The 138,265-nt window shown below is 40.4% G+C and overlaps 16 protein-coding genes across 20 annotated transcripts in view; 15 read left to right on the plus strand and 1 right to left on the minus strand.

Annotated features, from left to right (window-relative positions):
- Positions 1 to 6,366: 6,366 nt before the first annotated feature.
- Positions 6,367 to 31,104, plus strand: LOC113128734 (complement C3-like). The gene is made up of 40 exons (XM_026304259.1): positions 6,367 to 6,542; positions 7,082 to 7,164; positions 7,247 to 7,334; positions 8,363 to 8,465; positions 8,562 to 8,682; positions 8,827 to 8,942; positions 9,801 to 9,947; positions 10,676 to 10,766; positions 10,873 to 10,967; positions 11,086 to 11,271; positions 11,422 to 11,577; positions 12,342 to 12,471; positions 12,825 to 12,893; positions 14,252 to 14,449; positions 15,586 to 15,700; positions 16,023 to 16,111; positions 16,209 to 16,348; positions 17,795 to 18,007; positions 18,154 to 18,217; positions 18,295 to 18,384; positions 18,588 to 18,794; positions 18,954 to 19,029; positions 19,156 to 19,315; positions 19,401 to 19,496; positions 19,922 to 20,072; positions 20,479 to 20,564; positions 20,733 to 20,810; positions 20,977 to 21,132; positions 22,016 to 22,078; positions 22,907 to 22,988; positions 26,333 to 26,381; positions 26,873 to 26,963; positions 27,076 to 27,165; positions 28,369 to 28,486; positions 28,625 to 28,714; positions 29,155 to 29,244; positions 29,352 to 29,435; positions 29,558 to 29,608; positions 29,767 to 29,911; positions 30,242 to 31,104. The coding sequence occupies exons 1-40, from the start codon at positions 6,487 to 6,489 to the stop codon at positions 30,381 to 30,383; spliced, it is 4,455 nt and encodes a 1,484-aa protein (XP_026160044.1). The 5' UTR covers positions 6,367 to 6,486; the 3' UTR covers positions 30,384 to 31,104.
- A 2,689-nt stretch (positions 31,105 to 33,793) lies between these two features.
- On the plus strand, positions 33,794 to 37,957 carry LOC113128282 (histone chaperone asf1b-B-like). The gene is made up of 4 exons (XM_026303498.1): positions 33,794 to 34,095; positions 35,049 to 35,164; positions 35,305 to 35,481; positions 36,927 to 37,957. The coding sequence occupies exons 1-4, from the start codon at positions 33,987 to 33,989 to the stop codon at positions 37,122 to 37,124; spliced, it is 600 nt and encodes a 199-aa protein (XP_026159283.1). The 5' UTR covers positions 33,794 to 33,986; the 3' UTR covers positions 37,125 to 37,957.
- Positions 37,958 to 39,490: 1,533 nt separating this feature from the next.
- prkacab (protein kinase, cAMP-dependent, catalytic, alpha, genome duplicate b) lies at positions 39,491 to 54,450 on the plus strand. The gene is made up of 11 exons (XM_026303328.1): positions 39,491 to 40,103; positions 41,688 to 41,749; positions 42,643 to 42,771; positions 45,913 to 46,011; positions 48,317 to 48,399; positions 48,670 to 48,796; positions 50,408 to 50,503; positions 51,198 to 51,320; positions 52,032 to 52,091; positions 52,188 to 52,292; positions 52,386 to 54,450. Exons 1-11 carry the CDS (start codon positions 40,058 to 40,060, stop codon positions 52,509 to 52,511), a joined length of 1,056 nt encoding a protein of 351 aa, XP_026159113.1. The 5' UTR covers positions 39,491 to 40,057; the 3' UTR covers positions 52,512 to 54,450.
- Positions 54,451 to 55,800: 1,350 nt separating this feature from the next.
- samd1b (sterile alpha motif domain containing 1b) lies at positions 55,801 to 66,632 on the plus strand. The gene is made up of 7 exons (XM_026304071.1): positions 55,801 to 57,381; positions 58,519 to 58,816; positions 59,084 to 59,205; positions 62,980 to 63,028; positions 63,139 to 63,256; positions 63,963 to 64,077; positions 64,203 to 66,632. The coding sequence occupies exons 1-7, from the start codon at positions 56,209 to 56,211 to the stop codon at positions 64,344 to 64,346; spliced, it is 2,019 nt and encodes a 672-aa protein (XP_026159856.1). The 5' UTR covers positions 55,801 to 56,208; the 3' UTR covers positions 64,347 to 66,632.
- Positions 66,633 to 67,022: 390 nt separating this feature from the next.
- LOC113128546 (transitional endoplasmic reticulum ATPase-like) lies at positions 67,023 to 74,888 on the plus strand. Its single transcript, XM_026303959.1, has 18 exons — positions 67,023 to 67,410; positions 67,781 to 67,892; positions 68,015 to 68,187; positions 68,294 to 68,436; positions 68,516 to 68,646; positions 70,474 to 70,605; positions 70,700 to 70,802; positions 70,994 to 71,127; positions 71,314 to 71,449; positions 71,537 to 71,649; positions 71,720 to 71,884; positions 72,095 to 72,217; positions 72,303 to 72,515; positions 72,636 to 72,814; positions 72,900 to 73,029; positions 73,719 to 73,877; positions 74,216 to 74,367; positions 74,492 to 74,888. The coding sequence occupies exons 1-18, from the start codon at positions 67,388 to 67,390 to the stop codon at positions 74,595 to 74,597; spliced, it is 2,427 nt and encodes an 808-aa protein (XP_026159744.1). The 5' UTR covers positions 67,023 to 67,387; the 3' UTR covers positions 74,598 to 74,888.
- A 695-nt stretch (positions 74,889 to 75,583) lies between these two features.
- On the plus strand, positions 75,584 to 79,948 carry ndufb7 (NADH:ubiquinone oxidoreductase subunit B7). The gene is made up of 3 exons (XM_026302517.2): positions 75,584 to 75,853; positions 77,718 to 77,886; positions 79,786 to 79,948. Exons 1-3 carry the CDS (start codon positions 75,742 to 75,744, stop codon positions 79,871 to 79,873), a joined length of 369 nt encoding a protein of 122 aa, XP_026158302.1. The 5' UTR covers positions 75,584 to 75,741; the 3' UTR covers positions 79,874 to 79,948.
- Positions 79,949 to 80,060: 112 nt separating this feature from the next.
- tecrb (trans-2,3-enoyl-CoA reductase b) lies at positions 80,061 to 90,644 on the minus strand. Of its 2 annotated transcripts, XM_026302515.2 has the most exons (12): positions 90,588 to 90,644; positions 86,952 to 87,002; positions 83,953 to 84,004; positions 83,812 to 83,856; positions 83,605 to 83,708; positions 82,929 to 83,044; positions 81,903 to 82,008; positions 81,687 to 81,759; positions 81,541 to 81,584; positions 81,248 to 81,305; positions 80,920 to 81,008; positions 80,061 to 80,703 (listed from the first exon to the last, which is right to left on the minus strand). In XM_026302515.2, the coding sequence occupies exons 1-12, from the start codon at positions 90,600 to 90,602 to the stop codon at positions 80,530 to 80,532; spliced, it is 927 nt and encodes a 308-aa protein (XP_026158300.1). In that variant the 5' UTR covers positions 90,603 to 90,644; the 3' UTR covers positions 80,061 to 80,529. The 2 variants fall into 2 exon arrangements, with proteins under 2 accessions (XP_026158300.1, XP_026158299.1); XM_026302514.2 differs by lacking the exon at positions 90,588 to 90,644 and having other exon boundaries at positions 86,952 to 87,368.
- A 1,082-nt stretch (positions 90,645 to 91,726) lies between these two features.
- On the plus strand, positions 91,727 to 95,636 carry dnajb1b (DnaJ heat shock protein family (Hsp40) member B1b). The gene is made up of 3 exons (XM_026302516.1): positions 91,727 to 92,695; positions 94,002 to 94,594; positions 94,762 to 95,636. Exons 1-3 carry the CDS (start codon positions 92,476 to 92,478, stop codon positions 94,993 to 94,995), a joined length of 1,047 nt encoding a protein of 348 aa, XP_026158301.1. The 5' UTR covers positions 91,727 to 92,475; the 3' UTR covers positions 94,996 to 95,636.
- A 2,235-nt stretch (positions 95,637 to 97,871) lies between these two features.
- LOC113128582 (CMRF35-like molecule 5) lies at positions 97,872 to 100,744 on the plus strand. 2 transcript variants are annotated; one of them, XM_026304022.1, is made up of 6 exons: positions 97,872 to 98,016; positions 98,564 to 98,905; positions 99,172 to 99,333; positions 100,115 to 100,210; positions 100,324 to 100,358; positions 100,475 to 100,744. In XM_026304022.1, exons 1-6 carry the CDS (start codon positions 97,977 to 97,979, stop codon positions 100,571 to 100,573), a joined length of 774 nt encoding a protein of 257 aa, XP_026159807.1. In that variant the 5' UTR covers positions 97,872 to 97,976; the 3' UTR covers positions 100,574 to 100,744. The 2 variants fall into 2 exon arrangements, with proteins under 2 accessions (XP_026159807.1, XP_026159808.1); XM_026304023.1 differs by having other exon boundaries at positions 100,327 to 100,358.
- Positions 100,745 to 101,798: 1,054 nt separating this feature from the next.
- On the plus strand, positions 101,799 to 105,596 carry LOC113127736 (CMRF35-like molecule 1). Its single transcript, XM_026302474.1, has 6 exons — positions 101,799 to 102,092; positions 102,226 to 102,549; positions 102,916 to 103,029; positions 103,122 to 103,163; positions 103,255 to 103,394; positions 104,377 to 105,596. The coding sequence occupies exons 1-6, from the start codon at positions 102,056 to 102,058 to the stop codon at positions 104,767 to 104,769; spliced, it is 1,050 nt and encodes a 349-aa protein (XP_026158259.1). The 5' UTR covers positions 101,799 to 102,055; the 3' UTR covers positions 104,770 to 105,596.
- Positions 105,597 to 106,524: 928 nt separating this feature from the next.
- On the plus strand, positions 106,525 to 108,802 carry LOC113128573 (uncharacterized). Its single transcript, XM_026304001.1, has 5 exons — positions 106,525 to 106,679; positions 106,790 to 107,116; positions 107,484 to 107,525; positions 107,628 to 107,755; positions 108,043 to 108,802. The coding sequence occupies exons 1-5, from the start codon at positions 106,613 to 106,615 to the stop codon at positions 108,361 to 108,363; spliced, it is 885 nt and encodes a 294-aa protein (XP_026159786.1). The 5' UTR covers positions 106,525 to 106,612; the 3' UTR covers positions 108,364 to 108,802.
- A 650-nt stretch (positions 108,803 to 109,452) lies between these two features.
- On the plus strand, positions 109,453 to 114,189 carry LOC113128571 (CMRF35-like molecule 1). Its single transcript, XM_026303999.1, has 6 exons — positions 109,453 to 109,800; positions 110,054 to 110,380; positions 110,484 to 110,579; positions 110,735 to 110,788; positions 112,904 to 113,031; positions 113,319 to 114,189. The coding sequence occupies exons 1-6, from the start codon at positions 109,761 to 109,763 to the stop codon at positions 113,637 to 113,639; spliced, it is 966 nt and encodes a 321-aa protein (XP_026159784.1). The 5' UTR covers positions 109,453 to 109,760; the 3' UTR covers positions 113,640 to 114,189.
- A 4-nt stretch (positions 114,190 to 114,193) lies between these two features.
- LOC113128572 (CMRF35-like molecule 1) lies at positions 114,194 to 117,114 on the plus strand. Its single transcript, XM_026304000.1, has 5 exons — positions 114,194 to 114,315; positions 114,979 to 115,293; positions 115,476 to 115,553; positions 115,658 to 115,765; positions 116,315 to 117,114. The coding sequence occupies exons 1-5, from the start codon at positions 114,282 to 114,284 to the stop codon at positions 116,671 to 116,673; spliced, it is 894 nt and encodes a 297-aa protein (XP_026159785.1). The 5' UTR covers positions 114,194 to 114,281; the 3' UTR covers positions 116,674 to 117,114.
- A 2,958-nt stretch (positions 117,115 to 120,072) lies between these two features.
- LOC113128820 (CMRF35-like molecule 9) lies at positions 120,073 to 127,228 on the plus strand. Its single transcript, XM_026304405.1, has 7 exons — positions 120,073 to 120,300; positions 120,554 to 120,880; positions 120,984 to 121,079; positions 121,235 to 121,288; positions 125,692 to 125,814; positions 125,904 to 125,956; positions 126,042 to 127,228. The coding sequence occupies exons 1-7, from the start codon at positions 120,261 to 120,263 to the stop codon at positions 126,414 to 126,416; spliced, it is 1,068 nt and encodes a 355-aa protein (XP_026160190.1). The 5' UTR covers positions 120,073 to 120,260; the 3' UTR covers positions 126,417 to 127,228.
- Positions 127,229 to 127,976: 748 nt separating this feature from the next.
- Positions 127,977 to 135,873, plus strand: LOC113127656 (CMRF35-like molecule 8). Its single transcript, XM_026302329.1, has 7 exons — positions 127,977 to 128,169; positions 128,275 to 128,331; positions 129,155 to 129,481; positions 134,310 to 134,414; positions 134,560 to 134,649; positions 134,899 to 134,942; positions 135,027 to 135,873. Exons 1-7 carry the CDS (start codon positions 128,130 to 128,132, stop codon positions 135,192 to 135,194), a joined length of 831 nt encoding a protein of 276 aa, XP_026158114.1. The 5' UTR covers positions 127,977 to 128,129; the 3' UTR covers positions 135,195 to 135,873.
- Positions 135,874 to 137,160: 1,287 nt separating this feature from the next.
- LOC113127740 (dynamin-2-like) overlaps positions 137,161 to 138,265 on the plus strand; it is a 128,050-nt gene continuing 126,945 nt past the window's right edge. For 2 of the 3 annotated variants that reach the window (XM_026302484.2, XM_026302483.2), the window contains exon 1: positions 137,162 to 137,607. In XM_026302484.2, coding sequence (XP_026158269.1) covers positions 137,447 to 137,607 — 161 coding nt within the window. In that variant the 5' untranslated portion in view covers positions 137,162 to 137,446. Of the gene's footprint in view, positions 137,608 to 138,265 lie in introns of all 3 variants that reach the window. The other variant, XM_026302482.2, reaches the window with a different exon arrangement.

Consider the following 138,265-nt stretch of genomic DNA (forward strand, 5'->3'; position numbering starts at 1 on the left):
ACACTTATATTAAAGAGTTTTTATATATGTGTGTGTTTTAATGTGCTGTTGCACTTTAATGCAATTCTTTTTTTCTTTTTTTTTAGAATTTTAAGATTGTGTCACTTTTTAAAATTTTCTCCATTCAAATTACAACCAACCTCACAGCGTGTGACAACCAACCCCATGATGGGGATGGATTGAAAGTCTTGAATGAGCTTAAGGAGAGGGAAGCCACTTCATTCTTAGCTGACACCTTACTTTTCCATTACACACTGAGAGGGAATCTACAGAAGATACAGTTTTTGATGGATCTGTATAAAAACAAAAAGTGTGGCCATCAACTCTGTTGTCTCTTCAAAATGAAAATAATTTTCAATGCATTAAGGGAAATCATTTGGTTTTATAGGTTGTACTTTCATACAGAACTAAATAAATAAAACTCAGGAAAAAATAGAAAAGTCATGGAAAAGTTTAACCTAAAAATGTATAAATTCTGAAAGTCACATGAACATATGACAATTTTGTGAAAGTAGCATTTGCGCAAAAACATTGTTGAACATAGATGAGTTTACATTCTTGACAATTTTGACATTTGTAACAAACCAAACTGCTGGAAAATCAGTTGTAAATTCAGTGTGTGACAAGTATTTTAATTGTGGAGGTTCCTAGCTAAAATCAGTTTGCCTGGCTTTATATTAGCAGCTTCTGACTGGAGTTTCCCAGTCCACCATAAAATAGCCTCTAATGCTTTTCTGTTAAAGCCCCGTGAGCACATTGAATTGTCTCAGTAATGATACATAAGATGTCTGCTGTCACATAAGTGTTTTCTTGAGACTTTTTAGGTAGAATCATGGCGAATAGGCAGAGACAGTGAGAAGAATCCTAAAAATTCATGTCAGTGTTTCAGAAGGCTTTAATTGTCACGGTTCGGCCAGGCTCCCTCCTCAGACAATCAGCACAATCCATGTCACCTGAGTCCTCACCGCGATCACCTGCACCCCATCACCACAATCATCCAGCCACGTATAAAAGCACTACCCACACTCCTCTCCTTGTCCGGTCTCGTTAACACGACGTGGACCTTAGTCCCGCGAGATAAAGCTAATTTTCCTGTTTCCTGTTGTTCTTACCCCCATTTCCTTGTCCAGCGTAACCCCTGTGTGAATAAAACTTCAGGAGGACTTCACTTACCTCTGTGTCCGACAGCATCTGTAACATTAATAGAGAAATGCTGCAGTTATTTTAATACTTAGAATCTACATATACAAGAGCACAACATTTGGTTCAGTACTGGGGTGATGTTTGGGCTGGCCAAGACATGGGGGCAAATGTTTTTCTATAACGCTGACATGACCACAGTATCGGTAATAATTTGAATTCATCACTATAATATGATATATTTGTTGACATATAATGTGATATATTTGTTGACATATAATGTGATATATTTGTTGACATATAATGTGATATATTTGCTGTACTGTTTGCTGTACTGTTTTCTCACAGTCTGATTTTGATAATTATTTTTGAATAATATTATTTCATAATATTGCTGTTTTGAATTTATCTTTTTAGTAAGCGATTTTTTGATGCACTAATTTTTTTAATTTATTTGTTTGTCATAATGTTATAGTTTGCATAATGTGCAGTGTCACCCATTTACTGGAATATTTCACAATTCAGTAACTTATTTACTTTGTCTACTTTTGACCATGGCAGCAGGATAAAAACAGGCTGGTGCAGAGTGCCCATCTACATGGAAGGATGGGATCAGGGGGGACCTGGCTGTGGCTGCTGCTGGTCTTTTTGGCCTCGTTATCAGTGACTTCTATGGCTAGTGATTTGTAAGTAGAAGTGCCTAACCTTTACACACCTTTTGTAAAAGTTGAACAGCTTTTTAAAGTTGCCTAGAGCTGAATGTAGGTCCTTCCTAAACCCTAATTGCTACTGATGAAATTCAATATTTTTGGTATAGTGCTGAAGCAATCACACAATTTCTAAGTGACTGCGTAGAAAATCTGCAAATCCACTGAATTAGTCTTGACAAACAAAATGAGTTACACTGCTTTTCAAATTGTCTATTTACCGCGGTACAGAGACTCACTGTGTATATCACAAGTAAAACAAGAAATTTATAACAGTCGTGACCTTTTAATACAATGTTTTTCAGTGTTTTAATGGTGTATTTGAATAATGCTCAGGTCTAGAAAAAATTCATCCTTTGTACATCGAAAACAAATGAAGTAATGTCAGTGAGGTGACCTAGATTTTGTTTTGTGTTTGCATAGGGATGTCACAGACACTAAAGTTCAGATCCGTGACAAAATATTTATTTATCCATTGCTGGATCTTGGTCAAGGTAATCAATGGACTAATACTGATGTTTAAAGTCCACATTACAGTCCAACCTTTGTCCTCTCCACTCACTTTCCAAATCATCACCACACTTTGTACAAATAAACTTTACCTTTACTTTTTAAACTTAAACATTTCTTTAAAATATAAATAGCAGAGGTGTGGGTAAGATGAGAAAGACTTGCAAATTCAACATTGACACCAGTGACTCATGATTTCTTTTGGACTTGAGCCCTTTGACTTGGTGTCTGGAAGAACTGGAGACTATAATAATGTATTATTTTCTGGGCACAAGCACTGATCACCATATGAAGACTGATATCTTTAAACAGAAAAACACACACTAAAACAGATTCAACAAGTTGTTTTACCGTAAGAGGTGACAAACAGCACTGGAGCTCTCCTAAACCAAATCATTACACCAAAAAACAAAAACTCAGTAACATCACAAACAATATCCATAAAGGGATAAAAAAGCAATCAGTATCTCTGTACTGTACTCATTTACTGCGATTATTACGCTGTTTAAATTTGTAAAATAGCAATAATTTAGTTTGGTGAATAATGAATCATTCAGGACTCAAAACTTAAAGTTTTGAATTTGGACTTTAGACTTCCAACACTGATGTTATAATTTACACAGAAATCTTCTCACCATTATAAAATAATAATAGAGATCCATAGAAACTACGTCAGAACACTTAGCCACTGAGGTTGACTGCAGGAAAGGCCCCAATTGTTAGTGCAACATGTATAGAGTCCAGAGTAAAATCTGCACACAGAGAGGCTGACACAGCTAGATAAGGTGGTGATGGTGTGTAGGTGAGTTGTGTACCCAAGTGAAAAGAAAATATTCTTGTGTATTTTCTAAAAGTATATTGAATATACTTTTTAAATGTTAAATTTCATTGTACTTGAAGTTGTGTTAAAATGAAACCACTTTTGTTGCACTTAATACACTGGAAGCTGCACTATAAATCTGCTTTAGTACATGAAAAACATATTTTCACATATTTACCAATATATGTTGGAAAACATAACTACATAAATAAGTATAAAGTAAAGTGAAATTAGGAAATATGCTAAATTACTAATTAAGTAATGACATCATTTGAATAAGGGCAGCATGGTGGATGAGTGGTTAGCACTGTTGCCTCGCAGCAAGAAGGTTCCTGGTTTGAAACCCATCAGGGGCCTTTCTGTGTGGAGTTTGCATGTTCTCCCTGTGCTTGTGTGGGTTTTCTCCAGGTACTCTGGTTTCCTCCCACAGTCCAAAAACATGTATGTCAGGTTGATTGGTGACTCTAAATTGCCCATAGGAGTGAGTGTGAGTGTGTGAGGTTGTTGGTCTCTATGTGGCCCTGTGATGGACTGGGGACCTGTCCAGAGTGGACCCCTGCCTTTCACCCAAAGAGAGCTGGGATAGGCTCCAGCTGATCCCTGGGACCCTAGTTAAGGAATAAGTGGGTATAGAAGATGGATGGATGAGTCATTTGAATATACTTAGCAAAAATATACTTTTAATATGTTTTTTTTGTATCAGTACCTCTTTTACTAATCTTGTATTTTTAAAAATGTACTTTTACTATGTTTCAACACAAGCACAAATACACCAAATACTAATACGAATAAAATTTTTAGAACACTTTACAGTATATGCTGAAGGTATAAGTTAAGTATGAAACAATACATTTATTTTTCACTTGAGTACCTGTGAATTAAAAGGCAGAATGACACAAACAGAATGATATTTAGCATGAATCTCATCAAACTGATTGGCTCGAGAAATATAAGGAACACTCACTTGCTATGAGCAGTAATGATAGATAATGAGTGACAGGAAACTTGAAGGTATAGTAAAAAGGAATTAATGTAAGTAAGTAAATATGAAAGCTGGAGTCTATGATTCCTAATAACTTTTTTTATTATTGAACTTTCAACTAAAATTCACTTTTTGGGAAAATGCATGTTCAGTGAAAAAACAAACCTGGCAAAAGAACGAATTTTGCAGTTCTCATTGCCCTGAGCAGTGATTGCCTTCTCTGACATTTCCTGTTGACCTGCAGGAAGGTGATGTCTGCCCCCAACATACTACGGTTAGGAACAGCAGAAAATATCTTTGTGGAGTGTCAAGGCTGCAGTGCTGGTGATGAGGACCTGAGGGTTGAAATCAAAGTGATGAACCATCCAACCGCAACCAGGATGCTGGCATCCACATTTGTGAACCTCACTAAAAACAAACAATTCCAGGAGCTTGGACAGATTACAGTAATGTTGAATTTGAACAGATAATGTTTCTGTTATGCAGTTTCATTGCCAAACATATTTGAGTCTTATTAATATTTTTGGAGTTTTGTCTGAGTAGCAGAATTCTGATGCTCTGTATTCATCTAAACATCTAAAGTAGTCAGTCTACAAACAAGTGAAGGATCTTAAAGTATTTATTTAACATCTGTTCATTCTAATCATGTCATGTCTGTGACTCACACACTGATTGTGTTTCTTCATACTGGTTTCAGATCCCCGCTGAGGGCTTTAATAAGAATCCCACAGTGAAACAGTATGTCTACCTGAAAGCTAACTTCCCTAAAGGAGAACTGGAGAAAGTTGTCTTAGTGTCCTTCCAGTCTGGATACATCTTCATCCAGACTGACAAGACCCTGTACACCCCCAGCAGTAATGGTACTATTGTCTTGTTTGTATTAGAGTTGTGTGGCTCAGAAGAAATAACATTTTATAAAACATAAAGCACATGGAAATGAGACATCAACTGCCAAATGTGTGCAGCAAATACAAAAAACATGATTTCATTGTCTTATGTGCATAACCGAGTGCAGATTAATGGGCAAAAAAAATGCTATCCATTTTATAATGACATCTACAGTTCAAAACATGAAGCAGTTTGAATAGTTTCTTTCGTTGATGTAACGTTGTGTTAACAATTTGTTCACAAATGTCAGTGATATAACATAAGCTGATACTCTTTCTCTCCCTCTGTCTCTCTCTCTCTCTTTGCAGTCCTTTACAGGATGTTTGTAGTGAAGCCCAACATGGAGCCCATTGAGAGGGATAATCAAAACAAAATTGAAGCTTCTATTATTATTGAGATTGTGGTATTTTGCTTTATATTTTACTTACACAGATTTGAATATAAACACAATCAGGTAATACTATAATAATACATTTTATTTAGAATGCACTTTATAGTCACACAGAATCCCAAAGTGCTACAGATTAAAAACAAGTAATGTTAAAAATCATTCAAAGGCTTTGCTAAAAAGGCAGGTTTGAGGCCATGTTTAAAAACATTGACAGGCTGTGGAGTCCGTAGATGGTCAGGGAGAGCATTCCACAAACTTGGAGCAGCTGAGCAGAAAGCCCGATCTCCCATAGTGCGAAGCTTAGTCCTGGGGGGGTTTTAATAGATATGTTGATGCAGAACAGAGTGTATGTTTAGATGTTTGTGGAGTAAGGAGTTCCTTGAGATATGATGGGGCGTTGCCATGGGTGCACCAATGGGTAAGGAGAGAAACCTTATAAACAATCCTGAATGAAACAAGAAGCCAGTGTAGTGATTTGAGAATGGGGATGATGTGATTGTATTTGCATACCCTCATCAGGAGCCAAGCTGCACTGTTCTGGATGTACTGCAATTTCTGTAGGCTTTTGCCCAGCATTTCGGTGAGGAACGTGTTACTGTAGTCGAGCATGGAGGAGACAAAGGCATGGACAAGCTTTTCCGCATCTGCAAGAGTCAGCATAGGATGAAGTCTAGCAATATTCCTAAAATGGAAAAAGGATTATATAATATTATACATGCAAGTAATATTATGCAGTACACATCAAAAATGTGTTGACATCTCTTTAAGTTTTGAGTCCAAGCTAAAGATTCCAGAAACTCCAAACTCAAGTCCCAACAAAAAGTTGAGTTAAAATATACCCCCATAGAGCTTCAGTGTTATTCAGCTCAACCTAAGTTTTAAAGAAAGAGCTAATTCTGCAGGAGGAATATGATGATTTAATTTAATCTTTTAATTACTTTAAATTGTTTATTTGACACATTGGCAAACAGGTGATGTTCAACATCAGTGTTGTTTACATTTTCTTTATTCTTAGACTCCTGATGGAATCACATTACCACAGGGTCATATGGCTCTGGAATCAGGGATGCACTCTGGACAGTATTCACTGGGTAATATTGTCAGGTTAGTATTTTATTTCAGTTTTTATTTATAGTTTAGTCTGTAAGCTAGTTTGTAAGATATATATTTTTGCACATATATATCTTATATATACACACACACACATATGCCCTGGGCAAAGAAATGTAAAAGAACCCCATGTCTGTAGAAGTAAGAATCACACACTTGGATTGACAAGAATATCCAAACTATTCCTCCTAAATGGAGTATACACTGCACCTGACCCATCTTTGAGCCCCAACGACCTGCAGATAAAAGTTAGTTCCCCTTTTTTATGAATAGTATGTGGCAGGCCTGCACAGGAAAAAGCAGCTGATTTAACCTTAATGCTGCATAGCATAATAATCCCTTTTTAACTTGTGGCCACATCCCAGGTGATTGCATTGTATTCCACATTTGGACAGATTCCCTGCTAATTACTTCTGCTTGTGAGGCAATAATTCCACATCTATTGTATTTTTATTTTACGTCTGCCACACAATGTCTCTCTCACTCTCTCACTCTCTCTCTTTTTGCATGTGTGTGCATGTCTGTGTGTATAGTCATGGACTTTGGAAGGTGGTGGCAAAGTTCTACAGCAACCCAGAGCAGGAATACTATGTAGAGTTTGAGGTCAAAGAATACGGTGAGTCTATTTTTACCTGAAAAATAATCACTCACTTTTCATTCAGCTTTGGCCACACAATAAAAAGTTTTTTATTTTACAGTGCTGCCCAGTTTTGAGGTGAAACTGACGCCTGATGTTCCCTTCTTCCACCAGGACAGTCAAGAGCTTACTATCAACATTAAAGCAACGTATGTTTTTGGTTTTTGTGGCTTTAGAGACCAGATTTGATTAACTAATTTGGTGAGAAAGTAAAAGGTGCGGTCAGAACCTGTACCAGGGCTCTTGACTGGTTCCACACACAGTCTGCCCTGCCAGCTCTGAGGTTTCATGTTTATCATCATCAGCCTCCAGACACATTAGAACATGAGTTTAAAAAGATAATACAAAACACGCCTTTCAGAAAATAAAAACCTTCACTCGATGTGAATTAGGAGAAGAGTACTCCACAATAACAGATTTTGCCAATTGCTAACACACATTGTTTTATACAGATTGTGACACTCGTGAGGACTCTGCTGACAGTAAGGATTTACTTTGTCAGTCCTTCCCCATACTTCAAACACTGTGATAATACAGACACTGTCATGCTAAATGACATTAACTCTGTTACAGAGCTAATAACTACCTGCAGTTGAATGCTGAAGACACAAAAACAGCTGCTCATTGGTACAACAAACACTCCTCACACTGGACTGTGCCCAATCTCTGTCCATGGCATAACAGCTGAATAGGCAGATAGCTTTGGGTACCTTGAACTAATTTTAGTCAACTAACACAGTTCTGACCAGCACGCCACTGATATTCATAAACAATGCCGGCAGTGCAGTCATGTACTGTTCCCCTTGCTTCTACATCATGCGTGACAGTAGCAGACATAAAAATCCTTAATTTGATACTTGTATAGATGCTCCACCCAATACAATCTACTGTATACTCCATAATATCATTCAAGAATGGACAAAACTAATACTATGTTCTGAAGACATAAATACTCTTCTCAGTGCATGTACCCTTTACTTCACTGCTGCTGCTGTTATTGCTACGTGCATGGACACACTTATGTCTTTAGCTCAAAGAAAATAAGTTATTACTTATTTGAAACTCTTATGTATGAGCATTCATGTGAAATTTAAAATGTTCAAATGGAAATTTGTCTGTAAGTTGAAATCTTTTACAGATTTGTTGGCTTAGACATGTCCTTCTCATTTGACTTTAGGTATCTGTTTGGTGAAGAGCTATATGGGGCAGCACATGTAGTATTTGGGGTTGTGCGTGACGGCCAAAAGACGAGCTTTCCAAGCTCTCTTCAGAGAGTGCGGGTGAGCACAGATTTATGCTGCATCTCATTTACATAAAGTAAAGGACCAATCAACTATCCATTAATCATGTTTTATTTTTATATAATGTCACATTAGATTGTGAATGGTAATGGAGCAGTGAAACTTAAAAGACAGCACATCACAGACACCTTCCAAAACGTCACAGATTTAGTGGGGAAATTCATATATGTATCTGTCACTGTGCTGACAGAGAGTGGTAAGAAAGACACTGCATGTGTGTTTATCTTTGTGTAGTCAGTGTGGTTGATTATTTGATTCATACTGATTCAGGACCAGATTTAGTTAGTGTGTGTGTGTATGTGTGTGTGTGTGTGTGTGTGTCGCACTTATTTTTGTACAGGTGGTGAAATGGTAGAGGCAGAGTTAAGAAGTATTCAGATTGTCACATCACCGTACACCATCCTCTTCAAGAACACACCCAGATATTTCAAACCAGGAATGTCCTTTGATACTGTGGTAATGTACACATTTAATTGTATGTAAAACAATAGTACTACATTGCCATGGTTACAGTTTCTCATATGTCATTTTTCCATCCATCTATCCATTTTCCTTAACCGAGGTCCCAGGGATCTGCTGGAGCCTATCCCAGCTCTCTTTGGGTGAAAGGCAGGGGTCCACCCTGGACAGGTCACCAGTCCATCACAGGGCTACATAGAGACAAACAACCTCACACACTCACACTCACTCCTATGGGCAATTTAGAGTCACCAATCAACCTGACATACATGTTTTTGGACTGTGGGAGGAAACCAGAGTACCTGGAGAAAACCCACACAAGCACAGGGAGAACATGCAAACTCCACACAGAAAGGCCCCTGCTGGGTTACGAACCCAGGACCTTCTTGCTGTGAGGCAAGAATCCACCGTGCTGCCCCACTGAGTTATCAGTGAATGATAATATAACATAATGAACATAAGTGTTTATATTAGTGTGTTAAACCTCAGTGACCTGAAACCAGTCAAGCTCCAGGATGGTTGTTGCACATAGGTAAAAAAAAGATTGCTTACATTATATTTTCTCCAGGTACTCTGGCTTTTCCCTACAGTTCAAAAACATGCAGGTTAGATTTATTGTTGAGATGGGATAAGTGATATACCTACCAATGGAAAGACAGATAATGATGGTTCTTCATGATGAGTGTTGATGAGGCTTAACAAGAACAAACAAATTCAGATGCCAATGCACTGGACCATTAGCTATTAGTTATAACATCTTGGCTGCACAATTCACATTGGGTTGTATTTCTACATGTTTTGAATAGATAGTTGAATATCCTTGGACTGTTTTGTTGCATGTTTCTTTGATGGCAGGTTGAGGTTTTGAATCCTGATGGCACTCCAGCAAGTGGCATTGCTGTGAAGGTTTTTCCAGGTGGGGTGACTGGCCGAACACAAGCCAATGGCATGGCAAGAGTTTCCATCAATCCACATGAAACACTTGAACAACTGATAATTACTGTAAGCATCTGAACTTAATACACTTAATAAAACTTTTTCAGATTAAAGCCAGATTTAGAAAATAGGAGGAAGTCAATACTAAAGTTACCATTCAAGACATGGACAGATAAATTACCCCATTGTTGATGAGTGTATAGTTGATGGTGGCCTCTTGTGGTTGTGAAATGACCCCCTAATGAACAAATAAATCAATGCAGTGCAGCTTAAGAAACAGTAAACTCAGAGACATTATATTGTGATGGGAAAGAATAGAGACTTTGGATGTATTTCAATTTGTAAACCTGTATGCATATGTGTTATGGCAAAAATGTACGAACAGGCAGAATACAAGTTACAGGACGGCAGGTTTAATAGTCAAGCAGTAAAATCACGAACATACTGTTTGTTCCCAGATGGATCAATTTGATCAATCAAGCCCAACAGGCTGCATCAGGGCTTTATAACCACTCAGCAACTAAGTTCACATATATGTAAATCACACTTACACAACATGTATACAGGCGAATGTATATTGGTCAGAATCTAACTAGTGAGTCTCTGTGCCTACCTGTTTTATTCTGCTCCCTGTGACTCCCCCTTGCTGTAATACAGTGTCATGTTAACATATCAAAAGGTCTTTGTTGAGGTGACACGGGGCTCAGCAGGATGTCTTTGGTGAAACAACGGTGGCATCTTGCATATATGAAAATTCCTTTTATACATTTGTCAACCTATGTGGTTATTTGTAGGCAATTACCAGTGTTCCTGGTATCACTCAAGCATCAGCCACGATGACGGCCTTCCCTTATAAGACCAAAAGCAAGAGTTACATCCACATAGGTAAGAAAACATCAAATGGCAACATGGTGATGGTGGTGACAGTGTCAATGCTGACTAACAACCTTGAGATTTAGTTTCCCCTAAATGTGAAATGCTATTATTTCAGGGGTTGATGCAGAAGATATAAAATTAGGAGATAACCTGAAACTCACCCTCTTCCTCAGCAAGCCAGAAAATGGAAAATTTTATGTTACCTACCTGGTGAGAGATGTTTTGCACATATGTATTTGTGCACATGCTAGTGTTTGTTTTGCTTCCCACAACTTATGTAGTATACACAACCATGTTGCATAGAATACTTACATTAAACTGTCCCTAGATCTTTAGCAGAGGCCAGCTGATGAGATATGGACAATATGAGCGAGCACCAATGATAGCCATAACTCTCTCTGTTGGAAAAGACATGTTGCCATCCTTCCGAATCATAGCCTACTATTATACAGTGGATAACGAAGTGGTATCAGACTCTGTTTGGGTGAAAGTGAGGGACTCCTGCATGGGCTCGGTGAGTCACACAACACAGATGTACATTAGCAAAGAACAACAGCATTAACTGAACAAATTACTTGGCACAGATGAAAGTACATATACATGATATTTGTCCAGTTGATGCAAATACATCATGTCTCTTTCATTTCCCTTCCTTCAACTTTAGTTAAAGGTGGCACCATCTACTCCCTACCCGTCTTATTCCCCTGGCAGCATGTTTAGTCTGCAGGTGACAGGAGACCCAGGGGCCAAAGTGGGACTGGTTGCAGTTGACAAAGCCGTCTATGTGCTAAACAACAAGCAGAGCCTCACCCTGAAAAAGGCACTTTGTTTTTTTCATTGTCAAAAATATTTTAAATGGGATCCACTTACATAAATTGCAGTAAATTGTTCACTTTTTAATATTACTAATGTACAAAATGCTGTATACTAAATATTATTGGTACCTGCTAAATCACCTTTCCAACTAAAACTTAAAAGTGTTTTTTTAATAGGCCTGCTCTTTTAAACAGGCCTTCATGTTTAAATACTGATTTTAAATTAAGTATTTATGAGCAGGTACAGAGCCTTTCCATTATAGTTGCATAAAACGTTACTGTCATGAGTCCCTCTGGGAACTTCCTGCCAGGGACCTTTATTGTGTTAAGACTTCCTTCTCCCCGTGTTCTAGTTCCTGGCAGCTTTATGTTAGTTATTGTTGATTATGAGTTGCACCTGTGTTCAATTACCTGTTGTGTTCTCCCCTACTTATAGCTCCCTTCTTCCTTTGTCCCTTGCCGTAGCATTAGTGCTAGTTACCTATAGTTATAGTGCATATAGTTATAGTTGGGGGTTTGTATGCTTAAGTATGTTTTCGTAGCGACCGTCTCACCCGGTCTTAGTTTCGACCGTCTCATCCGGTTCAGTCAGAGTTTGTGTTTTGTGCCCTGGAGTTTTCCCAGGAGGAAATAAATCCCTGTTTGTCCTGCATTTGGGTCCTCACCTCTCCTCCTTCACACCACACCACCCACACGCCTTGACAGTTACTAACATATGTCAGAATGAAACCTTTACTGTTGTCTGTGTGATGACTGTCATCCTGCTCAGGTATGGGACACGGTGAACAAGTACGATCCAGGCTGCACACCAGGTGGAGGGAAGGATGGCATGAATGTGTTTCATGATGCTGGGCTATTGTTTCTGTCCAGCGTGTCATCTGAGAGTTTCTATAGACAAGGTCACTTTTTTTTATTCTTTGCTCTTGTTCTGTCAGATTGCAGACATGTACATAGTTAACAGTGTTAACTCTTGTCTCATGTCTGGTCACTGATACAAAGCAACCACAAACAATAAAGAAAATGGACTATTTGCTTTATTGTTTAGGGTTATTGGTTTAAATAGGAATGATTTGTTAGACTTCAAGGAAAAGTATTTTCATTCACATTTGTAGTTTTGATTTTATTTGATGAAAATTAATAAATTACGTTGTTGACAACCAGTTGAATTTTGAGATGTAGGCAGTAAGATTATACTTTATGCCAGGACCTGGTATGAAAGCATCCAAATTACTAACCCGTTTTGCATTTTCAGAACTTAAATGTCCAAACCCCACCAGGAGGAAACGAGCCAGCACCATACTGGACGTCAAAACCAGCTTAGGTAAGAATGGCACATGCGTGATAATTAATTTACCCTATTAGAATGACTGTTGGTTTATAATAGACTTTCAATAGTATTTATTCTTCAGAGAGGTAGACAGAGGTTACATAATGCTTGCATTCTTATACCCACTGTCACAATGAATTCATTTTTCATGCAGTTTTGCTGAATAATGTAACTGCAGCAATTTGTATTTGTTTTAACAGTGAAAACTTTACTCATGTCAGTGGAAAGATCAAAGTTTTGGAGACACAAAGCTAGAAAAGAAATTAAATATCAAAAACAAGACTGTGTTTATGTGTCTGGAGATGGAGGAGTAATGTTACAGCTTCTTTTCGTTTGTACAGAGCTTCTGCAGCTGCTTGATAGAGCTGCTGCTGCAGACTTAGCCATACCTTTACTCTTTGTAAACAAAGGCTCAAAGTTTCACTCGTCTTCTTACAGCCTGGGACTTGTTGCCTTCATTGGTCGAGGACTTTTGACTAGACATATTTTCAATATAAGATTTCTGTAATTTGACACATTTAAGAGATGTCCTTTTGGATGTCCAAAAACTAATACATTACTAGTCGCAATTCAGTTGTAGATATCTGAAATTCAAGTTCTGATTAGTCAAAAAGTGAATTGTAGGCATCTTGATTGTGACTTTTGACTAGTCAAAATTCCTTTTAATATTTCTAAAATGACTTTATGGACATCTGATAAAGGTATTTATGGATGCTGTTTTAACATAAAAAAGTTAAAGTGACTATCCAGAATTACATTTCAGATATCTTAAATACATTTTGACTAGTCAAAACTGCAATGTGAATAGTCATAATTTTAATTCAAGATGTGACTAGTCCCAATTATATTTTGATCCAAAATGATGTCACTGATGTCACTGTGCCATTTTAGCATTTATTAGATTGACTGAATTCACACTGAAGATATCTGTAATGTATTTGACTAGTCAACTGGCATTTACGATACTGTATATGCAATGACATTTTGTGTTAAGAACTGGTCATTGACTTAAATGGGGAAACTACTTTTAGATATCTACAATTGAATTATGACTATTCAAAAGTCCATATAGTTCTAACTAGTCAAACTGTAATGTTAGATATCTGAAATGTAATTTCAGATATTCAAGTGGACTCTATTTGATGTTAAAACAACCTGCTATGCACTAGATAACTGATGTCTTTTCCTGACACCTGCATTCACCTGTCCCTTTCACATCATGGAGTAACGTTATCTCCCCTTAAGTAACCGCCTTCAGCTCTCTGGTACCACCCCGGAGAGGCAGTCATGACAGTTATGGACTGTCTCCTCTCTCTCTCCTTAGTCTCTATTGAACCTTTTCCTTTTCTCAGTGAGTCATTACAAGGAAAAACAGCAACGTGACTGTTGTTTGGATGGCATGAAGGATACCCCTCTCTCCTACAACTGTGAGAGGCGCAGTGAATACATCATGGATGGTGCAGCCTGTGTTGAGGCCTTCCTGTACTGCTGCAAAGAGCTGGAAAATCAGCGGGCAGAGAGAAAGGAAGACAGCCTCCTGTTGGCTCGCAGTAAGAGACAAGAACACAGAATTGGGGGAAAGGCAGCATTTATTACAAGTAATAGTCATGCTGATGGGTGAAGAAATGACTGCCCAGTAATAAAGATCATTATATGTTTTAATCACTAGATTTTATCATCACAATGATTGCAACGTAAAGTGTTGTTTCAGCAACATAGAAATGCAAAACAGCTTGAATGATCCTATTTAGATTGTATTATATAACAAACATTACATTACATAACTGAATTATTTGTATTTTACTTGAAGCTGTTAAATATTGTTTATCACTGACACTAGGTGAGATGAGAATATGAGAATACAGTAATAGTACAATATGTTACCGTTGAATGAAATGTCAAAATAAGTGTCATATTTTATAGTTATAACAATAAGGGAAACCATATTACATTTGAAGGAGCTTGTGTTCCATCGTTACCAAAAGCTATCATACATACATTATTATATTAAGACATTATACATGTATTACAAATCTCCCATATAGCCTTTTCTTCTTTATTTATTCTAAGTCACTATGACCATTGATCACTCTCACTAGATTTATCAATCAGTAACGTGTTGATTAAACAATTCAATATAATAATGAGAATTTTTGACATGGTTATGTTTGTCATATCCTCTACATATGACCATCCATGGGCAGCAGCAGCGGTTAGCACTGTTGCCTCACAGCAAGATCCCCGTGACCCTGGTTTGGAATAAGCGAGTATAGATAATGGATGGATGACAATGCATCACATTTTTGTATTTCTCTTTGTGCTCTATACAGACTATATACTGTGAAGCTGTTAACCTTAAGAAATATAAATACAGATAATTGTATTCAATCAATGAGGCTAGACTAACTTTGCCAAGTTACCTGTCGAGTCATTTTACTGGTAATTGAGCCCATCACCTGCACTGTAGGGTCTACAGTTTGTAGTTTACTAACTATGATTCATTGAGAAAAATCTGTATTCTTATTTTTATCATCAACAGAAGATAACATTTTATCCCAGTTACATGTAAAAATCATTTGTCTGTTCCTGTGTTCTTTTAGAAAACCGCAACTGGTTCTGGTGATTAAGTCATATGGTTAAAATGTACACAGACCAAAAATACATTTTTTTTTAAACGATACTCTAGGTGAGGAAGATGACGACAGCTACGTCGACAACAGTAACATTGTCACTCGCACCAACTTCCCTGAAAGCTGGCTGTGGACCACTATAGACCTGCCTGCTTGCTCTCAACAGAGCTGGTGAGGCAACAGAAAAACACAGAGAATACACTCAGAAATGGAGCAATGCCTGTGAAGTAGTGCTGGCAGCCGAGTCAAAGCTGCTCACTGAAGCTAATCCTATGTTCCCTTCAATTCATGGGGCATAGTTAAGCTGTCAGCACTCTTCCCCCACTTTCTGCTGCCCAGTCTGTTGTGACGCTGCTCAATTTAATGATATATTGACACCAGTTGTAAAAATGCAGACATCTGCAGTCACATAACCATGTGAGTTTGTTCACTAACTCATTGATGATGCCATTAAATCTAATATGGAAATACTCTGCTTTTTTGTTTGTTTTAGTACCACTACACAAAAGGAAGTCAAAACGTCTTTGAAAGACTCAATCACAACCTGGCAGTTCATTGCCATCAGCCTTTCAAGAACTCATGGTGAGGATTCCCACTCATACTTGAATCTTAAAATTATGACAGAGTCTTTCTCCTTATTCTGTTTCATCTTGTATTTGTTTCTCATCTCATCTTCAAGGTATCTGTATAGCTGATCCATTAGAGGTAATTGTTCGGAAGAGCTTCTTCATTGATCTCAAACTGCCTTACTCTGCCGTACGTGGAGAGCAGCTGGAAATTAAGGCGATTCTCCACAACTACAATCCTCAGCCTGTCACTGTAAGTCTGAGCTGTTTTTCTCCTATGGTTTAGGACAGAACACTTTCATCTTACTATAGTTTGTTTATGATGGATGAATGAATGGATAGTTTAATTAAAATGTAGTTTTATTTAAACCTGTATTATATTGTGTTTTTATATAATATGTAATCAAATAACTTTCAGTAGTTGTTTGCACTGCCAGTAATTGACTGAGAGCGGATAGCAAACATTGCATTCGGAAGTAAAACTTTAAGTGAGCACAGCCACAATATTGCTGATAATATTTCATTGTACAGTAAAACTGTCTAAACTGAGTGTTTAAGACTGTTTAGGTAGGAGTTTCACTGTTTGCTCATTTTTCCAAATAAATATGGCAAATGTGACTGACAATTTGTTTACAAGTGATCTAGCCACGTTCAAAGTTGTTATAACTAATGGAAGTAATGAAAGTTTGCTAAACCATAGCTTTCCTTTAAGTCATGTCTTAGCAACAAAACATTGGTTTTGTGATTTATTTATATTATGTCAGGTTTAAAGGTAGTCAATGTGTCTGACTCTGCTATATGTACCCCTGAAGGGATTAGCTCTGCCATACATTATGCCTACCAGCTAACAGGTCTGTGAGTCTCATTCTGGTGCCTCCGACTAAAAGCAATCCAATTCAGTAGCAATGGTTAGGGCATGATAACAGGGCAGAATAAGCAATGAAGCATCTCACTTTATGAATGCATGGGGAAAAATGCATAAAAAGCATTTTAAAAAAGCATGTTAAAATGTGGAGCTGGAGGTAGCAGAGCTGAAGATGTTGACAAGACAGTGGTGAGACCAGCAATGCTGTCTGGTTTAGAGACAGTGGCACTGAGAAAAAGACAGGAGGCAGAGCTGGAGGTAGCAGAGCTGAAGATGTTGAGGTTCTCTCTGGGAGTGACGAGGATGGATAGGATCAGGAATGAGGACATCAGAGGGACAGCTCATGTTAGATGTTTTGGAGAAAAAGCCAGGGAAGCCAGATTGAGATGGTTTGGACATGTTCAGAGGAGGGACAGTGAATACATTGGTAAAATGATGCTGAGGTTAGTGCTGCCAGGAAGGAGGCCTAGAGGAAGACCAAAGAGGAGGTTCTTGGATGTAGTGAAGGAGGACATGAGGATAGTTGGTGTGGGTGAGGAGGATACAGAGGATAGGGTTAAATGGAGGCAGATGATTCGCTGTGGTGACCCCTGAAGGGAGCAGCCCAAAGGAAAAGAAGTTCACCAAACCCAGTACGCAAATAAGAATTTTTTGTGTGACACTAGATTGATGCAAATGTGAAATCTAAGTGCCTGAAATTAAAATACCAAAGGATTATAGCTAGCCTTTCAGAATTGTCATATTATATAAGCTCCATTAACAGTACTTCGTAGGCATTCAAATACACATATGCCAACAAATCTTTGCATCTTTGTTTTTTTTTTTTTTTTCAAGGTGCGTGTGGATTTTATTGAGAATCTTCAGGTGTGCAGCGCAGCTTCTAGGCGTAAAAAGTTTCGGCAGGAGGTCAGAGTTGGGAACCAAACTACACGCTCTGTTCCGTTCATCATTATTCCCATGAAGGAAGGAGAACTCCCAATTGAGGTCAAAGCAGCTGTTAAAAGCCCTGAGTCCCATGATGGAATCAGGAAAAAGCTGCGAGTGGTGGTGCGTGATCTGATTTGGAGATTGGTAGAACACGTTGACGTTGTTCTAATGTTGTGGTGCAAATTTTAGATCTGAAAGACTATGCTGGTGTAAATTATTACAATAATAGTGATAGCAAATAAGTGTAATGGTTGTTCTTTTTCCAGCCTCCAGGCATTCTTACAAAATCTTTACAGACTGTAATCCTTGACCCTGCTAAGAAAGGCATAGGTGGGTTCACTATTTAAGGAGAGTAAACACAGACAGCATTTTCATTTGGTGATACCCTAATGTGTTTCTTCCTTTAGATGGAAAACAAGAGGAAATTATGAACAGTGCAATTGCCATGAAAAATGTAATTCCAAACACACCTACTTATACACAAATCTCCGTGACAGGTAAGCTACAGAAAATATTTTATTTCAGCATGTTATATGATACTGTACATTGCTTTAAGTGAACATTGAATTGGTAATTGTTGTTGTGGCAAGAGAAACTTGATGTTCCTCATTGAAATTGTCTACCTCGCCTGGATGGCGGTACCTTTTTCATGTTTGTTTCTTCCTTATGAACCTGTAATTTTTCCTGTGTCTCCACTCAGGAAGAGAACAGTTAAGTGACCTGGTGGAGAACGCCATTAGTGGGAAGTCTATGGGCACTCTAATCCAGCAGCCATCAGGCTGTGGGGAGCAGAACATGATAGGAATGACCCTGCCAGTGATTGCAGCAACATATTTGGACAAAACCAATCAGTGGGAAACTGTGGGCATTGAGAAACGTCAAGAAGCCCTCCAACATATCAGAACTGGTAGGTTCACATGGATGTATTTATTCACATACCAGAAATTTTGCTTAAGAGAGGAGTTCAGTTTAACAGGACTCTTCAGACTGGCATTCAGTGGATAACAATCAGATAGAGAGTTGAATGGTAGTCGGTGAAAAGGGTGTGAGTTATGTTTCTGTCTAGGCTACAAGAATCAGCTTGGCTTCCGTAAAAGCGATGGGTCTTTTGCTATGTATCCCAAACACCAAAGCAGCACCTGGTGAGGCATCTGAGTTTGAACAATAATGTTCTCCTGTAACAGTTACATACAGTGACATATTTTATTTACAAAAACATAATGCAATCCACCATTAAACAATTTCTCAAATCTCCTCTCTTCTTTAAGGCTGACAGCTTATGTTGCCAAGGTGTTTGCCATGGCCGAAAATCTGGTGGGCATAAAACATAGTGTGATCTGTGGCGCTGTTCAGTTTCTGATTCGTGAGGCACAGCAGTCCAATGGCATGTTTAGAGAAGTGGGATATGTGTCCAGTAGACAAATGATTGTATGTGCACTGATTTCAATAACAACAGTTCTTAAACACTGTGCTAATCAAAAACAGTAAAAAAGACACCTTCCATTGTGCGTAGGGTGACGTGCAGGGCACAGATTCAGATGCCTCCATGACGGCCTTCTGCCTCATCGCTATGCAGGAGTCACACAGGGTGTGTGCAGCCCATGTTAATGTGAGTATCTCCACGGTGTTTTTTCTCTCTTCTCTGAATTTCACTCCTTAGTGTTGTTTTCACATATCATCAAAAATTAGTTTTTCAGAGAAATGGACAAATTGAAGGAATACCTGCCCATTACCCTGGTCATCACACCTAATAATCAGCAATAACACACAGTAATCAACAATAGTTCAATTCAGGATACTTTCTCATGTCATTATTTTGTCTTGTGGTTAGTTACAAACTAAAAGAGAAGGTGACTATTGTACAGGAATTTTAGAAAAAAAATGAAATGAAATGAAGATCAGCACAAAAATGGAAAAAGTTCCTTTTTGTATTTCCATGTGAATGCACAATGACAAATACAGATTTTTGCATGTCTACCTCTTATTTCACCTATTTAATTTAGCTGCCTGTACATGTCTTTTCCTTCCATGCAGGATCTGCTTAACAGTATAAGCCAAGCAGTTACCTACCTGGAGATCCGTCTGCCCAGCCTCACCAACCCATATGCCGTTGCGATGACATCATATGCCCTGGCCACTGAAAACAAATTAAATCGGCAGATTCTCTACAAGTTTATCTCCCCAGGTGTTGCTTTAAAGGGCTGTTTAAGGCTTGAGGTTTTAGGGTTAGAAATAGGTTTCAGTTAAGGTTGGGGTAATATGTGTGAATGTATTCATAAAGACAGCTGTACAAGCTTTGTTAGGTGTGTGTGCATAGGTAAGTTTAAAGTATTGCAATAAGTAATTTTGTTTTGCTCTTTCTAAGATTATGCATCTTAAACTGCATTCACATTACATGCTGAAGTGACCCAAATCTTATTTTTTGCACCAGGTGACCTGATCTTTTCACACGTGTGAACAAACCAAATTAATTTTTTTAGAATCAGGCTTTGGCCACTTCCAAATTTGACCCTGAATCTGATTTATGCCCAGTCTTTAGCAATGTGACCACTGTCGGAACCATCTCATTCACATTTTGCCTGTCATCTCAGAGTTGAACCACTGGCCTGTATGGGGCACAAACCTTTTCACACTGGAGGCAACAGCCTATGCTCTTCTGGCTTTGGTAAAGGCCAAGGTGAGGGTGTAACATTATCAGCATCTCATGCTACAGTTCACTAAGGTCATCCTTCATGCTGTTGATTACAATAACATTATTAAAATAAAAATATATTCAAACAAAAATTCAATTTAACAAACTGCCAGCCAAAGAGATTTTAATTTTTCTTGATTTTCATTATTAAAGACTTTTCAGGATGCTAAACCTGTTGTCAGATGGTTCAACCAACAGCAGAAACATGGCGGAGGCTATGGATCAACTCAAGTAGGAGTCACTGATTCTCTGTCACAGTGCATGACTGTATTACATGTTGTTTCAGTTAATTTTTTTTTTTTTTTTTTAAGTTATTGTTAGCAGTAGTTTGTAAGCTGCTAATCATTTTTATGAGTCTCACTTTTTCTGCTTCAGTCAACTCTGTTTCTCTTTCCAGGCTACTATAATGGTGTACCAAGCAATAGCTGAGTATTGGGTCGGTGCAAATGAAGAGGAGTACGATGTGAATGTGGACGTTGAGTTTATAGAAAGGAAAATAACTAGTTCGTTCAACTTCAACAAACAGAATTACTACACCACAAAAACATCTAAGGTGAAAATATGTGCACATGCAGTGTGACCAATTACAGCTACTTTAATGGAAACAGAACATCTCCAACACAAGCTAGTAGGCTTTTGCCACAAAAGCTCTTTAAATTCTAGTGGAAAGTCTTACAGCACAGGTCTCAGATGTGTGGCTCTTGCAACTACAGTAAGAGTATCTCCTCCTTCTGGTAGTTTGGCATTTTAGGGACTTATCAGAGGATGGCTTTGTCAGTCCACACTGCAATCTCAGTCTCAGGATGGCCACATTTGACGCTGTCAGCTGTCTGCATGCCTGTGTCCTGTAATATTTTTGTCACCTCACATTATGAAGGCAACCCCACCTAAACCTAACAATCTATTTTGATTTTGTTGTCTTTTTCACATTTAAATCAGCAAGATCAACTATGAATTCATCATTTTCAGCTGCAGTACCTACCTCCCACTACAATGAGCAGCCTTTACTAATAGCCTTTGCTTTACACTGGTGTCTCTCTCTACAGCCTATACCCTGTCTGTGGTCTCCAAGAGGAGCAATGTGCACTGTCAATCCATGATTATCCTCTGGTTAAATATTGTTCTTTATTTGACTAAATGTTTTATGTAAATCCGAAGGAATGGATGTTACACTGACAGGTTAAAAAAATAAACAACAAAGTTTCACAAAAAAACAAAACACAAGTCATTAAAAACTTCTATCCCTATTAAAAACTCTGTCCATCCCACCGGTCTTTTTCTTCAAAAACTATGAGACCATACTGTACATTAAATCTAAACATTAAATGCTTATGCTTTTAAATCATACATCCTTTTTATTTCTTTGAATGTTTGCTTCTATTTGTAATTATCTAATGAAGCTTCACTCTGTTACTCTACATGCATATTTTAAACAGATCGGTAGCATAAACCAGGATGTGAAAGTGGTTGCCAGAGGAGCAGGAGAAGCAACGGTGCGAGTGAGTATCACATATTATTGTTCAGTTTAATTATTTGTAGTGTAATGTTTTGCACAACAGAGCTTCAGAATAAAGGTAGTGGTTTGAAATATGTTTGAACTATTGTAATTGGGAAACACTGATTACAGACTGCTGTTTGATTTCTGTGAGTCTTTAAAATTTCAATAATCTGACACTTTACAGTCCATACAATGGACCATCTGTAAAAGCCCATGACATGTTCAAAATCTTTAGTTTATCACTCAAAGGTAAAGATTTATATAATGATCATGTCAGTTCTAGACAGATGCACTCCGAGAGGTTCTGATTTTGCATTTCAATTTTGAGTGTACTGCTTTTTTTAATGACATCAATAGCAACAAGTGTGAAGTGTTCAACCAGCTGTGGTTTATCATTATGCATCACAGTGCAAAATGTTTTGTAGTGAGTGAGACTGTTGAGAGTCAGCAAAACAGCTGATTTGATGCTGAACATTGTGTCTAACTAGGTGAATATTGATTTAAGCTCATTTGATAAATGAGTTTTAACAGATGACAGTTTTGTTCCAAGAATGTGGTTTAGTGTTTCAGCATTTCAGAAAAATATTAAATACAAATAAAAAACCTGTAAATCCCAATGTGATATCTTTTAAAAAATATTTCTGACATTTAGGTTAAGTTTTAGTTGACATTCTATCATGTCACATTAATTTCAGTCATGCTTCCATGCTTTTATGATTTTGGGAAAAAAGGGTTTTAATTGACAGACACATATTCTGTGTTGGCCAGAAGATCCAAGTTGTAATAAACTTCAGTTATCCATTAAGATAAATGCTTGTCTCTGTGATAGATGGTGTCGTGGTATTACACTCTGCCTCAAGAAAAGGAAAGCAATTGTCAGAAGTTTAACCTGTCTGTGCAGCTCATCCCAGGTATTGGGTGCCCCATTTCTCTCCTTTACACCAAAAAAAAAAACATAAATAAATAAATTATATATATATAAAATAAAAAATGTTTAAAAAGGACAGAGGTGCTGCTGTATTTTTAAGCTTTCAATTTGAAGCTTTCACCAGTTTCTACCATCATGGCAAGGAATGGATTGTCAAAGACTATAACAAAAAAAGCTCACAAAAAACAACTCATAATAACAGGAAGAGCTGCAGCTCTCTCTCTATATATACACATACATATAACAGGAAGAGCCAAATCAAACATGCGAATCACAAATATGACTTCCATACCGGATCAGTCGCAGCCCGGGTTAACAACGACCATCACTCGTGCTGTTGACTTACAGGGTGCCAGTGGAAATTGGACTACTGTTGGTAGAAGAAGGAGAGGAGGAAGGCGTGTTCGTAGGCAAAGAGAGAAGAGGAAGGGCAGGAGTGTAGGACTTAGAGTAGGGACTTTGAATGTAGGGACTTTGTCAGGGAAAACTAGAGAGTTGGCTGATATGATGGAGAGAAGAAAGGTGGATATCTTGTGTGATCAGGAGACCAGGTGGAAAGGTAGCAAGGCCTATAGATTAGGAGCAGGGTTCAAGCTGTTTTATCATGGTGTGGATGGAAAGAGGAATGGAGTAGGAGTTATCCTGAAGGAGGATTTTGCTACGAATGTTCTGGAGGTGAAGAGAGTGTCAGATAGGTTGATGAGTCTGAAGCTGGAAGTTGAAGGTGTGATGTTGAATGTTGTCAGTGGTTATGCCCCACAGGTAGGATGTGAGTTAGAAGAGAAGGAGAAATTCTGGAGGGAGATGGATGAGGTGATTCAGGGTATCCCTAGTGGTGAGAGAGTGGTGATTGGGACAGACTTCAACGGACATGTTGGTGAGGGAAACAGAAGTGATGGGTAAGTTTGGTATGCAGGACAGGAATGCAGAAGGACAGATGGTGGTAGACTTCGCAAAAAGGATGGAAATGGCTGTAGTGAACACATTTTTCCAGAAAAGAGGAGCATAGGGCGACATATAAGAGTGGAGGCAGGAGCACACAAGTTGATTACATCTTGTGCAGACTTTCCAACCTGAAAGAGATCAGTGACTGCAAAGTAGTGGCTGGGGAGAGTGTAGCCAGACAGCATAGGATGGTGGTGTGTAGGATGACTCTGGTGGTGAGGAAGATGAAGAGGACAAGGGCAGAGCAGAGGATCAAGTGGTGGAAGTTGAAAAAGGAAGAGTGTTGTGTGGCTTTCAGGGAGGAGCTGAAACAGGCTCTGGGAGGTCAGGAGGTTCTTCCAGATGACTGGACAGCTACAGCTAAAGTGATCAGGGAGACAGGTAGGAGGGTACTTGGTGTGTCATCTGGAAAGAGGAAAGCAGATAAGGAGACTTGGTGGTGGAATGAGGAAGTTCAGGAGTGTGTTAAGAGGAAAAGGTTAGCTAAGAAGAAGTGGGACACTGAGAGGACAGAAGAGAACAGACAGGAGTACAGGGAGATGCAGCGTAAAGTGAAGGTAGAGGTGGCAAAGGCCAAACAAAGGGCGTATGAGGATTTGTATGATAGGTTGGACTCTAAGGAGGGAGAGGTGGATTGTACAGGTTGGCGAGGCAGAGATGGGAAGGATGTGCAGCAGGTTAGGGTGATTAAGGACAGGGGTGGAAATGTGTTGACAGGTGCCACAAGTGTGATGGAAAGATGGAAGGAATACTTTGAAGAGATGATGAATGAGGAAAATGTTAGAAAGCACAGAGTAGAAGAGGTGACTGTTGTGGAGCAGGAAGTAGCAAAGATCAGTAAGGATGAAGTGAGGAAGACGTTGAAGAGGATGAAGAGTGGAAAGGCAGTTGGTCCTGACAACATACCTGTGGAGGTATGGAAGTGTTTAGGAGAGGTGGCAGTAGAGTTTTTGACTGGGCTATTTAACAAGATCTTGGAGAGTGAGAGGATGCCTGAGGAATGGAGGAGAAGTGTACTGGTGCCCATCTTTAAGAACAAGGGAGACGTGCAGAGTTGTGGAAACTACAGAGGAATAAAGCTGATGAGTCACACAATGATGTTATGGGAAAGAGCAGTGGAGGCTAGGCTGAGGTCAGAAGTGAGCATTTGTGAGCAGCAGCATGGTTTCATGCCAAGAAAGAGAACCACAGATGCAATATTTGCTTTGAGAATGCTGATGGAGAAGTACAGAGAAGGCCAGAAGGAGCTGCATTGTGTCTTTGTAGATTTGGAAATAGCGTATGACGGTGCCGAGAGAGGAGCTGTGGTTTTGTATGAGGAAGTCTGGAGTGGCAGAGAAGTATGTTCGAGTGGTGCAGGACATGTATGAGAGCTGTAAGACAGTGGTGGGGTGTGCTGTAGCGGTGACAGAGGAGTTCAAGGTGGAGGTGGGACTGCACCAAGGATCAGCTTTGAGCCCCTTCTTGTTTGCTGTGGTGACGGACAGATGAGGTTAGACAGGAATCTCCGTGGACCATGATGTTTGCAGATGATATTGTCATCAGTCCAGAGCAACGGAGAGTGTGGAAAAGTGAAGAGACGTGTGCAAGCAGGTTGGAACAGGTGGAGGAAAGTGTCAGGTGTGATGTGTGACAAAAGAGTGTCAGCAAGAATGAAAGGAAAGGTGGACAAGACAGTGGTGAGACCAGCAATGTTGTCTGGTTTAGAGACAGTGGCACTGAGAAAAAGACAGGAGGCAGAGCTGGAGGTAGCAGAGCTGAAGATGTTGATGTTCTCTCTGGGAGTGACGAGGATGGATAGGATCAGGAATGAGGACATCAGAGGGACAGCTCATGTTAGATGTTTTGGAGAAAAAGCCAGGGAAGCCAGATTGAGATGGTTTGGACATGTTCAGAGGAGGGACAGTGAATACATTCCTCTTCTTTATATATATTATAAAGAAATAATGCCCCTCAATATGTACATTGGATGTGTGGATGACACACACTGAGAATAACACAAAACAAACTGAGGATTTTGTCCTGCTTATTTACAAACTAAATGTTACGTTAACAAATTGAAAATATCAATTTATAATTGCTAAAATTGTTCAGATCTTATCTTCTCATTTTAAACATATAATATTCTATTCATGACCCTCAGAATTTCCATTTGCAACTTAAAGCTTTAAAGTGCAACAATACCACTGTCCTTTCTTTAGTGGTGTTGTCTCTTTTGTTGTATGTCTTCATTTGTTGTTTGGAAGTTTCTCTGTCTGGCTTATATTTGTCTAGTTTTTCTGAATGTGTAGTTGTAGATTTTTTTTCTTTATTATTGTCTTGATGTTTCTGTCTTTATTTAACAGAAAACATTTCAAATAATATCAGTGTTTTTTCCTTCAGAGAAATTGGATGAGGATGAGAGGATATACAAGCTGAAAATAGAGGTTTTGTAAGTGAACTCATATTGACAGCCGTATTTTCAGCAAGATGATTTCAAACATTTTCTACCCAGCAATCAGTCTGTTTTTCCCCTCCAGTCTGGCTATCATATTTAACTTCCTTCCATCAGGCATAACTTTCTTATGCCTGATGTCTTCACATTTGCTGCATCAGAGAAATGTGTTGCAGGTAGAAATCTTGCAGCTATCAAACTGGGCAGTATGCCAGTCTTAAAAAACAATATCAGTTTCAAACCAATTTATGTATGTACAATCAAAGGTACAATTTGTCCTACTTCCCTTTTTCCTATTTAGTGTCACTCTTTGCTTCTCTCTCTCTCTCTAGATAGATACAGACAGACAGATAGATATATAGATAGATATAGATAGATAGATAGATAGATAGATACAGAGAGACAGTCAGACAGATAGATAGAAAAAGGAAGAAATAGGATAGAAGGATAGAAATTCTGTTCTCTTATTTTATTTATTCTATGTACAGGTTTAAGGACCCTGAGCACAGTGCAGCCATGTCAATCTTGGATATTGGCATGTTGACTGGCTTCACTGCTGACATCAATGACCTGAACTTAGTAAGACCTGCACACACATACAGAGTTCAAATGTCAATATTTATGGTTCATAGAAATAGGACACGAGTAAGACTTTATAAGATTGTCTAACAATATGTGTGTGTATATGCAGCTGAGTAAAGGACATGCCCGCACCATTTCCAAATATGAGATGGACACAGCCCTGTCAGAAAAAGGCTCGGTCATCATTTACTTGGACAGGGTAATACACCAGTTTTTTGCCTTCATTTTGTGGATCTGTTTTAAATCCAAGTTCAATTAAGCTTTTTGAAATTAATCAATCCAACATTAATCAATCCAATGTAGACTACAGTTAAAGAGAAGATAAGAGGTTAAATTACCCCCACAGCAGCCAGTCACACTGAGTGAATAAAAGGAAAAGATTTATTTGGTGGTGCATTTAAAACATGAGACACGGACTTGACTTTGAACTGATGGTTTTATCTCTACCTTGGTGCACACGATGTCACACACATGTAGGCTCCCCATGGGCACCTACACACACACATTTTCCCTTGTGACAAATCCTAGACTCAATTTTTACATCTGAAAACAGTATTTACTCCATTTTTATTGTAATAATTTTTATTTTATTTTAGTAAAAAAGCACGAATCAAATGAAAAAGACGTGACAATCTAATAGCAGCTCTATGCAGCAGGTGGAGCAGGAGTTGAGATTGTCAAGGCTTGCGAGTGTCTGAGGCGATACAGAGAACCCACACGCAGATACCAAGCAGAACAGAGTTTATTAATTGAACAAGCTGAAGGGTTGGCGGGCGGCGCCGGGGGTCCCTGCAGCGGGGAAGGAAGCTGGACCAGGGAGCTGGAATGAAGTGCCGTCGTTCGGAGCAACCACCGATGATGCTGCCGGTCGGAGAAGCAAATACACAGGTGGCTAGGCGAGGCTCGCGACCTGGAGAGGAAGTGGCTTCGTTAGTCTGAGTTTTGTCAGAGATCATGAACCAAATGGTGCGATACTACCGGAAAGGTAGACGGACAAACTGGCGATGTGACCGAAGAGAACCAGGTCTTTTATTGACGGGGAGGTGATTGCTGGGGGGCGTGCCGCCCTGTTTCGCGCACCTGTGAATCATTAGGCTAGGGATAGGGGAAAACTGGAGAAGAGAAGGAAAAGAGAGCAAGAGGGAAAAAGAAACAGGGAGAGAATCCCGGCGCCTCATGACAGAGATGGTGCTGCTACTGTGATGCTACTGTGTCTTATTGAGATAAAAGGAGTCAAACAAACTGCACTTGTCTAATCCAAAGCAGCAGCAACAGCCAAAGTAAATCTGGACCTGACTCTCTAGATTTTGTAAACTTTTGTGATATTATGTGCTAAATAGCTGTGAAATTAAGATACATTTCTCTTTTTGTTTCATGAATCTTTGTTGGAATCTCTTCACAGGTTTCTAACAAACGACCAGAGGAGATTGCATTTAAAGTCAATCAAAAACTAAAAGTGGGCATCATACAACCGGCTGCAGTGACTGTTTATGAATATTATGACCATCAACACAATAACGGTGAGTCTCAAAGACACACAGAAACATAGGGTGCCTCTGTCTGAAATATTCTGACACACCTGTGTATGTCTGGATCAGGATGTGTGTGTGCATGTGTGTGTTGGATCATCTTAAAGGGTACTATATATTTTGTTTTAGAGATACACTGTGTGAAATTCTACCACCCAGACAGGAAAAGTGGAGCACTGCAGAGACTCTGTAAAAATGATCAATGTATATGTACTGAAGGTAAGTCACATGATGCCTAATTTAAGCTATTTGGGTATAAACTTTAAGCCTTGGATATAGAAGCAATATTGTAGTTTATTGTTTTGTGGTTGAGTGTAACTAAATATTACATACTTTCATATCTGCAAATGTCACAATATCCACACAAACAGAAGACTTTTTCTAAGAAGTTTATTTATACTTCACAAATTAAACACTAAACTGTATTTCATTGTTTTTCACCAGACAATGACAATAGACTTCTATTCTATTCTTTACTGTATTGTTGTATATGCCTGCAGCACAGACAGACCTACTTCGGTGATGGGTGGGAAAATAAGGGCCTCAGTAAATGCATTAAGAAAAAAGCCACCCCCCTGTTTAGTGTTTTACTGCACTATACACCAATAATACTTTCATACATGTTTGTTTGAGTTAATCAGTGTGTACTGTATTTCCAGAGAACTGCAGTATGCAGAAGAGCAAGAAAATCAATAATAATGAGCGTACAACCAAGATCTGTGAGACTGGAGAAAACAAACTAGATTATGGTAAGAGTTTAGGTTATGTGTGGAGAATGAGTGAGTGAGTGAGCGAACGAGTGAGTGAGCGAGCGAGCATACAAGCAGCTAATGACCTAAAACATGTCTGTCCTCAGCGTACAAAGTGACAGTGAAAAATTTCACAGAGGTTTTGTCCACTGACATTTACACTATGAGAGTTACAAAAGTCATCAAAGAAGGTGGGGAACTTTTAACCTTCAAAATTTGAACTGCCTAGAGTTTTAATATTACACCTGTAATTATGTATATATGTAATTGTATTTAACAGTATTGTCTGCCTTTTTCAATATTTTATTTACAGGGAGTTATGATGAATGCCAAGCAAAGATGGGGAGAACTCAGATGGCAGAAAGTGAGCATCTATAAATTCATCAGTTTGATCTGCTTGACCTTTTCTTTCCCCTAATATTTCTTAGAGATGTAGGACATTGATGTTTTATACTGCACATGCAATTATAATATGTTGTTTATTCTATATTATTAGCTCCTTTCTCATTTCATTAATAACAGGAAATTGTGACGTGGGTCCAGAGGGCAAACTGCGCACATTTCTCAGTTATCCACACTGCAGGGTGGCTTTAAATCTGGAAATAGGCAAAACCTACCTTATCATGGGCATGGCCACACATATTAGAGCAGATGAGGAGAAACAATCGTGAGTAAACAAAGAGCACAACTTTTGTGTTTGCACATATCATTATTTTTCTGTTCTATTTAAAATTTTATTCCATCATGTTTAAGACTGCACAGTGGTTGATTCTGGCAGGCAGTTTTAAAGCTGTGACATTAATACCTGTGCAACTGGGCACGGAAACATGAAGTGCTTTCTCAGCGGGAGTTGAAGGTCACGAATATTTTCATCCTCAAAAGGGTGTTCCACTCCTAAAAAGTTTAAGAGCCACTTGTTTTTAAGTATTTAGATTTTTTTTTTACACATATATCGTTACACAAAAACCTGTTCTATTTTCCACTTTGTTCTCCTCAGGTTTCAGTATGTGCTTGGTGAGAACACCTGGATTGAATACTGGCCCACAGTGGAACAGTGTCAGACTGAAGAATACAGGCCTACCTGTGTGGGCATGGAGGAGTTGGTTGATCAGTTCACCATATTTGGATGTCTCTCCTAGAGCTGCAACAAACAACTATATTAATCATCAATTAATTGTTCGATTATTTTTTCGATTACTCGATTAATCACATTTTTTAGTCTGTTTTCAACAATTTCTTGTCAAAATAATCTTAAACAAGTTTGCTACACATAATAAAAATAAAACAATTATATATGTGTGATGACATTTAAAGATGTCTTAAATTGTATTACATTAAAAAAGGCACTTGTTTACTAGAATTTCAAACTTAAATCAAAAGTGAGGGCCACATTAACACTAATGAAGCAATATGATTTTAAACATGCACAGACTGGATATTAGCCGGACTTTGCTAAGTAAAAAGTCTGGCCAGTGTTGTGGTGTGAGCCATTGGCAGACAGACCATTGGGAGCACTGGGACATTTCCAACTGGCCTGCGAACGATGATGTAACAGCAGGTAAAGTCTCAGAATCCTTGCATCAAGCTCGACTTTCACTCTTGCTGCCAAAAAAGAGTCATAGAGTCTCTTGGAAATGCACATAGCAACCATAGTGCATAGCAACCATAGTGCATAGCAGTGGTCCACCTCTGGATGTGATTGTCGTGACATTGTGTGGAGTTTATATCTGAACACAGAAAGATTTTATCCACACTGACTCAGCCATCATCAGAATGGTGGTGTTTCTGTGTGTGTGGTGTTTTCACAGTCAGTTTTCACAGCGGCTAAGAAAAACTTTGTGTGCCAGGGCAAATACATACATGAAGTGTTGGGACATGAACTACACCTGTGTCCCCCCGAGTTGGTTTATTTGAAGAGATCAGTCAGTAGCCTATTGAAGATTCTATACTTTTATTGTTTCCACAGCAAAATAGATTACATGAGCAAATACAGTCAGATATATCTGGAGTTCTGTGACACTATTTCTAATGCATGCAGCCACAGAACTGAAAACAAGGAAACACACAGTTGTTATATAGTCTCATTACGCCCTTCTCAACTGAAACTCTTGCTGCTCAGCTCGTTCCCATATATGGCCTTTACATCAGTGTATGCTCAATAATATTTCACCTCCTATATATGGTCTTTACACCAGTGATTACAATAATTCAATCTTTTATCTTTGACCCCTCACAGAAGCCTAACAAACGCAGAGGTTAAGAGTAACATAGTGTAGATCGACATCAGGTGAAACAGAAGTCTGTCTGTCTATTCAGTGAGATGCACATGTTAGGTCAAGTTACGTCAATTGACATGCGAACAGTAAACATTTAATTGGATGACTGATTATCTGACCACATAACAGAAAAACTAGAACAACAAGGCACCACTGCTATCTACATAACAGGGTAAACCCTGTTTAATTGTGGAAAACATGACTTTCACTTTTCAAATTGTATCGATAGTATCGATTAGTTGCTGCAGCCCTACTCTCTACAAGTGAACATTAAATGAAATGCATTTGTTGGATTGCTTTATTATTGCATTACTCTAAACTTGAAACTGTGATGTTATGAAAAAGTCGTGATGATACGTGCTGTGTATTAAAATAGTCTCTTGTCTGAACATCTGTCTCACACATAAAATCCATGTTTTTTAGTCATGCTAGTGTACTAGCATGGCAGCCTGCTACCATCACAATGAGTTGTACTAACTGTGCTGAACTGTCCTTTCCCTAAGTGTTACCAGTTTTCACTTATCCTGTTTAACACCAAAAAGATGCAACACTAAAAAGCTGTACGTAGTCATTAGTGCTAATTAGTGAATGGTAGCATGCTAACATGCTAAACTAAAATAATGAACACGGTAAACAGTTGATTAAAATAAAATCATTATGTTAGCATGGAACATTTCAGGAACTGGAGACAAATTGAGATGTTTACATTAGAAGATGTACTGGACTTATAGCTGTGGCAGATGTGCAACTTTTAATTAAAGTTTTTTTTCCTTTAAAAAATAAAGATCAGTAAAAGTGTATAAGGCAGCCAAAATAAATAATATGTGTGAAAGGCACTTTTAGATTCACTTTTAGAGAAAATGATAAACACTGGTCTTCTAGTTTGATAAAAACTTATGTTAAAGTGGAAGTTTAAGTATTTAACCTGAACTGGTAGGTTGATGAATGGAAACAGAAACAGTTCATATACTGTAAAGATAATCAGGGGTGGGAGAAGTCTTTAGATTCTTTACTTAAGTAGATGTAGTAATATCCGACTAGTAGTACTATACTACAAGTAGAAATCTAGTAAAACTAGTAAAGTTGGAAAAATATACTTACATTATCAAAAGTGAAAGTGTTAATTATGGAGGAAACTGTCCATTTAAATACTATACATATTATGTTTTGGATTAATATTACTGCTGCATTCATTTGTATGTTGACTTTTTCTGCTATAATTGTTGAAGATTTGACCAGTTTTAAGTACTTTATGAACAGCAAATAACTTAATCTGCAGCAGTGCATCATGTTTTACAAGACGTATGTTTAAAATTTTCACTGTATGCTACAGGAAGGCTGTGAAAATTGTCATTTGAAAAGTTACTGCAGCTGTCACACAGGTGTAGTAGAGTAAAAAGTACAATATTTGCCTCTGGAATGTAGTTGAGTTAAAGGTAAAGTTGAATAAAATGCAAATATTTCAGTAAAGTACAAGTACCTCAAATTTATAACATACAGCACTTGAGTAAATGTAGCATGTGTACTTATATTGGTTACGTTCCACCACTGATGATAATTATAGCCCTTACAGCAAGTAGAAAGTTTAGCAAAAGAAAAGTGAAATATTACCAGGACCAAGAACTTTCACAGTTATCTGTTTGTTGTTTTTGGTCAGTCCCATCTCATACAGCTTCTCCAAGGAACATCAGAGACAGGGACAAATACAAAAATGAGAAGACATTTGTTATTACAACCAGAACTCAGTAAAAGATAATACAATAAATGGAATTTGGACCAAACTGCTTGATAAAGGTTATTGTTGGAACACCAAGGGTTGCACTGTGACTGTTTTAACTGTGATGGAAAATGTGTGTCCCTGGAAATGTGGAATATGTTATAAAAATGAAAACATAACACAACATAACTATTACTCCATACAAGAGACCTTGGGGTAAGAGATCCCAGCTTGTGCCTCTCATGTATTATCTCCTCATTAGCGCCACACAAGTTAGCAAGCAATACCTCACCTTATAACAAAACCAAGATAGTTGTTTTTAACATAATAAAGCAATCCAAACACAAACTGGACTAATAAGGTTTTCTCATTAATCAGCGCTGGACCAGGACCATATGAAAACAGCAAGAAACAAGATAGCTTTTTATCCGATGCCGTTATTTTAAACTTTTAAATGTTTTTTTTAGCAATTGGACAATGAGGAGCAGTGCACCTCAATGGTGCATGTTTCTGGCAGAAATAAAAACAACGAAGAAGACGAAGTGACGTACTTCCGCCCTTTGACCAGCTGTCGCCGGGTCATGTCTGTGGTCTTAGAGAGTAAAAGACTCGAACTTTAACTGAACTGCACCCTGGAAGATAGACAGCGTTGAGGGACAGTCGAGTGGCTAATTAGGCTTAGTTCATCTAAGAGTAAGGCTGGTTAGTTAGCTGGTTTTCCAGGTCGCGGTGCCTCAGAAGACAACGCTATGGCCAAGGTACAGGTGCTGAATGTTGCTGTACTGGATAACCCGAGCCCCTTTGGAAATCCGTTTCAGTTTGAAATAACGTTTGAATGCATGGAGGATTTACCGGAAGGTTGGTATTGTTTTCTGCAAACGTGTAGCGCCATTTAACTTACTGTTATGTTATGTTAGCCTTTGAATACTAGCTACCTTCTGTCGCATTCTGCTTTCAAGGTCATTTAGAAAGGCTTCGCTTATGTAAATGATGGAGGAGCCGTTTTGTTCGGTGATATACAAATGTTATCTGTTACGACCGGTTAGTGATATTTCATTTTCAAAGTTGTTGAAAATTGGCGCTGGCGCGTTTGTGCTCCGCGCCCCGCCCTCTGTCTGCAGTGATTGGTTCGGACGCGTTCTTCCGGGCTTTTCCCGCTAATCTAATTGGTTGATCCTACTTTGTGTTACTGTAGCAACAGACAAGCCCGACGAGTTACCGCGAAACGTAGAGGAAGACAACAGGAGCCAGCATGTGCACACGAAAAACATAAAGTAGCTACGATTAATGTTCTGTTATGTGTTAGAGGAACATAATTAGATGTAGGACATTTTTGAGATGAAAACATAATCTAAACTTTTCTGAGACAGATTTGTGTTGTTTTAAGACAACAGACTTATCCGTTGCAATAAACCTGATTCTGATTTGTTATTTTTACTAATGATATTTGTCTGTGGGTACATTTTTATGATCTCTTTTTTGAATTTATCATATGTGATCTGCACAGTAGGATCAGCACATCCCTCATACTATTATAGAACCATGATGAAATTAAAGCATGCTTTTTGTAAATTTGGTGAACAGAACATTTAGTCATATTAGATGTTTTCCTCTTGTGGGGAGTCAAAACAAATCTGAGTGATGTGAGTCAGTGTGGCCATTTTCAGTTTTCAGTTATTTCTAAAAAACCTTCCTTTTCTGTCTTCAAGATAAAGCTGTTGCCGACGGCACTCATGTATAACTTGTATCCCTTTCAAAACAGACCTAAGCATTTGTGCATTGTCTTACTATTGTCCTGTGTGTGCTGTTAGATCTGGAGTGGAAAATCATCTATGTGGGTTCGGCAGAGAGTGAGGAGTATGACCAGGTTCTGGACTCTGTTCTTGTTGGCCCAGTACCTGCTGGCCGACACATGTTTGTGTTTCAGGTAAATATATAGTTATGTTAGATTTTTGTTACAGAAGACATGTATTTACTGTCCTAGTCTTGCATTTTCATTTTTCTTGGTGCTGCAGTAATTACCGTCGATCTGATTTCTTGCTGTTTGGATTCTTGGCTGTCCCTCAGGCTGATGCTCCCAACACAGGGCTGATCCCAGAAAGTGATGCTGTAGGAGTGACTGTAGTCCTTATAACCTGCACTTACCGTGGGCAGGAGTTCATCCGCATTGGTTACTATGTCAATAATGAATACACTGACCCTGAACTACGGGAAAACCCACCTCTCAAACCAGACTACACACAGGTAATACACACACACACATACAGATTACAGTGCAAGTGTAGGGAAACTACCCAATCTGTATTTAATGACTTGAATAACAAAACAAATCTCTATGTTTAAGATTTATGACATTTGAAAAAGTTAGCTGCTTTGCCAAGGATGCAGGTGGCATAGACAAATAGTCGGTACATGGGCCATGCTTGTGAAAAGGCTCTATTAGAATTTACACTTTTCTACTGCCATCTGGTGCTTTGAAATGGACATTACAGACACCAATAGCATAAGAGAAACTAAACTGTAACCTATTGTTGTAGTTATTGCTTTGTTTGTGTATTTTTATAGTTTTCTCTATTCTCTAAGATGAAGTGGTTCAGACACCATTTAGGTGCATTTCATCATTTTACTACTAGTATCAGCAAAATCAAATTGGTGTATTATTTAGGGCTACAACAATTAATAGACCAACTATTTCATTGAAATAGTTGGTAACAAATGTATTTATTGATTAGTTGGATTTAGGGATGTAGCTGTTTGCAATGGTACATGATGAGCAGTTGCGGAGATGAAAATGGTAGAAGCGGAGAAGAGTGAATGTCACGATTAAACAATTTTTACACTGTTATGTGGATAGCAGTGGTGCCTTATTGTTCTATTTTTTTCTGTTATGTGATCAGATAGTTAGTCATCCACTAAAATATTTACAGTTCTCAGGCAAATTGACACAGCAACTTGTTGCAGACAGTTTGATCAGATGTCAACCCACACTGACTCTTAAGAGACGGTCATGAGACTTACCCTTACCCTTTGTGTTTTTAGGTTTCATATCTATATTTCCTCTGGTGCATTTAGTGAATTTTTAAAGAAAGCTATAGCCTATATAGGACAGACAGTTTTGTCTTTTTGTCCTGCTGACAGTGAAAAACGCACACACATACACACACACACACACAATATGATAAGAATCAGAGAAACAGCCCAGAGTTGTCATTTTAACACATGTAGCCACAGCAGGAGATTGTCCGAGTGAGACGTGGCCTTACGTAGGTTTTAATAGTCCAGTTGATTTGTTCTTGCCTTTGCAAGCCATAAAAATAATTCGAGTTTGTGTTTTTTATTACATGAAATGACAGAATAAGATGTAGTATTTCTTCCTCAGATGTGCTGTTGTCTTGCTATAGCTTTGTCTTTGCTGTGATTTTTTTGGTATTATGTTTCTGGTGGTTACAGTGGGTTTAGTTTGTGTTGTACACAAATTGGCCTTGATTAAACTGTATTTTCTTATCAAAGAGTATATTTGGGTTTTTTTTGTTTTGTTTTTTAAATCTGATTGACAATTGCTACATATCAGAATTTGCTTTGTACTGATCAGGTGCACCAGGCAGGGAGGGTCAAGTGATAATGGTGGGGAATATATGATTTATTGTACACTAATTTTGCCATTTCACCTGTTGCTTTCATGGTCTCAGCTCCAGAGGAATATTTTAGCCTCCAATCCCCGTGTCACCCGTTTCCATATCAACTGGGAGGGCATGGCAGACAAGATTGAGAACAGTGAGAACGTTGACCCGTCTCCGAACATCAGCGGCATGCTCCCTCCGTCATGTATACCAGGGAAGATGCCACCTCTTGGACTGATGCCAGACAACTCTATGGACTGCATGTAAGAAGCATTACATTAACATAATGGACAAGCCTTTCTTATCTGTACACTCATCCACATCACAAGCAGTCATCTCGACAAGGAGGCCCTAGATGTAACTACGTAATGTGTGGACATTAACAGGAAACACAGACATGGCGGCAGGGACACTCTTTTTATACACAATGCACAAATGGGATGAACCTGGAGGATCTGTCAACTGTTCTTCTCTGTGGGTAGTATTTCAACACACAGATCTGCACAACCACCACTGCCTTATTTTCCTGTACCTCTGTCTCATATGATGTAAAACTGAGCCAGAGAAATTTTGAATTTTGGTATTGATACTGCTCATTTTGTCCTCCTGAGCACAGATCCAAGCTATGGGCAGTATTCTTTGTCACAGTAGGTTTAGCACTTACAGCTATTATTTAAGCAGTAGGTTGTGAAGGTTTGTGTCATCTGATGTAAATTTGTAGCACCTGGAATTCCTGTGGCAACAAATCTTGGGTTTCGAATATGGGCCATATTCAAAAGAAGCAAGAAGCAGCTTTACTTAACATCAGCTGCACCATTGATTGAACCAGATAACTCAGATCTTTGAATGAGCACCAGTTCAGATTAAGATCTCTAAAGTACTACACAAGATGTCTGCCTGTTATTATGTACAAAACCCCTAGGAGATGAAAGATGTCCTGTCGCAGTCGAGCTGTTTTGATAATTTAGGCTTAATGTAAATGTTTTCCAGCGCTTTTTTTGGTCTTCAAGAAGAGAAGACACGATTTCGTTTTGTACTTACTATATATTCTCTGCCTCAATATTTGTATTAGTTATGAGGTTAATAAAGTTTGTTCTGTGGACCTTGTGCTTCTTTTTGATGCTCACCATGCTTTACACAGATGCTTTCCAACCTTGACTACAGAGGAGGGAAACACAGCAACAGCAGCGATACTCCACACGCGTGTATGTGTCCGTGCATGCGCGTCGGCCCGCTCCTTCCCCTCCCTCTGGCTCCTTCTTTTTTCCAGTTTCATTCATAAAATGCAGCACCATCGCTCCACCATTTTCACTCTAACCTCATGTTGCCAGGCAACTGCAGCACAAAAGGGAGGGGGGGCTGCCTGCTCTCACCCATTTTATCTCTAGTTGAAAAGGACCAACTCCTCCATCCATCCATCTGTTACCTCTGCTTCTCACATGTCTGCACTGTCCAGCAAAGCTCGGTGATTATACCTGGAGATAAAAACGCTGGAGCCAAAATCAGATAATTCAGTATCACCTTCCATCATACAACTGCATGTTAGCCAGTTGGCAGCAAATTCAAAATACATTTGTTGATTCAGTCATTCTGAGCTTTTGGAGATTGGGATTGACATCTTGTTTTGACAGTCAAAGCATGTTAGTTGCTGCCTGAGACTCTTTGAGAACCACATGCCAGAGAAGTGACAGTTAACAGAAGTGACACAGAGGCCAGGTCATACTGGAAATACCTCAAAGCTTCTATAATGATTTTCAGAACAGACTGGTAGAAGGAAGTGTAAATATGTTAGTATCTTGTCTGACCCTGCAGTAGCTGTAGGGATCTCCTATTTATATAGAGTGATAGTAGAACTGGGGTCTGTTTCAAATTGGTGTCTTTATTTACCAACATTTCAAATTATTATTGAAATTAGATATTCAGATGCAAATCTATGTGAAATTGCATCGTTTGAGGCCCCTGACAACAAAGGGCCCCTGGGCGTCTACTGGACTGACCTGTTGGTAATGATTCTGAAACAGTATGTGGATCTGCTGTTTTTATCCAACGCCATTCTTAAAAGATCGTCTTTTATTTCCTGCGAGTGATTCATTTCCCACCAAACACACTCCTCTCCATGCACGGCGGGCTGTGGTCTGTTTAAGGCCTGCCAGCCAGGCCGCGCCGCGCGTGCGCTAAATTCTGACCAACATTTCTAAAAATAGCTCGCGGCTGACGTCACTCGGCCAAACGTGTATCAGTCGCTTGGCGGCGGTGAGGGGATGGGGGCGACGGAGCGCTGGGGAGGGACTTTATTTTGGGAGGGGGGCACTGCTGTCAACCGCTGCTTAGAGCCAATGGACGTGCTCGCATTCACCGAGATTCCCACGGTTCGGCCACGCCAAGCCAATGGAGGAGAGAAGCTGGAGAAAGTGGGCGGAACGCGTACGTCGTTGGGAGGAAAATAATCGGTGACGTTCGCCTTGCTTATTTTTTGTAGGGCGGCCGGACGCTGCTGTTGTTGATGGAGCAGAAAGGGCCAATCAGCGCGTTCACCGGGGCACCGCTGAAGAAAGGTGGCCAATCGGTGGCCTGGTTCTAGCTGTCAGTCTTCCCGGTTCTGACGAGTGGGCGGGTCATTCGCTCGGCTCTAGTTCCGTCATCTCGCTCGTCTCCGAGGCTACGGGGGGCCAATGTTGATTTGGACGGTTTCCCGTCGATGTCGGACCCCGCCGATGTTTAATTTTTAAAAGCGGTGTTCGCTAACGAAACGTGGAAGGTTTTCGGTTAAGCATATTGCATCCGCACCCTCGGTATAGCTGTTTTTTTTGGGCAGGGGGAGAGGTGGGGAGCCGGGGGGCCTCACTCGCGGGGGCTGCAAGAAGGGACAGGAGAAGATCCTCCGTGTTCAGGCCAGCGGCGCCGAGCTCGGCCTGACGGTCCTGCGAAGCCCCAGCGGCAGAGATACAACAACGATAGCTCCCCGTGGATTGAAGCTCGACATCCGTCGCCGGTGTTGATGACCGTGGAGTAAGCTGCACTATCCCGCCTCGCCTTGGCACCGCAGCTGTCAGGGTATTATAAAGATCAAGACCTCGGAGTTTACGTTTGGTGCTGCTGGATTTAAGAAATCCCGTTCAGACCGAATCGAGCTTAGACCGGCTACAGAGGGCTGCAGGGCGGCCAAAAAGCCACGGATCGCCCGTTGACGAGTTGTCATCATGGGCAACGCGCCCACGGCCAGGAAGGGCAGCGAGATGGAAAGCGGTGGGTATCGTGGCCGGAGCACATCTCTCCTGAGTAGCACCTGCTCTGTTACAGCCCCATGAACTATCAGAGGCGATGTGATCCAGCAGGCTATGTTAGCTTACATAACACACCACACACCGTTTATTAGAGGCCTGTTCCTGCTTTCCGGTTGATTAAGATCCACTCGTCGCTCATGACAAGTCATTGCTCCAAACGAATTAGCTTGTGCAATGCAAGCTCCCACCCAAACTGCATGCATTTAAATTCATGATGTACACATACATCATATATTAGCGCATAATATAGTCTCTCTTCAAATAAGACCCTGGACTACCGTTCAGTTTTCGACTTTTTTCATTTGATTTCAATGGATGCTAAGGTAGGATGAATAGCTATTTGCACAGCTAACTCACTGTACGATCTGCAAAACTGCCAATAACAATTGTAAGCTGCAGTGATCTTGGCATCACCACTATACTGAATTATTGGCAAGATCACAACAGTGTGTGTGTCACATTTTTCCCAAACACTAGGCCTGTTACTTCATTTTTTTGGAAGGAGATGCTAACTGAAAATGTGTGTGGGTGAGCTGAACATGATCTTTGTGGGCACTATTTTGTTTAGTGGACCAATAAAGGTCTGCAGGTGTGGCAATATGATTTTCAAATCTCTGGATTTAGTATTAGTTCACTTTTTTTCAGTTTGAATCCTTGAGCTTTTGAAGGATATTACAAATTTAAAACTTTGTGTTTCAAACCTGTATTCAAATTAATTATTTTTTATACATGTTCCACTTAAAAGAGCCAGGTTTTAAAAGTACCAGATACTACATCAGATCCTACCATAATTAAATGATACAGCTGAGTAGCACCATTCTGTAGAACGTCATTGTCTGTTAAATGCCCTTATTTTTAAAATTCTTCACAATAGGTTTTTGTGTGTCAAACCTTAAGCTAGACCTGTCATAACCCAGATGCCATTATCAGGGTTATTTTCTCAGCCTGTAGAAGGTTTTGTCCATAACCGCAGAGAAGGTTATACAACTGGATTCACAGGGTTAGTAGTATTCTGTTAAAAGGTAAACAGACATTTATGTGTAAAACGTGTGGAGCGCCCCTTTAAGATTACTCTGAATGCAGTATGCAAAGTATCAGCACAGTTAGTGATATTGAGGCTCCTTCAACTAGAAGTCTCCAGTGGTCTTAGAAATGCACTAAATAAAGCCTCACAAACGTCTGTGGTAGTTGAGAGCAGTTAATTTTAAGGTGGAGGCTACAAGGTTTAATCTAAAGTAATATAACTGGGTCAGTGCTAGTGGCAGAAGGCGCATAGCATGAAAGCACCTGTGTCTGAAACCAGCTTGGCACCTCCCTGTATCTTTCTTGTCTTATTCTAAATGTTTACATTCTTTGTGCTGTGTCTCTCTCTAAGTCCAGAAATTATAAAAATGGAAGTCACACATTTTAAACAAGTGATTTTTATAATAGAACATAAAAGGGCACCTACAGTTTATTTTGTGGTTTCACTCTTTATGTGCACACACACACACACACACACTACTATAGTGATTCGTCTGTAAACACTGGTGCATTTGTCTTACAGTCAAGGAGTTCCTTGCTAAAGCCAAAGAGGACTTCCTCAAAAAGTGGGAGAATCCTGCACAGGTTAGTGAGTCCGTGAATGTGTGTTCATATAACATGACATGAATGTGACATTTACTGTATAAAAACCTATACATTTTATACTTTTATCTTAATAATTTGTCAGTTTGTGTAAAATGTTGTCTTTAATTTAAAAATGTGATTTATCCATATTTCATTTTTTTGGTATTTATTTTAAATTAGTATGTTTACTTGTCCGTCACCTACTATTATAGGTAAACAACAGCAATTTCTTTGCATAATTTTAATATATTTGGGTGACAATATAAAGCAAGTAGCCAGTAAACTATGCACAGTGTATACATAGATCGTATTGGCTTATTGTTTCACAAACTTTTGTTGTAGTAAAGGGGATATGGGATATTACAGGCTCATATAGATAATGGCAAAGACGAAGTTTCCATCCAAACATTGAATGAGTTAAAAATATGTGCAACACTTGTTTTTGATCACTGGCAAATGTTTATTTCAGTCTAATCAGGTTAGTTAAAAATGAATTGGCAAGTAACTGACAGCTTTTTTTGCTTTCTAGATGATTTCAGTTAGGAGGGATAAGTTACTTAAAATATAAAAGATCTACAGTATATCAATATTCTGTACCCTGTATTGTGCATGTATAATACACATGTACTGTATTATATATAAACATGTTCTCATTAGGCAAGGCAAGTTTTTAACATTATACATTAACAGTATATGTTATGTCTCGTACATGACTTACATGTGCTGAGCTGACACATTGTTGACATAATGTGCAAAAACATAAATGTTTATATATTTTAGATATCAACACAGGGAACTTTTTAAAATGAAATATGTACTTCCTTCAGCACCAGCCCCACCGACCCCATTTTTACTAAAGAATCAACTAACCCTTTTTTGTTGTGTTTGTTCAGAACACTGCTTGCCTGGAGCAGTTTGAGAGGTTGAAAACCCTGGGCACAGGCTCATTTGGCCGTGTTATGCTGGTGAGGCACAGAGAAACAGGACAACATTATGCCATGAAGATCCTCAACAAGCAAAAGGTCAGTCTGGGTCACGGGTAAGGAGGGTCAGTGTGTGGGATGGAGAGTGTTTAAGTGTGTCTGTCATCTAAGGACAGTCACAGTTATTGTTCTTACAAGATGGTCATAAACACATGAAAATGTCACTGATGTGAAAATTGTGTTCAGAAGGCCCAAGACATTTATGGAAATTAAAAAGAAATGGCCTGAAGCTCATTATGTATGCTGTTGCAAAGACAGAGATACATCTACAGATCCACACCTTTTCCCCTTTTGAACCTGCTTGCGCTGAAACAGGGATTGGCCAAAGTGGCAGAGCTAAGATTATCTTTAAGCAGATCACATCACAAGTAGAGTAACTTTGGTACTCAATTTAGAATAAATTGCCTGCTCCAATCTCTTCTCAACACATATTAGAGAAAAATCTTTACAGATAAACAAAATGTCTGTTTTGGGCTAATTGACTAATCCAGGGAATATAATATCTGTTCAATCAAGGCTCCTCGGGACATTTTCCCTGTGAATCCAATATTGCTATAAACCCCCCAGTTCAGTGATTGGCAGCACAGTCCAAAGACATGCAGCTTAGATTCACTAGACACTACACTACCCTGTGGGAGTCAGTGTGATTATGAAGCATGATGACTGTCTATGTACTGTATCTTTGCTGGTGACCGCACTGGTGCCACACTGAGACGGCACCTCCTGGAGAGCGTTGGTTTTTCTCTTAAAAGACGGGCTCTTGTCGTCTGCTGGATGAGAGAGACTGGTATGACTGGCCATTTTTAATGGCACCTGCTCAGAGTGTGTACTGTATCTCCTCCTCCCAGTATATTCATTCTGTGTGCTGCAGGAAGCAGTTTGCCAGATTTTAGAGCTTCTTTAAGCTGCTGCTGGAATAAAATTAGAAAAACCTCCACAAAGTGCCTTGTTGGTGGGAAGCATTAAGAAGTAAAAAGTAAAACATATTTGCATTATTATATCTATATGATATCATAGACTTGGCATTGATTATATAAAACATCTGAAATAACTACTACTCCTAATACAGCATTTGATTTTATTTGATTAACTTAAACCAGCAATTGTTTGGAAATCTGGTCCCCAACCCATTGTCAAACACTGTCATTTTCTAAAATACCCATTTTTAGATCACATTTGAACAAGAGTGTTTTATTAATACCATTGCCATGCAGGTTTCTTAGTTGATTTTTGTAGTTTGGACATACAGTGGGTACGGAAAGTATTCAGACCCCTTTAAATTTTTCACTCTTTGTGTCATTGCAGCCATTTGCCAAAATCAAAAAAGTTCATTTTATTTCTCATTAATGTACACTCAGCACCCCATCTTGACAGAAAAAAACAAATGTAGAAATTTTTGCAAATTTATTAAAAAAGAAAAACTGAAATATCACATGGTCATAAGTATTCAGACCCTTTGCAGTGACACTCATATTTAACTCACATGCTGTCCATTTCTTCTGATCCTCCTTGAGATGGTTCTGCTCCTTCATTGGAGTCCAGCTGTGTTTAATTCAACTGATTGGACTTGATTAGGAAAGGCACACACCTGTCTATATAAGACCTTACAGCTCACAGTGCATGTCAGAGCAAATGAGAATCATGAGGTCGAAGGAACTGCCCAAGGAGCTCAGAGACAGAATTGTGGCAAGGCACAGATCTGGCCAAGGTTACAAAAGAATTTCTGCAGCACTCAAGGTTCCTAAGAGCACAGTGGCCTCCATAATCCTCAAATGGAAAAAGTTTGGGACGACCAGAACTCTTCCTAGACCTGGCCGTCCAGCCAAACTGAGCAATCGTGGGAGAAGAGCCTTGGTGAGAGAGGTAAAGAAGAACCCAAAGATCACTGTGGCTGAGCTCCAGAGATGCAGTAGGGAGATGGGAGAAAGTTCCACAAAGTCAACTATCACTGCAGCCCTCCACCAGTCGGGGCTTTATGGCAGAGTGGCCCGACGGAAGCCTCTCCTCAGTGCAAGACATATGAAAACCTGAATAGAGTTTGCCAAAAAACACATGAAGGACTCCCAGACTATGAGAAATAAGATTCTCTGGTCTGATGAGACCAAGATTGAACTTTTTGGCGTTAATTCTAAGCGGTATGTGTGGAGAAAACCAGGCACTGCTCATCACCTGCCCAATACAATCCCTACAGTGAAACATGGTGGTGGGAGCATCATGTTGTGGGGGTGTTTTTCAGCTGCAGGGACAGGACGACTGGTTGCAATTGAAGGAAAGATGAATGCGGCCAAGTACAGAGATATCCTGGAAGAAAACCTCTTCCAGAGTGCTCAGGACCTCAGACTGGGCCGAAGGTTCACCTTTCAACAGGACAATGAACCTAAGCACACAGCTAAAATAACAAAGGAGTGGCTTCGGAACAACTCTGTGACCGTTCTTGACTGGCCCAGCCAGAGCCCTGACCTAAACCCAATTGAGCATCTCTGGAGAGACCTGAAAATGGCTGTCCACCAACATTCACCATCCAACCTGACAGAACTGGAGAGGATCTGCAAGGAAGAATGGCAGAGGATCCCCAAATCCAGGTGTGAAAAACTTGTTGCATCATTCCCAAGAAGACTCATGGCTGTACTAGCTCAAAAGGGTGCTTCTACTCAATACTGAGCACAGGGTCTGAATACTTATGACCATGTGATATTTCAGTTTTTCTTTTTTAATAAATTTGCAAAAATTTCTACATTTCTGTTTTTTTTCTGTCAAGATGGGTTGCTGAGTGTACATTAATGAGAAATAAAATGAACTTTTTTGATTTTGGCAAATGGCTGCAATGACACAAAGAGTGAAAAATTTAAAGGGGTCTGAATACTTTCCGTACCCACTGTATTTAAATGATATACTCAAACCTATAAATGTGTAATTGCTATCTATGTACAGTAGCTCTGTATCTTAGCACTGTGTCCCAATATGTGTTTTTCACCAGCATTTACTACTATATGTGTGTTTGGATGGAAACAGAAAGCAAAGTTTTATGTCTTCAACTAAAGATGTCAGGTCAAGTGATAAAATATGTCAACGTGTGTGTTAAAAGGATCAGACATTATGCTGCCCTGATAAAAATGTTTCTTTTTGTTACATGATTTTAATTATCAGTTTTTTCCATTTCTCTCTCTCCCTGCCTTTCAGGTGGTTAAACTCAAGCAGATAGAGCATACTCTGAATGAGAAGAGGATTCTTCAGGCTGTCAGCTTTCCTTTTCTGGTGCGATTAGAGTACTCATTCAAGGTATGCAGAATTTCAGATTGTGTGTGTTAATGATGTGTGACTGGCTGCATTTTCCTTCACCTATCCATCAACCCCCTTCTTCATATTAAATCAGCATTACATGTTTGAGAAGGCAGTCCATTGAAAAAATAAACCCTTTTCCCCTCCCCACCCAGTTGTCTCATTGTAAGTGAGCAGTTAAGCACCTGCCTAATGTGAAAGTGAAATACATTCTGCTCTGCTGTAATTCAGTAAAACAAATGGCACAAACAGCTGCCGGCTCATGGTGCTGCTCATGAACCGTCCATCACGATGTTATATCATGGTTTCAACTGTATGTGCTGTAATTCATTTGAGCCGTAAAGTAAACTGTGCTGCTGGTAACACTCATTTTGGTAAACTTCTAACAAGGTAGTAATGTTAATTTTAAAGCAGTAACATTACAGTCACTGTCAAAACAGACATGTCATTGAACTGCATCACTTTCATCATAATTTATCTAGTTTGTTTTTTTTTTTTTTTTCATTTTAATCATTTAACAATAGTGCTGCTGGCTGTAAAAACAAAACAATGAGCTAAAAGGCATAAAAACGCTCTATGGGGCTGTGGGGAAGCACAGCACTGGTGTATAATATATTAACTTAAGTTTAGAAGAAGAAGTACTTTATTAATCCCCAAGGGGAAATTCAATTGTTACAGCAGTTATTAAATTTGAGATTATTTAAATTAAATTATCCACAATATGTAGAATATGTGGTCACAATCTTATACTTTTCTTCCACTATATTTATTTGACAGTTTCATCTACTATTTTCTTTACAGACTAACATTTTAAATATAAAAGAAATGATGAGCTAAAGATCACATGGCCAAATATTATTAATTAGCTCCAAGCTAACCAACTAAAACAGTGAAAAGCTGCTTACACATTATTGTTCCAGTAATCATAATAGAGTATTGTAGACAAATATATAATATTTTAACAGTCACAAGATGCATGCATATGAATTATGAGTAGCCTACTCCCACTTTTGACACCTTCAGCACATTTAAAAACAAAGCAATACAAGCAGTACAATATCTCTTCTTACTTGTAAAGAAGTATTATTATATTGTAGTACTTTTAACATAAAGTACTTCCTCCAGCACCGATTAAACTCTCCCCATGGTGCTGTGGTATAAATTTAATTTAATGTAATGTCTCATCATTTCCTTCCAGAGATGCACCTACTTCCTTCTTCTTTGGTGTTACTGTTGTCAGACAGTTTTTCCTGGTTCATTTTATATTTGTAGTTGTTTGAGCTCTGGGATATGGTATGTCAGAAAGTCAGGCATTTGTTTCCTGAGTTTGTCCTGCAGGCAGTGCCTCTCCACAGGCTTGGTACAGTAACAACTGCAAGTTATGTGCTGAAGCACATCTGCATTTGTTAGGTGTGTGTCCAGTCTCCCTGCCCAATATACCTGTGTATACCTGTGTATACACACCACTGAACAACTTGTAATCAGCATCAAGGCCCTTTGATATATAGCAACATATGGCCGGTCAATGTTCTTATAAAAGTTGACTGCCATCTGTTTAGTATTGTTAACATTTTGCTCATCATTGATCATTGACACTATTAGGTGTATTAGCATTAGCAGAGTGATACAGAGTGAGGTGAGCTTGGTCTATGATTGTGAAGGTTCTCAGTTGTCCAGATGAAGTTATTTAGAGGTTGAGTCATGGAAACTGGACTTTTAGTCCACTTTTAGTAAACTAAAAATCCAGTTGCCATGACTCGATAACTTGGTCTGTGATATGCAGAATTAGCAGCAGCACATAAACCTCTTATTCAACATAATATTTTCACATTCCTCCTTTGTCAGCTCCTGTTTGTACCTGTGCAGAGTCAGTGACCCAGCTGATCACTGTACTCCAATTAAGGCCTTATTCAGGTTAAGCTGTTTAGATCAACCTTGGTTGTCCTAAGGCTAAATATCCCTGAAGCCTCAAATAAACCTATTAACAGAATATTCCTGTCCATGTGTGTTGTCCAGCACAGTAAGTTGTGTTTGCAGGTCAGTGTACAATAAACACAGTTAAGTTATAGCCCTGATGAAAAAGTTTATTATAACCTTATATAACTTATAACTTAAGTTATTAAGAGTCAGTGGATTCATTTATATTGAAACACAGGACACGATTCCATATGGACCACTTGCCCATTCATGTGCATGTGTGTGCACCAGGAATGCATTGCCACACCAGTGTGTGTCTGTCATTGACTGTGTACAGTCATTGGTGTGTGTATGTGAGTGAGACTAACGGGTTGTCTGTCTTCTCCAGGACAACACTAACCTCTACATGGTGATGGAATATGTACCGGGTGGAGAGATGTTCTCCCATCTACGGAGAATTGGCAGATTTAGGTTAGTGCCTATATGCAGCTAATAGTTCAGAACACAGAAACACTTTATACTGTAGGTACATACAGAAGAAAATTGTGGATCTTTCTACTCATTCACTCATCATTCAAATTCCCTATCGATTCTACTGTATTGTATTCTACTCTACTCTATTCAGCTCTGTTCTTTTCAGGTCTGTTTTAGCTCTACTGTATTTTATTTGCTTCGTTCATCTGTTCTCTTCTGGATTGCACACTTCAATAAACTGTTCTGTGTGTCTATGTGTGTGTGCAGCGAGCCTCATGCTCGGTTCTACGCTGCTCAGATTGTTCTGACCTTTGAGTACCTGCATGCTTTGGACCTGATCTACAGAGACCTGAAACCTGAAAACCTGCTCATAGACCAAGAGGGCTACATACAGGTAAATATCCTTTTTAAAAGCTAATAAACGACTTATTCAAAACATTAATATGCCATTACAGTATTTAGTTGTGTATATAAGAATTAATGCATGCATACATAGGCTGTTTCAGGGCACAGACAAGGCCTGAATTAGCAATTACAATACATATACATAGTGGGCGTTCAGAAGTGATGTTAAACAAAACGAGTCAGTGTCAGCCTACAGCCATTTTCCCCTGAATTCTCTTTGCTACATTGTGCCCATGGATCACTTTGTCTGAAACCTGAGTTTGCTGCAGCAAATGAAAGGTGGGGACTGTAGCAAACTGCAACGCTGTTGCAGCTGAATTTCATATACATGAGATCTGCAAAGAATGTTGATTAGCATCATTAGCAAATTTTCCACTTTTTTTCTTGATTCATTGTTTAGTTATTTATTGTAAAAGTGATCAGAGAACCATGTAAAACATGCACCTTTTCATAGAGCCCAAGGTAAGGGACAATTTGTAAAGGTTTAAACAATCCAAAAGCATGTGGCAGGTAACCCTTCACAATCTGCCTGTCCCTATTAACACATAAATCAATTACTAACAATCTTCACAAAAGCAAACAGTGGTCCTAGTCAGGTGTAGCTCTGCTCTCTGTCTAAAAACCAAAGACATTTTGTTTGCATTAATGTCAGATAACGAAAAACAGCAAATCATCTCATCTGAGAATCTGGATCCATTAAAGCTTTGACATTTTTGTTTGAGAATGGATATAAACAATAAAAGATTATCAGAATAGTTCCTGACTAATTTTCAGTCAATTAACTAATCAATTAATCAACTAATTATTGGACAAGTAATGACAGTCCGGTGTGTTGTAGCTAACATTAGCCACATTAGCTACCGAACTAATGCTTGTTGTTACATTATAACAAAGTCTAGCATTACCTTCCCCAGCATTTTACAAGGCCCAGTAATACTTTAGAGAGTGTAAGAGTGATGTGTAAATCACACACACACATTTATACTACATACTTTAAAGTGTTTTTGTCATTCTTATTATGGAGATATTGGGAGGTTCTATCTGTGTGTATATTGTACATATTCATATTTTTCTGCTTGTATTTTTCTATTCTATTTTCATTTTTATTATTTAATAGTTTTCAAGAGTGTCTGTATGTAACTGAGCTACTGTGACCAAGGAATTTCCCTTGTGGACCAATAAAGTTTATTTAATCTAATCTAGTTTACGGTAGAGTTCATCTAGCATTAACATGTTAGGTGATAAAAAGAGTAGGTTAGACTGTGTCTGATGATAACTTGTTTTTACACAATATAAAGGTTTTCGTATCCTCCCTGGCTCTATGATGTCACAAAGACAGTGCACCTGTGGCTGTGGTGTTTACAGTTATGTTCTTACTGACATATTGCTGCTGTCTTATAGCATGGATTGTACTGCCCTCTAGTGGTAAATAGTGAACTAGCAACTGGTGAGAATTTCAATTCTCAGATCAGTTTGCAATTCTTTCTCTCTCTGCCTGTTATGCCTTCCTTAAACGTGGTTTGACCCAACCCAATGCTCTGTGTTTTTTTTTTTTTTTTTTTTTTTAACTTTCTCATTGCTCGTTGTTTTCTTTTCCTAGGTGACAGACTTTGGCTTTGCCAAACGTGTAAAGGGCCGGACCTGGACACTGTGCGGCACCCCAGAGTATCTGGCCCCAGAGATTATTCTCAGCAAGGTTAGCCACCACTGTCTCCCCCTATCACAATGAGACATTCCTCATGTAAACAAAAAGTGGAGTCAGTGTTGCACAAATGTTGTGGGATCTATGTTAATTTTTAGTTGCCAGAATGGTTGCTGTTATTTCAGAATTACTGATTCAAGTGACTGTAGGCTTACCAGCTGAAAGACATGGTTTTAGGGATGCTGATGTTGCTCACTTGGGACTCAGAGTTTAAGGAACATCTAGAGCTGCCGTCCTAGGGCACAGATATTCTTCAAAACAAGTAAACAGAGACAGAGACTATCTTAGCTATATATGCCTTAAATTGTGGCCTGAAACCATTTAGTGATTTAATAACCAAGTTATTAACTACTTGCATATTATATGAGATGGCAGTGAACAAAAGTTCACAAAACAGTTTATTTCAGCTAGCCACCCTGCATATTGATATATGTCATTATATATTAATCCTATGGTTTTAATCTTCCGTGTCATGTTATTTTTGGGCTTATGTATTACTGGCTGTGATTTGTGAAAAACACGTAGCTTGTATATAATAAAACATATATTATGAATGTAAGCTTAATAAAACTAAATACAGAATGTCCAGAGCAGTAAACAAGTCTTTGTTTATTTTAATCTTATCTTGTTTACCCACTTCTTAACACTGTCTCATTCTTTCCCACCCCTGTCCTCCTTCATTCACCAGGGATATAACAAGGCAGTAGACTGGTGGGCGCTGGGCGTACTCGTCTATGAGATGGCAGCAGGGTACCCACCTTTCTTTGCTGACCAGCCCATTCAAATCTATGAAAAGATTGTATCAGGGAAGGTGAGTTTGACTCAGATTACTGCTCTGTGCTGCATGCAGTGTCTGTCTGAATAACTGGTCCTCACAGTTGCTGCAGTGCCAAGCTTATCTCGCCTGCATTGTTTTTAAGTATTTCAGTATAGTTTCAATGTGTAGACTAATGAGAGACTAAAGAGAAATTCATCAATACAAGTGACTGGCAGCTTTGAATTGTGGGTGATCACTGATATTTCTTATGGTAATTGTAGTGTACATTTGTCTGGTGGTAGAAGCTCCTGATAATCAGCACTTTACTTTTTTATTTTTGTCACATTTTAAGTGATAGACAGACATTACTTTTTTACTGCACTTTCCACAGATCGCCATTTGTGCCATCACATCAATTGCTTGAGAATTCTCTGCTGATGAAGTTTATTTTTCTGTAGTTGTCAGTTTTTTTTCTTTATTTGTGAATGTGGCTTTTTATCAGATTTATTCCAATCAGACTGTTGTTAGTGCTGTCAGGACTGTGAAACAAATCAGTTTGACTGTGCAAGAGGGTTTTACCTGGAAAATAACCCTCCTGTCTGTTACAGGATTGTCCCCAGAGCCTTTTGGTTATTCCTGTGTTATATCCATCCATCCGTGCATCCATTCCTGTTATCAGCATTGGTTTTTATCTTTGAATTCCTTTTCTCGGTTGCTTGACCAGATCTTAAAGCTGATTCCCTGCTCTTTATGCTTTCTTCTCAGGTGCGTTTCCCATCTCACTTCAGTTCAGACCTGAAGGATCTCCTAAGGAATCTGCTACAGGTGAACCCAAATATCACAGTTCCACCACTGTTCTCTTTTATGTTCTATATTGAGTGTAATCTAAAAGTGAGGAAAATGTTTTGGTATCATGACCAGGTGGATCTCACAAAACGTTATGGAAACCTCAAGAACGGGGTCAACGACATCAAGGGACACAAATGGTTTGCAACCACTGACTGGATTGCCATCTACCAGAAAAAGGTATGTGTGTGTACTGCTTGTGTTTTCCATATAGATGTGTTATCACTCTTCTGTTATGTTTGTGTCTCAACTGGTGTTTGTGACTGCTCTTAGGTGGAAGCTCCCTTTGTCCCCAAGTTCAAAGGACCAGGCGACACCAGCAACTTCGACGACTATGAGGAGGAGGAGATCCGTGTCTCCTTCACAGAGAAATGTGCCAAGGAGTTTGCTGAGTTCTAGAGTTAGAGAGCGACAGAGGAAGAGAGAAGGAAGTAGGTAGAGTCAAAGGTAGGCTGGTCGAGTGGGAGACATAAGGAGAGAGTACTGTCTCCTGTCCAATCACAAGCACCAGCTGCAAAAAGAGGAAAATGGGATAGAGAAGGGGAAAAAGAGCAAGGAGACTGATAACCAGCAGTGTTGCCTTTTCTGTTGCATTTCTGTTGTGTTTTGTTTATTATTATGTCTTATTTATGGATCCCTTTATAATGAAGATGTGCTTTGGATACATGGGTGTTGGGAACCCCACTTATTTAGATTTTCCTCTACACGTGTTCACCCAAGATTTCTCTTTTATTGTTGCACTCATCTTGTATTCACTTTTGCACCACAGCATAGAGAAATCAGTCTGCCGAGCTGCAGCAGCCTGTTAGACATTACATGAAGCCCACAGTTTATTTTGAGGCCTCAGAATATACAAGTTTCTTAAATTGAAATGAATATTTGTTAGAAAATGCTCGTTCCCTTTTGAGCAACAGGAGCATGTATGTGAAAACACGTGTACACTTTCAGCTTAGGTGATTTTATGTTTTGCAGGTTTGTCTTAATCTTTCCTTAAATATTTAAACCTGGGCCCTCTCATAGCATAGACAGCATACTTTAAATCACTGGCTTGATGAGCCAAAAGAAAGACAGAAAGTGGTGCATTGTGTGCTCTTATTTCAGTCACAGACAGAGGATACTCAAGGGGAGAAAGTCAATTAAGTTTACTGTAAAACTCCATCTATACTTCTTAACCATTGTTAGCATAGCCAGGCTTTGTGAATATATACAGCGATCAATTTTTAAATGTTAATAGATACTAGTGGCTCCAACGATATCATGTCACGCTGATAAACAAGGAAATGTATGTAAAGAAAGAAATATCTCAGTTTTACTGGTGTTGTAAGGAAACGCCATAACATAATGGTATCTCAGGTTTGAACATATCACATAATAGACATCATCAAAGCGTCAGGATGAGCAGGAGAAGATGGCGTGTGAGACGCTTATGATAGACAGCAAATTCAAAGTTCTGGTTAATTAAGAGGAACATAAGGGAATATTAAGAGTTCTGGTTAGCGTCTTCCAAAGTTTTCCCCTTCCAGAAAATTTGGTTTTGCTAACAACTGTTTGGTCTCAAAGAGCACTTGCTGTCTGTGCTCAGAGCACACTCATTAATTATGTTAATCAACCATGTGGCCATTACAAACGTCAACTGAGGCAGACTATCATAGCTGTTTGGACCAATCATTGATGGCGGTCTATGATGTGCTCTGGCTTAATGGTCTTCAATAGAAACTTGTGTTTATGTTCTTCTCCCCAACAGCCAGCCTTCTCCTTTTACCGCTTAAAAAGTTGGACGGCACTCCATGTGACAGTCGTACATATCAAAGCAGCTCTAGTCCCATTTCTGTGTTTAAAACATGGACAGTTTCTGATGTATTTGTTTTTCACATGGTGGTGATGATGATGTAAAAATGACTGGCACTCCATTGAACAAGTTAGGAAAGGATAGGGCGCCTTGTGGTGTATAGAGCTGGTACTGGGCAGAGCTAAAAATGTTCTTAGTGCACGGTATACAACCTGCCTATTTAAAGTATATGACACATCAAACTTCAGGTGTTCATTGCCTCCTTAGCTCCTGAGCTATGACACAGAGTACTTAAGCAATGCCCAAAATGGCGGTTATTGTTCATTCAGAATTTATAAAATAAAACCAAGTGACACTAGTGTTTGTTTCATGCATTAAAATGCCTTCTTTATAGCTGTATTTTAATGTGCCACCCTAATGAAGACATCCTAATTTGATTTATATAGGCCCTTTCTTTTTTCTCTCATCATTGTAAAGTCTGACTATTTTTGATTCATGAGTCCTTTCTGTCCAAAATAAATAGGTCAGATACAAGAAAATATAACAGTCCCTTTGTCAGAACTGTGTGTATCATTTGCCATTTGGCAGGATGTTTAAACTGACCTAATTCTAAGCAGTTGCAGGTAGGTTAAATGATCGGGTCCAGACTAGTTTTAGGTCAATAATGCCCAATAACTATGGCTGGATTGATTTACCAGGGTGCCCCGACTCCTTTTTAAACCACTCTCCCTCCCACTCTGTACACTAAGTGCAGTATTACTATGCTGCAATATTATTTAGGCCTCAGGTTTATTTTGTGGTAATTTGATTTGAACAGACATTAAATGAGGAATATGCACCATGTAAGCACAGAATCATCTGAATGAACAAAGTTCTTAAAGGGCCACTCCAGTGATTAAGTTTAACACAAACTGCCAGACACTGGCAGCAAAGACATATCCTGGTCATTAGTCCCTAATATCAGACATTGCATAATGTGATGTAATGTGCTGGGTAGGGGTCATGCTTTTAATACAATTCATTTGTATTTGATTAACTAAAATAAATCAAATTATCACACACAAACAACCACAGTGAACCTGAGGCTTTGGGGACCCCTGGGGTCTGGGGCCTGAGCACCCATACCTGTCCCTACTTTTCTTTTTGACTGCTCAGCTGCCAAGCACCGATTCCACCCGTTCCTCACCCACAGAGGTGGAACAGCTAAAAAAACTCATCCTACTAAGCAATCTGAGCCCAAACTGGCACACAGATGGTGGCAAAAGGCCCCATGAGGGTCATATGGCCGCATGTGGTCCTCATGGGGCCTATTGGTTGTTGTGGTCTAAAAACCGCTTTATTATGATAATGATGATGACATTGTTGTAAATCACTTGTTGAGATTTCACATTCACTGTATTTGCTCCATGTCAAGTTTAATGTTGACTATATCATCATAGACAAAATGTTTGAAGTTATAAAACAATATTATTCTGTGTCTCCTCGGTGTTTTTGCAGTGATACGACTTCCTCTCGATGCAGGCACAACGCTGGTACATCCTGTCGCACTTTTTAGGGAAATGAGACCCCAATGTAAACCATGTCAGCCCTCCCCCCTCCTCCCCCCGCCACACACGGTCATACACACACTGCAAAGGGAGAGGTCTAAAGTCACGGGAGCAGTGGCATCAAACACGAAGTGTAATATTTTGCAACATGAGTATCATTCCAATAAAGTTTTACTGGTAAAAAGCTGCGGTGCTGCTTCCTGGATGTTTGGTTATTTGCTTGTCCGACAACTGCAACTTGGGGAAAAGTGAATGGATGGTCAGATGTTTTAAATGTTCCCGGTGGTAGCGTGTTAGCCCGGAGGTCAGACATCCATCATTGGTGCCTGATGCGGAATGAGGCCGTCATCCACCCATCTGTTGACCGCCCGCGCTGACGCTTAAAAACACGCCACTCGGTAACTCGGCCGCCTCTTCCACTCTGTGCCTTCGTCTTTCTTTGACTTAAAGCGAGTATTACAAACTGCGGGTTGGTCAGATCGAGACTAAGAACAAAGAACATAGCTCCGATGCTCTAACCGCGAGCCAATTCCACCTTAAATGCCTTTTGCGTCTGTGGCGGAGACCTAGACGCCATCTTCGGTCCACCTTAAGCGCACAATGTGGCCAACGAACGCAAGCGTACCAGCCAGGCTTCCGTCCTCATTCTCCAGCCGGGGGATCGCACTCTGGCTCCCTGCTTTGACACAGCGTCACTTGTGAAACAACAGAGGGGAAAAGACGCACCCGAGCCAAACCCCATCCGCGCCAGCAGGAGAAGATGTCCGAGCCCAATAAGTACCGAGAGTGGATCCTGGAAACAATCGACTCTCTCCGCTCGAGGAAAGCCCGTCCGGATCTGGAGAGGATTTGTCGAATGGTCCGAAGACGACACGGGTCAGACCCCGACCGAACCAGAACAGAGCTGGAAAAACTGATTCAAGAGCAGACGGTGCTCAAAGTTAGCTACAAAGGATCCATATCGTACCGAAACGCGGCGAAGGTGCAGAGGAAAAGCAGAAAGAAGAGTGAGTTTACGGCCGCTGGCAGCAGCAGCAGCGGCGGCGCGGAGGCAGCGAGGGAGCGGACCAAACACGACCATCTGAACAACAACGGCGACAGTGCGCACAGCTTCACCGACCAGGAGGAGGGAGAGGAGGACTCGGAGCCCAGCCCAGATCCCCACACTCAAACATCAGCTAGCACCGCTGGCAAGAAGCTTAAGCCTGCCTCCAGCCCGAGTAGCGGAAACGGGTGCCTCAGCTGTGGCGCAACAACGGGTTGCGCTGTCGGGAGCGGCTGCAAAGAGGAGAAAGCAAGTGCACCGAGGGACAAGGGATTAGGACAGCGGGGAGCGGGGGACTGCCCGTCGCCCGGTCTCGGCCACGGAACGAGCGCACACGACGCCGGTGATGGCAGCAGGACAGCGTCGAGCAAAGGGAAGGAGGCTGGTTTGTCCGGAGCTGACAACCAGAACAAAACTTGCTCAGGGAGCGTCAGCAGCCTCCCTCAGCAGCAGAGGCAGAAGCAGACTGTGCCCCTCAAGCCCAAACTTCGAGTCGGAGGTGGGGGCACCAAAACAGCGGGGAACCACGCCAACTCCGACCTGGGCGACAGACTGGTGGATTCTGTTCGCAGCTTGTCCGAGAGGAGCCTCCGAGGGAGCGCCGCCGCCGCCGCCGCCGCGACAAGAGGCCACATGAAGCCGCTCGAGATGAAGGAGATTTTGGGCTATCTGAGCAGCCAGGAGCGGCTCTCGGAGGAGAAGCTGACCCGAGGTAAAGTCAAAGAGGTCATGGAGAGAGAGGTGGCGAGGGGCAGGTTGCGCAGGACCCGCTGCGGGAACATTACTCTTCCTCTGAGGAGGATGGTGGTGGAGCAGCCGATGCCGAAGAATGCGTCCGCTGACAGACTTGTAAAGAGCGCACTGCAGGACAAGCACAGTGTGAGAAAGGTGGGCATCGCTAACTTAATATTACCAACACGTCCCGGTTGTACGGGGCGCGCTGAACAATGTTGTGTTGGCTGATACATTAATGATCGCTGGTTTAAAAACCGCACGCACGGCGCCGGGACGGATTCTATCGCCAAATATTTTTTGGTTCCTGTTAAACCTCGATGATAAAATTGCAAAAGTGTTTGAGGACATTTCTCACATCTATAAAGATTTATTGTTGCTTTCTGTCTCGGTTAATTATCGGCGGGATGTGAACGTGCCTGTGTTGCATTTGTCCACTGTAGCCTCGGTAAAATGTGTGTGTGTGTGTGTGAGAGAGGGAGCGAGAGCGAGAGCGAGAGCGTGTGTCTGTAGCTCCGCTTCCTGCACAAAAGGTGCGGGTTATATAGAGGAGTAGACAGCTCCGGAGCGGCTTCCCCGGCTGTCACGATGAGCGCGCACAGCATAAGGAGCGTGTCTGCGTGGCGCGCACACGAGCATCGCACAGTTTCGCTGTCACATCTCTGTTCGGAGTCAGGAACATTTGATTTGTCTCTCAGGAACTTCGGCTGTGCGGAACAGAGCTCGGGTGTCTGGGCCTGCCGCGCAGTAGGCGGTGTCTGTCTAAACTTGAGACGTGCCGCTCTCCTGTGCGCGCTGCTCTGCCGCGCAGGCCGGAGGACTCTGCCCTAACAGACGAGCATCATGTTTGTTCATCTCTAATACATTTTCTGTGTGATGAGGCGCGATTCTAACCGCATAGTTTTGTTTTTCTCTTTCCCTCCCTTTCCCCCGCTTCTCTCGCTTCTCGTGCCTCATTAGATCCTTTGTATCATTTGTGACAGCGCCTTCCTCCTTCTCCTCTTCCCTGTGGGCGCAGACTTGAGTAGGCTACAGTAGGCGGCTATCGTTATTTCTGATAACTGCGCGTCTCTCCCAGTGGGAGGTGTTTTTGATCTACACTGTCCGCCCCGGAGAAGCAGCAGTTTTATTATCCCGTTTCAAGCTCAGCCCAGGTACAACGAGCCACTCCTGAAAGAGAGCCCAAACTCAGGTGCTGCACAGACACAGTCCGAGGATGGAGTCACTGATCTCCCCTGGACCTCCGGGTCAGACGGGGACATTTCTCTGAAACAACTTTGTGTGTCATTGCAGCAGCCGTCCCCGTCTGTCCAGGAGGATGAGCCAATGGAAACGGCCAGTGAAGAAGAGGAACGGGAAGAGAATGAAGAAGAGGAGGAAGAGGAGGAGGAGGATCCCCGGAGTTCTGATGGGGAGGGAGGACTGTCCCCGGTAGCCATGACAACCGAACCAGGGCTCATTGAGAAAACCACGGAAGATGCTGAGATCGAGACAGCATCAAAGCAGGAGAGCCTCCCTCCTCCTCCTCCTCCTCCTCCTCCTCCTCCTCAGCAGCAGCAGCAGCATAATGACCAAAGTGTTTGCATGCAAGGTGTGCTGTTTATTATTATCAGAGGAACATCATCACTATTACTACTGTTAATACTTCTTATGCTTCACGTAATTAGTTTTTAGATCTTTTTAAAAAATAAATGTAAACTAAAGTTGCTGTAATGTCCAACATTAATGATATTAATTAGTAAGTTTTAATGCAGTCATTAGTTTTTTTTGTCTGTAGAAATATAGTCATTAGTGCCAATCATTTTAGTTGTAAACCTTTTCAATGTTGTCTGTCTGTGTTTGGCTGTTGGTCTCTCAGGGATGGATTCTGCACCCAGGACACCGAGTCCACCAGTTCAGGCAGCATCATTCTCACAGTGCAACAGTGGACCATTGGAGGAGCGAGCTGTCGTCAATGATCAGCTACATATGGCAGCACAAGTAAGTGCATGCACCTCTGCACTGTTGTTTTTTTTTATTTCCCACTTGTCACCCATGGGGGTGAGGATGTTGACCTTTGATTACCACTCTCTCCCTCAAAATAGTCATTTTGAACAGCCAGCCATGGAGGACCTGCAGCTAAAAGTATGAAGCACTGGCAGCCAAACTGTACAACTGTGCAAAAAAAAAAAATCGCTTGTCAAATAATGAGCAAAACATCAGTCTGACTTTATGAGATGGTGAAAGGTAAAAGCAGCCAAAAGACAGAAATTTGATCCAAGCGTTTTTATATCTGTATTGTGTATGTGTATTAGCTTCTAAAGCTTACATATTTGTTTGTTTCCTAGCATGGTCACAACTTTCCTTTAGTATTGAACAAATATGATATTAATTTGGCAGTAATTGGGCTTTGTGTAACATCAGTGCTTTCTGTCACATTAGCAGTAACCACAGCTTTTACCTGCCAGATTTACTTATTGGGACTAACATTAGCTTTGGATTGGAGGCTGCCTCCTGCACAGTCACAACCAGGCATCTGTAGTTCACATTGCAACTAGAAAACAGGTTGGGATGGGAGGGGCAAAGATCTGTTTAGAGTTGGGGTTAAGGTTAGGGTTAGATGCTAAGGTTAACATTAGTCTCATCCCTACTTCTGGAAAAAGCTGTGAAATTCCTGCTGAGGTTAATGTTGCCCAAATCTTGGTTGCAATCCACCGTCACGTCTCCAGTGAGATCATTCTCCAGAGGAGTGGTTTATGGTGCCAGTTTGTTTTTAGTCTCTAGATCCTCTAGAAGTGAAAAATGAAACTTAGTGTATAAGTTTTTGTAAGTGGCATCTGAATGTGCAAAGTTACTAAAAACTTCGTCTTCGTCAAATCATTTCCAGTAATACTTTTTTTATATAATTATTGCTATTTCCCCCTTAAATGTAGTTTAGCAGAAATCTATAGAAGTAAAAGAAAATACAGAGAGTAATGCTCAAATAAAGTCCAGGAATTTGAAAATAAATTTCAAACAAAAAAAACTTTTTTAGATATTGTTGTGTTGTTGCCCTGGCACTCCAGCACAGGACTCCAGCTCACACCTCACATTAAGGTTAAATTTTAAACTGCGATCAGTAAGTGAACCTGGGGAGATGTATTTTGTCTAAATGTCATGATTTTTCATGTGCTCCTGTTGTTATAGGTTTCCATGTCATCATTACGTTCACAGTCATTATTTGCTGCACATTAGCTATGACCTGGTCAGATGCTTTATTGTTCCCCCTGTGCTGAGAACAAACTATTGAAATTCCATTGTACTACTTGTGACATTTAAAATCATGCTGGAATTGAAAAAATATAAATCACCACTAAATTTAATGCTCTCAGAGCTCATAAAACAGTGGAACGCTTGCAATTATGTGGATTGATGACCAGGTATTCCCACTAAAGCTCTGCCCAGCTCCAACCTAAGCAGACATCTAATGCACACAGTCACTCATAGAAGCATAACAAGATTCACATAAAAACAGCATCACTACTATACACAAACCCCAGAAAGACGTGACTGGACATTACTACATTTCTTGGCTTGTTGCTTCCCTTAAGTGTCGGCCTGTGGAATTGTGGGAATCCATTGGCAGGACTGTGAATCTTGTCACTCACATGTTCATGGAAACAAATCAACAAATTAAGGGTCCATCTGTAAAAACATGGCTCCTTAGCACAACTAGTGGTTAAAAATTCAACTGGGGAGCTTTAAATAAAAATGAAACACAGCATGAATAAATACATTGCGATGAGAAATGTTTGACATATTCTATTTCACTTATTTAGCATTTAAACAGCCACAGCTCCTGGCTTGACATTTGTTTATTGTATACCATTGATCAGGATGTTCAGACTATTTAGTTCTCAACTCAGGTAGCTTTTTGTTTGTCATCTCAAATATGTACAGTGAATACAGTGCATAGTGAAGACAAACAACATGGTGCTACTTAAAACAATAAACAAATACTCATCTACATTAGACTACACATCCAATAATTAACTAAGAGACCTAAGCTGCATGAAATTGGATGAGTGCATGCAGTGCAGACAGTACATTAGACAATGTACATTAGACAATGTACAAGACAAGGCACAAAGACATCGCCGATCAGCACATAGTTGTAGTGCGTAAAGTGCAAATAAGGTACTGCAATGCATTTATAATACATGTGAAAAGATGTAAACATGATTTGCTGCTTGGCAGCAATAATGCAAATCAATAATTTACAGATCAATAATGTACAGTATTTCTGAGTAATTAGCAGCCAAATGAATGGGCAAGAAGCCAGCCGTCCTGTTGTTTAATACCCACTGGTTAATTATACTCTGGCAGCAGAAGTCTTCAAAAAGCCTGAAATTAATAATGTTTGCTTGTGTGTGTGTGTGTGTGTGTGTGTGTGTGTGTGTGTGTCAGTCCAGTCCCTGGATGTAGAGTGGTCTGATGGCTAGTTTTACCCTTGACATGTGTCAGGATCTCCAGTTTAAGGTCCTAGCTGAAAATAGTCCATGTATGTGAAGGCTTGTGAAATAATAAAAACACACCCAGTGTATTAACAACATTATGTTTTATAAAGCTAATTCTCCTAATGTCTAATTTGGTTATGGAACATTTAGAAACAAACATACAAGGAACATTCAGAGCCTATGGAGTTTCTGTGTGAACACAATGGTTAAAGGAGCTGCTGTTGACAGGTCTTGTCGAGTACAACTAAATATGTGAGGAAAATTGTACAAAGCCTCTGTGGCTCTAGAGGGACCTGTCTGGGGTCTGAGAAAATGTCACTTTGGTCTGTAGACTACAAGTCTGAAAGTGAAACAATGTGGAGGTGTGGTGTTCGAAAAAAGTCAATTTGGCCCACGCTGCAGCTCAGCTTGAGGCTAGCAGCTAAAGGCTACATTTGTGGTTATCAGCATAGTTCATGTGAAACTATCAGCAATCAAGTTGCACTTTGGGTAATGTAGGTGCCAGGATTTGACAAGGAAGAAAAATTTTAAAAAATGATCTCTAGTTCGGCCCTGTGATGGACTGGTGACCTGTCCAGGGTGGACCCCTGCCTTTCATCCAAAGAGAGCTGGGATAGACTCCAGCAGATCCCTGTGACCCTGGTTAGGAATAAGAGGGTATAGATGATGGATGGATGGATCTCTGGTTTGATTACATCAATTTTTGAAATGTATAATTCTATAAATACTAACAAAATATTCAGGAGTCTGAAATCACCTTCTGCCTTTCTAGTGGATTTTTATTTCAATTTTGAGCAAATTGCTTTTCACGCTTTAAACATCCCAGAATACTGCTACAGTATTCAAGGGCTGTCAGGCCTTTATTTCAGAAGAGAGCAGGGAGAAAAGCCCTGGTGCCATGTTTTATCTCTTCAGAAAAACTGGCACAAAACTCCATTGAATTGCAAACGTTTGTTGAAGACAATTTGGCAAGGCCAGACTGCAGCTCTCCACTGGGTGCAACTCTACTTTGTTAAACTTTGCTCCCCCACCAGTCCACTTCCTACCTTGCACATCATTATTCATACTTCTACAGCAGATGGTCTTAATGTCCCATTGCAGCTCCTCTTATCCTTCATTCTGTGTGTTGCATCCTTCTGATGTATTCAACATGATTTTACCTCCAGCATCACCTCTGGTAGTTTTCTGCTCTGAAATGTTTCAGACAATAGTTATCGTCTTTTGTAACTCTAATTTTTTTTCATCTTTGTTTGAACCTCTCTGTTTTCTCCACACACAGAATCAGACACAACATGACCAGATGAACCAGTCCTCCTCAGGCTTCAACAGTGAGTCCTGCTTTAATGCTCATCTCAGTGTGTCTGTATTTCTCTATGCTTGTGTTTAGTGGTTGGAAGTGATGACAAGGAATTAGAGTGGGCTTAATTTTCACATGTAGGCTTGGAGTGTAAGACTGAGGTCGGCGTGTCGTCCTGTCTTCTCACACCCACTGCCTCTCCGAGAGACTCTGGCCTGTCTGAAGAACGAGGGATAAATGGAGGCATTAGCAGTCGAGGGTGAGTACAGAGGAGATAATGAGACAGCAGACAGATTCATAGACCAGGTATGGCATCTGCTCTCTTTTTTGGATCTGGTACAATTTCCATATTACTTCTTGTGGATTTACTACAGATAAGTCCAACCTCTCTAGCACAATGAGCCAGGCATGAAGTAAGGAGGCACCTTTCTATTGTTTTTAATGCGAAGCAGATGTTATTGTTTAACAAATATGGGCATGAACACTAAGAATAATACTTAAAGTTGGTACCTCCAAATCATTGATTGCTATGAACGTCACTGTGCAGAGCTATGGTCAGAAACACTTTGACTGCAATGTGGTCTGGCTCTGGCAGGTTCCATTTCAGTATTTATTAAATTTGCCACCATGCACACCACAGTAACCCTTTCCCTGATTGTATTACCACCTTGAAATAGAGTGAAACAAAGTCGGTGTCATTCAACATTAATCACAAGGTAATATTTGATAGTCCTGCCAGCAATGACACTGATCTCAAGTTCAAGGTTCAATTAATTCATCCGTAAAAACATGGAAATCCCACTGCTCACATTTTATGATTAGCACATTTAACCTATGAAATAAAAACAACATACAACTACATTCCCTAATAAAACTGCCAGTTCTGACGTAAGGTACAAGGTTACTATTTCAACATTTCCTACAAGTTTTTAATGGGCCCACTGCTTGTTTCCTCATGTTTCTAGGTTTTTGAAGTCTGAGGGGGCCAGTGGGAGCCCAGTGGACTGGACCGTGTCTGATGTGGTCAGTTATTTCACAGCAGCTGGTTTCCCTGAGCAGGCTGCTGCCTTCAGGACCCAGGTGAGCCTGTTGTCTCCTTTAGCATCCTCTAGATGGCACCACAGACAGGAGTAATGGCTGTACTTTAACCTTTAACAGTTGTACGCTACATTGACCTACCCACATTACTTTGCTCTCTTCATTAGGAAATTGATGGCAAGTCTCTTCTTCTCATGCAACGTAACGATGTTTTGACTGGCCTGTCAATCAAGCTTGGCCCTGCCCTCAAGATCTATGAGCGACATGTAAAGGTTCTGCAGAAAACACACTTCGAGGATGACGACTGCTAACAACACAATCTTTTAAATATACAGACTCTTCTGTTTGTATATACGTGTAACTCAAGTAATTATAGAAAAATGCATGCATGGTATAAACACCGTACACACACACACACACACACACACACACATACACATTCCTGTGTTTCTCTTCCTCTCGGGCCTCTACAACTGCTCTGGTCAATAAACAACACACAGACATGACACTGGAGTTCCTGTATGACAAGCATTTTGCCAAACAGAGCACAAACATTGGAGGGTGAAAGCAGATTTTAAGATGCAGTGGTTCAAAACAGTCATGCAATTTCTTTTGTTTACGGTGATCAAAGCACTTTGCAACCTCTTAATTAAACTGTGGAAGATGGCTCATTTCTAAGCTGTTCTGCACTGACCTTTATGCACATTTTAAAAGGCTATCCTGTGAAATTTCCCAAAATTGGTTTTGTATTTTTTTTTGGAGGGGGGCTGTGATGCACGGGTGTCTGTGGGTGCGTGTTTGCTTTACACATATCCAGAGCACATTAAAAGCTGACCTGAACCTGCACATTCCCAGAAACTGGTGTGGGATGGTTGAAATTGTTGTATTCCTGTAGGTGAAGATGAAAATTCAGTGGGGTTTCAACCTTTTACAAACAGTTGTTGATCAAAGCAATAAGTCCCTGGCCCTGAATATATAAGAGGCCCTTGGCCACTATCAGTTTGTAGAGCCACAGGTGGTTGATTTTGTTTAGCTTAATGTTTCCCATGAATATCGATGGTATAAAGATTTTAAACAGAGCTAGCCACGATCTGCTCTGGCCTATGCATCACAGTGAGGGGCAGGGCTCACAAAGAAAGACGTAGATCAAACTAATATAACTGATCATCAGACTTCATTCATGTTTTGCAGGAAACTCTTAATTTTAAGAGTTTTAAGATTACGACTTTTTTTATACTGAAAAACATCAAACCACTGAGCTTTGGTCACTCCTGCTAGAAGAAAATGATTGCCTTACAAAAAAATGTTTAAAATTTAACAGTGTAATAATAAAAGAACCTCCACTTACATAAAATCTCAGCACACTGCAGGCCTGTGGGAAGACTCGTGCAGTTTATATCTGATTAAGCAAACCTGATTATTGATGCTCCTTGATTCAAAGGTTTTGTAATTTGAGGAATCCTGTGTTACTTCAAATGCTGAGTTAATTTAAAAAGTTATATCTTTATTAAACAGCAGTTATCAAGTTTTAGGTGGGATATGTTCAATGCATCCCTCTTTTACATTTCTTGTACATTGTAGATGGGGCACGTGTTAGCAAGTCAGTGCTTTATCATCCAGTTCAGTTTGTGACACAGCAGTTACATTTGGTAATTACTGGGAGAAATATGTTTAGCAACTAGCTAATATCTAAGGGCTAGTTCATGAGGTGCAGCACGTTTTAAACCTAGTCATGCATAAAACTATATTTAGTTGCATTACAATTCAGCTAAGTTTGGCCGGCAACTTTTTTGCAAGACTGTCTACCTTGCTTTACACTAATCTAAGAGCAGATTTACAACTGAGATAAAACTGCAGACCAGTGTAAAATATGTTTGTGAGACTGGCTCCAAACCTGGCTGCAGAAATGTTGCTCAAAAACACCAGCTAACTGACCTGAAATCAGCAGAACAATCAACTCTCAACTATAAAAAATAAAGTGAATATGTAAATATATTGAAATATACTCAATTTAAGACACATTAATGGTGTATAAATTATTGGAATAACATTATCTACATGTTATTGCAGGGTAAAGTTATCAGTCAATCAATTAATCTCATACCACCAGCATTTTTTAACTGTTTTTACTGGTTAAACCTTCGAAACCAAATGTTGTCAACTGGTCCCACAGTTCATTCCCCCGTGCACTGTAACAGCATGCATTCCAGGTTTTGCCTGTTTATGTTTGTATTTCTGTTTTCAGCATATTGGTTTCATTTGGAGAATATTTTCGGTCCATTCTCCACAGGATAATGTTCAAATCAACATTTCCAACCTCCTCTACCTCTCTCTACTTATTTCTCCCTTTCAGTTCGTTTCCAAGAGCGTAATTTCGAGTTACTACATTTACTACACTTGGAAGGTGTATGTTATGGGGTTTGTCGCTACGCATAACATAATTTCATTCTTATTTGGTAAATCTGTAGGAGAAGACAGCTGTGTTTGAGACACACAAGGGGAAATGTACAGTACATCTACCTGTAAGCCCTTGTTGTTTGTCTCCTGTTATTTGCTAAGGGACAATTTTAGTAATAAAAGTTTCAATTAAAACACCACAACATGTGAATGATCTATTATTGCAGTTGTGTTGTCAAAATGTTTTACATTGTGTTCATGGCAGGTGCATTTGTTGGTCACAACAGCAGCTCCCTTTCAAGGATTTCAAGGATTTGAAAGCGGTAAGACCACACCGTGTGTCAGAAAAGACAGGACTTATCCAGAAGATGAGACAGACTATACAGTAAGTTTGCTGTGTTGGAGCAGGCTCTGTACAGCCATTATTCTGACTATTTTTGATTCATAAATATTTCAGACTAAGTCAGGACGTGTTCTCCATGACCGTAGGCACTCGGTCTTGGCGGTTAGAAGCAGGGGGAGGAGGAAATATCACACTATATTTGTCCTGGGATGCTATCCAAGATGAGTGCTTGGGATCTCTATGTGTGTACGAGTGTGTGAAAGTGTGTGTGCACATGGTGGGGTTACAAATAAGACAGGGAAGCAGATGGGCATATAAACACTTCCACAGATAAACAAGCAGGGTACAGCTCCCACAGACATGGTGGTTCAACACAACAGAGGAAAAATAAAACACTGAGATTCTCTGGTGGGAACTTCTGCAGGTCCCGAAGGACTAAGACCACACCGGAGCAAAGCCGATCAAACAGAACCTGAAACCTTTGGCACTGATCGGACGCGAACTCTTACGACATCAGCTCCTGAATATACCACAGTGAACGACAGAAGAAGGCAGTGAAGGACTGAAGCCTGAGTGTGAATATCTGACATCTGACGAGACAAAAGCGCAGTCATGCCAGGCCCAGGGGGAGCAGAGTGAGTTAAACAGCCTCATATGTACAGTATCTGTGTGTGTGTGTGTGTGTGTGTGTGCATAAGTTAATGTGTGTATGCTCAATCATGCATATTTAAAGATGTTATTTTTTTAATGGTATGGGTGTTTGTAATGAAAATGGTTCTACTGATAAGCTTCATGTGCAGTTATTAAACATTATTTAATAAAGATCTGAAAATTTATTCTTTTAGCTCAAAACTACTATTGAGACATATTTTCATGTCTGCACACTCAGTTGCTATGTGCAGAACCAAAGAGAGTCTAAATACAGCTCAGTGTCACATGAGGAAATTAGAGCTACAAGTTCAGAGCCTGCATGGAGACAGTCATGACATGTGTCTTGTTTGGAAGCCCCAAAGGACAAGATTTCTCCACTGCCATCCTGAAGCAGAAACACAGACCAAACAGACTCATTGTGGATGAAGCTCTCAATGAGGACAGCAGCATTGTCAGCCTGTCACAGGTGTGTGTGTCAGGTGGAAATGTGCACAATATTCAAATATATATTTGTTCTTAAACTGAGTGTGTGTGTGTGTGTGTGTGTGTGTGTGTGTGTGTGTGTGTGTGTGTGTGTGTTTCTGGTAGAATAAGACAGAGGAGCTGCAGCTCTTCCGGGGGGACACAGTGGTGTTGAGAGGGCGAAAGCGACGTCAAACGGTGTGTATTGTCCTGACCGATGAAACATGTGGGGATGAACGGATCCGGATGAATCGCGTGACACGTAACAACCTGCGTGTCCGGCTTGGTGATGTCATCAGGTAGACGTCACGCCTGTGACTGTGGGTATGGAGAGGAGTGTGGGGTTTGAGATCATTATATGAAATGATAACACAAATGTACCTGTTGATGTGTGTGTTATCACAGTATCCATGCTTGCCCTGATATCAAGTATGGCAAAAAGATCCATGTCCTCCCCATAGATGACACCATTGAGGGTCTGACAGGGAACCTCTTTGAGGTTTTCCTCAAGCCATACTTTTTGGAGGCTTACCGTCCAGTGCATAAAGGTACCAGCGATAACATGAACAGCATCCTGAACACCTTTAGACGTGTCTCTATGTTGCACCTTGTCGTCTTTGTTGTCAGGAGATATCTTCTTGGTGAGGGGGAGCATGCGGGCAGTGGAGTTTAAGGTGGTGGAGACAGACCCCAGCCCTCACTGCATCGTCGCCCCGGATACCGTCATCTACTGTGAGGGAGAGGCAATTAAAAGAGAGGTCTGTGAGAAATTTGAGGGCCTGTGTTTTTGTCTGGAAGAACTGGAAAATATTCCTTTTATGTCAAAATTTTGCTCCACCACCCAGTTATCTTGCTTGCATACCAGTTTCAAATTGTGATACTTCTGCTGAAAATAACATGTACTTTTATTTATCTTCACAATGCACAGTTTTGGCAGTTATGCAAGAAATTACTTGTTTGTACTAGCAAAAAATTAGGTATGGTATAGGCCATGTTGCGCCCTAGGGTGTCGGCGGTGATGAAGGAAAGGAGTGAGGACCCAAATGCAGGACAATAGGCAGGTTTATTCCCCTGGATCGTCCAGGGCTCAGGAAAAAAACAGACAGGCAGACAGGGAAACTAAAAACTCTTCAACGAAGGACATCAATCGAGGTGACTAGCAGGGGTAACGTGACTGAGGATCACTAGTAATGTTCCGGCAGGGAACAAAGGAAAACCAGGAACATATATACAGAACTGAAGACACAGGTGAACATAAAGGCACCTGGAACACGACACAGAACAGAAACAGGAAATTAACCAAAATAAAGTGCAAAACCGGAAACCAGGACTCAGGGCTTAACAGGCCAGGCTGCAGCTCAGAAACTTAGAAACTCATCAGTTTCTCCTAATAAATTTTTATATTCCAAAAGATTCATTCATTTATTAATTGTTTTCTAAACAACTGATTAATGCAGTGGTTCTCAAACTTTTCCTGCCATTCCCCACTTAAAGCCGAACATAAAGTTTCAAGCCCCACTTCCCCCCAAAAAATGACAATGAAATTTATTTCAAACTTAAAATTTCCAAATTTATTCAAAATAACTTCTAAATAAATAATACAGAGTTGTGAATCCAAGACCCAGGTAGGCTTCATCGTATTTTCTTTTTGGCTGGCTTTTTGCTTGATTTACCTTACTGTCTGTCGTGTTTTTGTCTGCTGGCGTGGAGTCGCCTGCTCTTTTAGGGGTCCGTGTAACAAATTTATCCATTGTTATGCCCACTAATCATTGCATCGCTGCGTGAGGGTTTGCTTAATGTTCCGCTACAATTAAGTGCCAACATTAATGGATCTTAATATTTCACTCCTCCATTATCTGTATTACATTGTATTGGGGACCAACTCTGTCCATGAACACAGAAATTAGTCAGTATGAGAGTGTATTTAATTTTTAGTCAGTGGCATAAACAAGCCTCTGTCATATTCCTAGAACCTTGCTTGAGACCATAATTTCCTCATGAGCCCAGACAAAGCAACTTTTCCCTTTTGCTTTGCTGTTACTAACGTTTCCTAACCAGCTGCCTGCTTCTAAAACACACATCCTGCTACTAAACACTACCAGTCAAAAAGTTTGGACACACTTTACCATTAAGTGTGTCCAAACTTTTGACTGGTACGGTACATACCACCAACCTGTGCTGCTGAACCAAAGCAGAATAGCTCCATCCATCCATCCATCCATCCATCCATCCATCCATCCATCCATCCATCCATCCATCCATCCATCCATCCATCCATCCATCCATCCACCCACTATCTATACCCGCTTATTCCTATTTAGGGTCATGGGCATCCTCTGGAGCCTATCCCAGCTGTCTTCGGGCAAAAGGCAGTTGTACACTCTGGACAGGTCACCAGTCAGAGCAGATCCACGGATTCTTATTGAAGCTTCATCAAAGTCTGCCATGTTTTTTAAGTGTTTCAGAAATCTAGTTTAGTGACCTCATGAACATGTAGTGGCGCCAGGACCTTCAGCGCTAATGTAAGCGCCAGTGTAAACTCAAATGAATGAACACAAACTGAAACGTGCTCTGCCCTGTGACAGGACGAGGAGGAGAGTCTTCATGACGTTGGTTATGATGACATCGGAGGCTGTCGGAAACAGTTGGCCCAGATCAAGGAGATGGTGGAGCTTCCTCTCAGGCACCCGGGTCTTTTCAAAACTATAGGAGTTAAGGTGTCATACATATCCACACACAAACAGCATTCACCCATAAATCAGATTCATTCCCTTCTGACACTAGATACTTGTCTTTTCATGACTCTGTCAGCCCCCCAGAGGTATCCTGCTGTACGGTCCTGCAGGCACAGGGAAGACCCTGGTAGCCCGTGCAGTAGCCAACGAAACCGGTGCCTTCTTCTTCCTCATCAATGGTGAGACTTAATTCACAGTGAGAGTGTGAATGAGCTGATCCTGCTCCTGCAAAGTGATTTTTAAAGGAAACTATATAGTTAGAGCCTGACTGAAAATTCCAGCTTATTCAGTGTTTTCCTATTTATTGCTCAGTGTGGAGGAAAATGTGTTCTATATTGGTATATGTGAATGTTCCTTATTCTGTGCCAAGGTCCTGAAATCATGAGTAAACTGGCTGGAGAGTCAGAGAGCAACTTAAGGAAGGCGTTTGAGGAGGCAGAGAAAAACGCTCCCGCCATCATCTTTATTGATGAGCTGGACGCCATTGCTCCTAAGAGGGAGAAGGTAAACAACAGGGGACAAGTTTAAAAATCTGTATAAGTCAGTGTACAACTTACTGAGGAGTCAGTCACATCTGAACACGTTTGGAGCTTGCTATACAGTAAAATTCAGATAATACAGAAAAAAATGAAAATAATATTGGTGCTGTGTGTGTTTGTGCGTGCGTGAATGTGTGTGTATGGTGTGTAGACCCATGGTGAAGTGGAGAGACGTATAGTATCCCAGCTCCTGACCCTGATGGATGGCCTGAAGCAAAGAGCTCATGTTGTGGTCATGGCAGCAACAAACCGACCTAACAGTGTGGACTCTGCACTGAGACGATTTGGTCAGGACAGACACAACTACATACACCCATACATACACACACACAAATACACACACACTTAAAACAAATGCTGATGTGTCCCTCCAGGCAGGTTCGACCGGGAGATTGACATTGGAATCCCAGACTCGACAGGCAGACTAGAGATCCTGCAAATCCACACCAAAAACATGAAGCTGGCTGACGATGTCGACTTGGAAAGGGTGAGAAAATGTAACTGAATGAAAATGAAAACATGACTTATATGGAAATTAAAGCTAAAGCATATTTCAGGTTGCTGCAGAGACACACGGCCACGTCGGGGCCGACCTGGCTGCTCTGTGCTCTGAGGCTGCTCTGCAAACCATCCGAAAGAAGATGACCCTCATAGACCTAGAGGACGAATCCATAGATGCTGACCTGCTTAACTCACTGGCTGTATCCATGGATGACTTCCAAGTACAAAAACACACGTTTTAGATCCTGTGCATGTAGAATAGAATGCACAGGTATGTAGCATAGCATGTAGATAGAAACTCACTAAAAGAGCACATGTACAACTTGTAATTTACGACCACAAAATAGTAGCTGGCCATGTATATGTCTTAGTCAGTAATAAAAGATAAAAGCTGCATTAGCTCTTCCTGACATCCCCGTGTTCTTCCTCAGTGGGCGCTGAGTCAGAGTAACCCATCTGCTTTGAGAGAGACTATTGCAGAGGTACCTCAGGTCAACTGGGAGGACATCGGAGGACTGGATGAGGTGAAAAGAGAACTGCAAGAGCTTGTTCAGGTGAGCTTATACTACCAAACACCACAGTTATCTCCTAGCACAAGTCACATCAGCTGTCCATCAATCCTCATCTTGCTCACCTCAGTACCCTGTCGAGTATCCGGACAAGTTCCTGAAGTTTGGGATGACTCCATCTCGTGGAGTGTTGTTCTACGGTCCTCCAGGCTGTGGGAAAACCCTTCTGGCTAAGGCCATCGCCAATGAGTGCCAGGCAAACTTTGTCTCCATCAAAGGACCTGAGATGCTCACCATGTGGTTTGGAGAATCAGAGGCCAATGTCAGGGATGTCTTTGATAAGGTGAGAGCAGGGTAAGGAAAAACAAAAACAATATCAAAGGGAAAGACTTGGGATTTTTAGCCTAAGCTCTTTGGAGACAAGTGTGTTTCAGACTTTAACCTTTCTGACCTCTGCCTACAGGCCCGACAGGCAGCCCCCTGCATCTTGTTTTTTGATGAGTTAGACTCTATTGCCAAATCGAGGGGAGGTGGGGCTGGGGACGCAGGTGGTGCAGCTGACAGAGTCATCAACCAGATACTCACAGAGATGGATGGCATGTCCGATAAAAAGAATGTTTTCATCATTGGTGCCACGAACAGGTACACACATGGAAAACATTTTTTTAATATCTGCATTTTTTACCAGTTTACTTTACAATTTTCTTCTCTTCTCTTGCTACACCAGACCAGACATCATAGACCCAGCCATCCTGCGCCCAGGGCGTTTAGACCAGCTCATCTACATCCCACTCCCAGACAAACCATCTCGCACTGCCATCCTAAATGCCAACCTACGCAAGTCCCCTGTCTCAAAGGTCAGTGACACACACATATTAACTTCTCTCTTCCTCGTGTAGACAATAAACAGAACCAAAAATAAAAAATTGTTCTGTCCTCTTATAGATTACAGGAGTAAAGTCTATTTAAGCATCACTATTCATTGTGACCAAGGTTCCTTTCTGAAACGATATCACATTAACTTGATAATTCTTAGTTGTTGTAGTTGATGAAACTACATATTATTGGGTAATGAAAACTGACAGGGTATCATATTTTTAAGCTTATTCCTTATTATGTATTGCATTATGCTGCAAAACAAATAGCAACGCTCAGGAGATAATAGTAGTGGAGCATAAACATAAAATCTCACTTAAAATTAATAAATCAAATAAATTGTCTCAAAAGTGTAAAATGTGTTGTTCTCCCAGTTATATTTGAGTGTATTTGATTTAAAATAATGGTCAGATGTTTATGTGCAGATTTAAGTCGCTACAATTATTCCTCCTAGTCACACTGGCCATTAAATTATCCACTTCTAAATGTCCTACAATGTTCTGTACTGTGATCAGGTGACTGAATATCATTTTACAAGCTTAAAAAATTGTGAAAATATACTTTTATAGTGTCACACTTTATACCACTTCCTTCTCATCTTATTTAACTATCAGATAATGTGAATCCAGAGATTCCCTTTCTTTCCGGTCCTTTTCTATCTGTCCTCCAGGATGTGGATCTGGAGTACCTGTCAAGCATCACAGAAGGTTTCTCTGGAGCTGACCTGACAGAGATCTGCCAGCGGGCCTGTAAGCTGGCCATACGTGAGGCGATCGAGGCTGAGATCAAAGCTGAGCGCCAGAGGCAGACCAGACCGGGCATCCCCATGGTCAGACTGTCAGGCTGCGATTGCTGCTGTTCTGCATCCTTGCTTATTTACACCGTCCTATACTGTATTAACCAAGGGAATGCTGATTTCATTGACTAATACATGCACATGCTCCACTCCTTGGAGCAGTACCAGACTGTGTGTACTGAGTACACACAGTCTGGTACCTTGACCATAACCAGCACCTAACCTTACCTTAACCAAGCTGTCCCACTAAAATGAATTAATTTACATGGTGAGGATCAGATGCTGATTGGGTAATACCAACCCACATAAACACACATATACACGCAATGGTTCCACATGAAGTCCTCATAATGTTTTATCTCTGTGTGCAGGATGAAGACTTTGATCCAGTCCCAGAGATCAGGAAGGATCACTTTGAAGAGGCAATGCAGTTTGCTCGTCGCTCTGTCAGTGATAATGACATCCGCAAATATGAGATGTTTGCACAAACTCTTCAGCAGAGTCGAGGTTTTGGAAACTTCAGGTACCCACACACACACACACATATGTAAACTAACAGTATACATACATGTTATTACAGAAAAAGTAGCACAAGTTGACCTTGTTTTAGCTGTACCAGAATGTGTTCTGTTGTTATCTACCTACAGGTTCCCTTCTGCTACTGGTACGCGGTCTGGAGGTCAGGGGCCAGGCTCTGGCTCTGGGAGACCAAATCTGTACAGAGACGAAGGTGATGATGATCTCTACCAGTGACAAAGCCGCAGCACATAGTGGAACAGCCACATTATGTTTCCACTGAAAATGGAAAGATACACCCAAAATGTTTAAGTAGCAATAAGGAATCTTTTTTTTTTTTTTCAAATAAAACACTTAAAAAATAGATATTTACATGAAACAAACAAGAAATCAGCTCAAAAATCTCTGGCTATTGATTATTTGAAAAATTTTGGGTTTTAGTGTAAAATATATGAAAATGAACAAAATTGTGTGTGTGTGTGTGTGCGTGTGTGTTTAAATTGTGATAAATAAATATATTTGTTTACCTTTGTGATCACTTAATGATTTCATTAAATATATGCATTGTATAAGAGGGTAGTTTAGTGTCCTTAAATGATAATGAGCATGCATATAATACTAAGACTAGTATTCAGTAGTCATGCTCTGTCTTGTAAAAGGTAATAAAGACTGTACAACATGAAAGTGTTAGTTCACACAAAAATATATTTTCCCACTTCCTATTTTGGTATCTAGTAATACAATTATTCTGTTTTATTTTTCAAATGCACCTCATTACAATGAATGTTCAGGGTCAGATTATATTGAAAAAAATAATAAAAGCATTATAAATAACAGCATCTTTCCTGACATGACTGGGTCCTTTCTGTGTATCTACCTGTGGACAATTTTCAGTTTTCTTTATTCTTTTATTTTCATGGACCCGTTAACACAAACTGAATCTGAGTACTTCAGGGACCCTAGGAATCTGGGGCCTCTGGTCCTGGGCCCCTCTTGGTGAGCCAGCCTTTCCAAAAAATAAAAGTTTAGAAATAAATGTTATGTATATGTTAAACAGTAATGTTTGCATAGTTTCAACAGTAATATAACTTAAAATGATAAAATTTAAGATAATGTGTGATAATATCAAAGTTCTCTGAAACAACCAATTAGCCAATTGGAAGCGGAACCGTTGTGAGTTGACCAGCGGGGAGGTGTTTCTCTGAAGTACTGCTCGGCTGTTATTTTCCGGTGACAGGCGGAAGTTGAAGTAGGGTGTTTGTGGAGGTGACCGAGTGGTAGTTGGCAGAATTATTTTGGAAATATTAGATTAGCACGGAGAGAATCGGTACAGAGCATTAGCTAACGTTACAAGTAAGAGCGAGTAGCCATCGTCGGTGCCATGGGTGCTCACCTGGTCAGACGGTACGTCACGGAGACGGACACCGAGCCCGACCCGTCGAAGAAATTTGAGTTCGACCCGCATTTCGGCTTCGCGGAGAGAAAAGAGAGAGGTTTGTTTGCTGCCTTATACTCCGTCCATGCATCTTCACATGTGTTGGAAACTGGGTTCACTAGCAGCCCTCCTAGTTTAGCCGAGTCCCAGGAGTTTTTGAAGCAACCTCAGCCCTAAATACTAATGAGCAGTGTGTTGTCCTGAAAGGCCTTCAATAAATATGGATATGGATTAATGTCTCAGGACAAAGTCAGTGTGAATGGACACTTTACAAATCAAAGACAGGTGCCCTAAGAATGAACTTCATTATAGTGAATGGAAAGGACTTTAAATTGCACGGTGCAAAAAATACAAGTGTTTTATATTAGACATATAATAAAATGTCTGATATTTGTATGATGTTTGATGGCATAGCATTATAAGGCAAGGCAGGTTTATTTGTATAGCACAGTTCATACACAGAGTAATTCAAAGTGCTTTTCAGAAGTAAAAGACAAGTTAAAAGTACATAGGCAAAACTTAAAATAAGAAACGGCAAATAGTAGAAAATGAACTTGAAATAGAATTAAAGGAAAAAGAGTGCAGATAAAACACTTTCTTTTCGCTTGGACATAAACATCGCCAGAGATGAGGCTTGTCTAACATCATCAGGAAGACTATTCCAGGTTTTAGCTGCATAAAACTGAAACGCTGCTTCCCCATGTTTAGTCCCGACTCTGGGAACAAGCAGGAGGCCTGTCCCTGATGTTCTTAGAGATGTACTGTGGTACAACATTTAGTGAATTCATTCTTGCAGTAGCAGAAATCATCTAATCTACAGAACAATACTTATGGAACTATGTAGTATAATCACAAGTAAAAGTGCTAAAAAAGGAGATTATGTTTTAAAGTGTCTATATGTCAGAGCAGCTGCAACTTTCCTGATGACAGCTTTGTAGCCTGTTGGCACTGAACCAGCTTCATGAGGTGCTCACCTGGAATAGTTTCAGTTTCTCAGTGTGAGAAACATCAGACAGTCTAGAGTGAAGCTGAGTTCCCTCTGCTGCAGAGGAACAGTTCGTTAGGGGCATCTTCCTCAGAAATGACCAGTGCACCTCAAATGAAAGTACAGTGCACATCAAAGCTGCAAATAAAAACTCAGGAGACTGTGTGTATCAGACCTTCTTTGACAAACTGCTGCAAACAAATCACCGCTGAGGGAGAACAAAAAGAAGAAGAGATTTACTTGGCGATTAAAAACACAAAGATTGGACACTAGACCACTGAAAACCTGGAATTTGGCTTGAGAAGTCCCCACTTATAATTTTTGGTTGCAACCACTGGGACTTTGCAGGTTTGCTGGTGACACTACGTTTCGCGTTTAGTGAGATCATCATTTATTTTTTAACATGACGGTGTAAGAGTTATTTGACCAAGAAAGAGGGTGACGAAGTGCTGCATCAGACGTCACAGCCTCTACAATGACCCGAGCTACACTAGTTCAGATGCTTTAGGATGCGTTGGACAGAATGTAGGAACAAGTGGTCAGCAGATGAGAGAACTGGTTCAAGACTGTTGGGAAAATCTTCCCGTGTGACCAGCTCATCAAACTGAGGGCGAGAAAGCCAAGAGTGTAAAGCTGTTATCAATCTGAAGAATCTAAAATTGAAAATGTATTCAACACCTTTTGTGTTGTTTCTTACCTTTGATGTCATTAATCTTCAATGTAGGAAATAACAGCAGCACCCCTGATTGAGAAAGCGTGCACATACTGGTACTGTATGTATTGTGAATAATATACAGAGCCTTTAGATTCTGTCTATGGAGGCCAAATTTAAACAAGACACTGTTTAGCAACTTCTTAAAGGTCTCACAGTGATTCCTATAGTCATGTCAGGTTGTTGTACTTTGATGAATGACTCAAAATTTGTATCTCTTGCCAGAAATGGTAGCGAGCCAGGAGCAGATGAACTTGGCCCAGGTGCCTCTGGAGCAGAGGGACTACTGCGCTCATTATCTCCTGAAACTCATGAAGTGCAAGAGGGACAACTGGCCCAACTTCCTGGCCTGCAAGCACGAGAAACATGACTGGGACTACTGCGAACATCAGGAGTAAGTTTTTACAGAAGTGCTGAGACTGTTTTTTTTTTTTTTTTTTTAGGTTGGGCTTTGTTTGTCTTGTAAAGAATGGACTGCCGGACAGCTGTAGTGAGGTTTATTTATGTATGTAGAGGGAAACTGAGGCACAAGATTCCTGCATTCAAAAGTCACAGATTTGTGGTTGAACACTGTGTTTGCTATCGATGGCTTCAACAAAACCAGGGACATCAGCTTGTTTCTCATTGATTCTTTAGTGCGTGGTGAAGGAATCTGTGCATTATCTGTAGAGCTGTAAGAGCGATCTATTTTAATTTATTGTGGCGGAAATATGATAGTTGTACAAACCATCACTTTTGGCTGCAGTTTTCCTGTTAATGTTTGAATGAGCTTATATTCTGTGTTTTTTTTCTCATTGATGGAGCGGTTGCATCCTGCACTAGGTCTGTCAAACCTGATTTTTGTCACTACAGTATATTTTCACAGAGATTAGCACCAATAACTGTTAGCTGGCTCCACAGTCTGTTTCTCTCCCTCAGCACCAACTCCTAATCAGCAGGACACTTCTAAAGAGTGCCTAGGTTTTGGTGGTGTTAGGAGTGATTTCCTAAATTAGAGGGGTTTATGAAATGCTCTGACGCAGGACCAAAAATGCACCACTGGGAGTTTTTGGCCAGTTAGGAGTGATTTCTTACTCTGCGACCCTTGACAAGTGCAAGCCCTGACCTTACATGTTGAAAGTTTTGTCATTCTAACCACATACTGTAATATAGTTGAAATGACAGGTAGTGGCTAAGTCAAAAGTTCAGAAGTCCTTGTAGCCTCGCTGTCTGCACTCAGACTGTTTATGAAGTGAAAGTAGTGTCAATCTTTTGGACTGTGTTTTTATAGCTTGAACAGTTTCAACAGATTGAGCCATCCATCCTAGTAAACCCTCAGTTTCAGCAGTCAGACTCTCCCAGTTGAAATTTTATTCATAGAATGTTAATGAAACAAGCAGAACAACAGAACTTGGTTCTGAATCAGGACCTTCAGTACTTAAAGTATGTAGGTATTAGAAAATAAGATGTGCTGCAGTCAGTAGGATGTTAACATGCTGATGAACACATGAATGATTTTTTTTTCCAGCTGCTATGTTTACTATGTATACTGTACCTTTAGTACAAACATTTTAGGAATGAGTTAAAAGGATAAAATTGGTCATTTTCTATCTTATCAGTATTTATATTAACGCCCCCACAAAGAGACTAAAACCAACAATCAACTGAATAAATTATTATAATGATAAAACATGCCTCCCAGTGTAGCCGTGCATGTCACCGATGTGTTTTTAATCATTTCTGAACACTGGAGGTCTATGACATGAACATGTTAATCCAGGCTGGAGACTGACAGACATTATCCATCAGTGTTGGTTTCAGTCTCTATGTTGGGGCTCACGTCAGATTAATAACTCAGCTGATGATAACTGAGGGACATCAGTGCTCTGAAAAATAAATGTAAGCGCAAAGCCCTGCCCTCATTTAAAAAACTTGCTCTGCAAGTTTGCTGCACCTGCACTGCCCACTTATTTGTTTTGGGGGAGAAAAACATTGTCACCTTTTTGGACCCTAATCAGTTTGCACCTTATAGAAATGTTTTTGAGCACTTCAGTGTCTAAACACATCTTAATCTCTTCAGGACTTTGCCAACTAATTAATGTTCCTTTCTGCAAATTAGGTAAACACAACCACATCTTTGCTACTTCTAGAAACATTGTAGGTCAAACTAAAAGCACCTAAGCACATTTTAGATCCCTAATTTAATAGATTTTAACATTGTACTTATTAACTGATTTTAGTATATTAACTTTAATGATGATCAAACATGTCAAATGTGGTAACATACAGCCACCTAACTTGTTTCTCTGTCCAGCTACGTGATGCGTATGAAGGAGTACGAGAGGGAGAGGAGGCTCCAGCTGAGGAAGAAGAGAATCGAGGCTCGGGCTGAAGCTGCATAACCAGTACATCCTCTAACTCTTCCTCTCTGTATATAAGTACTGCTGTGCACAATAAACATTCATGTTTAATCTCTAGTCCTTGGCCTTATTACTGTTAAAATTTAGATGTTGGCTTGGTCAAAGGTTTATCTTCCTGGCCATAGATTACAAATGAAATTTCTGTACATAACTGAGCAAAGCCACAACATTTTGGCTTACCTTTTTTAATAAATTACTCCAGACATCAAGAAAATTAAATGCCATGTTGTCAATTTTAAATTAATGGATATCAAAGCTCAACAGTTTTAAGATTTACCCCAAATCAACATATATGTGCTGCTGTTTATGATAGGTGACAACGGAGTGACTGTATAGTATTTTTCTTACAGCACGTCACACTGGGCAGCTGAAATGCACAAAAGTAATTTAACCAATGGGTTTGTTTGTGGTTAATAAAAAAATTAGAGCAAGTGTAGTGTTTTACATTTACACCCAGGATCAAGAATGGGATGGGAAAGGATTTGGCTGTGGGGTAGGACAGGGTTAGATTCAGTCAGACTAAATAGTTCCAGTTAAGGTTTTTGGAGGAGGAAAAGTGGGATGGAACCCTATAAATTTGGGTTGGATGTGTAGGTATGTCTCCTACAAAAAGGGTGAGGGAGGGGCTAAACAGTCCTCTACAGGATGAAGGGCAGTATGGGTGAGCGGAGAGGAGGGTAATCACGGAACTCCTTCAGGTAGCTGCGGTGCTTCCCCTTGGCCCACACCGTCATCTGGATGAAACCCACCAAGGTGAAGAAAGCCACTGGCAGGCACTGGGTCATCAGCGTGAAGCCGAGCCAGGAGCCCAGCTACAAGAGGAGGGACAATACAATAAGAAATCAGGAAGGGTCCAACACTTTTTCACACCACTGTATATACACTGCTACCACTAGAGGGCAGCAGCTCCAACATTAAAACCTTTTTTAGCACTAATAAAAAATGGTTAAAACTAGATTTGACAATTGCTTTCTTTCAGCCATGTTTATTTCACACAGGGAAAACTACTACCAGCTACCACATGTTACCTCATAGGTGTAGTTGGGGCATGAGACCAGCAGGAATATCCAGGTGAAGGGGTTCTTGGTTGGATAGGGAATCTTCCTGGTCTTAGAGCCTGCATGAACAGGGGGGAAAAAAAAAAAAAAAAAAAAAAAAAAAAAGAGGAGGGGGTGTCATAACATGTATTTTTTTTAAAAACCCATCTCCTTCAATTTTCCAAAGTTCATGAGACTTTTTTTTTTTTTTTTTTTTTAAACAAACATGCCTAGCATGGGCTTAACATTCACTGTTCAAATTAAACTGTTGTGTATTTTGAATGACAGTCCATTGTACAGGTGTGACAGGTGTGTGTACCTGGTGGACGTAGGTTCCGAAGAGCAATGTGAATGGAAAAGTTACCGATCTGACAAAACTAAGAAAAAAACAAAAAAACAATGAAAATGTAACATTAATGATTTCATAGTGTGTAGAGCAAAAGATAGTAACAATTTTAAGTCAGGATCTGTATCTGAAAACCTTTTTGTCTACTAATGAAACATAAAAAAAAGAATGGACAAAAATGCTATTTAAATTACGGTTGAATTGATCAATTAAATCCAATAAATTTCAGGACAGTGTTGAATTTTTGAGGACAGAAATATTCATACCAAGAAAATGATGAGGGCTAGCCTGATCTGTTGCTCCCCATACACTGCAACAAGACATAATTAACATTAGCAACAATTAAAATGAGTTACAACAAGACACTGGGTATTAGTGCTGTGACTGAACATGTTGGAGCTTGCTTCCTCACTGGGTGGTGTATACAGCGGGTGGTTGATGTAATAGGCCATCCATGCTGCAAAGCCCCAGTAGTAGGTACAGTTCTGAAACAAACATTTTTAGACTTAGTAGTGGTAGAGATACGGATTTACAATATAAAAGTGAATAGTTTTATACTTATACTTTGCATCACACCTTTGCACATATAAACTTTTGGTAGGAGTTTGAGCAGGAGAATAGATCACACCTTAAAGATGTTGCGTAATGGCATTGTTCCGTGAGAGAAGCGATGGACAAACAGCGTCTCCAGGAGTCTCTTAACATAGTGGAAAGAGTGACACATGCAAGCGAGACTGGAAAAAGAAGAGACACATATCATATCACATATCACATACATGATTGGGTTCCTCTGATAAAGCTTGTCTGGTTGGGATTTACTGCAGGAGGCAGAAAACCCATTTTTATCCTGGCATGTGGAGCCTTGCTAATAACTTTAATGTATGTGGATTAGTCAGAAAAGATTATACCTAAATGGGATCTTTACTTGGTTTTAACAAGAGGATGACACTTCTTGTGTTCATGGTGTGTGAACATTTGGAAGTGAGAGTAAATTTCTATGAAATTGCAGGGATAGGACTGAAGAGAAGAGCTTTAAGGGAAAAAAAACAAAAAAAACAAAAACAAACAGCAGGTAAGTCATCCAGTCCAGGATTCTTGTAGCTTGTAGCCTGCAGTGGCCAAAACACAAAAAGAAGGCTCTACCTTATTACAGTGGTGAGGAAAAGTGTAGGAACCCTATGTTATAATTTTTTTTTTTTGCATTTATTGGCCATAAAATATGTGCTGATGTTTATATAAGTCACAAAAACAAACAAACACAATGTTCTTAAATTTCAGGTTTGACCCAGTGACCTCTAAGCCTACTGATTGGACTCTTGGTTTTCCACTCCAATTAGATTGAGAGTTCAGCACCTTACCAATTTACAGTTTGAATGTTGATTACACACAACACAATAAAAATTTGTGTTATAAGTCCAACTAAAACTGTGTTTGTTAATAATTGTAAATCAGATGGCGCCCCAATTGCTTTTGATTGGCATTGTGTACTGTTTTGCTTCTATGTCACCAATTTAATTTAAATAGAGGCAAAAAATACAAATTGTAAGACTTAATCATAATTTAAAAAAATGTACCTAAATACATTTCACAGGGTTCACTTGCTTTTTTTTGCCACCGTGTAGAACATTTGTGAAGCTGTGTCGGAGATGCTTACTGTACGACCCAGTGTTTACTGGTGGTGAAGTCATATTTGGGTGCGTAAATGAAAGGAACCCTGAAGTAGAACATCAGATAGATGACCAGAGGACCGGTATACTCTGTTAGAAAGACCTATAAAAAGAAAGCAGGACAGGATCAGTCAAATCCTTAGAGAGTTAAATAAACACTGATTCATTGTTGCCATCTTGTGATATTGTTGCTACACTTGCTTGTGTTGGAAAGATAATAATATCATGTTCCCTTGGCTTGTTCTATCTCTCCTCTACTCCAATTCCCAGCAGGATTAAACGTTACTGCAGAGAATTAATCTCAGATCAGGACACTTCTGCCCCCACACTTGCACACAAGTTTGTTTTCCTTCCTTGTGGGGACTTCACATTCACACTTACCATAACCTTAAGTGTTGTCGCCCTAAAACTCAGTGATTTACATACCAGGATCTGAGGAAGGTCAAGTCCCCACAATGTGAGTCTATACACAGGTTGTTCCCCACAATGTGTAACGTAAAGCACACACGCACACACACCCTTTATACTCTGAAATCTCAATATAGCTCTGCTTGATCCCACAAGCACTCTGATGTATGTGGGCTAGTCAGGGCTGTTGGACTGTGTCTGACTGTGACAACACAACAGATTCCCATTATGTGGATGACTTTGTGCTGGACTCACTGTGACCCAGCTGATCTGAGCCCCTAGGTCTCTGAAATAGAAAGTTGCTGTGGTTCCCACAGGAAGGTGCTGTAGAACATCCTCATCCTTCAGAGACTTCCCCTCTGAAACACACATTTATTCAGTGAGATTTAAGTTATTTTATAACAAAAAAAAAAAACAGCATTACCACATTGGCTTCAATAATACTTATAAACCATCACTTACTGGGGTCAAGGCGAATGGACTGTCTGGCTGGGTACCACTGAGGATCTGAAACAGACATATTGGTCAGTATTTCTACCTGCTGCTGGAAGATTTCTCAGATCTGACTCATGAGGCTTCGTTGATAAAAGAGATAGCACTCACGGCTCTTGTGGAACATAGACTTGATTTCCCCAATAGTGGCATTTGGCTCAACCTACAAATAAAAGCACAATAAATAAGTGGAGAGACGTGTACTCATGCACGCACAAAAGGAACAGATAATAACCCCATTTTCCATCCATGATGGTAAATTTAGCTCTGGCTAAGCCCACACACCCCATGGATGTGGACTATTTAACAGCTGGTATCAGGGTTTCAGAGAATCTCGACACACACGCACTACCACAGCCAAAGTACACGACCTTGTGCCAGGCTGTACCCTATGCCTTGCACCCCAATTATAAACAAAACAACAACAGAAACATGAACAGCATATAAAAGCTAATCTGGATTCAGTTGTTACGGGCTTGTTAACAGCAGTAAAACCGTCTGGACTGAGACTGAGTCAGGTGATTTAAAGTCGTCACCACGTTCCTATTGCTCAAACGTCTTTATCCGTTTGAACTGAGGCAGCTTACATGCAGCACTACGTGCCTCCCTGGATAAACAAAACCTTAGTTTAAAAAGATGAGAATCTCAACTTTTTATCGATTTATTTGAAATACTGGGCATCTGGAAAGTTTAACTTTGGTCCCTCATTCATGCCCTGACTGACTCCCCTGACTGGAGGTCAGAGCATTTGGAACTGACCAACACTAGATCCCGTCCAAAAGAGAGCGTAGCACTTACCACCCATACGGACATACATGGATGGTATGGACAATGACGACTACCACAGGGCCCAGACTGTTGGATTAACTGAACACTGAACAGGGCTGAATTTGTGGAAACAGCAGGAAGTGAGAGTATACATACATCAGAGCTTCAGGTATTGAGATTTCTATTTGTTCATGAGGAAAAACAAGTCAGGAAGCAATTTTGAACATGCATACTAATTAGCTAAGCTAAGTAATCTAGTTAGGTAAAGAGGTGCCAAAGATTTGTTACTTGCTGCTGTAGCTGTAGCATTAGTATAAAACTGCCTTTCAAACCAGGGCAGTCAGGCATAGCAGCAGAGCCTAAGCAGAGACAATGCAGATATAAGGCTGGGAGTTAAAAGCAGCTTAAAAGCTTGTCAGGTCAGGTTGAAGGTACTTAGGTCAGGGGGAGAGAAGAGTCACTATGAAGGCCAACAGATTTATGAGGACATGGCTTGATAGCCACTGTGAAGCACAGTATTACATTCAAACATCGTTTAACAAGCATTCATATTGCTAATCCCTTTAGCAGTAGTAATGCTCACCCAACTATTGGCAGATAAAGCTTAGATTACACTAAATAAAATGATGAGCACATAAATGTTTGCTGTGTTGGTAACGTGTCTAAAATAAATAAATAAATAAATAATGGTACAAACATCATTTACTTTTTAAATGTTTGTTAAATGACACTAAACATGATTAACAGCTTTTTATTATGTAATTGTTGAGATGCCTGGAAGTTTCTGATGATTTTTCCTCACTCACTGCATGATCCTTCTCTGGCACACTGGTGAAATGTAGCACCATACAGGACTTGGCTTCTGTTCACGTCTCCCTGAAGACCACAGGCCATTTTCAGCAGGATGACATCACTAAAAATCTGCCTCTCTGACCCCTGTGGCCCCCCTCTCTTTCTACAGGCTTCATTCAGTATTGAGAGTCTGTCCTATCCCAGACATTACACAAGACTTCAGTTTTATTTCTAATGCTGTCAGTCCAGCTGTGTTATACTTTAGGAAATCAGTCCCCCAAAGCAGACGTCTGTCAGAGCTGGATTTATATCTATCATATCTGTTGAACTGTCTCTCCAAAGGTGTTACGATTGCTGCCATCACCATAGAAACTCTACTATAATCCAATATAATCCATTAAGGATACACCTCACACTCTGTGGCCTGGAGGAGCAGGCTCTGATTAGCTGAGTCCGCCCTGTCTGACAGGGTAAGACTGCTGTTAACTTGCTTGATGTAACTCTATATACTAGCAGACCTCACACCGACAATACGCTAAACCCTCCTAATGCAACAGCAAGGCCAAGTAACAACAATAAAAATAATGTAAAAATAATTTTTAAAAAACAATCCACAGGCCAAATGCCAATTACTCCAGATCTGCCTGTTAAAACAACAGCCTTAAAATGTTCAGTCAAAATAAATGTGGCTAATACAACAGAGACACCCTTTGGTCCTTACTGTAAACACAGCTCAAATCCAGGACTTAGCTGAACTTTGTGGTCTACAACAGAGAAAGACATGAAAACTGAGTACTGCTTCCACTGATGTTAAATATAATGCAAACTATGTGGATTAATGTCCACAGATGTCTAGTTTTGACTCTTTAAAAAACATACCTTCAGTATTTCTAAGCCCAAACTGACACATAATCTAGATGTGGTGCCCAAAAACCAACAAAAAAAACAGAACAACCCAATAACTTCTCTGGTGGATCTCAGTGGAAGATTCCTACACTAAAACTGCATGTGTTTTGTGCTTTGCTGCCTCTTGATTACTGTAATTATATGTTTTTATTGTGAACCATGTGACAGACAAACTGAAATGTTCCTAGCTTTGGGATGGACAATCTGATCTTGACTGTTAAAATGTTACACACACTATGCAACATGAATATCACATCAAACTGCTGGAAAACAGTTTTTCTGCTCATCAGCTGTCCTGAGACCATATGTTGTGATTGTGTTATTTTATACTGTAAGTACCCTACTGCTTAGTATAAGATCTACCACTACAGTGACCAGAGTTCAATCTCCTCCACAATCAAAACTTTACTGAATGTCTGCTGTGCCCTCAGTTCACGTGCATGTACTACAATACAGGACCAGTCAGGTTGAATCTCTTCCAATTGGTAAACAAAAGGAGACACAGCACATGCATGAGGACAATAAAATGTGCACATACAATCATTAAAAGAACTTTTGGCAGAGATGAAGTAGTGATTGTGGTGTGATTTCACTTGCAGCTGGATTTGATAAAATTTTGTACATGAAGAGAATCAAGTTCTCACCTTGTCCAGGAAGCAGAGCTTGTCCTTGGTCTTGGCATCCAGTATCTCCACCTCAAAGAAAACAACAGCCTTTTTAGCTTTTTTAGCAGGTTTGCGTTTGACTGGGGCTTGAGTCAGCAGCGGGGCAGTTACCGCTGTCCCATTAACTGTCTTTTTACCACCAGTTGCCTCTAGTGCTAGAGCATCCATGTCCACAGTCCTCCTCCTGCACTCAGTTTAGTGCCTTCCTCTTGCCCCTCACTCCTCTTGTCGCTCTCCACCTCTCAACTGTCTATCTCAGATCCACGAGAAGGCGAAGAGGAGAGGGCAGCACTCAGCTGTGGAAATAAATCTGTCTCCCCCTTCTCCTCTGCCCCACCCTCTACTTCTTCCTCTGTCATTCTCTTGCTCTCCCTTCCTCCCTCTTCGGCCCTCTGTCATTCCTTCACTTCTGTTACACTATTTTATTTAACTGGCAGCTGACCTCTGGAGGGCAGACATATGCCACATGTGTGTGCACAGTTGCATACAGAGGAATGCCCAGACCACCCTGGGGAACTATCTACAGCAGATCATCTGTGTACTGTAAAACATGGAGGAAACTTCTAGAGATCTTAATTTCAGAGCTGCAGTGATTTGTTTTTGAAATATAACTCCTGCCTAAAAAAGGACCCCTGACACCTGTCAACCCCCAACTAAGTGGAAGGATAGAGGAGAATTACTGTTACAAACAACCCCTCCCCCCCCACTTCCTTTCCTAGTTTGACCCCTTCTCTTCCTCTCTCATGCTAAATATAAACATCTACTGCTACCTTTGCATAACCAGCCCACTCCCTACAGACCCCCCCCGCCCACCTACACCTATGTAGTGACGTCATGGGCCGAACTGTTCCTCGCTCTGTCTGCACCCCTCGTGTCCATCACCAGCTTTTGATCTGGCACTCTGCACAGCAGACAGATTTTACAGTGTACTGTACCTTGAGACCAAACCCAACAGCCAGATCTCTGTCACATACCAGTCATCTTTTTGGCCCAGCAAGGGGCAATAATACTCCAGTCTCTGAGGACTTAAGTTGGGGCATTCCCTTGGTGAAGCCCGACCCCACCTTCACATCCAGTGTCCACTGACGAGCAGTCAGAATAAAAGCTTCTGTAACAATGAACGTCATATAATCATGGAGCTTTACACTGTATTTGTTTGTTTATGGATCTAAATATAAAAATATATTAAAATCTATGGGTGCCTTTTATTATGTAAATGTTTAACAAGCATTAAATTTAAACAGGGGTCTGCCACTAATTTGTAATTTTGTAGACAAGTATGTTTTACATCATTTTGATTTACCAAGAAATTGAAATTGTACAAAAACAAGCATGAAAACAAAACTACAAACATAAAATGGGACTTTCTAGTGATTTAAGTTTTGTAGCCTGAAGTGCATGTTTCTGTTTCTTTTATTTTGTTAATTCAACATAGGATTTATTTCATTTTTTATATAATTTCCTCAGGTCAACCTGCCAGGGCATTCTGAAGAGTTAGCGGATACCTGTTATGTTATTGTTAAAATGAAACATTCCTATCCACTTGAAACCAGCAGGACACATGACACCGCAGTTGGAAATGACCCCATCTCAACTTCGTTTTACCAGGCATACCCACTGCCACTGCAGCTCCCCCACCAGTCTATATAAAGCCAGTCTGGCAGTGACAGCCTGTCCTGGTAATTCACTCTTGGGTGAGAGTAAAGCAGGGAGAAATAAGCTCAGTTCAGCTGCTACAATGGACTTTTGCTGTTCTACCATTAGTTTACCCTACACCTACTGGTAAGTTACCACTTTTTAAATGTGGAGTAATTGTGTGTTTAGACAGATTAACAGAATCTGGAAAAATTTCTTTGCAATTCTTTCAACATACACTGCCAGATAGTGATGGGTAGTCCATCTGGGAACAAGGCAGATCACTGTAAATGAGATGCAGCTCTCTAGTGCTATCTGCTGTAAGTACAATGACACTATGAATGAACTGGTCTAATGACCCACAGTTTGAATTAAGCTAAAGATATTTCAGATGTATCTTTAGAAAATGCAAATAATTTTGTATTTATTGCAGTTATATTTGTCTGTTTACCTTTAGTTTGAAATGTTCTTGTTCTTATGCAGAACAATTACCAGCATGCTTAAATCAATTAACTCATGCATACATCTTAACCTGATTGGATGAAAATACAAATAGTTAACAATAAATAATTTGTAGCACTTGTGTGATCATTTTCTTTTATATGCACTGATGACGGTGTCAGTCATAGTCCACATCCAGATGGGTCCACATTTTACGACTTCAATCAGCAACCTGCTGTGGCTGATGCCGTAATGTCTGTCTATTGGCTAATCACTGTCTGTGGCCACATACACAAAAACCTTTGCACCCACAAAGTTGCACTGGGGTGTTTTTTTTTTATTATTCTGAGGCTTAAAAAAAAAAAAAAAACAACAAAACAAAACAAAAAAAAAAACTCTGACAAGCGGTGTCAGTCTGTCTGTAAAGTACACACCTCACATGCCAACATCTGGTCAACCCATCAAATTTTCTTTCACCCTTGACCTTCACAAGATAAGTCACACATTTCAGTGGTTAGCCACAGCTAACAGTTTAGGAGGCGACAACTGCAGAAGGCCATAGAAAGGTAAGTGGGAATCACAGGAGTGGCCTATGACTGACACAGCAGCCAGCAGAAATAAATGCTGACACCAGTCCAAAACACTGAATGCTGGCATATAAAAACAATAAAGATTTTAATTAGTTGAAGCTTTTTCAATCATTTCAAACAAATGAAGTTGCAACTATAGAGAATATTTCTAATTTATATTATGGTCTAATCAATAAAATAAACACTTGTAATCACAGCAGTTACCTTTTGTGAACACTTATTTAATAGCTGTTTCATTCCTTACAGATGACAAATGAACATGTGTGGACAGAAAGACAGGGAACCTGAGGAGCCGCTGGTTGGGTTGGTGTCTGCTGCTTCAAATCCTGTCTGATGGGTTTTAGGTGCTCATGAAACAGAAACTGCTTATATTGAGGTTTTTACTGTACAATGGTACTTTTCATTCAGGTTTCAGTCCCAACAGGTAGTCCTTCCAGTCTAACCCTACACCTGCACCCCCCCCCCTATCACATAAATCACACCAGAGCCACGACGGCTCATCTGACAGGACTGGAGTGCGCACTTGACTGTTCACCTGCATTATTGGGTAATGAGATAAGAAACGCCGTGAGTCACTGCAGCCAGAGATGGCGATGGTGCCGAGCATTATCCTACAAGGAGCCCTCTGTCTTTGGCTGACAGGGGCGAAGCGCCTGCACTAATACCAGACAATTACAATCCCCCCTAACTGTAGCTGCTGCTTGACTTTCAGAATGATATTAAACCATTTTTTAAACATTAATTCCCGTGCAAGAGAGGCCACAATACCTCGGTCATACTCTGCTGCAGCATGCGACCCACACTGCGCCTGTTAAAGCTCCGTATTTAACACTTCTGACGGAATTTCAACAGTGAGAAACCACATCATTTTATAATTGATCTGGGTAATTAAATTCTTAGCCCATTAAGCGCCCCATTCACGGTTTAGAGTTTCAGGGACACTACTCACCTCGTAGTGCTTCATCTTGGCAGTTTGCACCCTCTTCCTCAATAACCCAGGTGAGTGACAGAGCAGCCTCCAATCAGAGGAGTAATAAGTGACTGCCGAGGCTACAGTGGGCGGAACCTTTGGGCGTGTCACAGCCAATCAGAAGCACCGACAGCCTGTCGAACACGCCCATAATGTCATGGTGTAACCAATGAGATTTTAGGAGACGGATTACGTAACGAAGTATGCTATTGTGATTGGATTTATTCATAGAGTTACGGCTCTTTGCTCTGGAATGGCATAAATAATCTTTTTAATAGGTAGTTACATACTCAACTAAAATTTAAACCGTTATTGTCGGCATTTTCACCGACAATAACTGCCATGTTTGTCATTAATAAACCTGTCCATGTTGGACAGGTAATGATGAGATGAGATAAACTTTATTCACATAGTCTTGTAGTTACAGTCATAACTAGTCAGTAGTCATTTAGGTAATGACACACCGTCAGGACAGCTGAAAAAAGTCTACTGGGATTTTGTGTGTGTGTGTGTGTGTGTGTGTGTGTGTGTGTGTGTGTCCACTTGTTTGCCCATGCCCGTGTGTAAGCAGACATAAGGTATTGCATTACATCCAAATGCTTTGTATTTCTGAACACATTTTCTACCCAATGGGTATACTAAATGATATGATTTATTTGCTTTCAATAACTTTCTTACTTTTTCCATGTCAACACTGACACCGAGTGTGCAAATCTCTGGCAGACATTTATGTGTAGTATGCACGATATGTACATTCAATGCTGCCTTCATGTGCTACTCGTACAGCTTTCCCATGTTGTTGTGCTTTAAAAGTCATGCAGTGTTACAGCAGCAAGAATCAAACAAAATAGAAATATTGCGCTGCAAAATATTTGATATTTTTGATCATACCACCCATCCCAAGCTGTGGCAATATATCTTGAGTCTTAATTTCAACAGGTCTAACCTGTTGAAAAAATAATAATAAAGGTAGGCTTCAAAAGTTCAGAGATACTTAGCAAAGTACACAGTGGCAGACTGAGCTCATTGTTAATTCAGTATGGTGGCTGCTGTAGGCCTATGTCTTGTTCTATGCTTCTTCTTCAATTTAGCGCAAAGAATCTGAAAGGATACTTAATAGGATGAACCTGACATTTTACTAATGGAAAAGTATGTTTTACTTAAATAAGATGTCTGAGAATGATGATCATATTGTAAATAATTGTTCTGTAGAATGCTGCCTTCCTTAAGATAAAGTGCAGTGTGTCATAGACGTCCTTGTGGTGCAATGCCCTGGTGGCAAGTATTGCAGAGGAGATAGCACCAGAAAACAGACAGAAGGCAGGGGCTTGCCTTCTGTCTGTTCATCGATTCTTTTTTAATATTTGCACAAGACACAAGTCTTTGTTGCTTAATGTCTATTGTGTTTTATTTGCTGTTCGTGGCTTTGATATGTCGGCTTGTGATTAAGTCTGATCGGGTCATGCGTATCTTTAATGCCCATAGGGAAATGTAATTTTTTTTTTTTTTGCTTGGAGATCGGAAGAGAAATAACCTGCTAAATAATCAACAGCAAACTGAAATGACATGCTTGTTTAAAAGTAGAACGAATGCCTTCATGTTCTTGTTATTAGCCATACGGAGACTGTTGATAAAGCATGGCACGTCAATGTGCAGCAGATTTCCGACAGCACTTGAAGGCAGCCTGACTGTGGGCGTGTCCCCGTTGAAGCGTCACCGTTGAGGTTGTTCGGGCTGTTTGCAGAAAAGTCTGGAAGTTTCTACACACTTTATAAAGAAAAGAGCCGGAGCAGGGACAGGGTGCCGCCAGAGCACTGACCTCTGTCAACAGCTCTTTCCAAACGGCTTCATATTCGCTGGCTCCTGGATGGTCAACATGGGTAAAGACTACTACGACATTCTGGGGATTAAGAAAGGAGCGTCGGAGGACGACATAAAGAAAGCGTACCGTAAACAAGCGCTGCGCTACCACCCCGACAAAAACAAGTCACCGGGAGCCGAGGACAAGTTCAAGGAAATAGCTGAGGCTTATGACGTTTTGAGCGACCCAAAGAAAAAGGACATTTACGATCGCTACGGTGAAGAAGGTAAGGGTCGTGATTCATAAAGAGTGTATTTAGAAAAGTCTTTAGCTGAGGCTGCTAGAGGCACTTGAACAGTGTCAAATACCGGACCGGGACCTAACGTTAACAGCAGTTGATGCGGTCCTGGCTGTCATGGCGCGCCCAGCTCCCCTCTGCCCTTCAGCCAGGGCTTGTTTCTGAGCCAGGAAAGGCGAGGCTGTGCAAACAGGACACCTCACTTTACGTGTTTCTACAAGAGCTCAGCAGCAAGCTGAAATCCGTACGGCTCAGTTCAAGGGAGCAGCTGGAGGTTTGTGAAGTTGGCGTCGGCGTAGGGCAGAGATTAACGTGAATGTTTGGACGGTGGGGCTGTGTCACAAATAGACCTTAGTTACTTTATGGTCATTTTTAGTCTCACCTGTTCACTGATTTATGAAGGTGTTAGATTGATCCTATACCACACTTTAATCACTAAAGACTGGAGTCCCCTGAGGTATGGTGCCGGATGTGTTACCATGGCAATAACATGTATAACCATGGATGCGTCGTGTTTACAATAATAACAGTTTACAAAACAGCAGCAAAAAATAATAGTACACATTTCAGTGGACTTCTCAGTGCAGTTAGAGCGACTGGGAACATATGGACGTGTCTTTATATGATTCCTGGTTTTTCCTTTGCCAACACTTCCAAATAAGGAGTCCGAGAAGGAGTAGACAGACAGACAGCACTACAACTGTCCAGAAAAGTGTTAAACATGGTCAAGTTTGTAGGTTTGTGCCACATTTGTTAAGGTGGTGTCTGTACACATCAAAGCCTGATGTTTTCAGGGAGAGTTTAGTTCACCCAGGATCAGAGCTGCAGATTATTATTAGCTTTTCTGGTTAGTTGTATAATCGTTTTATGACACAAATTACGTATCACAGACAGAACGATTATTGATTATTCAAGACAGTGATTATCAAATTGATTGATATTTGATTAAAATTAAGTGCAGTTGAAGGTTTTGCTTCAGTTCATGTTTCACTTTAAAAACAATTCCTGAAAACTGGAAAATGAGCCAAAACTGATGAAATGTGTGGTTCAAACCAGGCTGATAGGAAACCAATCTATTGGCCTTTTGGTGTCTGTAGGTGATCTACATAAATTTACAGAACATCTTAATAGTCAGTCTGTAGCTTGTGTTATTATGTGTGACACTTGCTGTTGTCCTTGCTTCTTAGCCAGTGTATTTATTTAAAATAATGTTTTGCATCTGGTTCACTCTATACACAAGCATGTACGTGATACTTTGATTTAAAAATATTAACCGATTCTTTCCCTCGTCCAGGCCTGAAAGGCGGGGGCCCCACAGCCGGTGGTGGACCTGGCAATTTCAGCTACAGCTTCCAGGGAGATCCTCATGCCATCTTTGCAGAGTTCTTTGGTGGACGTAACCCTTTTGAGCAGTTCTTTGGTGGCCGCAATGGAGGCATGGATGAGGACATGGATACCGATGACCCTTTTGCCCGCTTTGGGATGGGGGGTGGTGGAATGGGGGGATTCCCCCGTTCATTCAGCTCTGGTATGGGAGGAATGGGTGGTCACACTAGTGTTGTAAAGAAACAGCAGGACCCCCCTTTAGTTCACGATCTTCGAGTGACTTTGGAGGAAGTGCTCACAGGTTGCACAAAGAAAATGAAGATCTCTCGGAAAAGGCTGAATCCAGATGGGCGAACAACAAGGACAGAAGATAAAATCCTGGAGGTTCAGATTAAGAAGGGGTGGAAAGAGGGAACCAAAATCACATTTCCTAAAGATGGGGATGAGACCCCCACAAACATAGCAGCTGACGTGGTCTTTGTCTTGAAGGACAAACCACATACTTTGTTCAAACGTGATGGCTCTGACATCATCTATACTGCGAAGGTCTCACTCAGAGATGTAAGTTAAGATTACATATCACTTTGAACTAATAGTCAGTTATTGTTCTGAAAGCCACCTTTAACAAGTTGTCTGCATAAAATCTTAAGCCGAATAAAGTTTCTGGTATTACCTTTTGTAATCGTAATGTTTTTTTCTCATGTTTATTTTCCCTTCTGCCCCATCAGGCTTTGTGTGGAAGCACGATCAACGCACCCACACTGGAAGGCAAAACAGTGACTGTGTCATCAACAGATATCGTTCATCCAGGGATGAAGCGGCGTATTAGTGGCGAAGGACTGCCTTATCCCAAACGGCCTGATCGTCGAGGTGACCTGATAGTGGAGTACGAGGTCAAGTTCCCAGAGAAGCTCAGTCAGAATGCCCGAGACACCATCGCTCAGGTCCTCCCACGATCTTAGACAAGACAAAAGTACCTACAGGAATTTATCACACTAAGCTGCCAACTGCTTTTTTTAAAATATTTTTCAATCAACACATGGATGTTCATGTGGAGATTAAATTCCCACTTGACATTCATTAGGGTCATGGGACTGCTCGACCCTTTGTGTGTACTAGCCCAAATGTAAATACCACCGTGAGAAAGTAGTTCATTGTGAACGAATACATTTCACATGCTACAATGTAAATATTACCGATATTGTTTAGGTTACTGAATAATATTATATTTTGATGGAAAAAGTGTACTATAATATATAAAGGATGTATGCACTACAAACGGTTTTGTTGGTAATAAAGGTTCTCTTTGAGAAAGCTTTTTTTTTTTTGTATAAAACAGCAACATGAAGATTTGTGTTGGATTGTTTTCATCATTAAGATGGGTCACCTGTAGAGTGCAGACAGGTGAGAAATCTGTAAGGAGAAAAGTTTTATGTTTGTTCAAATGATCAGCGTTGCAGCTCATGCAGTAAAGACTGCCAACTTTATATTCACATGAAAAGCTGTTGAGTTACAACAAAAGGCAGCACTTGTTGGACACAATTTTAAACCATGGTCACTGCAAGAACAATAAAGGAGTGAAAACTGGTACTGTAAATGTTAAGCAGGTGATCATACAGTTAACTGATGATGTTTTTTTTTGTTTCATTCATCATTTGTACTGTTCCACTTTAATCAAATTTAAGTCCATTTACAAATTCTGGAAAATATTTTGCAGAGCAGCCGAAAGGAAAAGAAGAAGAACTACTGGACACAAGATGTTCTCTACCTCACTGAAAAATTCATTTGCATTGTATGTATGGTGTCCTCCAAACTGGCCCTGGTATCACAAAATCATACTGAAAAGTACAAATACTGTATTTATTTATTTATTTATTTATTGAGAGCTCAATGGGAAGAGCATCACTCTCGTGTGTCCAGTGAGTATGTAGCTAGAGCCAGCAACTGGAAACAGTCTGGAAACTTGTTTACCACAAGTTTGCAATTGACAATAAAATAAAGCAAACTTTATTATTTATGTACAAAAAAGTGCTCAGAGTTCAACATTTCGATAAAGCTATAACATCTTGTAGAAGAGGGACTGTATGAACATGAGAGTAGGAGTGTTTTTCTTTTTTTAATTCATATTTTTTCCTGTCATTCCCTTTTAACACTTAAATCCAGGGCCACTTCTGGGCCCTAATGGGACTCATCTTTCCATTAAAATAATTTATCACAATTACAGCAACAATTGATAGCATTTACAACAGGAGTTTGTTTGATGCCTTTATATTATGGACAGTCTATTATTTCTATACTTAGTGGAAATAAGAGATTTTCACTTACAGCTGACCTGACCATATTTTATGATCCAATATCTTTTTTAATTCAGTGTTCTCCATGCTTCATTTTACAACATGAAGGGTATACTATAACCCTGCGTCGGCTGCAGTGCAGCAATAAGAAAATATGTTTGTATGTAATGTAATACACTTATTTTCTATATTTATTTCAAACATCTGAACTAACTAGAATGCAAAACATCTTTATTTTCCTGCCTTGGGATATCAATTACATTAACTTCATGTACAGTATATCAATGTTTATCTGACTCAGCTCACCTCATGTAGTCTTACTAACTCATTGACTACATGAGGTGAGCTGAGGACACTCCAGCGTACATACAGTTAGTTTATTTATATCCCGATTATGAATTATCTGTGTTCATCATATTAAAAAAAATGTCTGTGAAGAATTTGGCCTGCTTACTTTTATGATTTTTATACAGCACAGCAGCAAACAGACTGCAAAGTTGCAAAAACAGCAGTCATCAGTTTCTGTGACAGAGATTCGGCCCCAGCAGAGTGCCTTTTACAGTCTGTAGTCTCCTGCTATGGGCACATAGTATAGCAGTGACAGACTTGTAAAAATAGATGGGCCATCTAAAATTAATTGCAAGATATTTCTTCCTTTTCTTTGGTGCCCATCCAGCTGGTAGCACTCCAAACAACTGACTGGTGTGCCTATTCTTAAAATTGGTCTTATATGCCTAATTAAAATTCTAATTAAATTAAATTAAAAAGTTCTAATTACTATTTGTTATTTATTCAATTATAGTAATATCATAGTAGCTAGTTATTGTTTTCAATCTGGCGTTCAATCAGCAACCAACCTACTGGCACCATGGTCCAACAGTCGCCTCACAGCAAACATTTCTGGGTTTGAACCCAGTTTGACCAAGGGTGTGGGGCTTGTATTTTCATGGCTGTGTGGATTAGCAGTATAGATGATGGACTGAATATTTTGACATATTAAGGAGTGGGTTTTAAGACTCAGGACCACTCCTCAGCCCAACAATTTTCAAACAGTCCATTAAGAGAAAATGTGCCTGGTAAGTTGTGACATTGTTAAGATTGAGGGAGTGTTAGGGGGAGATATCAAACTTAGATCTCCTGTATGAAACAGTTTACTGAAGTGTGATTTAACTATTAAGCTTCCTGTGTGAAACAGCTGTCAGGTTGCCCTGTGACAGTCAGCAGACTGTTCAGTCTGATGCCCCCAGCTTCATGTGCTGTAGACTCACTGAGGCACACAGAGCCAACTGCAAGAGCATAAACAAAAGACTTAAAGACTTAATTGTTTCACAGTCAAGAGATGGTTCTTCAAAGCAGAGTGAAAGAGAGAAAGGCCCTGGAGAAACTATGGTATACTTTGATTCACTATTTTAAAAAACAGTAGCTAAAAAAAGCCATGGTATAACAGAATCATGCCTATTAAGTAATCACACAGGATGAAGAAAAAAAAGCCACTGGAATCATTTGCTGCACAATCACATGTTTTAGTTTGTCCGGATCTTTAAGGCTGTAATATTTTATGGCACTGAATCAGATGACTAATTTGAAGCAGAACGCAGCATTTTTCCTCATACAGCTGGACTGGATTTTACTTTCAGCGTGGATAAAGAATGGAGTTCCTTCACATTGTCATGTTTTGTTGCTTCTCAGGTGAGTTTTTTTTTTTTTTGGTGAGTTTTTTCCTGCAGAAAATCTCCATAAACAAATGTAAATAAATGTGTAATGTAAATAAATGTGTAAAAATAAAAGAAATTCAAATGATCCTACAAATACATTACCGTAGCTATAAACTGGTTTTTCCACAGACATTTCCTAAAACATATAAACTAGTTAATTTAAACTAAACTAGTAACTAAATTATTTTTGTCTCTACTGTTGTGACAGTACAGTCTAGGGATTTTTTTTTCATTCCTTTCACTTGTTCATAAAATGTTGAAACAAGGGGTGTCTTGTAGCCCAGTGGGTCAGATAAACCAAAATCCAAATAACCATAATTATTCCAGGTAGGTCCTGTATATAGCAAAGTCCTCTCTCGCTCCTGTGTCTTTACTACATGTCCAAACACCACATGGCAACACACAAAAACAACAAACAAAACTATAAGGACATTATTGTTGGACAGGTTATAAATCATATACTGGCAAAAAAATAAATAAACAAATTACCTGCATTTATGTCCCTTTGTTTCATGTTACAGTTGTGTGTCTGAAGGCCTCTGAAGTGCAGCTCAGTGGACATGTTGGAGGAGACATCTCTATTCACTGCTCTGGTAACTGGACCACAGACAACAGCTCTGAACACAACAACACGTTCTTCTGTAGAGGACTATGCTCCAGAGAAAACATTCTCATTCAGGCTGACAGGAGGAGATCAGGTGTCACTCGGCGAGGGAGATACAACATGGAGGTCAACAGGGGAGATGGCAACTTCACTGTGACGATACAGAGGCTGAAGAGGACGGATGCGGGGAGATACATCTGTGGAGTGGAGAAAACCTTTAACTTTTTGTACCAAGAAGTCAGTCTGGGAGTCCTAAATGGTAAGGTTTTGGTTAGATGCTTTACCAGTTTATCATTAATTTGTCAGCTGTAGGTTACTGCAAGAGAAGCATTGCTGTGTCCATGTTTTCTCCTTATTGTGTAAATGCTACAGAATGCTCATGTATCCGTCAGTCTGGCAATACTGAAAATAGCGTGTGTTTTGTATAGAGTATCTCATGATGTTTTTTAATACACTGAGGCAATAACAATGTCACATGAGCACGCACACACACAGTGAGTCATTTTCCATCCTGCTTTCTCAAAGCTCCCACTGTTCCTCCTGGATCTCCTCTCCACACCTCCATCCTGCAGACTGAAACAGAAACTCTGCTCCAGGGCAGCTTTCCATCCACCACTGGGCCATCAACAGCAACGTTAACGGTGCCCGCCACAGACAACGCAAACCAGCAAGCAAACAACCTCACAGGTACTTCACAGTTAAAAAAGGAGTTATGTTATAGTTCAACTTCATGATATTTTGGTCACTTCTGATGATAATTTAAAGTGTTTCTCTGAGGAAATGTGCATTTCTTAGGAATATGACTCGCATGGAAGTTTCACTGTGGAGAGGGATATATGCTTAACAACTGAAGTCTGTTTTTAGTTTATATGCTAAAGGGGAACATTTTAAAAGCCCCTAGTGCACACACACTGGGAATGCACTTTTCAAACATTCTGTGTCCAGAAAAACTTTTTGAAAAGTTTGTACTTTTCAGTGAAGGTGAAGCAGTGGATGTCAGTGGATGAAACCTGAGGAATAAAAAAATTCCTATCAGTCATAGTTTAAAAATTGACCAAAATGTAAAAGGTTTGTTATAGCTCCCCATTGAGGCAAATGCTGGTTAGTTTAAATTCAAACTATGAACATTTGCAAAAGGTCTAACTGGAAGTGATACATTGATAAAGACAGGCCTATAGCTTTTCTGGCTGTTGGCTACACAGTGCTAAACTAAACTTCTTTTAATTAAGTTAAAGGAAGCAGAACAATAGCTTCTATTTATAGAAGCTGCAAATATTGCACCTTTCGTGCTAATTGTTCAATTCAAAGTGCCTTACAGACAATGTCAAATTTGTTCATAAATGAATAGCAAGACAAACCAACGTGCAGAAAACCAACTGGAAATATTTAGATTGTTCTGAATATGTGCTCAGGACTGTTTGTCCTTTTGTTTCTAGAGCACTTGTCAAGTGTTATTTACTGTTTGCAGACACCACATTGGTCATCATCGTTTCTGTGAGCCTGGCTCTTCTGGTTTGTGCAATCATCCCTCTTATATTCTATGGACACTGGCGGAGTAATGCAGGTGAAGCAAGAGAAGCATCAACACTACTTTCATGCCACAGTATGAGCCTAAACCAAAGCAGAGTATGCACACATACAGAAATGTTAACTAATCTTGCTGCTTGTTTCTTTCAGAAGGTCGGAACACACCTGAGCCAAACAAGTGTGAGGTTAGTGAGCATTTTGTAATTTACCAATTAGTTTAGATTAAATGTTAATGTCTAGGAATCAAAGGTCACTGCTTGTAAAAAAAAAAAGTAATAATAATCATCTGATGTCTTCACAGGCTGGTTATTGTGCGGGAAATGCAGGTGTTGCTTCCACTCCACTGCAGTGTTTAGAACCAGATGCTGTTCCAGAGTCCGGTGCTGAGGATGCTTCCTAGTACGCTGCCATCTACCAGGACTGAGCAGAGTTTATTCTGCGTCTGAGAAGAACACTTATCTTACTCTTGTCTGCATTTTTAATCACAAGTGACTGGACAAATGGACAAATGTTTGATTATATTTTAAGTGTATATTTTCCCTTGCATGTAATTTCATTTTATATCATTTAATGCATTATTTCCAACATTTGTAAGACAGTTCATTCTCTGAAGATCTGTTTTCATATTAAATTAAGGTAACCGGTTGTGACCATCAATAATATCATTAATTTTTAAATGCACATGAGTTCTGCTAAACTGGGCTCATTTGTATTGCTGCACATGACTTTTCAAAGAGGCTGTGTTTGACGACAGAGAGGGGACAGAAAAGTCAGAGAAACATTCAGTCAGTCCACTGGTTTAACACCCTAGCCCACCAGTAGAGGATGCACACACATTTCTACTCACAGATGACTCACATCTGTGAGGTTGGTAGCCTCAAACATTCCTGTCCTTTAATAGACAACAGTCATTTAAGCCTTTGAAAAAACCATTTGCCACACCATCAGAAATCACTAATTTTTTAGATGTCTTCTAGTGTTAGCATTTGTATTAAAACAGATCATAACAATGTAGTGTTATTGTTTTGTTATTTTGGTTCAGTTTTAGGCCAGTGTTTGTGAGTCAACTACCAGTAAAGTGTAAAATTTGGGGAAATACAAAATTTATGGCACAGAGTGAGTGAGTGCTCTCATGTTAATCTGTTAAATGTAAGTCAACAGCTGACATCCTGTAGCTTAACAGTGGTTTGAAAGCCACTGTGGCTCTGTAACAACCTGGTATCAAAACCCGCTTTTCATGCAGTACCTGATTTCTGCCACTGTGGGGCAAACACTGGACACAAACACCTTTTAGGAGTACACGTTTGACTCTTTTTTTTTAGCTTTGCTATTAATCTCTACAAACTCTGGCTCTTTAGGTTCTATATTTAGCAACTCTGTTTTCAGACCTCTGTCTGCTTGGTGATGCTGAGCAGGTTGTGGCTTTTTAACATATTTTAACTGAGAACAGCTGCCTTTGGTGGGAAATGGCACTGAGGAGGGTTGAGAATGGTAAAAATTGTGACATGAAAGTTTAATACCTGCAGAATATAATGGCACTGATACCCCAGGAGAGTTTCAAATCCACTGAAACGTATAAGTTTGAATCAGAAAAACTGGTCCTTTCACTTCACTCTTGACCACACTCATGCACTGATAGTTGCTGCCTACAGTTCTTGCCTCATGCGCTCATGCAGCCAAAACCACAGGACGAATATATGTAATTGAGGGCTCAGCTAATGTTATTTCATTTGGTTGAGGTTTTTAACTAGTACACAGTGTGATGAAACACTGAATAGCACATGATGCAGATTTGAAACAGATGAAGAAAATCGATGTACATCACCTGGAGGGAATACTGAGTACAAGAAAGAACTACAGTGCTCGCACTTTATGAATCAGAATGAAAACCCTTTCTATCGTCTGTTGTCTTTGGTATGGTAAGTGTCTTCTTCAAATGTATAAATAACAGTTCTTTATATATATTATTATTATTTATTATTTATATATATTATCATATTAATATTATTATATTTCGATATTCAGTGATGCTTCTGCTCTTGTCAATTTTAGCCGCTGTATGGACAGAAGGCACCATCATAAAAATTGAGGAAATTGAGCAGAGAGAAGTCTTGTTCCGGTGTTCACACAGCTTTGCCCAGAGCAACGATAAATACTTATGCAAGGATCCATGTACACAGAGTACAGATAAACTGGTCACTGTGAAAGCCGGTGGAAGAGCAGTGTCAGAGAGAATAACTCTAGTGGACTCGGGGAATGGAGTTTTCACTGTGATCTTCAGTCAACTCCAGATGTCAGACTCGGGGAGATACTGGTGTGCAGTGGAGAGGATTGGTTGGGATACATACACTGAGGTAAACCTGATAGTAAATAAAGGTAAGTGCATTATCTCATACTGTTACTGTTAATATTGTACTGTCTAAATGTATTTAGCCCAATACTGTACTGTATAATTTTGTACTTGTATTTACATTTTCTAATACTCAATACTTCTACTCCATTTATATAACAGTTGGGGTTACCTTTTAACCTCTTCAATCCTATCATGAACCTTTGGGGGCTCTTAAAGTTGATAGAAAGGTTTTGGACCATAAGACTAAACTACCAAAGAGTAGTTATAACTAACTACACATCCCCCAGCTCCATCAATAAAATGCCTCTTATATATTAATGCATCATATTAACAGTTTAATAATGTTATATATAATAATAAATCACAGGCTACCACTCTTCCCCATGCAGACCTTGCAACTGAGACACCAAATCGTTCTACCACATGGGCATATCAGAGTATTTCCAGCTCAACACAACCAACACCTGAAACAAACACCAGTAGCCCTACAAACCTCTCAGCAAGTAGGAAGAAATTCTACATTTTAATCCATAGAAATATAAGATATATCAGAATGCTAAACTTACAGAAAGTAAATTTTCAACCTGCTTTACAGCTTCAAACTACACGAATGGAGGCGAAAAAAACATCAGCACAAGTGAGTTTTCATCTGATCATTTGGTTATCTGGTGACTGACAAATATTGTGGATATGTAACACTATAAAACCTTCTTTCTTATCTTGGTCAGATAATGTTTTGCACGCTACTGCTGGGACTGTTGCCATCGTCACTATCTTGGTGCTGTTAGTGTGCTTCAGGAAATGCAGAGCTGCCTCAAACCCTCAAGAACAAGTCTGCACAGACGTTGTCACTGCCGATGAACGAGAGGTAAACTAGACGTCTGCATGTCAGGGTGTCTCTTAACAGCACAACAATTTATTTTCTTGTGGTGTCACAGCACAAAAACCCATCCTACAGAAACACGACAAATATCTTGACAGAAAACTGAAGTAGGCTCATGACGGTCAAGTTTCTTTTCCTGGTTTCTGAGGTCAACATATGAAGAGGGATTTTCCAAAAGACAACTAAAATACTTGAATTTATATCGTTTTTACAGTACAAAGTACTACTGTCAGTGATACAGGAGTACTGCATTTTCATGTTCGGCATTAGATATTTGTCAAATATAAATTAAGCACCATGAGACAAGCATTGTGTTGAGTGGAATTCCAGTTTTCCTAAAAATTTAAGCCAAATAGCTTCAGAAAATCATTAACCTGTAAAATAATGTGCTGCCTTTCTAAATATCCATCCATCCATTATCTGTACCCCCTTATTCCTTAACCAGGGTCCCAGGGATCTGCTGGAGCCTATCCCAGCTCTCTCTGGGTGAAAGGCAGGGGTCCACCCTGGACAGGTCACCAGTCCATCACAGGGCTACATAGAGACAAACAACCTCACACACTCACACTCACTCCTATGGGCAATTTAGAGTCACCAATCAACCTGACATACATGTTTTTGGACTGTGGGAGGAAACCAGAGTACCTGGAGAAAACCCACACAAGCACAGGGAGAACATGCAAACTCCACACAGAAAGGCCCCTGCTCGGTTTCAAACCAGGACCTTCTCGCTGTGAGGCAATAGTGCTAACCACTCAACCACCGTGCTGCCCCTTTTCTAAATATTTCATTATGATTGTAATATTATCTGCTACAGCTTAAAGAATGACATATTTAGAAGTGAAAACACCCTACATGCCATCTGTATGTCTTACAGTGTAGATTTAACACACAATTAAATTTAGCATCATAAAACGTCAAACACACGAGCAGCTGCTGATTATTTACTTCTTTTCCATCTCAACAGGTGGAGTCTAGTGACATCGATCAGGCAGTACAGTCAATAACAATATTACCTGAAAGCACAAGATGGGAACCACCAAGTGAACCACTTCATATCTATGAAAACATTTGCTGCACTGCAGGTTCAACATGTGCAACTGCAAACGTCCAAAAGAATGATGCTACCAGCTCAGGGATCCACAACAAGCCTTTACCACCTGTGCCATCTGAAAGAACAGGTGGTAGCTCTGCCACGAAACACACACTTAAACCTACAGCAGTGAGAAATGTGACAAGCAAACATACAGACAGCTGTACAAATGCTTCATCAGCTCGTCACTCCAGATCAAGCCGTGATTGCACTCGATCAAGGCGCAAATCATTTTGGTTTGGTTTGGATTTAAGTGGAACAATCTGACTAACCTGACTAATGATATGATGTGTGTGTACAGAGCTGTACGTCCTAATCTACTTCTTCAGCTGCGAGCAACATGTGTTTCACTCCATTTCTTCAAATTACATCTACAGTATGTACATTCACAGTTCATTTATAAAGATATGCTTGGTCTTTGCAGTATGTAACTTAAAATAGAGCAGCTGCACGCAAAAAGGAAATGAATCTCTTTTAATAGGCTATATTGTACAGCAATGGCTGCACTGCTATGACACTTGACACATAATGGCTTATGTTAGCAGAACAGTAGCAATTGAGAAGAAGAAGCTGAAGCTGATAGTATATCATCATTTTAAAGTTTTTCAAAAAACTGAAAAAACTGAATCAGATATACAGTATATTTTATTTATTAATCATTTCACACAAAAAGGTTATGACAACACATGACTATTGACATGCAAATAATGCTGTCATTCAGTTACATAACATAAGAGGATTAGATGACTTAGGCCAATTTATGAACCTGCCTTTGCAGTTTACTCAATTTTGAACCTGACTTTGGCCAAATTACTTCTGGAATAAATGACTTCGGTAAAACAGTGACCTTCTTTTTTTCCCACTACTGTGACAGACCATAGGGAAGTGTAAGCCACAGACATTTGAAAATACTAGTGGAGCACACAGAAACTCAGCAGTGAGTGAGATTAATTCAGTAAATGCAAACTCAAACAGCAAAACTGTAATCGCTCTTAGATAAACCAAACAAATGGCAGCTAATCTTCTCCTCTGTTATAATGTGAAATGATTGTTCAACTCTGCAAAATAAAGCACAGCTAAACAATTAAACAAAAGGACACGTCTCCTCATCTCTTCACTTCTCCCTCCGCCTTATCTTTGCTGGGTTTTTTAATTGTATCACTGTATTATGGCAATAACTTCGCTAGCTAGGAGGAATTTCTTCCTTTTTGAAGTGGCCGCCATCTTGAAAAGCTTATATAGTTGCCTAAGTCACTCTGTCCTGTGAGTTGGCCAAATTAAAATTGAAAAGTCACACTGTTGACACAGGCATCATGAAGATCTCACTTAGGCAAAAAAATCATTTTTGTCAAAAAATGACTTAGGCCATTATCTTAAGAAGGTGACGATATTCAACATTCAGAGTTTGGCGACTCCCAGTGGTCATGTCAATAAAGACAGACAGCACTACACACTGACAAAACTCATTAAAGAAGAATTTCCTGTATGTTATCATTGAGCTGGGAAACAGATTGTCTTCTGTGTCATATGGGACAAGCTACACTGATACGTTAATCAGAATGACTGTAAAGATGTTGGATTACTGACCTGTAATGCACTGGACGCAGAGTTAAAGAATAAACAAAGACATTGTGGAAATGTTTACTATGTGTTGTTGTATTATCTTTCACAATTCATTTTTTAAGTTCCAATTAAATATCAGTGCTGTAAAAACAAAACAATGAGCTATATGACAGTAAAACGCTTTAAAGAGCTTCTGATAATTTGTTGCGGTTCTGAGACAATGATACATTTTACAGTGTCATTTGATGTAATGTTAATAGGATAATTGGTGCAGCTTTAATGCTTAATGAATCACTTATTTATACTTTGTAGATCAGCAATAAAAGGAAAAGACACATAAAAGTCACCTTTTGAGGCACACAGGCCTCCATGAGTTCCATAATGTGGTTGTTATGTGTGGACAGTTTTACTTATGAAAGAGGAAGAGATATATATGGACGTGAAAGCACCTATGTGAACACACGGACACAACCCTCAGTACAGGCTGCTGCCTCATTTTACAGCTGGGGAGAATCTGAGTGTTTGGACTAAAATTACACTTGAAGTGATGGGAGCGACCTGGATGTCACAGAGAACAACTACAACTGTCATCATTACTGTACTACAAATCCAAGGTGAGTTGTGTACTAGGCATCTTGACTTTTGATGCTGATGTGATACACTAGTTTAGTTGCTGTTTTGAAATTCAGTAATTATGCAGCTATAACACTGTTTATTGTGACAGCTTTAATCAGTGCCAAAAGCACAGCTGTGACCGGTGTGGAAGGCAAGCCATTTCACTTCAAATGTGAATATCCACGCCGCTGGCAGAGCCACGCTAAGTACCTTTGTCGTATTGATCAAGAGGCCTCAAACCTTCTGATATGGACAGAGAAACACGATCAGTGGGAGAGAAACAAGAGTTTATCTCTGTACGACAACATCACCGCAGCCTTCTTCATTGTCAAGGTGGACAAGCTTGTCCCAGAAGACAGTGGGACATACTTGTGTGGGGTGGACATCAATTTATGCCCTGATCACATCACTATCATACAACTGAATGTTTCCCAAGGTACAGTCAGAATCACTCCTATATATGGTCTTCAGTTTGTCATATTTCATCAAGACTGAAATAATGAAATATGGTCTTTGGTCAGTGGTTGTGTTTTAATCTGCCAGGTTGCTCATACTACACTGTATGTAAGAACTAGGTTGCACTTTCACATACTATGCATGTTCCTCTTTTCTGGACTTCCTATTTCTATCTTTATTCTAAAGATTTACAGTTACAGGTTTGTAAACCACTTGTTTTTGGTGCCATTTAACAACAAACCTTTCAGAAAATCTCACACATTCAAAACAATGCATCAGCATAACTCTGTGTATGTTTCTTTGTGCGTATATTAGTGCTTATTCTTCTTTGTATTTGCACTTTGTAGTAACTGCCACATCGACCTCCTCCATGGATCTCACAGTCGACAGTGAGTAATATCTGTGTATGTGTGCCCATCTGCGTTCATTCATAATTTTCTGTGTGAGTGTCTCCTCTGCCAGACGACCTCAGTTGTCAATGTTTCCTGCAGGGCTCCACATGCCACTGTTCCTGACGGTAGTGATGTGTGTGGTGGCGATGCTGTTTGTGTGTCTGTTTACACTCTGCCTTCTGCTGGCTGTTAAACAGCAAAGCTTAAGCCCACACCAGAAGAGAGAGGTTAGTCCATGACAGAAACTGTTTAGCCATGCTACCAGTCTGGCAGCTCTATAAATGACAGTTCCAATATGTCAGTGATGTTTGTCCACATCAAAATATCACCACAGAAATCAGGGGGTGGATTATCACATTTGGTACATACATGTATGTTCCCCTACTGAGGGATTTTAATAACTTTGATGACCCCCTAATTCTTCATCTAACTCCAGCATCAGGCCAAAATGTCCGTTTGTCCATTACTTTGTAAATGTTAGCCAGAATGTCAGTGGGTTTCTTTTCTCCCCCAGTCATCATCTGACTATGAGAACATGAAGCCTGGTGTACTACGTGAACCTGATTCCTGCTGCAGCTGCTCAGCTCCAGACTCTACTGATCTTTCAGCCTTACCATCACCACCACCTGACTTCTGCTCCCACTTCACATCAAAGTGTCGGGAGTCCACTGTCACTCTTGGCATCGGCGAATATGTTGATGTGGACGTACCAGGACACAATTGTCAGTACCAACAACTGGATACCAGCCAACTGGAGGAGCATGTCTATCACAGTCTTCATGGAAACAGCAGTCCTAAAGATGGATCTCACAGGGTCAAAGATCAGAGTAACTGAACTGTTAAAGAATCAGGTTGATTACAACTATTTTGATGCTTTGGGCATAATTTCTGTTTGTTATCATAATTTTATACTTGCTGAGGTAGCTTTGTGAGCAAGGTGATAGGGAGCCAAGCTGCAACCACAGGACCCAGGTTTTATTACACTGGAGTTATCATTTACTGTCTATGGATGAAAGAATGTTCAGGAGTTAACAACTCATGAGATGTAATGAGAAATTTACTTATAGAGTACTTATTTGCTTTGTTATTTGTTGTTGTTGTTTGCTGTTTGATGCACTTTATGATTGTTGAGTTAATCTGAGAATAACATCCAAAAAAATGTATGCGACATAACGTCTATACCAAAGAGAGCCTAAATGTCTGGTTGCATGTATTTCTGTTCTCTGTGGTCATGTGTGGGACACCAGGTGTTACAAATACAATTCTGAGTTCTGCGTTTGGAGGTCAGGTGTCATGTGTAGCCAGAGACTAGGCTGCAAGTCACAACTATATCGAAAAAAAATGTGGCTACATCCTCAGTGCTCACTGCACATACATAGCTGGGCGAGTCAAGTTTATATTGTAAATACGATATTTCAGTTTTGTAAAAAAATGAAATGTGATATTCCAGTCTTTTCTTTGTAATGAATGTACAACCATTCCTAAAATTCAGTTTTCACTTTGTCATTATGTGGCACTGAGTGTAGATCAATGAGGAAAAAAATGAATTTAGATAATTGTAGTATTAGGCTGCAACATAACAAAACTGAAAAAAGTGAAGCGGATCTGAACACTTTCTGAATGCACATATATAGCTGGGTGAGTCAAGTTTACATCTGAACAATCTTTTCAGGCTCTTTTTATTGGTTGTCTTTTATTGTTTTCCTTCTCTGTTGGAAAAAATGTTTTCACTTTGGGATGTTCAAGTAATTCAAGCAGTTTACTGCACAACAAGTCACTCTAATATTACTTATTTCACATAGTCTCAGATCTTCTGTTTTCTCTTCAAAGCCCCCTGTGTGTTCACACCTCTGTGACATTGCTTGGAAATCCAGCCAGTCACAACTCAGACACACTGCTGCACTAAACTAAATTCAGATAGGTGTAAAGAGAATGTTCTGCCTGTGGTTAAGTGAAGAAGTGAAACGTTCACACCCATCTAATGCATGCATATCCACACTACCCATCACACAAACACACACACAGATAGAAACTGTGAAAGCGATATGAGCAAAGGAAGAGGCTATAGTGCTACATGACCAACCTGAGAATTTCCTGGTTCATTGCAGATGTGTGTTTTTTTTTAATAAAGGGATGGGTCCCTTAAATTGAACTTCAATCCAGTAAAGTGGACTGAGAGATACATTTACATACATAAGAAAACAAAAGGTGAGGAAGACGTCCAAGATCAAAATGAGGAACGTGCTTTTTCTCAGCATGTGGCTGTTCTCCGGTGAGTAACAAACACAACACAGTACAGCTTTTAAATCATCTCCCTCCATTATTTTTATCTTTTATCACACTGCTGCGAATGTTTGCTGTTTTATTAGTCGTTTTTAAAACTTAAGAGAGAAGTGTTGATGGTCAGCTCCTTTGAAAACATCCAGTTAAAGAGAGATATGATTTTAAAAACAGCCAAAGGAAACTCGTTCTGCACTTTTGGCTAATACAATGAAATGTTCACTGTGGTTATTTTCCTTTTGAAGCAAACACAGGCCAAGATCCAGTAATATCTCTATCAGCCCAAGAAGGAGGACATGCTCAGATCACCTGTCCATATCAGTCAGGGTACGAACAATATCCTAAATATGTGTCAAAGGGCCGCTATGCTGACAGGAAAACCATCATTAAAGTCACAAGCGGCAAAAGAAGCGAACAAAAAGGGAAATATTACATCTTTGATGACACCATGAAAAGAACCCTGCATGTGACCATCCATGACCTGACCCTGAATGATGGAGGGACATACTGGTGTGAAATTGACACATATGGATTTGATCCTAAAACAGAAATCCAACTCAAAGTCAACAACGGTACGTGAATGTTACCTATTGTCTTTCTGCATATTCGTGTGTTCTTTCAGTGCTCTCTTATTCCATCTTATTGTCTGAACATTTCACTCCTCCTCCTTCACAGCTCCTTTCAAACCTCCACGGGTCCACACAAATCCTCCTGTTAAATCCACAGTTCATGTGATCACCACAAATCAGCAACAACCACCAAGAACTACAGGTTATTTTCAGGTTATGGGTGTTCAAGAACACCCTCGTCTCAGCAAATAATTTACACTCTTTGAATATAATTTTTTACTAGCATTGCTTCATACCTGAGAGGAAAAAAACACATGCAGACAGTCACTCTGTTTTCTGGTGGCTTCTTTCATTCAGAGAGTTCCAGTGAAACAACACTGTGGTCAACACAGCCTGATGACATGCAAACAGGTAACAACAACAACAACAACAAAATCAAAGGTGCAAAAAATACCAAATGTGTGTTTTAGCTAACTATATAAATGAAAAAGTACTTTTTCTAACAGAAAAGTCTTGTTAAAATCTGGTGGTCAGTCTATACAATAGGCAAGGTAAGTTTGTGAGTGTGTTGTAAAAATAATTGTGTGGTTACAACCAGACATCTTTTCTACCAATAGCTACATCCTGGATGATTTATGTCATTGGTTAAGTTCACTTGTACATCCCCTTGAGGGCAAAGTGCTTTACACTGTGCCAAGAAATCTATTATAGCATGTAAACGCATGAAGAGAAAAATGAAAGAAATCAAATTGAGCTGAATAAAACAAATATATTGAACTAATAAACTAATTCGTCTGCACAAAAGTAGAGAGAATAAACATGAGGAAAATGAATATTAGTCTGTAGGTTTGGACTTATTTTAGCTATTTGTTATACTTTTATATTAATGATTGACAAACTTGTATGTGAAATGAGTCCCTCATAGCGATAAACTGATTAATCACATCTCTATGAATTGGTTAACTATCTTTCCCCTCGTTGTGTATTTACTGTTTTGATTAGTTCTTATAGTGTCATTTTTGGCTAAGCCTAACAAACTAGCTAATGATTGAAGTGGAGTCTTTTACAGCTAAAGAACCAAATATTTTCCTCATGAGGGGGCAGGGAGCAAAAACAGGCAAAAGAGAGCAAATACTGGACAAAAATAAGACCCAAAGGACTAAAGCTGTGTTTATGTGTGTTTATGCTACATGCATCAAAACACAACAGTTTTTACCTATTCAAAATAAACTCTAAGGAGAAAATATGCAAATATTCACTTTTGGGTCGTAGAGCTTTACTTAGCAGTGCATTAGCATTGTTAGGATTACGTGTTGAGGAACATGTACAACAATTTGAAATTCATTTATTGCAGTAGCACCAGTTTGTGCCATCACGTTGATATTTAGCTAAGGGTTGAAACTTTGGGTTATTTTCATAACCAGTGTTCTCAGAAGCTCCTATTGCATTACGCCAGCCATGATTGGCTGGGACTGAGCTTGTCACTGTCAAGGAGGGCAGGGACCCTCCCCCCTTTAAAAGAGTTTGATGCTGAGCCAGTTATTCAAAACCCCTCACCTCTTCCTCACTACACACTAGCAACGAGGGTGGTCTGGTGAGACACTCACTCTTGCTACTCAGAGAACTGTGCTTATGTAAATAACCCAAAGTTCTGTTTCATAGCATTGGTTTCATTGGGAAATACTGACTCCTGGATTGCTGAGCAGGAGTTAGTGACAGAATGAGCTAGTGGGGGAGCTGTAACATCAAGACTAAGACCTGGGAAAAGTGTGTGGCGTCAGCATTTTTATATCTACGTGTTCAGACAGTAGACTTAGTGTGAAGGTCCCACAAGGAAGCCAGTTTCCTCATTACAGACAGCCGACAGCGAACGCCCCTTATCCATCGGCCCTCCAAAGGATGTTGTCCCACTGCCTTGCCCTCAAAGCTAATATGACAGGTTGAGATGGCTGCTAAATATACTTTAATTGTGGAAAAAGCCTTCTCTTTATTCACCATATCTTCCAAAAAATGTTAAAATGATAGCCAGAGAACACTGAAAGGGAACGTTCTGCTGATCAGAGCACCATTGCTCAAAATCGAACATTTAAACATAAAAACATAAAAGGGCCTTGTTGTGGAGGCCCTAGCTCTGGATGGTGTCATAACACTCCGAGGGAGACCTACAGTCCTCAAGTTAAACCACTCACAGGCCAGGTCCAGAGATCCAGCCTCTCTGGGTGTGGGTGAAAAATCTCTCTATATGCCTTAGACAACAGGTCTCTGTGTAGTGGCAGGGGCCAGGGATCCTGGTAAAGGAGCTGAGTTATCTCTGCCAGCCAATGTTATGAGGGCCATCTGGTGGTCAGTCTATATAAGAGACAAGGTAGGTTTGAAACTGTGCTGCAAAAATGACTCTGTGGTTTCAACTAGAAAGCTTTTACAAACAAGAGTTACATGCGGGATGGTTTATGTCAGAGGGTGTGTTGGTTAACTCTACTTCTACATCCAATGCCAGACGACCTCAGTTGTCAATGTTTCCTGCAGGGCTCCACATGCCACTGTTCCTGACGGTAGTGATGTGTGTGGTGGCGATGCTGTTTGTGTGTCTGTTTACACTCTGCCTTCTGCTGGCTGTTAAACAGCAAAGCTTAAGCCCACACCAGAAGAGAGAGGTTAGTCCATGACAGAAACTGTTTAGCCATGCTACCAGTCTGGCAGCTCTATAAATGACAATTCCAATATGTCAGTGATGTTTGTCCACATCAAAATATCACCACAGAAATCAGGGGGTGGATTATCACATTTGGTACATACATGTATGTTCCCCTACTGAGGGATTTTAATAACTTTGATGACCCCCTAATTCTTCATCTAACTCCAGCATCAGGCCAAAATGTCCATTTGTCCATTACTTTGTAAATGTTAGCCAGAATGTCAGTGGGTTTCTTTTCTCCCCCAGTCATCATCTGACTATGAGAACATGAAGCCTGGTGTACTACGTGAACCTGATTCCTGCTGCAGCTGCTCAGCTCCAGACTCTACTGATCTTTCAGCCTTACCATCACCACCACCTGACTTCTGCTCCCACTTCACATCAAAGTGTCGGGAGTCCACTGTCACTCTTGGCATCGGCGAATATGTTGATGTGGACGTACCAGGACACAATTGTCAGTACCAACAACTGGATACCAGCCGACTGGAGGAGCATGTCTATCACAGTCTTCATGGAAACAGCAGTCCTAAAGATGGATCTCACAGGGTCAAAGATCAGAGTAACTGAACTGTTAAAGAATCAGGTTGATTACAACTATTTTGATGCTTTGGGCATAATTTCTGTTTGTTATCATAATTTTATACTTGCTGAGGTAGCTTTGTGAGCAAGGTGATAGGGAGCCAAGCTGCAACCACAGGACCCAGGTTTTATTACACTGGAGTTATCATTCACTGTCTATGGATGAAAGAATGTTCAGGAGTTAACAACCCATGAGATGTAATGAGAAATTTACTTATAGAGTACTTATTTGCTTTGTTATTTCTAGAGGAAAATGCACCACTTCAGATGGTACAAAGACAAGAGACAAGACTGAAATACTATAATCTGAGAAGGAATCATCACTTAACAAGTAGACCAAGTATTAACATCTGATGGTCTTCTCGTGTCACTTATTCACTGGCCTGTTATTTAAGTTAATTCATTCTTTTCGCATTCACTGTGAGAGTGGTCGGAGATGGGAGGGATGTTTTGAATCTTACGTTTCAGACATGGGAAGCTCCCTAAATATAGGAAGTGCAATAACAAAGAGGAACCCATGACAAAACCAAAACTGTCATTAACCTTGAGAAAATGAACAACACATGAATTTGGGTAGTGATAAGAAGAGCCAAAGGACAAAGAGGTGTAAATTCTATAAGTAGCTTGAAGATGATTTTTCTCTTTTTCGTCTTTCTTGTGGGAGGTAAGTCTACTGATATAAAGTCTTGATTCTTTTCCTCTGACTGTGTGTTTTTGTAGTTTTGACTTTATTTTTTAGTTTAGTTCATCTTCCTGATTTTATTAGAGGCCCCAGCAGCATCTTCTGGCCTGTTGTTATATTTGAGCATATACTCATTGCTGACTTTGAAAATACTGTTTACATTTTACATTTTCAAATTGAAATCAAAGTATAAAGTAACAGAATATGAAAACAGTACAAAGTACAGATACCTCAAAATTGCACTAACATACAGTACTTGAGTAAATGTACTTACTGTAGTTACTTTCCATTGCTGAGATTTTGGTAAAATTTTCAGTGCACTAATGTCTACCTTTTTGTGAAACACTGCAAAGTTTTACCTCTTTAGACCAATTAAAACAACATAAATTATTAAACGCACCAGAAGCCTCAAAAGTTTGAAAATTCCTGCTTTACAGAACAAGACACAGTAACTCTAGGATCTTAGTTTACAGAGAGTTTAAAGAGAATATACGGTTAAGCCTATGAGGTGGACAGCTGGGTGTTCTTGGCATTGATAAAAATGTGACTTCTGTTTTTGAACACTGAAGTTACTGTACATTTTTGGTTGGCTTTGTGCCTGAGCTGCAGGTTGCTTTGGTAAATGTAAATGTTTCTTTTGTGCAGGGTTTTGGGAGACTGAAGCATTAATGTCAATAACCGGAGACTGGGGAAAGGAAATCAAAATACAATGCTCTCACACCAATGCATTTTTGAATGTGAAATATTTCTGCAAGAGAAAGTGCAGAAATGAAGATGTGCTAATAAAAAGCAGTCAAAAGAATAAGGATTCAGATGGGAAGTACAGTATCAGCGATGAAGGAAATACTTTTTATGTGACCATCTCTCGTCTGACAGAGGATGACTCAGGAACTTACTGGTGTGGAATAGACAGAATTGGTGTCGACACATACAATGAAGTAAATCTCACAGTCATAAAGGGTGAGTTGATTCAAGCTATAATAATTACATTATAAAGACCTTTGCTCTAGTTCCCAAAATATGATTATTTCACAACACTGTGTGACTCAAACTGACCATTGCTTTTTCACAACATGTAGTAATGACAAGAAAGAAATGAGACATTACCACAGCAGATACAATGTGTTTTTTTTTTTTTTCAGGAGACACAAAGGAACCTGACAATGCCATTACACAATCAGATTCAGATGAGACAATTGAGAAAAATCCTTCATTCCCTAGTAAGCAACTGTCCTGAAATGTATACTATTGATATGTTTGTGTATGACAGACAAAGTCCTGAAGTATACATCATCACTAGGACACAATGTTGTCTCTTTTTCAGAGAGGATGCTGTATATTACAGTAGGTCTCGCTGTGGCTGTGCTGGCTCTGGCGGCAGTTCTTCTAATGTTCTTCAGACATCGAAACAGAGACATCAGTGCCTCTCCTGGTAAAAAATCCACATATTTCTAACAATATTTTTAGAGTATGTTGGCAGTTTTAAACACTCACGTTAGAAAACACTCAGAATAAATCATTTAATATTTATGCAATCTAAAGTCAGCATCATCAGCCAAAGTACAAAGTGCTGTACAAATTCAAAAATAAAAACAAGATAAAATAAACATATACATCAAACAACATGAATCATTTCAGATAATTTAATTAAAAGGCAGTTCTGTAAAAATATGTTTTCAACAAAGACTTAAAAGAAGACAATGACTCTGTCTGCCTAATTTCCAAGTAATGTAATTTTAAGTTATGTACACACAACGTTTACACTCATCCTGAAAGAGGTCTCCCTCCTCTTCACAGGGGTTATTTTTACTAAGTTGAAGGACTGCATATGGGAATTTTTCCTCCTCCTACCTCATTCTTTATTATTGTTTTTTATTGCTTTTAATGCAGCATTATGGATTTTTTTTAGGAAATAAATCATGTAAAATGTGGTTTTCATTTGAGTTTTAAAACTTACCAAATACCATTACTCTCCATACAGGAAATAACTATGACACAACTTATGCAATAGTACCCATTCAGAAACAAGAGGCACATCACATTACCACTTCCTTATCAAAGGCCAGTGAGGATGAAGAAACAGATGGTAGAACCAACAGCATCTTGAGTTCGTCGGCCATTCAGCATCAAGACACCAACAAAAATCACACAGACAATATTTACTCCAACATCACAGTTTCATCAGAGTCTCTGATCCAACCAGATGGCGTCTTTTACTCCACTGTCAGCGTTAAACAACTCACAGACTGTTGCACCGTCACACCTGAGACTGCAGCAGTCGCATACTCTACTGTTTACTACAAATCAAAAGATGAATCAACAGTGTATTGTAATGTCTGAAGCTGCTGTTAATCATATATTATTTTCCTATGCTGTAAGAGTATGTGTAGTTGTAAATGGATGCATGTATTTATGTTCTCTGTGGTCATGTGTGGGACATCGGGTGTTCTGAGCACATCACTTTAATATTACTTATTGCATATAGTCTCAGATCTTCTGTTTTCTCTTCAAAGCCCCCTGTGTGTTCACACCTCTATGACGTTGCTTGGAAATCCAGCCAGTCACAACTCAGACACACTGCTGTACTAAACTAAATTCAGATAGGTGTAAAGAGAATGTTCTGCCTGTGGTTAAGTGAAGAAGTGAAACGTTCACACCCATCACACGTCTCTTCACTTCTTTTCCACACTCTCCGTTGCTCTGGACTGTTGACCCTAGATACTTAAAATCCTCCACCTTCTTCACCTCTACTCCCTGTAACCTCACCGTTCTACTTGAGTCCCTCTCATTTACACACATGTACTCTGTTTTACTGCAGCTCAGCTTCATTCCTGTCCTTCCCAGAGCAAACCTCCACCTCTCTAGATTTTCTTCCACCTGCTCCCTGCTCTCACTATAGATGACAGTGTCATCTGCAAACATCATGGTCCACAGAGATTCCTGTCTAACCTCATCTGTCAGTCTGTCCATCACCACAGCAAACAAGAAGGGGCTCAAAGCTGATCCTTGGTGCAGTCCCACCTCCACCTTGAACTCCTCTGTCACCGCTACAGCACACCTCACCACTGTCTTACAGCTCTCATACATGTCCTGCACCACTTGAACATACTTCTCTGCCACTCCAGACTTCCTCATACAAAACCACAGCTCCTCTCTCGGCACCCTGTCGTGCTTTTTCCAAATCTACAAAGACACAATGCAGCTCCTTCTGGCCTTCTCTGTACTTCTCCATCAGCATTCTCAAAGCAAATATTGCACCTGTGGTTCTCTTTTTTGACATGAAACCATACTGCTGCTCACAAATGCTCACTTCTGACCTCAGCCTAGCCTCCACTACTCTTTCCCATAACTTCACTGTGTGACTCATCAGCTTTATTCCTCTGTAGTTTCCACAACTCTGCACGTCTCCCTTGTTCTTAAAGATGGGCACCAGTACACTTCTCCTCCATTCCTCAGGCATCCTCTCACTCTCCAAGATCTTGTTAAGTAGCCCAGTCAAAAACTCTACTGCCACCTCTCCTAAACACTTCCATACCTCCACAGGTATGTCGTCAGGACCAACTGCCTTTCCACTCTTCATCCTCTTCAATGCCTTCCTCACTTCATCCTTACTGATCTTTGCTACTTCCTGCTCCACAACAGTCACCTCTTCTACTCTGTGCTCTCTAACATTTTCCTCATTCATCATCTCTTCAAAGTATTCCTTCCATCTTTCCATCACACTTGTGGCACCTGTCAACACATTTACATTCCTATCCTTGATCACCCTAACCTGCTGCACATCCTTCCCATCTCTGTCTCTCTGCCTCACTAACCTGTACAAATCCACCTCTCCCTCCTTAGTGTCCAACCTATCATACAAATCCTCATACGCCCTTTGTTTGGCCTTTGCCACCTCTACCTTCACTTTATGCTGCATCTCCTGTCTGTTCCCCCCTGTGGTTGGGGGGGCACAATCCAGTCTGGCAGCTCTATAAATGACAGTTCCAATATGTCAATGATGTTTGTCCACATCAAAATATCACCACAGAAATCAGGGGTTGGATTATCACATTTGGTACAAACATGTATGTTCCCCTACTGAGGGATTTTAATAACTTTGATGACCCCCTAATTCTTCATCTAACTCCAGCATCAGGCCAAAATGTCCGTTTGTCCATTACTTTGTAAATGTTAGCCAGAATGTCAGTGGGTTTCTTTTCTCCCCCAGTCATCATCTGACTATGAGAACATGAAGCCTGGTGTACTACGTGAACCTGATTCCTGCTGCAGCTGCTCAGCTCCAGACTCTACTGATCTTTCAGCCTTACCATCACCACCACCTGACTTCTGCTCCCACTTCACATCAAAGTGTCGGGAGTCCACTGTCACTCTTGGCATCGGCGAATATGTTGATGTGGACGTACCAGGACACAATTGTCAGTACCAACAACTGGATACCAGCCAACTGGAGGAGCATGTCTATCACAGTCTTCATGGAAACAGCAGTCCTAAAGATGGATCTCACAGGGTCAAAGATCAGAGTAACTGAACTGTTAAAGAATCAGGTTGATTACAACTATTTTGATGCTTTGGGCATAATTTCTGTTTGTTATCATAATTTTATACTTGCTGAGGTAGCTTTGTGAGCAAGGTGATAGGGAGCCAAGCTGCAACCACAGGACCCAGGTTTTATTACACTGGAGTTATCATTTACTGTCTATGGATGAAAGAATGTTCAGGAGTTAACAACTCATGAGATGTAATGAGAAATTTACTTATAGAGTACTTATTTGCTTTGTTATTTGTTGTTGTTGTTTGCTGTTTGATGCACTTTATGATTGTTGAGTTAATCTGAGAATAACATCCAAAAAAATGTATGCGACATAACGTCTATACCAATGAGAGCCTAAATGTCTGGTTGCATGTATTTCTGTTCTCTGTGGTCATGTGTGGGACACCAGGTGTTACAAATACAATTCTGAGTTCTGCGTTTGGAGGTCAGGTGTCATGTGTAGCCAGAGACTAGGCTGCAAGTCACAACTATATCGAAAAAAAATGTGGCTACATCCTCAGTGCTCACTGCACATACATAGCTGGGCGAGTCAAGTTTATATTGTAAATACGATATTTCAGTTTTGTAAAAAAATGAAATGTGATATTCCAGTCTTTTCTTTGTAATGAATGTACAACCATTCCTAAAATTCAGTTTTCACTTCGTCATTATGTGGCACTGAGTGTAGATCAATGAGGAAAAAAATGAATTTAGATAATTGTAGTATTAGGCTGCAACATAACAAAACTGAAAAAAGTGAAGCGGATCTGAACACTTTCTGAATGCACATATATAGCTGGGTGAGTCAAGTTTACATCTGAACAATCTTTTCAGGCTCTTTTTATTGGTTGTCTTTTATTGTTTTCCTTCTCTGTTGAAAAAAATGTTTTCACTTTGGGATGTTCAAGTAATTCAAGCAGTTTACTGCACAACAAGTCACTCTAATATTACTTATTTCACATAGTCTCAGATCTTCTGTTTTCTCTTCAAAGCCCCCTGTGTGTTCACACCTCTGTGACATTGCTTGGAAATCCAGCCAGTCACAACTCAGACACACTGCTGCACTAAACTAAATTCAGATAGGTGTAAAGAGAATGTTCTGCCTGTGGTTAAGTGAAGAAGTGAAACGTTCACACCCATCTAATGCATGCATATCCACACTACCCATCACACAAACACACACACAGATAGAAACTGTGAAAGCGATATGAGCAAAGGAAGAGGCTATAGTGCTACATGACCAACCTGAGAATTTCCTGGTTCATTGCAGATGTGTGTTTTTTTTAATAAAGGGATGGGTCCCTTAAATTGAACTTCAATCCAGTAAAGTGGACTGAGAGATACATTTACATACATAAGAAAACAAAAGGTGAGGAAGACGTCCAAGATCAAAATGAGGAACGTGCTTCTTCTCAGCATGTGGCTGTTCTCCGGTGAGTAACAAACACAACACAGTACAGCTTTTAAATCATCTCCCTCCATTATTTTTATCTTTTATCACACTGCTGCGAATGTTTGCTGTTTTATTAGTCGTTTTTAAAACTTAAGAGAGAAGTGTTGATGGTCAGCTCCTTTGAAAACATCCAGTTAAAGAGAGAAATGATTTTAAAAACAGCCAAAGGAAACTCGTTCTGCACTTTTGGCTAATACAATGAAATGTTCACTGTGGTTATTTTCCTTTTGAAGCAAACACAGGCCAAGATCCAGTAATATCTCTATCAGCCCAAGAAGGAGGACATGCTCAGATCACCTGTCCATATCAGTCAGGGTACGAACAATATCCTAAATATGTGTCAAAGGGCCGCTATGCTGACAGGAAAACCATCATTAAAGTCACAAGCGGCAAAAGAAGCGAACAAAAAGGGAAATATTACATCTTTGATGACACCATGAAAAGAACCCTGCATGTGACCATCCATGACCTGACCCTGAATGATGGAGGGACATACTGGTGTGAAATTGACACATATGGATTTGATCCTAAAACAGAAATCCAACTCAAAGTCAACAACGGTACGTGAATGTTACCTATTGTCTTTCTGCATATTCGTGTGTTCTTTCAGTGCTCTCTTATTCCATCTTATTGTCTGAACATTTCACTCCTCCTCCTTCACAGCTCCTTTCAAACCTCCACGGGTCCACACAAATCCTCCTGTTAAATCCACAGTTCATGTGATCACCACAAATCAGCAACAACCACCAAGAACTACAGGTTATTTTCAGGTTATGGGTGTTCAAGAACACCCTCGTCTCAGCAAATAATTTACACTCTTTGAATATAATTTTTTACTAGCATTGCTTCATACCTGAGAGGAAAAAAACACATGCAGACAGTCACTCTGTTTTCTGGTGGCTTCTTTCATTCAGAGAGTTCCAGTGAAACAACACTGTGGTCAACACAGCCTGATGACATGCAAACAGGTAACAACAACAACAACAACAAAATCAAAGGTGCAAAAAATACCAAATGTGTGTTTTAGGTAACTATATAAATGAAAAAGTACTTTTTCTAACAGAAAAGTCTTGTTAAAATCTGGTGGTCAGTCTATACAATAGGCAAGGTAAGTTTGTGAGTGTGTTGTAAAAATAATTGTGTGGTTACAACCAGACATCTTTACTACCAATAGCTAAAGTGGCTTGCAAAAGTATTCATACCCCTTGAACTTTTCCACATTTTCTCACATTATGACCACAAACATAAATATATTTTATTGGAATGTTATGTGACAGACACAAAGTGGCATACAATTGTAAACGAAAGAAAGAAAATTATACATGAGTTCAAATTTTTTTTACAAATAAAAAACTGAAAAGTGCAGTGTGCAAAAGTATTGCATCCAATTGCCTGCAGAAGTTGCCTGATGATTGCTGACTGATCGAATGTTGACCTAATGACTAAATAGAGTCCACCTGTGTGTAATTTAATCTCAGTACAAATACAGCTGTTCTGTGACAGCCTCTGTGGTTTGTTAAGAGAATATTGGGGAGCAAACAGCATCATGAAGGAAGGAACACACCAGACAGGTCAGGGATAAAGTTGTGGAGAAATTTAAAGCAGGGTTAGGCTATAAAAAGATTTCCCAAGCTTTGAACATCTCACGGACCACTGTTCAGTCCATCATCCGCAATTGGAAAGAGTATGGCACAACTGCAAACCTACCGAGACATGGTCGTCCACCTAAACTAACAGGCCGAACAAGGACAGCACTGAGCAGAGATACAGCCAAGAGGCCCATGGTGACTCTGGATGAACTGCAGAGATCTACAGCTCAGGTGGGGGAATCTGTCCATAGGACAACTATCAGTTGTGCACTGCACACATCTGGACTTTATGGAAGAGTGGCAAGAAGAAAGCCATTGTTAAAAGAAAACCACAAGAAGTCCTGTTTGCAGTTTGCCAGAAGCCATGTGAGTGACCCAGCAAACGTGTGGAAGAAGGTGCTCTGGTCAGATGAGACCAAAATTTAACTTCTTGGCCTAAATGCAAAACGCTATGTGTGGCGGAAACTTAACACTGCGCATCACTCTGAACACACCATACCCAATGTCAAACATGGTGGTGGCAGCATCATGCTCTGGGGCTGCTTCTCTTCAGCAGGGACAGGGAAGCTGGTCAGAGTTGATGGGAAGATGGATGGAGCCAAATACAGGGCAATCTTGGATGAAAACATGTTGGAGTCTGCAAGACACTTGAGACTGGGGTGGAGATTCACCTTCCAACAAGACAACGACCCTAAACATAAAGCCAAAGCTACAGTGGAATGGTTTAAAATGAAACATATTCATGTGTTGGAATGGCCCAGTCAAAGTCCAGACCTAAATCCAATCGAGAATCTGTGGCAAGATCTGAAAACTGCTGTTCACAAACGCTCTCCATCTAATCTGACTCAGCTTGAATTGTTTTGCAAGAAAGAATGGGCAAAGATTTCAGTCTCTAGATGTGCAAAGCTGGTAGAGACACACCCCAAAAGACTTGCAGCTGTAATTGCAGCAAAAGGGGGTTCCACAAAGTATTGACTCAGGGGGGCTGAATACTTTTGCACACTGCACTTTTCAGTTTTTTATTTGTAAAAAAAAATTGAACTCATGTATAATTTTCTTTCTACTTTACAACTGTATGCCACTTTGTGTTGGTCTTTCACATAACATTCCAATAAAATATATTTATGTTTGTGGTCATAATGTGAGAAAATGTGGAAAAGTTCAAGGGGTATGAATACTTTTGCAAGCCACTGTACATCCTGGATGATTTATGTCATTGGTTAAGTTCACTTGTACATCCCCTTGAGGGCAAAGTGCTTTACACTGTGCCAAGAAATCTATTATAGCATGTAAACGCATGAAGAGAAAAATGAAAGAAATCAAATTGAGCTGAATAAAACAAATATATTGAACTAATAAACTAATTCGTCTGCACAAAAGTAGAGAGAATAAACATGAGGAAAATGAATATTAGTCTGTAGGTTTGGACTTATTTTAGCTATTTGTTATACTTTTATATTAATGATTGACAAACTTGTATGTGAAATGAGTCCCTCATAGCGATAAACTGATTAATCACATCTCTATGAATTGGTTAACTATCTTTCCCCTCGTTGTGTATTTACTGTTTTGATTAGTTCTTATAGTGTCATTTTTGGCTAAGCCTAACAAACTAGCTAATGATTGAAGTGGAGTCTTTTACAGCTAAAGAACCAAATATTTTCCTCATGGGGGGGCAGGGAGCAAAAACAGGCAAAAGAGAGCAAATACTGGACAAAAATAAGACCCAAAGGACTAAAGCTGTGTTTATGTGTGTTTATGCTAAATGCATCAAAACACAACAGTTTTTACCTATTCAAAATAAACTCTAAGGAGAAAATATGCAAATATTCACTTTTGGGTCGTAGAGCTTTACTTAGCAGTGCATTAGCATTGTTAGGATTACGTGTTGAGGAACATGTACAACAATTTGAAATTCATTTATTGCAGTAGCACCAGTTTGTGCCATCACGTTGATATTTAGCTAAGGGTTGAAACTTTGGGTTATTTTCATAACCAGTGTTCTCAGAAGCTCCTATTGCATTACGCCAGCCATGACTGGCTGGGACTGAGTTTGTCACTGTCAAGGAGGGCAGGGACCATCCCCCCTTTAAAAGAGTTTGATGCTGAGCCAGTTATTCAAAACCCCTCACCTCTTCCTCACTACACACTAGCAACGAGGGTGGTCTGGTGAGACACTCACTCTTGCTACTCAGAGAACTGTGCTTATGTAAATAACCCAAAGTTCTGTTTCATAGCATTGGTTTCATTGGGAAATACTGACTCCTGGATTGCTGAGCAGGAGTTAGTGACAGAATGAGCTAGTGGGGGAGCTGTAACATCAAGACTAAGACCTGGGAAAAGTGTGTGGCGCCAGCATTTTTATATCTACGTGTTCAGACAGTAGACTTAGTGTGAAGGTCCCACAAGGAAGCCAGTTTCCTCATTACAGACAGCCGACAGCGAACGCCCCTTATCTATCGGCCCACCAAAGGATGTTGTCCCACTGCCTTGCCCTCAAAGCTAATATGACAGGTTGAGATGGCTGCTAAATATACTTTAATTGTGGAAAAAGCCTTCTCTTTATTCACCATATCTTCCAAAAAATGTTAAAATGATAGCCAGAGAACACTGAAAGGGAACGTTCTGCTGATCAGAGCACCATTGCTCAAAATCGAACATTTAAACATAAAAACATAAAAGGGCCTTGTTGTGGAGGCCCTAGCTCTGGATGGTGTCATAACACTCCGAGGGAGACCTACAGTCCTCAAGTTAAACCACTCACAGGCCAGGTCCAGAGATCCAGCCTCTCTGGGTGTGGGTGAAAAATCTCTCTATATGCCTTAGACAACAGGTCTCTGTGTAGTGGCAGGGGCCAGGGATCCTGGTAAAGGAGCTGAGTTATCTCTGCCAGCCAATGTTATGATGTCCAGTGAAGTGCTACGAGAATCATCAGAAGGCCTTCTTTCTGCACACTGGCTAAGGTTGGGGAAATCAGAGCTATTGGGGGAAACACAGAAAGAAAAACACAAGGTCACTGATGTGATAGTGCATCCACACCCAGCGGTGCATCCTGGTCATTATGGGAGAAAAACAGGGGCACTGTTCTACCTCGTTGCAAAGAGGTCCACAGTCGGCCGTCCGTAATGCTCCCACACCAGGTTCACTCTGTCAGGATGGAGCATCGGCATAAGCTTCTGCATGTAAAGGATTCCCCTGGACAGCATGTGCAAAAGGCTGCACTTGCTGCAGGATAGTCTGTGCATGCAAGAGAAGTCATTCCCTCCCTCCCTAGATGCTCATTAAATAGCTTAAAATGTTTTAAAATTGTTCTGGTGCGTGCTTGATAAACCACTATCTTGAACATCTTTATATTTTATTTTAAAAGATAGTGTCAAGAAGTAAAAACATTTTTCAATATTTAGTGAGAAACCCGTTACACTTTACTGGTAACAAAACTATGTTTACAGCTTATTTCTACTGCCCCCAAGTGGACAAACATCAGAAAGTTTGTTCCACCATTGGCCAGCAAAGGGTCTAAATGTATCATCAGATACACCACCAGTAGCCACCAGTCCTTTTCAGGACTTTACTAGAAAATTTATATTTGTACTGCTTCAAAGTAGGAATTAGGATTTATGATAAAGAGTGTTTGAATTTTCACTCCTTTTAATAAACACTTCTAGTTCACTTGCATGCAGTAAAAAAGGCAAACAAGAGATTTGTGATTGCAAGCATCACTAATTTTTTAACATGTTAGTATACTAATATCTAAGGTGGTACTATATTTCCCTCTGTTCTAGCGTTACCATCACCGGCAGTCAGAGAGCTTTGCTTGGCTGTTTCTGCAGCTGCAATGGTACTGCTAAGTCTGGCAGGGGTTTGGTATTTCATACTGAGGAAATATAGACATAATACAATAAGAGGTATGTGACCTTCATTTTACTTGTATGTCAGGGGAATTGGGCCCATATTATTACATTATTAGCCAGATCTAATTTTCATTGTGTATTAGTCCCAGCAACATCTGGACGTGCAGCACACTCAGTGATCAACACAGGCAACACGGTGAGAAGTATTTCTGTGAGTTCTGTGGATAATTACATCTGAGTTTGCCAGGTCTCTATTCAACACAATGTTTCCCCTCCACCAGCTTAACAACATATACATGGAAGATCAACTCAGAGAACTGGCCCCATCAGTCAGCCCCAGTTCATTGGTCAACGTGTACTCAACAGTATCCAGATACAGCAGCCCAGATGTCTGCACATCAACATGTCCTTCGGCCACAATCCAGACACAACCTGCCAATTCAATGTTAGACAGCTCAATTGGTTCCTATCTGCAGGACAATAGTGTAAGCAGTCCCTCCACTGAGGCCGGAGACCAACATACCAATGAGGGGGTCCATCTGCTCTACTCCACGATCTGCCACAACAGGGAGTCAACCAACCAGCATAGGAGACACATTACATCAGCTGCTAAACCCTCTGACGTGTACGCAACCATCAAACGCCCAGAGATATAACCTCTGCTGTTATTATTTTAATTTTATATACTCACATAAATGTCACTTAGTGCTACTTGTTGTTTATATGTATATACAAACAATAAGTAAAGAACCTTTACATTATAATTCATCCACCACCTGCGCCACACTGTTTCCAATACACTTTGCCAAACTTTACAACCTGTTTGGAAGGACTCACAATTCCTCTTCAAACTTTACTCAACTCTGAGACCTTCTCTCATGTAAAAATTAGGTAAAAATATTTATTGTCTTCATTATAACCTTTTTGAGGCTTGAAATTTTTAACTTTTGCTGACCAGTGTTACAAGACACTTACAAGATAATGGTACAAAACGAAGCACAAGTAGTGAATAGCAAACAGACTCAGTAGTTCCAGATGCACAGCAGAATCTTAGCTGAGATTAGCCACTATAAGCTAATGGCCATATTGACAAATACAGTGTAAGGCTGTGGCAAGAAAACCTCTGAAGCTCTAAACTGAATAAATGTGTGTTACATATAAATTTTCTTTCTTTTGTATGAAATTTATGATGGATTTTGATGGACTCCAAGACAGACTGTAAATATGTTGGTCATAATGAATATTCATATAGATGTTGATTGACTTTAAATGTAGGCCTCCCCCAGTTGGGCAGTGGAAGAACAGAAGAAGAAGAAAGAAGTCAAAGAAGAAGTGAAAGAAACAGGTGCATCAAAACTCATACTTACAGTATAGTCATAATGCTGTCAAACACAGACAAAATAAGCATAAGACTAATGGTTTTAATGGTTCTAATTTGCCAAAATATAAATAAATGTATGCCAAAATAGCCCTACAGTTATCAACCATCAAAAATAATTAACTCTGTTTTGTCACTCTAGCCTTGATTTCCATCATGATGCATACTTAATCACGAAAAAAAACATCCTGTGTTTTTACAGTGTGGTCTGCAGTTATCTTAACATTTTGTAAACTTACAAACAAATTTCAAAGATAAGATTTCATTATGTGTGCTGTGCTGATATGGTGCAGATGTGCTCTGTCACCTGGAAATTTTATATACAATCTTATAATAACAAAAAACTCATTATAATTAACTGATTTTAGCTGATTACAATGTAGCCTCAATCTGAAGGGGCTAAATAGAAATTAATTTAATGGGATTTTTTAAATAATAGATACAGTGCATTTGTTTATTTGTACATTCAAATGAAACTGAATGACATATACAGACAATTAAAATACTTTTAAGATTTTTAATTGCATATTAAAGTTTTGAATGCTTCATTGTGCTACTCTGTCTCTTTCTGGAAAGAATACATGAATATTTCATAGCTAATGGTGAGATAACTATAATAACCCTAGGTATAAATAGCTGGAATCATATTAAAATAATTGTATTTATCATAAAGATAATAACCACTGTATTTGGTTTCACATCTAAATGTGGTATAATGATCATGAGGAGTCAACACACACACTTTCCATTTCTCTTTCTTTCTGTTTAACACATTTTCCCATTTGCTGCTCAAAAACGACCCACATCCTCATTTTCCTCATGCAAATGTGTCAAGTTATGTTCTCAGAAGCAGCTGACACACAGAAAGAGAAGGTGTGACAGAGATAATAAAACAGTAAGTTCAGAGTAGAGTTCACTAATAACATGAAGAAAGTAGATGGAGGCATAATATTTAATAGATTTGGATTAGAACTATAGTAAACTGAAGAAAATGAGAATATCACTAAACTTCATTGTTCTCTTAATGACAGGTAATATTCGACTTTTTTGATTTTCCTTTGACGAGTATAAAACATAGTTTGGCTAAAACTTATCGTCTTTGATTGTGTTATGATGAAATGTATTTTTTATAACAGCTGCTGTGAGTTTATTGCCTGTGACAGAAAACAAAAGAGATCCTGTCAATATGAACTGTAAGTATAAGTAAAAACATTTACCTAATTTTTTTTTACTTGGGTTAAATTCTGAGCTACTATGTCTATTTTTACCTATTTTATATTAAAATATATTTTTTAAGGAGAAGAAAAGTACTTTATTAATCCCCAAGGGGAAATTCAATTGTTACAGCGGGTTTTTTTTCAACTATTGCTGTAACCCCGCAAGTAACCTGGTTAATGTGGTAACAGCAGGTGCCTTTTAACACCATGGCAAAAACCTGCTGAATAGTCATTTTGTGAGAAATACAGTGGAAGTACTGTACAAACTATCAGCTGTACAAAGGTATATGTACATTAGTGGGTATAATCAGAGTGCATATACTGCAGAAAAAATATCAGCCATGAATAGTATCAAAAAAGAATTTTGATTATAACTGCAGTCTGCATGTTAATAATGAAAACAAAACTATATAATATTTTATAGAAATATTGATGAATACCATTCTGCTAACACTTTTACTTTAAGAAGTTTTTACTGACAATTATTATGTATTTCACTTAAGAAGGGGTTTGAATCTACTGCATTTACTGCATTTTAAGGAATATCTTTAGTTATGTTTTTTTTTACCTTGTCCACTGCTGCCTTTTTTTGAAAAAAATAAGAGAAAGACATAACATGACAGGGACAGGGAAGAGAACCCGTACTGAAAACAGTGATGAAACACCAGTGTGGGCTGTGGACAGGGTGTACCTGGACTACACATAATGGGCTGTGAGATAATATGATTTATGGATGCTGCCTCAAATGAAGAAGTCAAAATTCAATTGAGAACCCAGTTACATTTCTACTCTCTGACAGGTGAAAACACACCAGCGAGGCAGACTGAGGCATATGTTGGAGGAAATGTTACCATTAACTGCACGTATCAAAAAACAGAAGAAAACAACATCAAAACCTTCTGCAGAAAAAAGGAAAACTTTAATTGCACAGATGTGATATCAACACACAATGCAGTTTACACACAATTAGACAGGATTTCTCTGACCAACAACAAAGAGCAACAAATCTACACTGTGAGGATTTCCATGCTGACCCAGGAGGATGCTGGAACATACCAGTGTGTAACAAAAAGCATTTACAATGATTCCAGCACATGTTTAACTGAGATCCGTCTTGATATTTTGAGTAAGTATTGATTTGCAACTACTCATCCTGTCATGAGGTGGATTTTTCTGTTTCCTGTCTGACTCTTTTGGTGTTCTAGTTCCTGTGTTCCTTAGATTAGAGGTAGTTTTGTTTCTTGTTAGATTGATCATTTTCACCTGTGTTAATTAGTCTTCAGTGTTGTCCATATATACCCCGTGTTTCCTTTGTTCTCTGTTGGAGCATTAAAGTGATGTTTGTTGCTTGTATGAAGAGGGGGATTTATTTCTTACACCGAGTGGTGTTTCCGTTTTTGCATGTCTGCCTGCCGAGTGGTGGAGAGTTTTCCTTGTTTGTCTGAACTCTGGGAAATAAACCTGCTTTGTCCTGCAGTTGGGTCCTACCTACTGATGGGCAAGTGAAGCCTCATGAAGCACTGAGGCTTTCCTGACCGTAAAACATGACTGTGCAGAAAAGATTCAAAGCTTCGAGACTTCAGTGACGGTGACATCTGGTGGACAACTGAAGCCATAGCAACCTCTAAAGAGCACGACGGAAGCACTGGCACTGTTTCAATCCCATGACAGCAATAAAAGTTCAGACCTCTTGAGATCAAAATGATCCCAAACTTTAGAACGTCGCTTATTGGTGGGACTCGCCATGAAACTTGCCAAAATACTCTCACTCTCACTCTCCAAATCCTGAAGCAGAATGATGCGTGTTATACAGCTGGTATGGCACCAAACCACTCACATCTGTCAAACCTGTCAAGCTGTCATTGCCTCAGAATGCATTGAAACGCCATGAGCCAATGACACACACTGAAAGACTATGAGCCAATGAAAAGCTTTGAAACATTTTGAAGCAATGAAGCGCGAAGCGAAACAGCCATGACGTTCTACGTCATCAGTCACGTGACACTGGTGTTTCGATACGAGCTCCGACGCAGCGTTTCGAATCACTCCGCTTCAGGAAGAGTGACACAAGCTCCGAAGCCTCGGTATCATTTGCCCATCACTAGTCCTACCTGTCCTCCTTTATCACCAACACCAGTTTCATGACAGAATGCTCCGACCACGACTGGACCTAGTGGACAGCGAGGGGAGGACGCTGGAGGAAAGAGCGAGCGGGTCGCTCCTTCAGCTGTTTGTCGGCCGCCTGCAGTCCTCCGGGGATTACCGGGAGCTCATGGACTTGTGCTGTGCTCAGTATGTGACAAGGGAAAGGGCAGCTGTGATGGCTTCCCTCTTCCCCAACCTGCACACCATACTGGAGACGTGCCTGACAGCTCGGCTTCTTCCTCTACGAGGCAAAGCGGTGGTGCCTAGCCTCCCTCGACCCCACGGTGCGAATGCCAGAACCGGAATCCACAGCGAGCACGCCAGAACCCCCGGCCAGTGTGTCCGAACCCCAGTTCCCAGCGTCCTAGTCGCCAGAGTCCCCACTTCCAGAGCTCCAGTTCCCAGCGTCCCAGTCGCCAGAGTCCCTCCTCGCTGCTCAGCAAGAGTCCCTCTTTGCTGCCCAGCGTCCGTAACCTCAGTGCGCCGACGTGCCCATCCCCGCTGAGGCTTCACGCCACTTTCCAGGTCCTGTCCATCGGCGGCGAAGCGAGGTTCTTCGCCCCGAGGTGCCGCCTGTTTCTGTCCTTCGGCGTCGTGGCAAAGGCGCCCACGCCGAAATCTAGCCTCCAGTTCTGGATCCTCGGTGGCGGAGTGAGATCCTCCACGCCAAGGTCCAGTTCCCAGTGCCAGTCCCTCGGCGTCCAGGTGAAGGCACCCACGCCGAGGTCCAGTTCCCAGTGCCAGTCCCTCAGCGTCCCGGCAAAGGCACCCACACCGAGGATCAGCCTGTTCCTGTCCTTTGGCGTCCCGGCAAAGGCACCCACGCTGAAATCTAGCCTCCAGTTCTGGATCCTCGGTGGCGGAGCGAGATCCTCCACGCCAAGGTCCAGTTCCCAGTGCCAGTCCCTCGGCGTCCCGGCAAAGGCACCGACACCGAGGATCAGCCTGTTCCTGTCCTTTGGTGTTGCGGCAAAGGCGCCCACGCCGAAATCTAGCCTCCAGTTCTGGATCCTCGGTGGCGGAGTGAGATCCTCCACGCCAAGGTCCAGTTCCCAGTGCCAGTCCCTTGGTGTCCCAGCAAAGGCACCCATGCCGAGGATCAGCCTGTTCCTGTCCTTTGGCACCGCAGCAAAGGCGCCCACGCCGAAATCTAGCCTCCAGTTCTGGATACTCAGTGGCGGAGCGAGAGGTCAAGGTCCAACCTGTGCCAGTCCCTCGGCGTCCCGGCGAAGGCACCCACGCCGAGGTCTAGTTCCCAGTGCCCGTCCCTCCGCGTCCTGGCAAAGGCACCGACACCGTGGAACAGCCTGTTCCTGTCCTTTGGTGTTGCGGCAAAGGCGCCCACGCCGAAATCTAGCCTCCAGTTCTGGATCCTCGGTGGCGGAGCGAGATCCTCCACGCCAAGGTCCAGTTCCCAGTGCCAGTCCCTTGGTGTCCCAGCGAAGGCACCCATGCCGAGGATCAGCCTGTTCCTGTCCTCTGGCACCGCGGCAAAGGCGCCCACGCCGAAATCTAGCCTCCAGTTCTGGATCCTCGGTGGCGGAGCGAGATCCTCCACGCTGAGGTCCAGTTCCCAGTGCCAGTCCCTCGGCGTCCTGGCGAAGGCACCCACGCCGAAATTTAGCCTCCAGTTCTGGATCCTCGGTGGCGGAGCGAGATCCTCCACGCCGAGGTCCAGTTCCCAGTGCCAGTCCCTCGGCGTCCCGGCGAAGGCACCCACGCCGAGGAACAGCCTGTTCCTGTCCTTTGGCGTTGCGGCAAAGGCGCCCACGCCGAAATCTAGCCTCCAGTTCTGGATCCTCGGTGGCGGAGCGAGATCCTCCACGCCGAGGTCCAGTTCCCAGTGCCAGTCCCTCGGCGTCCCGGCGAAGGCACCCACGCCGAGGTCCAGTTCCCAGTGCCAGTCCCTCCGCGTCCCGGCAAAGGCACCGACACCGAGGAACAGCCTGTTCCTGTCCTTTGGTGTTGCGGCAAAGGCGCCCACGCCGAAATCTAGCCTCCAGTTCGGGATCCTCGGTGGCGGAGCGAGATCCTCCACGCAAAGGTCCAGTTCCCAGTGCCAGTCCCTTGGTGTCCCAGCAAAGGCACCCATGCCGAGGATCAGCCTGTTCCTGTCCTTTGGCACCGCGGCAAAGGCGCCCACGCCGAAATCTAGCCTCCAGTTCTTGATCCTTGGTGGCGGAGCGAAAGGTCAAGGTCCAACCTGTGCCAGTCCCTCGGCGTCCCGGCAAAGGCAGCCTGTTCCTGTCCAGCCAGTCCCGGTCCAGCCTGTTCCTGTCCCTCGGCATCAGGGCAAAGGAGCTCATGCCGAGGCCCAGTCACTGGTTCCAGAGCCAGACTCCAGTGCTGCGGAGCCAGACTCCAGTGCTGCGGAGCCAGAACTACAACCTGAGTCTAGCACGGAGAAGCCAGAGCCAGAATCCAGCGTTGCAGAGCCAGAACCAGAGTCAGAGCCCAGAGCTTCGAAATCAGAGCCACAGCCTAAACCCAGCACCGACTACAGAGCCTGAGTGGTGCCTATTCCTCTCTTGCCTGAGAAGCCGTCCCCCTTAACGGCCTCGGACGCACGCCTGCCTGAGAGGCTGACCTCCTGAATGGCTCTGAACTTTGTTCACCCCAGGGGTTGATCCCCAGAGCAACCCTGGAGAAGAGCCATGAGAATCCCAGGACTTGGACTCAGCACCCTCCCGCCTGTCCTGGATCTTTTTTTTTTTTTTTTTTTTTTGTTTGTTTTTTGAACTATGTTTTGTGACCGTCTGGAATCGGGGGGAAATAAATCCTTTGTCCTGCACTTGGGTCCTACCACTCCTTCTTCATCAACACCAGTTTCATGACACATCCTGAGTGTCAACTAACAAGCATATTTACATACAAAAGCTATAGAAAATAATTTACTTTGACGCAAAATAAAAGTTGAATTGATCTAGAATTTGTGTTGTTCAGACTGGGGTGAGGTGGCAACAGTGATATTTCATTTTACTGGGGAAAATGCACAAATTCAATGTTTCTATCCAAACAGCCCAGAGAGCAATGATAAATTCTTGTGCAAGGGGGAGAATCCTTTCAACTGTGAGGAGCTAACATCCATAACAGAGGACAGAAAAGTGGTTAATGGCAGGTTTTCTATTAGAGATAACAGAAGAACAAAATACTTTTGTCTACATCTGAAATCTGAGCACAGCTGACTCTGGAACAAACACACTGGTGTGGCTCTGATAGAATAAGACCGCATGCTGAATATTGCAAAATCCAGATTTCCACAGGTGAGCACGCTGAGAACTGTAGTATTATATAGCATTGTATACCACAAAGAAATAGCTTCAAATGAAAGTACTGAAAGCTTCTGTTCTACCCACTGCAACATTAAATTTGTAATTAAGATTTCAGTCCTGTTCATTTTGGCCACATCTGTGGTTACTGTGGTAACAGCATCCGAAAAGCCTTGATACTTTACAACAGAAGAGCAACTCTATTTATTACAGTCACACATATTAGCCCATTTGAATCAAAGGTGGGAATGATATAAAAACTATGATGATTAATATATCAATATGTAGTTATTAAAAACATATATTAAAATAATACAATGTCATGACTTCATACTTTTGAAAGTTTAACTTTGTAGTTAATTACTGTGTTGAATGCTTGGCAAGTAGTATTTTTAGATTTCTGTATCACTACGAAATGGAAAGGATATTTCTTCCACTGGTGACTATGTTGTGAGTTGTGAAATCAAAAGAGAAGGTGTGTATATGTAATTTCTTTCTTTGTCCACATTACTAACCTTATTCCTTTTTACTCTTGTACAGCTGAAAAAGACAGTAAATCCAAAACAAAAGGCCCTCCAGCTCTGCAGGCAACAGCAACACAAACTCCAACCCCACCGACAGCCCGTGATGACCCTCTAAAGCTTGGTGACGGCTGCTGTTCATACTTCACTAATTATACAGTCGCTTCTGCAGCACAATCACACAGATCCTGTCCTTTGTGCATGAATTCTGGGGACAGTGAACTCTGTTGATAGCTTTTGTTCTTTCCGCTGTTTTTCTTTTGATGCAGGTGTGATTGTTGGTGTGGTATGTCTGGGACTGTTAGCGATGGCTTTGGTTTTACTAATACTGTACAGACACAACCTGCGCTGCAAACAAGGTGAGGAAATTTGGCGCTAACGTGCATCTCAAGAAATATGCACACAAATTTTTAGTAATTTTAGAAACATTCTTTCTCTCATCTTTTTTATTCATTAATGCTGAAAGACTCAATTAAAAGACATTGTTGAAACTGAAACGAGTTTAATTTGCACATGATTTTCACTGTGATGAGTAACTGAATGCAGACACACAAAAATATTTATTTCCATCCACATTGATGTTCTTTGAACTGTGTGTTGTGCTGCAGTGGGATCACCCGAGCAGAGGACAAACACTGGACATAGCACAGAGGTGTGTGTGTTTAGCTGTTTCTACGTTGAGTTTCAAATAAATGCATCAGCTGCCTCTATCACACTTCTCTTCTCGTCCCTGAAGGAAAATCATGGAGATGATCACTATGATGTGATACGAGTGCAAAATAATCAGGCAAGCTCAGGGGAACCACTGCGATCCATTTATGCCGTTGTCAGCCCTCACACAGACCAGCTCCACTATGCCAGTGTCATTTTTCAAAAAAACTCTGACAGTGTCTTTTTAGGTTGAAACACAATTTCTGGCACAAACAAAAATTACTCCGCCTATGATTATCCATCAATTAGGACACAAGGTGGCACCTACTCTCCAGCAGCAGAGCAGCCTCTCTAGTCTACACTCACAGAGCCCAGGACACCATGATTAAGTCAGCCTTTTTAGAGTGGAACATGCTGTAAATTATTTTTTTCAATTTCAAGTTATCAAGCAATTTGTAAATGTTTTGCATGATGTCTCTATTTCCTGGCACAATTTTTGGTTTATTGGTTAGCCAGTTAGTATTTAGTGCAGCTGTGTAGCAAATAATATGGTGTATTTAATGTATATGATGTTGTTTAGGAATCCTGTTATAGTATAGTAGTTTTGGCCGGTAATTATCAGTCAAAACTCACCTGCCTTAAGTCACTTGTTTCCGGAGTTTCTATTTGAGGAGATCTAAAAATAAAAATCATTATGGCCTTTCAAGAACTGCTCATGAATTATTCACGAATTAAAGATTAACTAACAATACTTAGTAAAGCATTGCTATAGATTGTATTCCAGGACCCAGAGTTTAAATCACACTGTTTCATCCAGTAATAAAAAGTAGTTACAAAACAAGAACACCCTCTTGTGGCTGATGTGGTGATCAGCCTGTGCTTGTTAATCCTTTACCTCATGATTTTTTTAGAACAATTTGCTGCATTATTTTTTTATGAGTACAAGGAGAAAAAAGATAAGTAATGACATAAAACTGTTCAGATTATGCACTGTTAATTATTCAATGCTATTTCTACTCTGTGTAATTTAAATAATAAAAGACATGTATTTGGGGCATCCACAAAGGACATTGCTGCCCTTACTTTACTCAAACCATCCCAAAGACAAGCCTTAAGGTTAGCCCAGATGTAAAACTGACTGGTTGAGTTCTGGGATTCCTGCTGCTCGTACTGTGACACCTCACATAAATTTAGAAAGTGAATTAAACCTTAGCACTTGACAGCACATAACAACTATCAATTAATGCTAGATAAAATGATTAAACTCAACCATACAACATCCATTCATCCATCCTTCCATTCTCTGTAATGCTTATACTGCAGTTCACATTAGCTGGGAACTGGAGCCAATCCAAGCTGACACTGGGCGAGAGGTGTGGTCCACCCTGGACTGATCATCAGTCTATCACAGGGCTGACACAGGGACAGAAAAACAGTCACATTCACACTTACAGGCAAGTTAGAGTCACCAGTTAACCGAACCCCAAACCTGCATGTGTTTGGACTGTGGGAGGAAGCTGGAGTACCTGGAGAAAACCCACACAGACACATGGAGACAACTTCAGGGTTAAATGGGATTCAAACCCAGCCCCTTCTTGCTTTGAGGTGACTACCACACATGGAACATGTTTACAGTAAAAGTGAGACTAGGACCCTTTGGGGAAATACATGTAACACTTTGCTTTTTTTGGGTCTAGTAAGCTATGAATAAAGTACATCTTTCTTCCTTCCCTCTAGTTCTCTGTATGAATTAACTATTGTATTAATCTGATCCTTTTAGAAAACAATGTTTCCTACAAAAACAGGTTCAAAGATAAACAGAAACTAAATAGAAACAGTGCAATTTCTCTCCATTAAAATATAGGCCAGTTTCCCTCTGTAGTGACTCCAAACATTATTTCTATATTTACTTTTACAACTTTTTCATGCTGATTCCTGCAATGGCACAAAAGACACATTATGGAACACAACATACACAGGTGACACAATAACAAGGATACCTATACAGTCAGTAGAAAAATAAACTGACCAGGTGTGAAGCAAATGTATGTGGTTTGAAAGTGTTGTTATGAACACAAAAGAGGCCTCTGACTACTGCTGCTGTGCCAAAGTGCAGGTCCAGAGGCTGTATGGTAAAATGATGACATGTATGTGTAGGCCTACACTGACAGACGGCCCAGCTGACCAATGACAGGGGGAAGAACTGGCCGAGGCGGAGCCACAAACTCCGGCGGAGGCTGGGTGTCGCCTGACCGGATGATGACAGAAGTTTTTTGGTCTAATGTGGCTACTTTTGCCGTGCAGTCATCAGTATATACCATAGCCACTGCTCTGACTGCTGCCTGGACGCTGGCTCTTCTTTTCTTTAGGTTTTAATGAAGTAAACTCACAGAGACTGCAGTGCCATCTGGGAACTTTTGGTTTGCTGGAAGAGCGACCATTTAGCGCTTATTTGACCAGGGAGGGGATCAAGACAGAGCCCGCGGGACTAACAGAGCTGCCACTATGGGAAACCGGGGAATGGAAGAACTCATTCCCCTCATCAACAAGCTGCAGGACGCCTTCAGTTCCATCGGCCAGAGCTGCAACTTGGACCTGCCGCAGATAGCGGTTGTCGGCGGCCAGAGCGCAGGGAAGAGCTCCGTGTTGGAGAATTTCGTTGGGAGGTTGTACCGTTTCTGTGTAGTCTTGGATTAATCCGATACAGTGAATGTCAGCTTTAACGTTACTTCTTTCAGGACTGTGGCTGTTTTTTTAAATACAAACTACAACAAGCTTTTGCGTAATAGTCGCTGTTATATAGTGTATAGGTTACGTGCTGTTGCTGGTTGTAGTCACTAGAGGGCGCTCTAGTGTTGGGACTCAGACAGTTATGAGGAATTCATCCCGGGACGTTGTCACACCCCGGAGTTACGAAGTGAGTTGTTGGTGCTTGGCAATAAAAACTAATTGAATGAAGACCAACCTCCCTGGCCTCTTTCGTAGGCTTTATGACGATATCACATATGGCGACAATATAAAGCTAAGCTGCGTGAAACTGTTGTAATTTTGGTTCATCATTGTCAAGTGCACCGTGTGACGTTAGCTGGCAAGGAAGTGGAGCTATCCTAAAAGTCACGACGGTGATTAGCATCATGTTGTGGGGGTGTTTTTCAGCTGCAGGGACAAGACGACTGGTTGCAATTGAAGGAAAGATGAATGCGGCCAAGTACAGAGATATCCTGGAAGAAAACCTCTTCCAGAGTGCTCAGGACCTCAGACTGGGCCGAAGGTTCACCTTTCAACAGGACAATGACCCTAAGCACACAGCTAAAATAACAAAGG

Source organism: Mastacembelus armatus, chromosome 1 (assembly GCF_900324485.2).
Source record: "Mastacembelus armatus chromosome 1, fMasArm1.2, whole genome shotgun sequence".
NCBI classification, from domain to species: Eukaryota; Metazoa; Chordata; class Actinopteri; order Synbranchiformes; family Mastacembelidae; genus Mastacembelus; species Mastacembelus armatus.

What these genes read in the sequence shown, in the direction of transcription:
- LOC113128571 (XM_026303999.1), top strand. Translation starts at nt 109,761, where the DNA reads ATGAGGAACGTGCTTTTTCTCAGCATGTGGCTGTTCTCCG. An exon ending in CAGCATGTGGCTGTTCTCCG is followed by an intron (nt 109,801 to 110,053) that starts GTGAGTAACAAA and finishes TTCCTTTTGAAG; the next exon opens with CAAACACAGGCCAAGATCCA. An exon ending in GCCTGATGACATGCAAACAG is followed by an intron (nt 110,789 to 112,903) that starts GTAACAACAACA and finishes TGTTTCCTGCAG; the next exon opens with GGCTCCACATGCCACTGTTC.
- LOC113128820 (XM_026304405.1), top strand. Translation starts at nt 120,261, where the DNA reads ATGAGGAACGTGCTTCTTCTCAGCATGTGGCTGTTCTCCG. An exon ending in TAGACATAATACAATAAGAG is followed by an intron (nt 125,815 to 125,903) that starts GTATGTGACCTT and finishes ATTGTGTATTAG; the next exon opens with TCCCAGCAACATCTGGACGT. An exon ending in TGATCAACACAGGCAACACG is followed by an intron (nt 125,957 to 126,041) that starts GTGAGAAGTATT and finishes CCCCTCCACCAG; the next exon opens with CTTAACAACATATACATGGA.
- LOC113127656 (XM_026302329.1), top strand. Translation starts at nt 128,130, where the DNA reads ATGAGAATATCACTAAACTTCATTGTTCTCTTAATGACAG. An exon ending in GATCCGTCTTGATATTTTGA is followed by an intron (nt 129,482 to 134,309) that starts GTAAGTATTGAT and finishes ACTCTTGTACAG; the next exon opens with CTGAAAAAGACAGTAAATCC. An exon ending in ACACTGGACATAGCACAGAG is followed by an intron (nt 134,943 to 135,026) that starts GTGTGTGTGTTT and finishes TCGTCCCTGAAG; the next exon opens with GAAAATCATGGAGATGATCA.
- LOC113128582 (XM_026304022.1), top strand. Translation starts at nt 97,977, where the DNA reads ATGGAGTTCCTTCACATTGTCATGTTTTGTTGCTTCTCAG. An exon ending in CAGTCTGGGAGTCCTAAATG is followed by an intron (nt 98,906 to 99,171) that starts GTAAGGTTTTGG and finishes GCTTTCTCAAAG; the next exon opens with CTCCCACTGTTCCTCCTGGA. An exon ending in ACACTGGCGGAGTAATGCAG is followed by an intron (nt 100,211 to 100,323) that starts GTGAAGCAAGAG and finishes TGTTTCTTTCAG; the next exon opens with AAGGTCGGAACACACCTGAG.
- ndufb7 (XM_026302517.2), top strand. Translation starts at nt 75,742, where the DNA reads ATGGGTGCTCACCTGGTCAGACGGTACGTCACGGAGACGGACACCGAG. An exon ending in CGCGGAGAGAAAAGAGAGAG is followed by an intron (nt 75,854 to 77,717) that starts GTTTGTTTGCTG and finishes ATCTCTTGCCAG; the next exon opens with AAATGGTAGCGAGCCAGGAG. An exon ending in GACTACTGCGAACATCAGGA is followed by an intron (nt 77,887 to 79,785) that starts GTAAGTTTTTAC and finishes TTCTCTGTCCAG; the next exon opens with CTACGTGATGCGTATGAAGG.
- LOC113128546 (XM_026303959.1), top strand. Translation starts at nt 67,388, where the DNA reads ATGCCAGGCCCAGGGGGAGCAGA. An exon ending in CTTCTTCTTCCTCATCAATG is followed by an intron (nt 70,803 to 70,993) that starts GTGAGACTTAAT and finishes TTCTGTGCCAAG; the next exon opens with GTCCTGAAATCATGAGTAAA. An exon ending in CGAGGTTTTGGAAACTTCAG is followed by an intron (nt 74,368 to 74,491) that starts GTACCCACACAC and finishes ATCTACCTACAG; the next exon opens with GTTCCCTTCTGCTACTGGTA.
- samd1b (XM_026304071.1), top strand. Translation starts at nt 56,209, where the DNA reads ATGTCCGAGCCCAATAAGTACCGAGAGTGGATCCTGGAAACAATCGAC. An exon ending in AGCTACATATGGCAGCACAA is followed by an intron (nt 59,206 to 62,979) that starts GTAAGTGCATGC and finishes CTCCACACACAG; the next exon opens with AATCAGACACAACATGACCA. An exon ending in GTCCTCCTCAGGCTTCAACA is followed by an intron (nt 63,029 to 63,138) that starts GTGAGTCCTGCT and finishes TTTCACATGTAG; the next exon opens with GCTTGGAGTGTAAGACTGAG.
- prkacab (XM_026303328.1), top strand. Translation starts at nt 40,058, where the DNA reads ATGGGCAACGCGCCCACGGCCAGGAAGGGCAGCGAGATGGAAAGCG. An exon ending in GGGCAGCGAGATGGAAAGCG is followed by an intron (nt 40,104 to 41,687) that starts GTGGGTATCGTG and finishes TTTGTCTTACAG; the next exon opens with TCAAGGAGTTCCTTGCTAAA. An exon ending in ACCAAGAGGGCTACATACAG is followed by an intron (nt 48,797 to 50,407) that starts GTAAATATCCTT and finishes TTCTTTTCCTAG; the next exon opens with GTGACAGACTTTGGCTTTGC.
- LOC113128572 (XM_026304000.1), top strand. Translation starts at nt 114,282, where the DNA reads ATGATTTTTCTCTTTTTCGTCTTTCTTGTGGGAG. An exon ending in TTTCGTCTTTCTTGTGGGAG is followed by an intron (nt 114,316 to 114,978) that starts GTAAGTCTACTG and finishes TCTTTTGTGCAG; the next exon opens with GGTTTTGGGAGACTGAAGCA. An exon ending in AGACATCAGTGCCTCTCCTG is followed by an intron (nt 115,766 to 116,314) that starts GTAAAAAATCCA and finishes CTCTCCATACAG; the next exon opens with GAAATAACTATGACACAACT.
- dnajb1b (XM_026302516.1), top strand. Translation starts at nt 92,476, where the DNA reads ATGGTCAACATGGGTAAAGACTACTACGACATTCTGGGGATTAAGAAA. An exon ending in CGATCGCTACGGTGAAGAAG is followed by an intron (nt 92,696 to 94,001) that starts GTAAGGGTCGTG and finishes TCCCTCGTCCAG; the next exon opens with GCCTGAAAGGCGGGGGCCCC. An exon ending in CGAAGGTCTCACTCAGAGAT is followed by an intron (nt 94,595 to 94,761) that starts GTAAGTTAAGAT and finishes CTGCCCCATCAG; the next exon opens with GCTTTGTGTGGAAGCACGAT.
- LOC113128573 (XM_026304001.1), top strand. Translation starts at nt 106,613, where the DNA reads ATGGGAGCGACCTGGATGTCACAGAGAACAACTACAACTGTCATCATT. An exon ending in ACAACTGAATGTTTCCCAAG is followed by an intron (nt 107,117 to 107,483) that starts GTACAGTCAGAA and finishes TGCACTTTGTAG; the next exon opens with TAACTGCCACATCGACCTCC. An exon ending in CATGGATCTCACAGTCGACA is followed by an intron (nt 107,526 to 107,627) that starts GTGAGTAATATC and finishes TGTTTCCTGCAG; the next exon opens with GGCTCCACATGCCACTGTTC.
- LOC113127736 (XM_026302474.1), top strand. Translation starts at nt 102,056, where the DNA reads ATGAAAACCCTTTCTATCGTCTGTTGTCTTTGGTATG. An exon ending in AAACCTGATAGTAAATAAAG is followed by an intron (nt 102,550 to 102,915) that starts GTAAGTGCATTA and finishes TTCCCCATGCAG; the next exon opens with ACCTTGCAACTGAGACACCA. An exon ending in TCACTGCCGATGAACGAGAG is followed by an intron (nt 103,395 to 104,376) that starts GTAAACTAGACG and finishes CCATCTCAACAG; the next exon opens with GTGGAGTCTAGTGACATCGA.
- LOC113128282 (XM_026303498.1), top strand. Translation starts at nt 33,987, where the DNA reads ATGGCCAAGGTACAGGTGCTGAATGTTGCTGTACTGGATAACCCGAGC. An exon ending in CATGGAGGATTTACCGGAAG is followed by an intron (nt 34,096 to 35,048) that starts GTTGGTATTGTT and finishes GTGTGCTGTTAG; the next exon opens with ATCTGGAGTGGAAAATCATC. An exon ending in TCAAACCAGACTACACACAG is followed by an intron (nt 35,482 to 36,926) that starts GTAATACACACA and finishes TCATGGTCTCAG; the next exon opens with CTCCAGAGGAATATTTTAGC.
- tecrb (XM_026302514.2), bottom strand. Translation starts at nt 87,140, where the DNA reads ATGGATGCTCTAGCACTAGAGGCAACTGGTGGTAAAAAGACAGTTAAT. An exon ending in GTCTATGTTCCACAAGAGCC is followed by an intron (nt 83,857 to 83,952) that starts GTGAGTGCTATC and finishes TGTCTGTTTCAG; the next exon opens with ATCCTCAGTGGTACCCAGCC. An exon ending in CATTACGCAACATCTTTAAG is followed by an intron (nt 81,760 to 81,902) that starts GTGTGATCTATT and finishes TGTTTGTTTCAG; the next exon opens with AACTGTACCTACTACTGGGG.
- LOC113128734 (XM_026304259.1), top strand. Translation starts at nt 6,487, where the DNA reads ATGGCTCTGGAATCAGGGATGCACTCTGGACAGTATTCACTGGGTAAT. An exon ending in TTGAACAACTGATAATTACT is followed by an intron (nt 9,948 to 10,675) that starts GTAAGCATCTGA and finishes GGTTATTTGTAG; the next exon opens with GCAATTACCAGTGTTCCTGG. An exon ending in TCATCATTTACTTGGACAGG is followed by an intron (nt 27,166 to 28,368) that starts GTAATACACCAG and finishes ATCTCTTCACAG; the next exon opens with GTTTCTAACAAACGACCAGA.